Here is a 121,896-nt window from a genome sequence, read left to right as displayed (position 1 = left end):
TGCCAGGATTTTCAACTCACAGGAAAGTACGGGGAGTATTGCTCAGACTGTAATTCTGTACTGCTCTAAAGCTGTTCAGTGCTCTGTAACTTCTTTAAGGTGAACCAAATTCTTTGCTAAACAAGCTCAGTTAATGTTCCTGGTCATGTTGCTATCCCACCCACCTTTGAATACTCTGATTCACATTGACTGGGGGCTCATAACCCAAGCTGGTTGGAGGCTGATCAAAAGTTCAGCAACCTGAAACAAATAAGATTTTCCTGCAGCCAGATTTCTCACTGGGATACAGATCTTGTGTAAGTGCTGGAAGAGCTCCTTCCTACTGACTAGACAACTGAATCCTGAGTGCAACCAGCCAAAGTGCTGCTGTCTGACTTCAAGAGGCAGCAGAGGGAAATAAGAGAAATGGCCAATGGTTCTTACCTTGAAGGAAGAATACATCCTACGTGCATTTCCATGACTGACTCCTCTCCTGTACAACGCCACAGGCTAATTTCTCTTCAGTCCTACTTAACATATACATGTACTCACTACTGCCACATCTTCCACTTTTCTCCTGTGGAAGTCAGGACTTAAATTCTTTGAAAATGTGGGTTAGGTAGTAGCAACTGGACAGAAAAAAGGGAGATTAATATGTAAATGAAACAAAGTTCTCTCTCTTTGTTTTTTTTTGCCATCAAAAAAAAAAAAAAAACATGGAAAAGAAAATTACTTTTTTATCAGTCAAAAAATCTGAACTCAAAATGTTTCCTGCTTAGGAAAAACAGGGCTTTGAGCCATTTCCTCACGTATAGAAAAAGTGCTAAGGATTTAACATCATAAGCAAATCTCTTTAGAAGATGCACACCTTTTGTCATTTTCTTAAACATGACAATTCCTGCCTTCAGGTCATTAGAACTGTTCAGATTCTCTAATCGTAATACAAAGCCAAATTTATTATAATATTAACTGCTTTTTAAATAGCAAAAAAATAATATTCCAGCACAATGTTAAGGATGTTCAATGACAGAGAGTACATGTTCAGATTTCAAGTCAATGTGTTCCTTATCATCTCCTTTAAGCAAGCATCAGAAATTCAGGGTGAGACAGAGGAAATCACAAGCATATTCTAATATGGAGGATGCCCGAAGAACATTAACTTTATCCTACAGTGACACCATGAGGAAAATGAAATAGGCTACACTGATTTTAAAGATACATTAGATGCAGTGCAATCTTCATTCTTTTCCTGTGTTTATTGGATAATGATAATCGTTAGGCTGCGGAATTCATACTACATATTGGGCTACAGCTTGATACATCCTCACTAGATAAAGAGGAGGGGAAGGGGCCTGAGCACATCCTAAGCAGAAATATCCTATATGTATGTAATTGAGGCTCGTTGAAGCTAGCACTACTTATTCATTGATTTTATGTTGCATTATATGAGCAGTTGTGCATTAGAATTAAATAAATCTACTGAAATCTCCAGGTATCTGAAAATTATATGTATTATATATATGATTGGAGACTAATTTAAGGAGATGCTACATCAGTCACCATGGCATCTACCACAGCCCTTGCATCTCGCTCAACTATACTTACCTAAAGCTTGAAGCATTAGCTCGGCCAAATGCCTTAATCTCAGAAAATTAAATTGATTGCATTTCAACAAGAAGAAAGGGAAGAGACACCTAAAATGCCATAATTATCCTCAGTCTCTGATATGGCAGGAGAGCTCTTCAGTGAGAAGTACCTAAGCAATTCCAGCTGGCAATGCACATGTTCTGTCCCCAGTGCTACAGAAAAAGATGGGAAAAAACATCCTGCCAACCTGCCTTAGGGGAAACTGCTTCCCAGACAGAAGTCTTATACAAGGCAGTCTGCAAGGAAGCTACACTAGCAGAAGAATTAAAGATGGACAGCTGTTGAATCTGAAGGCACAGCTGAACTGTATTCAATACTGCACTTCCTAAAGCAACCGATCTCAAAGAAAAGTGGAAGGTTAAGAAATCCAATTATAAACTACAAGAACAAGTTTTTCCTGATCCAAAAATAATCAAGAGAAGCTCTGAGTCTTAGTATTTTGTCACAACCACTGTTCTAGCATAGACCATGCAGCCCTGATTTAAGGAGCATTATCACGTTGTCTCAGGTTCCTTTGTGCACCTATTTTTGGGTGAGACATGCAAGACAACAAAGATCTTAGCTTTATCATCATCCATAACATGGAAATCATACAGAAGAGATGGGAGCACGTAAGTAGAAACTGAACGTTTTACCCAGACTTTTGTTTAGATTCAGTTTCACATAGAGAAGAAAAAAACTAACATCATAATTCCCTTGCTTTACGTGACGTTAAAAGTTGTTTTTTCCCTTGCCATCATTATGATTTTTTTTCTTTTGTCAGCAAGCCAGAGATGCCCTCATGCTTCACAAACAGGTCACTTCTCAGCTTTCTCTCCAATTCAACAAAATATGTTTAACACTTAAGTTTTACATTGCAAGACTTTTCCCCAACAGATGGAAGAGAAGTGCAAAAAGGAATGCATTTCATCCCTGAAATATAAATGCCAGAGCTTTATACATGCTGAATTGTTAATGAATCACATGGATTTCTTCCCTACATGGATGGCCTCGAACAGTTTTATTTCCACACCATCATTTTCCAGATGACCTCAGTGGTGCTTTTGATACCATTACGTATGACACAGCTATACCTCGTTCATAACGTAACAAAGAAAAACATTCTGCTGAACACCAAAAGACAGACACATTATTTTGTGATAGCTACTTATTCTTGCTGTTAGCTTTTTACCAGTTTATATCACCTGCAGCTTTATCATAAAAGGCATTCTAGATCATAAGCAGAAACATTAAATAGCATTGTAAGAATAACACGGCCCATATTTTAAACCACTCAATACATTTGCAGCTAGTGCTACAGAATAGTACCTCTTTTAAATCAAAGCACTGTGTGATGGGGAATCATATTTCCTGAAGAAATCCAAAGTTCATGCATTGACATTGATGGGGTTAAGGAAAAATAAAAAGAAAAACCACAAACAAAGCAATTAGATGTTTGCCAATGATGCTTGACAAAAGTAATCTCTCATAAAACCACAACCATCAGCAATACCTTGAAAATTTCTGTGACGTTCAGAGTAAATTCCACTTTTTCATATAACCCTAAATCTGCCATTCCACTCTTCCTCTCTTTTACTGAGGACTGAATTCAGATATTTCCCTTGGCCTCCTCTATCAAACACTAGAAATGTCACAACTCACAAACCTTTAGAAATTTCTCATTTTCTTCAAGACATGATGTATTTTACCAAGAGTGGTACAAAGGACCCTTCATCTTACCCATCTCAGGCATTCAGCTATTTATTCTCAGGATTTGCTGACTCCAAATGCTTTAGTTTGAACAAATGTCTCCGTGCCACCTGTTAAGATTATAACTTTCCTGTTCCTGAGATTAAAATTACATATGTTAGATACACCTTGGTATTTTATTCTAAATATTTCCTCACTGAAAAGTATTATTTCACATGTCTTAAAAGGACTAAGCTGCTATTTTCCAAGTGCATAGCTTTAATTCTAAATGAACTTTTCTTTACTTTGTTTGTATTTCACTGAATGGTGTACAAACCCTGATCAGTAGGGGTTTACTTCATAGTTTTCACTTTGAAATAATAAATATCTCCTAATAAATATTTGTCTGCTTTGCTGCAGCTGCTGCACCTCTTTTAAAGGGCTGTTGTGAAAGATTGCATCTCATTCAATGGGTTCATTGGATTTTTTTTCCACAGCTGTGGAACCATGGCTCCTTGGACCTCTTTCAACGATTCCCAGCTCTGACACATCCTACGTTACATCTACGTTCACAGCAATACCAAAATTTGCTTTGTTGGAAAAATCATGCATCTGTAATTCCCTGCTTGAGGAGATGTGCTGTTACACAAGGAGTATGCAAGAGGAGCACCATCAGTGACACCTGGGAAACTGCTGATTCCTACACCTTGAATTTGATTTCATAATTGCGTTATATAATATAGATTTCATAAAGGTTTGCTTTTCAAGAACTTTGAGGCTGATCCAGAGCCAAGTGTGTGGGTGTGTTTCATCTCACTGTAGTTGATTTAACTTGTAAAATGGAGACTTAACTTCTTCTCTCTATTTTCCCTCAATTACATAAACATTCCTGTGAACAAGTCAGTAAGAATTTATGACAGATTTAGAGCTGCCTAGTGATAATTTATGAGCACTTTATGCTGGCCTGATTACCAAAATGTTTGTTATATGGCTTCACTTGTTTAATGTAGCAAATACCTCTCCTAAATAAACAACTCTGAAAGGGAAGAATAACTCAACGTCCACAGCTTCCCAGCTCTTGTGACTTGTTAAGAAAAGCAGCAGAATTACTTCAATATCCTTTTTGAAATAATCTCTAAAACTGGATTAGATGTGGAAAAAGCAAATTCCAAGAATACACAAGAGCAAAACTTGTCTTTCAGATGGAAAACAAGAAGCTATTTACTATTATAGCAAACAGACAGACCATACTGTTTATGTCAGTCTCTGTAGAAGTATCATAGCCACAGTTACACCTTAACCATACCCCAGTTACTCACTCACTTCAGTCACTTACATTTTGTCTTTTTTTCCTCTAGGGAAGAACTTCTGCAGTGCTCGCATTCGGACCAATTCCTTGGGTCACAATACCAAATTCAGCTGTTCTTCCCTGTCGGTATTGACTGTGCTGGCACTTCTGATTTTTCCCCTCCGGGAATCTTACCAGCCATGAACAGTCATCTTAGAAATAGTAACGAAGTATCTCAGTGCAGAGATTTCAACAGGAAAAACCATTCTGTTAGAACTTAAACTTTTCAAAACACGTAAGTTTCTAAGCAGAAGACACTCAGACTCCAAGCCCCGTGCTGCTTGGCATAGCTGTCTGCTCCAAATGAGACAACCAAACCTTGGTTTTGTGAGAAACAAGAACGTATAAAAAAAGACCTTGGTCAAATACATAGTTTTCTCCCAGAAATAATTGCTATCCATCACAGACCTCAAGCAGCAAAGTGAGTAAGGCAAAATGAAAGCACAAGTGACCTGGAGGCATTGTGGTTTAATTTTTGTCAAGCAGGAAGTTTAGTTTATGTGTAAACTAAAAATACAAACTGTGGAAAGGATTATCGTATTTAGAGTAGGTGATCTTCGTTGCCTGGATTCACCTTTTAGTGACAAAAGCATCCTGATGCATAATGAACAGTCTGCTAGATCATTCTTTTTGGCAGTAATCTTATTCCACATCTTCTGATAAAAGAGAGGGTAATGAAGAACCACTTTGCTCCAGCAAATCTTCCCATAATATTACCAATACCATAACCTTGAATATTGGAAAGCCCTGTTTGAAAGCAGGCTGACAATAGCGGCTGGAGACTAAAGAAGATGTGGAGAAGTTTGACAGGAAAAGTGACCACAACTTCAAGGGAATTACATTTCCACCATGGCTACCACAAAGAAAACTTTCAATAGATATCTTTTGAAAAGGGAGATAAAGCAATCTGATTGGAGAACATTTAGCATCATATTTACTTTTACAGCTGAATGGAGTAAATTTGTCTTTACATCATTTTGAGCCATTTTAAGCATCGTTTTCAAAATTCATCTGGGTTTATGCAGTATTACAGAAAGCTAAAAAAAAATATTACAGAGACACAAAGAAACTGAATGAAGTAAATACAAGAAAAAAACGAAAAATACCACATCCATTCACAGAGTGTAATTGTGATGTCTTAACCTAAATTAAACTTAAGACTTGTGAAGTCTTAAGTGAACCCAGATCAGATGATCCCTCTTGAGCCCAGAACAAGAATCCTCTCCAGCCTGAAGGATGGGGATATTCAACTGTTCCCAGAGATCTTGTCACTCCTACAACATGGGGTTTGTTACATGGAAACGAGCACAGGAAGCTAATTTGTTCTGCAAACAGCCAGGCCCCAAGAGGCCTACTGAAACACTTTCAAGAGACTTCAGCTTTGTTATTGTAAGTGAACACAGACACATCATCTAAACAGTCCAACTACTACATGGCTGAGCAGTACCCCACAAGTCTAACAGTGGGGATGATACTGCAAGTGCTGAAATTGTAATATAGGCTGAGTGAAAATCTTACTCCTCTATTCTCACTGGATCCTTTAAATCTAAAACCCTGACACTCAGCTTAGGCTTCAATCACATTTAGCCTTTAGAAGACAGGTATGCAGTGAGATATTTTGGGGAAAAAAAAAAAAAAAACAACCAACAGATAGAAACAGAACAAAGATAGCACACAGCATCGTAGCTTTGTAAATGCTGAAAGAATTTTGTCAACCTTCTTCAGAGCTCAGGCTGCAAACAAGCCTAGCCTAGCATACTGCACATCAGCAGAGCCAGTGATTTATGTCCTATTCTTAGCTTGAAATAAAAAGTGAAATTGGGCACAAAGATCATTCAAAGCATTCTGAGCAGCTGGCACAATCCCCATTCCCCAAACAGTGGAGTTCTGCTCCTCTCGAAATTGCAACAGAAATAAGGTGTCTCAAGCCCTCAAAGGCCTTGCACTTCATCATCACCACCTATGAGCATGTACACACAACGTGTCTTTAGAGGAGACAGGAGAAGGCAGAAGGAAAGATGTGAAGAAACAGAACTGAATGTGTCAGATGGTAATAACTAGAAAGCATCTCTCTTTCCAAATTATGAAGACAAATACCAGATTAGTTTCCCAACCAGTGTTACAGCATCAGTGAAAATGATAACCTTAATCCAACCCCTGGAAATGGTAAACAGTTCTGTAGAGATCACGCGTAGCAAGCAATACGGTTCCATGAAAAAACCAAATGATCTCTGAAGATAGAAAAAACAACATTGTGACCAGCAACTACTGAATTATTGTAACACTTACAGCAACTCTGTTTTAACCTGCTCTGGTCAGATCTGTCATTATTTTAATGCTGTGAGTTCCACTTTGGCTGCCAAAATGACTGTTGTGGTGAAACGCAGTCAACTGCCCACAGCTTTACAGCCTTCCATGTGGTGTCAGTAGTACAGAATAACCCACTCCTCATTCAGGCACTGTTCTGGCCACCCCCTGCCCCACACCATCATGGCAGCAGCTCTGCCCCACTGCGTGGCCCAGCCCAGCCCTCACTGTGCTCCCATCACTCCGCAACAACCAAACTTTGATGTGCTCCTAACACCACTTCGACTGAAACCAGGCCAGGTGCTATGACTAATTCAACGTATCGGACTGCTTACACAGCTTGGCTTTCTGGTAAAGCCTACAAAAGCATCAGCTCCTGTCAAACACCTCAGGAGAACAGAGATGAGGACACACACCGCTGTAGAATGGGACTCCCTGTAGAAACTTTGTAATTCTCCCAGTGTTTTGTAGTAGGGAGTCCACTGCATCATTTTCTAGGAGAGGCAGAATTATTTAGGGGCAGAGAATGTTCCACTACTGACTGACTGCAGGATTCTATTTTCTGCTAAAATATTTTAAATTAAATATTTTAAATTAAAGACACTGTTGTCTTCATTGACCCCTGTCTTAGAAGTTATTTATTTATTTTTAATCTTCTTCCAGCAAATCATATCTATTCTTTGGTTCTTCACACTTTCTCATCACTACGTCTCTCTTTCCACTGCAGCCATGAAGTCTTACTAGCCAACTCTATCCATTTGCACATGAATACAGATATCCTGACTCTCTTAACACCGCCTTCTATGAACCACCGGTTCCTGAGTTGCAGTAACAAGCACAATGCTGTTGTGCTGTCATCTTTCCAGAATAATTCAAGAATGCATTATTTAGTCCATATGCTTCTAAGATTCTGTACAATGTTGGCTATTTGCTTCCAAACTGAAAGTCTCTATGAACTCCACTTTCCACATTTTCTTTGTTAAGCCATGATCAGGTTCTCCTGTCATCAGAGATTCATTAACACTGTCAGAAAAGACACCTTTCTGCCCTGGTTTATCACGTGTAACAGTGATCCTGTATTTTTCAGGTCTTTTAAATTCTGGCTAACGTGGTCCTATGCAGTACGGACAGCACAGCCTACGCAATGAAGGGACACTGCTGCTGACAGGAGCATCCCACTACTTGAATCTTCAGCTGTTTAGGGTGGGTTCTGGTGAGGTCTGTACAAGCTAGACAGAGTAGATGCATCCCTATCCTGAACTTTACATGACACATTCCAAGACATCAGTTTGCCTTTGTTCATTTTTTCCTACATGTCATATTTAACACCACTGCTTACCTGCGGAAGTATTTTGGATGTGATATGAAAAGCAGCTTTATATTCATATTGTCAGTAAAAACACAGAAAAAGATTATAAAAAGACAATAAGTTAGACAGCACTTCCCCTCCTTCGTACTCTGTAAAAAACAAAACAAAACAAAAACCACTCCAGAATTAAAATTCTTTCATATTGCCTGGATCATCTTTATTGAATGCTGTACATACTTACAATACAAAACATTATTATTTTTTTCTATCAAATTTCTTCTCTTTGTATTTCTGCCAGCAGGATTCTAGTTACACTGACCCGTATTCAATAGCACCTTAGAAACAGTGGAATTTCAAGTTAAAAAAGAGGGAAAAAAAAACATTGATTGTCAAAAACAGGAAAACATTAAGAATGTGTATTAAATCTGCTGAAATGCACACAAAAAAGCTACTAAAAGTGAAAATTTCATTATTCTGTATCAGGTGATACACCCTTGTTAATGTACCTTTTACAATCAAGTATCTAGATGATGTGTTCTACTGCCAACTACAAAAAACCTAAAATCATGGCACTAGTGTTTGTGCAGTCACTGTTCATAGTTAAAAGGCAGTTTACTAGAACAAGGCTTACTGGCATCTAAGAAAAATTGTGAACCAGTTGTTCACAAAAGATATGCCAAGTACAACTAGTACAAAACATCAAAGATTCCACCCTATACAGAATCTATAAATAGATTATAAAAAACAAGGAGTAATAAGAATCACATATTACCAGGAAAAAGATCCCTGTAACAAGAACCCAACGTTAAAAAAGCTAACAATAAAATGTCTTCATAGTATAAACTGAATGCTAATTTTGAAACTAAAAAACACAAATTCACACCCTCTAATATTTTTCAATATAAACCTTTTAAAGTATTTCCAGTGTCAGTTTAGCTGGTTAGCTGTATCCATCGTTTGAATGGACGCGTGGCACAACCTCTTCCACTTCAATTCCAATATCTCTTCAAATTTTGCCTTGAGAAAACAAGACTCAAGATGTTCCCCTTATTAAGAATAGCTCACTCGCCTCATTTCTTTCCTTATCACTTTTATCTCCAAAAGGCTATAAGTGTGAAGATTCTTGGGGCAAGAGGGAAGCAGTGCTGCTGTAAACTGTACAGTCACTTGATTTGCTTTGAACTTCAAGCACCAGTATAGCTAGCTTCTTCTTTCAAATGGAGGATGTCCCTGATTCTTTCCATTCTGTACTAAATGAAAAGCCTTTCATTATAGTAAAAAAAAAAACAAACTGTATCTCACAGTTGTGTTCATAACAAGAGAGCGTTTAGCCATCACCCCTTGCACAGAATACATTACTGATCTGTTATGTTCCTATTATTTTTTCACTGCTGTTAATTACTAATTTCTCCTAATTTGAATAAATCTTAATAAAATTTCATTGTGAAATCGGAAGCAATATTCTCAAAATGCAAATCAGGAGTCACATATTATAATAATGCTTACCAAAAACAAGACTAAATGCAAGTTAATTTACAAAAACATGCAGGAAGATACATAAATATGCATGAAAACATTGTGAATACAACACTGAAATATAATTCACAGCTTAACAAGAGATAAAAATTTAGCACAGTCTTGTTTCCTGCTCAAAAAATGAGCTCCATCATCTCTACAGTGTTCAGCCCATTGATCACAACTTCTGTAATACATAAAGAATACCAAGATTATCAACAGTCACGTACACTTCAAAATTAGGGGACACGTGTATTGATTTGAGGTTTGTTCCATTCGTGTAGAAGGTTTGCAAGGATTCTCCTGTAGTTACATCCCACCACTGTAAAATATAACCATACAGTCTAAGTGAGCAAGTGTGTCTTTTCAAGGCAGAATGTTCGCTTTCAATTTTTTCATAAATAGAAATGCAGAACTTTGTTATCTTAAATAAGCAAATAAATGCAGTAGGACATAGAGCACGTTCATGTTCATTATGAATGCAGCTGCAGCTGAAATTGAGTGGATATTAAAGCAAACAGAAATGACTGGGATGTTTAAAGATGTTAAAGAGCTTTGTTAATAAAGATCTGAAGTTCCCAACTCTATCTTGAACTCTTTGAGCAACAGCATATATGGAGTTCAAAAACAAACTCCATCTTAGAAATATATATTCAAAGAGCTTTCAATCTGGAGAAGAAATGTGAAAAGTGCCAGATAAACACAACGATGGAGCAGTCTTAAGTAAAAAATATCAGACTTGTTTATTTTAAGTGGTTTGGGTTTTCCTAAAATTATCAGCATTTTGTTTTCATTAGGTATGTTAGATTTTTTTAATTATTTCAAGGCTTACCTTAAGATAGCCTCCAGATGACACAAGCATTTTACTGTCAGGAGAAAATGAGAGGTCTGTTACCCAACCACCATGTGTTGGTTCTCCTTCATCCACAGTAACTGAGGAGCAGAAGTGAAGTAATTCACCTGTTAAAATGTCCCAAATCTGACAGAAACAAAACATTATGTGTGTAAGTCAACGTAAGGAGAGCTGAAATATATTTTTCCATATTAGAGGAAAAAAAGCCTTTTAAAATAATCATTCAATTGGAAGTGACAGAATAACCCAAAAGAAGCACTCCCCTCCTACGACTGTATTATATAGAAAGGATTTAATCACTCATGGAATTTACAGTAGAATGATCAGCAAATTCTGTGAATCACAGTTCTGCAGCATTCATAAACCTATGGAACCCAGGAAAATAAATCTATCAATATGGTTACAAATTACTGTCACCCTGTGAATGTGGCAAGGTATCTTGGCAATCTTCAACTGATGTTCACTACAATGCTAATTAAATAGACATGCAGAACACAAGCTATGAGAACTCCTCCGTATGAGAACTATCAACTGAATTATAAAATAACAAGGTTAAAGCAGTACCCTTATATCTCCTTTGTCATCTCCAGTGGCCAATAATTTATTACTAGGAGAGAAAGCAGAGCACCGCACACAGGCTTCATGGCCTTTCAACTCATGAAGAACAGATGAACTTTCAAAGCTCCATATCTACATGAAAAACACAGGAGAGTGAAAACAAGCTCAAAAACAATTATAACTTCACCCCTTCTTTCTAAAAAAAAAAAAAAAAAAAAAAATTAGCATTCAAAAGTAATAATCACTTCTTACATACATGCTTAAAGGCTTCTTTCCTTATGTATGGACTACACTGTATGTACTCTGCTTTCACTTTCTGAATCACACTCTAGAATGCATTTGTTACAACTTACAGAATCAGGTGCATTTTTTCCTTGGAATATGCTCTTTAAAGCAACTCATTAATTTATAAAGAACTTCACAAAATTGTCCCTAGGATTCATGAGTCAATTTAGCACTATATTTTAAAAAAGCCAATGGTGCAGGCCCAGAACAGTTTAGCCTTTTAGAGCCTTTTAGAGCTTTGCTTCTAAACAAAAATATTACCAACAACATGGACAATATTTTCATGTAAAGTTTCAGAAGTTTTTCTTAACTTCCGTTTCCCAATTAGAACATTAGGCTATAATAAATCAATAGAGAGAACTAAACAAAACATTCTTCACAGACTTGTGCATTAAATGTGTGGTTTTTTCATACAGAGGTCATCAGGACAGCCTGAAGTTGTACCCAGATCAATTCTGAATGTATGTAAAAGCATTAGAAACGTGTTCACAGATATGGGAATTTTAACACTAGAAGCAAAAAAGGATTAGTTAAATAATCACTAGCTATCTCATAATGAAAAAAACAGCAAAAATATCAGGCCAAACAAGTTATCAAATTATTTTTGTACATAAAGTAACCAACCTTTGCAGTTTTGTCAGCAGAAGTAGATGAAAACCTACTACCATCAGGTGAGATAGCACAAGAAAGAACAGCACCTCTATGGCAAGCAAAATCTTTTTCTGTTATTCCAGTGGTGATATTCCAAACCTATGGAACAGAATTAGCTTGTTTTTCCAGTAAAATACTGTTTAAAAAAAAAAGTCAATAAAGGAAATAAAACTCATCTGTGTGGTACTAATATGGCAAACATTTTGCCAAAACACAACATAAATAATAATAAATAAACATTGCTAGAAATATAAAATGTTAATTTTTGTCTTAAGACACCACATACTTCCAGATCAGTTCAACCAGGCAAGTGTCCGTACAACATACAGAGCTCAGCAAATAGCTTTTCTTATTAAAGAAAGTAAGATGTATTTTATATTATACACAGCCTTTTATTTACCTTAACTGTTCCATCAAACGACCAGGAAAGAAGTTTTGAATTTTCCAGAAATGCAAAGTCTTTGATTGCTTCCTTATGCCCTCTTAGAAACACACACTCGTTCAACTGCCAATTCCAGACCTAATTATAAAGATGGAATATATATATATACACACACACACATATACATGTATATATATGAGAAACACAACTTAAAAAGAATGAATTAACTACTTAATTTTAAACCTGTAGGAATGATAAAAAGTTTTGATGAAGGTGGCAACTTATTAGAAGTATTATAGTTCAACCTCAGAGATAGTTTACTTTAAAGCATTAACCACTGCAAAATGTGAAAGCAAACTGTTTCCCTGTAATATACACAGAATCTGATTTTTTCTAAGTGAATTTGGTGCTAAAACACTTGGCAGCCAAAAAAGTCAGTAATATCCTGGTGCATTAGCACTAGTAGCCAGTCAAGGGAATCAATTATTAAACACTGCTTTGCACTGGTGCAGCTTCACCTTAAGCACTGTGTGAAGGTTAGCATATAAAACTAACAGAAAGCATCCAAAAGAGGGCAACACAGATGGTGAAGGGTCTACAGGGTAAGATACATGAGGAACAACTGAAGTCGTTTGGATTGTTCAACCTAGAGAAAAGGAGCCTACAGTTCCTCACAAGGGGAGCAAAGGGAAAGCACTTCTCTGCTTTCTGGTGACAGTGACAGGGCCCAAGGGAACAGCATGGAGTTGTGTCGGGGAGGGTCAGGCTGGGGATTAGGAAAAAGTTCTTCACCAGAGGGTGGTTGGGCACTGGCAGAGGCTTCCCAGGGCAGTGGGCACAGTCCTAAACTGTTTGAGGAGCAATAGACAATGCTCTCAGACAGGAGGTTTGAATTTTGGCTGGTCTTGTGTGGAGCCCAGAGCTGGACTCAATGATTCTCATGATTCCACCCAACTCAGAATATTCTATAATTATATTAAATTTGGATAAATCACATTTTAAATTTCTATGTTTATATGTAAGTAGATATATATTATATTTATATTTTAATTTATATTTTAAAGCATTTTTTTAATGAAGTGTCATTGCAGTTGGTGTTTTCATAACAAAATGGCACTATTTTAATTGAACTCTTCACTGACAATTGAATAAATGTCATTTTATCTTACAGAATCTATTAAGCTTCAATATAATTTAAATGACAGTGATTTAACTGGTTTTCAAATAGGTTTTCTGCGTCAAAGAAAGAACAGTAATGAGGCATTCAGATGACAACTGTGACGGCCCACTAGGGGGAGCAGAGGATCTGGGAAAAAAAACGATGAGGAAGTGGCGAGCTGACTACTACTCCACTGATCACAGTGAAGATACTCAGGATAGCTTCAGATCTAGAAGTTTTGCACAGAGTTAGAGCAAAACAAACACCATAACAGACTGCAGCACAGGCTACGTGTACACTAGCAAGGAGGTAGAAGACTGAAACTGGAATAGATTTGCTGAGCAAAATAGGGCTGAGGACCAGCATCCACGTGAGTTTTAGAGGTCTGACTTCAAATCAGCTGAAGTTTGGTCATATTGAATGACTTTAAAGTATGAATTCTAGTTTAGGAATCCTGTCTGCATGCCTGCAACTGCTGTGCACTGAAACCTGAAGTACTATACTAAAAAAAGACCAGGACACTCACTTCAAAGTGCATTCCCTGATGAGCTAAAACGCTACATACACCATAATGCTTCTCTATAGCCAATCAATCTTGCCAAAAAGGAGAGCTTATGAGACCATGTTAATGCAACCATTCAACTTCTTGCAAGTATCTGTGTTCAGCACTTTATTGGAGTAGGTAGACACAGCAGCCCACTCAGAAACAAGTCTTTCAATTCTATTCCCTTATACAATGCAGACAAGTCCACACCTGGCCAGTGCTGAATTCCATCTCAAACTTACATGATCAGGAGGACTGTTACCTTCTAAGAAAAGTAGTATTTCTTTTCATCCATCTGAAAGCAGTTGGTTCTATCATGCACAGCATTAGAACTGCCTAATATTCACCAGCCTGTGGGATACAAATAAAGGCTACAGTCTCTACAGCCCCTATCTGCCTCTATCTGGTGCTCTAACTCGCTGCATTCTATTTGAGGTCATCCAGAGAAAAAAACAGTAACTTTTTATTTACAGTTTCTTTGCAACAAATTACTTGACATTGCAACACTTGCAAATTAGATAAGTAGGAAAACATAAATCAAAGCAGCAATAGAATTAAGGATGCCAACTTATCCTATAGCAATACAAAATCAATTCAAAATGCATGGAACAAAGATGGTTCCACACACAGGATATACAGTGGTCACTGAGTTTATGTTAGGTATAATAGGAAAGATGTTTTTAACTTATTTTTTCCAAAAAGGTACGATTTAATCTTTTAAAATATCTTCCAAACCTGTATGACTGCATCATGAGCACTTGAAATCAGAGTCCGACAATCAGTGGTAAATCGACAGTGCTGCACAGATGTCCTGTAGGCTTCCCGGGACATCAGAACTTTCCCATCCAACAACTGCAGTATCTTTACAATGAAAAATGCAAGAACAGTATTTATTTTACATATTTTAGGGAAAGGAAGTTCAAATTCTCAACACAAATTCTCTTTAAATATGAAGAGACTGTAAATACAGCATTCTCAGCCAATGGACTGAGTATTGTGTGCAGTTTTGGGCTCCCTGTGAGGAAAGGTTGGGTCACCTGGGTCTGTTCAGCCTTGAGAAAAGAAAACTCAGAGGGGATCTGACCAATGTCTATAAGTATCTAAGGTGTGGGAGGCAAGGGGACGAGACCAGACAATTCTCAGCATCGCAGGGCAATAGGACAAGGGGAAATGGCCACAAACTGAAGCATAAGAAGTTCTGCACCAATGTGCCTACTCTTCACAGTAATGGTGGCAGCACTGGAACAGGCTGCCCAGGGAGGTTGTGGAGTCTCCTTCTTTGGAGACATTCAACACCTGCCTGGACACCAACCTGTGCAACCTGCTCTAGGGTGCCTGCATTGCAGGAGGGTTGGACTCAATGATCTCTAGAGGTCCCTTCCAGACCCTACAATTCTGTGATTCTGTGATGGTGACAACAACAACAACAACAACAACAACAACAACAACAACAACAACAACAAATCAGTCCTTGGTAAGTGAAGCGCAATGCTGCATTGTTAGTATTACCTTTAAATTACCATCATTTCAGTGTCACTAAAACAAAAATTTTTAAGTACTGTACTAAAGAATATTATTGAAGAGAGTCATTAAAATGAAACTTCTTTAAAAAGAAAGTTGTTTTCCTATTTTCAAGATCAAGTTCAGGTCTTTTAATACCTTTATCGCTCCATTCTCCTGCCCAAATGCTGCAAATTTAAGATCTTCACTTAAGCAACAGCAGCAAATAAGGGATTCCTGAGGTTCTGTCTGTATGATAATGCTGTCTGTATTTCCATTAATGAGCTGCAAGATAGGCAATAAATTAATAAAATATTTTAAAATTTAAACTGAAATAAAATACAATAAAGAGCTAAGAACGGCAAGAGAAGAGTTTGTCAGTTTCTAAACTTTTGTTTATCAAGACCAGATACTTTCACAAATCAGTTGCTTTGAAGTCCTGCGTAACTATCACTGTAGAACATGTTCTGAACGGGACAAGTTTGCAGACAGAAACACATCTCAGTCTCAGAAGGCTTCTAAAAGTTTGCATGATCACAGAAAACAGGTCAACATGTTATTCCTGAATTTCAAAGGCCATATAGTGAGTTCTGAGCTCAAATCTACTTGCCAGTCAGATATTCGTGCCAAATGGAGTGTAAGCATGACTTAAAGCTTAACAGCATGTACAGTGCACTAATCTCAACCCAGCGTTGTCCTTACACCAATTTTGATGAGAACTTTAGAATGCAATGATTTACAAAAAATCTGTAAGTTAAAAATATCTACCAGTGTGATGCATTTAAAATGATTGTATGGCACATCAAAAGGTGACTAGGAATGCATTGCTGGGAAACCACAGATCAGCAAGGGTAAAACATCACAGTCACAAGAGAAACTACCTTTAGAGATGTGATAGCAGATATACTGCTGAATTACAAGACACTTGCTTAACTACAATTTGACTTTTCAGTCAATTTCCCTTCATGAGCAAAGGTGAAAAATCTATTCTGTTATAGGCAAAGTTCCTGGACATAAAATTTTACAATATATTAATCATCTTCTATGGATTCAACTCTTGAAAGTCATGAACAGGCAGTTATTTCAGTGCTTTGTTTCCTACTGGGATTTCCAGATAATTTCAAATATACTAATACATTGAGAAACACAGCTTACTTGAATATGCTTCTGATTGTAAATTGCTAAAATCATGACTTCACCATTGTGAAATACAACATCCAGTTCACTTTTTAGCACAGCATCAGAAGACTTGCACACCTTGTTTGTTTCCCAAATCTGGCAAAGAACAGAGTGTTCCATTAGTTTTCAAGATAAAAAACTTGCTGACTACCTTTAAACCAAAGTCTTACAAAATGTGCAAGTAACACTGACTTTAAAACAGTGAAAATTATCCTTCTGCTATTTTTATTTACTAGGCAAAGAAAGTTGTGCAATTGCTATCGCAATTCCAACTGATGAAACAAATAATTCTTTTTCTAGGCTGCCAAGCAGACATCTAAGTGTTTGGCATCAGAACCATGAAGTCCACTTCTCTGTTTCAAAGAAGAGTGTTAAAATTCTATTACAGTAAAAGCCAAGTATAGATTTCTATATTTCAATTCCTTTCAAAATTTCAAGAATGTCAGTGTTAGCTTGGAGAGAAGCAAATGTTACTTCTGTACATTGTAGGTCTATTTTCATGGTTTTTAATGAGGCATTACAACTATAAGAATCTAAATATCCTAGATATTTAACAGTGAAAGGCATATCAACACTGCTAGCTTACAAAAGGACCATCAGAACAGTTCCCAGTTTTTAATTACCTGAAATCTAAAAATTACCATTACTCTTGAACTGCCACTGGACCTAAAAATTCTTTATCTATACAGTAAATAAAGAAAATAGGCAGCTCATTCTACTGCATATAGAAATAACTTTGTATGTTTATATAATACAAAGCTAAATACTTACTATAACCATAATGCTAACTACTTTATATTGTATATGAATATATAATTTTATAAGAATAATTTTAACAAAGAATTTATATGTTTTATATGCACACAGTATCAGCTTAAAAAAAAAAAAAAAAGAGTAATCTTACCCTTATTGTCTGGTCCTCAGAAGATGTCAGAAATAAAGATCCATCTGAGGAAAACGTCACACAGTGAACCCAGCTCATGTGTCCCCTGCAATCTGCTACTTTTGATAAGGATTTAATATTCCACAACTGCAGCAGAAATATGAAAGAACTCAAATGAATTTAGATTGTATTTCAAGCAAAACTGAAAAGAAGTATACTTAATTACTATCTTTACTAGCATTTTCTCAATTCTCACTCTAAAACTGTCGTGTAAAAAGAACTGTGCCTGTTGATGACAATTTGATGGTCAGTAACACGGAAACAGAAGCCTCTTTGACAACAATAAGTTTAAAAGATGTGAGAGGAATTACAAAAAAAAACAAAACCTCACTCATTATGAAAATACAAACTGAGCTGAGCAAGTAGGTTACAAAACAAAAAAACAAAGAAAAGAACAGAAAACCCAAATACTTGTACATGCTTAGTTAGCCATGATAGTCCCAAAGTTATTTCAGCTGTTGCATTCCTCTTTCACAAACTGCCACATCCTGCAGCAGCATACAGGAGAAGGTATTTTGTTTGCCTGTTTTGAGCTAAGTAAAGGGAAGATGTATAATCCAAAGACTGACAATAATCACATCATCACATAACTCCAAATAAATACAGTGGCCTAGTGGTTTTATATAAAACTGAGTTCTGCTTTCTAAGAAGGATGTCTAACCTCAAAACACTATTTCCCAATTCCTATTTTACATCTTAGAGGTAAACAAAAATTATAAAGAACAAAGCACATTGAAAGGCTGTTAAAATTGCCACTTTTTTTTTTACCTCTCCCTACACAAAACCATGACAAATGTAACTCTTTCAATTACTCTTTCCTGGTATATTGTAGCAATGAAGAAATCACTTACCTCAACAGAACAATGAGACAAAGCAACTGCTACTAACTCATCCCCAGCACAGAAGTCACAATACTGGATTGTACTGTGATGACTTACAACTACTTGTGCTAACAGATTACATGTCGTGACATCAAAAAGCTGTGAAGGCAATTACAATATTTAGCATACAGCTAGAATGGCTTCACCACAGACACAGTTTATATAATCAACAATGTACACTTTTTAATTTAGAAGGTATTTATCTCATTCATCATGTTTATCATCTGCATATTTTTTGCTAAACACACACTTAAAAACAGGCACTTTATGTCTGAAACATATCTTATATTTTATAAGTATTCACAAATTCTACCCAGATAGCAACATACTACACATCTAGAGAATTATTAACATGAGATACTTACCAAAAGTTTATTTTTGGCTACCACCAAAATTGTATCACTACTTCTGGACCAAGAGCAACATTTTACTAAAACTTCCACATCATCTTGCTGCTCATCTGCATTCCTGAAGAATTCTTTTATCTCAATAGTTTTCAGTTCATTTGCTGAATGCACATCCCAAAGCTTCAAGAAAAAAATGAAAGAAATACATGAAACCTCTCTTTACAGCATACAACAGGAGAAAACCACTTCCCAATCTCTTTTAGGGAAAAAAGTGAGGAAAACAACAAACAAGCAAGCCTAGATGGCTGTCTTAACTTCTACTTAACAATAGAATAAAGACAAAAATAACATCTGCTCTGCAACTCTGTTAAATAAAGCCCACTCACAACAAGAAATCTGGTACATTGGATACAGGTAGTTTGTATGCCTATTTCATTGAGGCACCTACCAGAGAGCTACTGAATATTTCTGTTTCCTCTACCACAATTTTTCTTCTGAATGACAACAGATACTACAACCTCACTTTCCTGATATAGCAGCTCCATAGAAAGGTATTAGTGTTTTAAGAACTGCAGTACTGAAGCAGCATAGTTCTGTTACAGCCAAAGGCAATAAAAAACGATGCTTGTGTTCTAAGCAAAAACACAACTACCTCAGAACTCACACCACTTTTATTGCTTATGGCTATTGCTGATTCCATTTCAGATGACAGACCTTTTAACTATTCTTGAAGGCCTTCTTGCCGTTGTTTTCATTATTATTTCTGTTTAAACCAATTTCAAAACACCCCTCCATGTCAGTTCTCTTAACTATATACTTTTTTTTTTTTTAATGGTGAAAAGGACTCAAAATGAGACTCAGTAGAATTTATTTAAAACTGCAGCCACTCAATTTTCCTTCTGGAACCGGACTGAACTTTTCCAAGTCTTGCACTGAAAGTGGGAACAATACTCAACTGTTTCAGGGTTTAATTCATAAAAGCTGACCACACAAATACAAAATTATCTCACTCGTATTTTGTATTTCATACTCCCCAAAAATAATTAAAACAGGCAGTTGATTTAAAAAATAAGATGTGTACCTTCACTGTGCCATCTGTTGAGCAGCTAGCAATATAGTCATCATTTGGTGAAAATCTACAGTGACTGACAGCGTTTACATGACCAAACATTGTATTCCTACAGTACTTATCCTTCAAATTCCAAAGCTGCATGAGAAACAAATATATAAATACCATTAAATTCATGAATTATTCACAGATTGTTCACATTCTTCACAAAACCACGGCAGCAACCAAATTCTCACAAATGTTTCTTAGTTTTACCCACATGCTCACAGACTTGAAGCCATGCCTGAGGTTCCCCCACAATTTACTTCCATATGCCAGCTTGCATGAAAATGATTCTCATAACTATTATACAACACTTTCTGTACAATGAATACAAGAACCACAAATAGCACAAAGTTACCAAAGGTTTCTTCAGATTGAGTATTAAACTTCATCTAGCCTCTTTCCTTCCTTTCAACCTCTACTTTCTAAGCTTACAGGGCATACTGCCTTTCTGTTACCAGATTTTTGACTTGACTGCTCAGGGAGAACTCAAAGCAGGAACAGTTATCTGTACATTGTTCTCTAAAATAAAATCTGATTTTTATTTTACTGTTCTATTCTATTACTGGATATACTGTGAATTTGCTGTGAAGTTACACCCTTACCCACAGCCAGATCTTCCTTTATTCTTCTATTTCCCCCCCTTTCCTCAGATATTTCAGTTACATGGCTTCTGCTCTCAGTACACATACTGCCTCATAATCTGAATACAACCAGATAGCTAATCTGACAAATCTTTTGTTTTGATTACTGTTATTTCGTTGGCTTCCACTTTCATTTCTTTATTATGCCCAATAAATTTAATAAGAAAATACATCTGCTCCACTTCCATTACATTAATTATTCATTCATTTTATCATTTGGCATCCAGTTTTGTATTGTTTGTGGCTGCTGTTTGTTTTGTGTGTTTGCTTATTTTCCTGCTTTACAGGGTTTGAATCATATTTCTACAACAACAATTACTCTGTTTTGATTACTCCCATACTGCTTATCACAATCTTTTCAACTTACTTTGATGAAAGTGTCATCTGAGCAGGTGGCTAAAAGATACTGACCCCTCCTGTTATTGAACTGGCAGCAATTGACCTGCTCTGTGTGTTCTTCATATATGTACAAACACTTGCCTGTTATTGAATTCCAGATCTAGATGGAATTGAAGGATAAAAAACAGTTTTAAATAAATTCAATTTACTTAATTAAAAAAAAATGAAATCTGTAAACCATTTAGGAATACAAATAAAACCCTAAAAATGCTCTTAATAACACACCAAAAATACTTGGAAGAGAAAGGGAAAACACGTATATTTGTATCTATTAACACACAACTTTAATTTCAGATTGTTTCTACTAGAGTAGAGCAGAGATGCAGATACATATATTTTTCAAAACAAGAACTGGAACATGGTATTTACAGTCAAAGGTTCTTATAACAAGCTGTCTGCAACCAAATAAAACCAACTTACTCTCATCAAAATAAAGGCTACTATTAAGTATACAAAATTTCACAGCTAGTTTTGAACAATTTAAATATCAAGTGAATGAGGGGGAAAGATTAGAACATTGTCAGATTTTGTTGCAGTTCTGAAGAATTAAAAATAAATTTCTCTCAGAAAACACTATATAAGAAAAACATTTGTGCATATATTAATTTTATGTTACAAACAGGAATGGACTCATCCACTGTGTTCTACATAAAAAGAATCATCTGATAATACAAATAAAATAAGTTGTAATTGTGTATGCATGATGGTAACATAAGATGCTAAACAAGTATGAGATATTTTGCTTTTAAAGTAGTGAATTATCCACATAAGGCTTAAGACAGTTAATAAAAACCCTTAGTCTTAAGAATCTGCTCTCCCTGAGTTAGTTAAAACTGAAATCTGAATTATGATGTAGCAAAACAAACACACAAAAAGTCTACTCTCCGTTTCCATACCTTCACTTTTTTATCAGCTGAACAAGTAGCTACATATTTATCATCTGCAGAAAAAGTGCAGCAAAGTATTTCATCATCATGAGCACTTATCTCCAGCAATCTCTCTCCACTTTCTGCTTTAAACACCTGAAGAAATACAATGAGGAATGAAATCTTCTAGCTGGCAGACAATTTCGAAACATCCTACACAAATAAAGGATTGCTTTCTCTCAAAGAACTCCCTTAGCTAAGCTCTTCATAAAACTGCTTGCACTTTGAAAGCATTTATAATTTCAAGGAAAGTAATATGAGAACATTTAATTTGAACTTCAAATCTATAAAGGTGATAGAAATTATTATGGAAAGAAATACTGAACACTCATATAAAAAATCTGTACGCATTGCATGCTTTATTAATGACTCTATATATAACCTTTAACCAAAGCTAGGCTTTCTACCACATACGACTTCTGTGCTCCTTAAGGCTAAATACATGTACTTTCTTATTCTACTTTGTGAATAACTTCACCACACAATAACTTCACTGTTATTACAAGTACAAGTTCCAGGTTGATAGATACGATATTCTTCCGTTGAAAGGAAGAATTTTAGCAGCAATTGATCATTAAATTAAGGTGCTAGGAGTCTCTTCTGAGCTGGTTACAGGAAAGGAAAGGATGGTAGGGAAGAAGCACTGCATATTAATCAGTTTCCTAAAATTCTGGGATTTATCTTAATAATGGTAAACGTACCCTTTCCATTGCAAGAGTAAACGACCTTCAGCTGTTCTAACAAATCACAATTTTCTCTTTGCAGCAACATTTAAGATGCTACAGTTGTGAAATCCCTACTTTTCCTATCTTTTTTCATCAAATGGGAATAACAGCAACAATGAAATAGTTGGTATTTGTTCAAATAAAAGCATCAAAGCAAAAGGAAATCTACATCTACAGTCAGTTCTGCAGAATATCTGCTCTGAATCTAGCAATCATTTTTTCTGATTCCACAAAAACAGGAGAGTTAGTCTTAAAATCTGGAAACAGTTTTATTTTGATGTCACTGTTAGGAAAAACATGACAAGTTCAAAGTTAAACAATGAAAAATGATTGTTAATTTTCCTATTATTTCTAGTTTAGGTTATGGGGAAAAAAAAAATCCCTTTTTTTTAATAGAAAGACAAGAGAAAAATAAGAAATCAGCAGTCCCAGTAATGAAGCCATGAAGTACAGAAGCCCAGCACAATAACTTCAACACAGCATAAACTAGAATATCCAAGCATCTCCTTAAGTGGGTGGATGCCATGACCATAACAGTGTAGAAGCCAGCAAAAAAAAGAAAGTAACAAAGACCACCACATTAAATAGCCAAATGAACAGCAACTGAGGACCATTAATACTTCTACTTTAGTACTGAACTTAGCAGGCATCCAAAACAATACCAAAGGCTTGCAGAAAAGTTGTTCTTTACCCTTACCTTTGGCTGTCTGGAATATGGATACTTTACCAGGTTAGTGGCTGGCTGATTGCTAGTTTTCTTGAGAGCTGTCTGGCTTCCCTCCAGGCAGACTGCTGGCAAATTTTTATTAGTCACTTTTCCTCTCTGTCTCCCCATACTCACTTTGTACCTTTTTCCAGTCTACCACTTCCAGGGCTCATTTTTCTGCCCAGATTTCTTTACTTTGCATGAGAAAATTTAGCAACTTAGCACCAAACATCCATTAAAACGCCATGGAAAATGTAAACCACTAACTAACATGTCTCACTGTTTATCAGTACTGTAGATGGGAACTACAATTTCTGCAAAAGAATGTGAAACATGCTGGGATGCACTACTTAAGCCTTAAGCTTTTTGTATCATTAAAAGGTATCTCATATTCATTTACATGGTATCATAGTATAGTTATTGAACTACAAAACAGTACTTACTAACCTAAATGTGTTTATGTAACACCCTTTCAATCTCTTGTCTCCGTTATATTCTAGATCTCTAATATCTTCATAGCAAAAGGAAAGCAATAGCACCACTAACAAACATTATCAAAACAGTACACAGCATTACACTTCACTCATGCACAGGTAGGTGTTTTTACCTGAAGTGTTTTATCAGCTCCACATGATGCTATTCTTTGTCTATCCCTAGAAAAGCAGGCATGGTAAACTGCATCTCTATGCGGACGAACAACCAGACGGGAAAGGTTTTTCAAGGATTTTTTATTTCTGTAGGAGAAGATAGTTCAGTTTGAGAGGAGTCTGATTTCTATGATTTCCTAGCATTTTTTATCATTCAAAATTCTCTTTGAAAAATAATAGTTGTTCACATACCTTGTGCAGCAGGCTTTCAGCCTTCACACAAAATAAGGGAAACCAATTCCTATGTTCACTTAGAATTTATGTTGCCCTCCAACAGCTAAGAGCTTAGAGACCAAGAATGCTACTATGTGCATAAGAAACCAACATGCTACCTCATGTGCACAGCCATGGTACAGCAAAACAGTCTTCCTGATAATGTCTTAATGAGCTGCTTTCTGCCACATCCCAATAGACTTCTTTCTGAAGCTGTGATCTCCTATGTGCTCTCTTTCAAGTTTGCATCACACACGTAATATTTGCCCTACAATTCTCACCTTTCTAAAAAAGTATATAGAGAAGTTTCAAATTACCTTATTTTCACATTTGGGTAGGTACTTAAAATGAATGTTCATTAAGTAGAGAAGTAATTTCTTCATTTCTATGAAATTAATACTAATTTGTAGCTTTACATGTCCAGTTTTTCTTTCATTAGCTCCTGAAAATTATTTCACTTTCTTTTCCCATAAAAAACAGCACTTCTTATATTACCCTTTACTGTGTTCAATTGTATATGCGACAGTGTTATTGAATCAAGGGATAAACACATCAGCAGATGGATTACTGCCACTTACATCCACTCCAAGTAAAACGTTCCCGTTTCTCTTTGAGCCCGCAGCTTGGCTTGCTGATACACCTCTGATGTCTCAGGTTGGCAAAGACCCAGCTGGGTAATGTCAGGAAAAGGCTGTCGTCCAAGAAGGTGCCCATTTAAAGACAGAAATTCCTGAAAATTCTCACGTATGATGCTATCCTATGTACAGAGCAGACAACGTTTGGTAATTACTGAAGTGGATATGTCTTCTAAGTGCCCTTTGTTTTTTAATTTTCTATAAGGCAGTATTCTTACAGAAGCATTTAGTTCTTCCTAGTTCTATTAGCAAGTACAAATCATAGACTGAAATAATCTGCTATTTTATTCAGAAAAAGTGTATTATCCTTACTTTTCAAATACGGATATTGGAAGCAATGATTTACTCAATGAGCAGCCAATGTTAAATATCAGTAAGACTATTCCAAGAGGCCAACAAGATTCTAAACTTCCTGAAAAAGGGAGTATCATCTGCACTCACCATTAATTATCACAGAACCACAGATTCTCACCACTGAGTTCCATAATTAATTACTGTCACCTATACTGAAGTTAACTAAAACCACAGTTTTTTAATTCTTCATTTTCCCCTTCACTCCAAGGTGAAGTTAAACTTAGGACTGCCCCAACATTTCATTTTTACACTTCCTATGTATCCCAAATACATACATAAATAAAACGCACTAAAAGATGGAAAAACATATTTGGAACAGACTGATCATTTACCTTTTACATACCTTTTGATCCAGGACTGAACTATACTCTACATATTCATGAATTAGATGAGCAGGCCCTACCAGTTCTGTTTTAGCTTTAATCCAATCTAGAGAAAACATAAGATCACGGAGTTCCTACAGGAAATACAAATAATAGTTCAGAGCATGAATTCCACAACTGAATCTACTTAAGGGAAAAATAAAAAAGCACAAATATATCTTAATATGATTCACTCCAATTCATTCATCAATCTACTGGAGTACTCTAAGCAAATCAATTTAATTTTATCATACAACATAGTAAGCCTGGATTTCCAAAAAAGCTTAAGACTTTTTACCACATCTTGCTCAAAGGAAAAAGAAAAACAAAAGGCGTTATATGAAATCTTCTTACAAACTGATTGAAAAGACAAGAGACACAGAAGTTGTTTTCATAACAGTGATTATCAGCGGAGTCCCGAAAGGACTTTATGCTCAGTATTTGCCCATCTGCCCAGAGGCCTGGGAAAAGACAACTCTAAAAGGAAAAAATGGCCTGGAGGGGAAGGGCAGTGGGTGAAGAAGAGGAACAGATGAACCCAGTCAGAACTCACCTTCTGCATGTTGGCACCAGCCATGTGATATGCTAGAAAATTATACCAGTACATGCAGTCCTCTTGAGATAGCACAGGCACATGAAGCTTGTAGTATCTCTTGTACTGATTTACTATGTTTTTATGTAGTTCCTGCAATGAGAACTCAAACACACCTTCAGTTAATACTATAAAAAGGTGCGGACTGATTTTAATATTAAACATTTATTATTATTATTCCTCCATGTAAGATGTCAACAAATTAAATAAGAAAAACTTATCTTAAGAAACTGTAATTTACATTATGTTGAAGACATTCTACAGAAACTCCGTGGATACTAAAGACAGAAAAGCAAGTTGCTAATCTTCCTTCTTAGACTGAGAAAAGGTCACTCTTCACATTAAACATGCATATCCAGTAACAAAAATGACCCTTTACATACACAGATACAAAGCAAACAATTGGCCTCTTCTTCCTATCTACCTTTTTTTGCCCTCTCCTTCAAAAACAGATCTAGATGACCCTTAAAGGTCCCTTCCAACCCAAGACATTCCATGATTCTATTAGTTTCTTAGCTCCATATGGAATTATCATTAAATCACTTCTAATTTTCAAGTCTAAAATGTTCTTAGCCAGCGTTAAGTTTAACTGCATTGTGGGCCTATTACATGATTACTCTGGATACTTTTTAAAAAAGGAATGTTTTCTGAAGAAAGTCCGGCTTTGTAGAATAAGTTAGAAGTAAGCAAATAAGCCAGAACTCTACCTGAAGCTGGTTGCGATTCTTCTCTGTAAGAAAGTCAAGTTGAAGATCATGCAAATAATAATGAAATGAATTCCCATTACGATCACAGAACAATAATGATTTGTTAACAAATTCCTGCAGTATATCTTCAACTTCTTCAGTTTCCATATCCCAAAGAACACAGAGCACCTAAAAAAGCAGAAAAGAACTAAGGAACAAACAAAACTGTAGGAATGCCATAAAAGACTAACAATTAACTGAAAAAAAAAAAAAAAAAAAAACCATGGTAGAAACATTACCATTTGCAAAAGAAATCTATGCTCTGTGAGTAACTCAGGAAGTTCAATATTCAACTATGCAAATATATAGACAGACAGATAATAGATATGTATGAGATAGATAATACAAGCCACCCCTTCGTTTGTCTATTTGTACTGACTCATGGTGATCATATATTTTTCAGAAAAGAAATTCCCTAACAGTTTTTAAGCCTTCAGATAGTTCAGTTACAACCTAATGCAAGAGCTATGCATGGAGCATACATTAAACTAAAATTATGAGCATATTTCAGTTGCAATTTTTTAGCTCTGTTACAGGTGATAAGTAGTAGTAGAAGTATGATATAATAAGAGACCCAAACCACCAATTATTATTAAGTTGCATATAACATTAGTTGTATACCATAATTTCAAATTTTACTACTTCTTTAACGTTATTGTTTATATATCGCTAAAAATCATAGAATATCCAGTTGGAGGAAACCTGCAAGAACCACCCAGTCTAATTCATAAAAAAAATAGTAATAATAATAAATAAAATAAGCTATGAGGTTTCTGAGTTGCTGTTATTACCTTAGTAGGTACTTTAACATCTTTTGGGAGGATGGAGAGGTCTTTATAGTAATCTTTTAAATCATTACTCAGTTGCTCTACACTTATGGACATTGCTTCATCGAGGGCTTCATAGTCATAAGATGAAGATTTTCTTATTCTTTTAAATTGCTTATTCTGTAACTGTTTCAGATAGTATTCCCAGCGACTAGGGAAATCTCGTAGTAATGCACCTATCAAGGATATCACAAGAGGAGAACCTGAAGGAAGAAAGTAAATTAACCTTAGAGAGTCTGAAGGAACACAGTTCAATAGTTTAGTCTAGTAGCTGAATGAATAAATCAGGAAATTTTCTTAATCAAATTCTTGAGGTGTCCCCATTGTCCTATCACTATCAGACTGTGTAAAAAGTCAGTCTCCTCCCAGTCTATAAGCTCCCTTCAAGTACCAGAAGGCCACAGTGAGATCACCCCAGAGCCTTCTCTTCTCCAGGCTGAGCAAGCCCAGCTCTCTTAACCTCCCTTCCTGGAGAGGTTCTCCAACCCTCTGATCATCAAATGTTTCCTCCTCTTTCTGTAAGACAAAATCCAGAAGAAAAAAATATACTGAGTGGTTTTAAAAGTGTCGAGTGTCATACCTTTGCATTCCCTTACAATGCAGTTAGCTTGTTCTGGCAGTTCTGATATTTTCATATTCACAAACAGGGCTAAAACTTCCAGTCCTTTCTCATGTGTTAGTCCACTTTCCACATGAATCTCATATTTATTGCCTATATATGGGGGGAAAAATAAAAAGAATTTTCAAAATGCTATGGAAGTTGAGAGAATTTTCGGAGAAAAATCTGGAACAGAGGATCCGGCTCAGAGACTACTTCATACGTAGAGATAATCAGTTGAAACACAGCAGCATCAGATAGGCTAATTTTACTGAAGAGTGCAGTGATTCTCAATACAGACATATACACAGGACAACATATAACATGTATTTTATGGAAAAGCATAGTTTTACAGAGCAGAATGCTAAAACTTTGTCATTTGTGCACAGCTTGACAGACACGGATTCTATCAATTTTTTTTAAAAGTACACAAAAACACTTTGCACACACGTACATCCATGATTTGTAATGCAGAAGAGAAGATCATTCCTTACCAGACACAGCATCTGTCACACTCCTGTCCCTGCTGGTGATAAGAACCTGACATTGATTATCAAATGCTTTTAACACCCAGGAATCCCAAATATCATCCAGGACCAAAAGAGACCTAGTACAAGAAAAGATATTTCATATTTCAGATATCATATTAGTAATAAGATATACTATTTCACCTTCATAACGAAAGAACATTTTCAGAATTAACTAAGTAGTACAATTTCAATTTTCTTCCACTAATCCAAGAAACATTTTAAGAGGACATTAAACCCTGTGTCAGAAAGCTGAATGCAAGTTTCTCCAAGAACAAATCAGTGAAGTTTGGTTCATACTTGAACTGTTATTAACCTAATGCAACACATTCAATTTGTTCTTACAGCATTCTGACATCTCCAACTGGGCGGGATGCAGCACAGGCCATAGCTTCTTCCAAGCTTCTGTAAGTAATCTGGTGAGTTAGTGAGAGAAAAGAGTACGCTCCCCTTCAATCATTCTGCATATCTCTTTTCTCCACTGGAGGCACCTACTTGAATTTCTCACCTTTATCAGTCAATTTCTCATAGGCCTGGCAATATTTTTTTAAATCTTTTCTATGAAAGGAAGACTTCTTTCTCTTACAAAAATGCCAGTACTCCATCAGCTGTAAAGATCATATCACTGGAGTATTATTCCTGAGATATCTCACTCGTGTTTAGTTTAGCATAGATTTTCCCAGGGAGTAATGAAATCCCCTAAAATAACAAAAGCTACTGTTCAAACATGAAAAAAAGCTGTGCAGTGGCCAAGACTTCGCTTGATCAAACAATTCAACTTTCCTGAAGTTTGAAAGCAACTTGCCATTTTGGCCACAATTGATCATATCTTGAAAACTTGCTTTCACTTTGGTAACTCCAAAGCAACCACTTTAAAAACACACTAACTGCTCTCTAGTGACGCACAGCCTTCCACTGCTGTATGATCCTCATACACTCATTAAACATTTTAAGTACACAGTAAGAATACTAGAAGTTAGAGTAGTGCTTATTTCCAGCTATTCGTTCTCAACTTCCAGTTTTCAGTGACTAATAACTTTTCATGTGAAGGTGACTCCTGCACAGCTGGTTATCATATATATACATATATATATATGTGTGTGTGTGTGTGTGTGTGTGTGTGTGTGTGTGTAATATATATATATTTATAACAAAAGCATTAATAATCTGACAAATATATCCAGAACAAGCCTAAATGCATCCCTTATGCTACTCCATTAAAAACATCTACTTAAAGAAAAAGTTTTACTGCATATATTACATACCTGATTTAACCATCCATTTACCATTCAGCTTTTTTACATTTCTCTGAATCTATTTTCTCTTTTCCCATAAGCAAGCAATTTAGAAAATATTAACAGTAGTCCCTATGCAAGCATCAAAATTCTTGAAGTACTGCTAGCTTTAACTTGACTATCACTTCTACATTATCTACATTAAAAGAGAAAAAGGGAAAGCAAAAAGTGAAAGTTAGGATGTTCACTTCTGACCTTTTCTTTAATTAAGAAACAGAAATATGTAACAACAGACATTTTAGATTATTAGACTGCAGAGCAAAAGAATAGCATAGCATTTTACCAACATCACCTCGGGTATTTGCGCAGCATCAGCAAACGAAGGCGGTCTTTGGCCTCCTCGATGTTAAGTGGTGGTCTCTGTGAAAGAGTAGAGTCATGCTCTAATCTACTACAAAGATTCTGTAGTTTTATGAGGAGCCCAGCTTTGTCCTGTTTTCCCACAGAGATCCAGTGAACTCCTCCTGGAAAATAACCTGACAGGAACAACAACGTTAATCACGCTTTACGTTTAAAATTAGAAGTATTTATAGCATTTATTAGAATAGCAATTAATAATACAATTTAAATTCAAATATAAACTGTAAAGTCTATTGCAAACCAACCTTAAAACTCTGTACCGCAGGAGGATGATTCTACAAGATTACTGCCTTATATTTTAAAAGGAACAGCCTCTGTAAGGCAAGTTCCCAAAGCTCACATTGTCACTGATGCTGTCCCTCCTTTCTACTTGTTTTCCTTGACAAGCCCTTTCCTTCTTCTCTGTCTCAGCATTCACTTTCTCATTTTGCAGGAGTTCAGGGCTTGGGATACAAAATTACCACAAAACATTTAGCAAGAAGGCTTCTAGAAGAGCCAGCTGCAGCAGAGGATGCCACATTCTCTAAATCTCAGACATATTTTCTAATATCTCACCTCACTTTCTGCTCCAAACGTCCTATACAGAAAAACAACAGTAAATGATTTCATTTATGATCTATTATCTACTACTACTGATAGTAGTATAACCACACCACAAATGTCTGACATTACTAAAACCTACACTATACTCTGAGCAAGATTTTTTAAACCCATATAGCACAGGTAAAAGTCTCAAGAACTGACAAGCAACACCCAAAAAAGAATAAAGACTAAAAATGATAGTTTTATATTTTGTACTGCTAGAAATAACAAATTCAAGTTACCTAAGGATGCTTCTACTCTCATAAATCAAAGCAGGTTTCAAGGTAAAAAGCTGTTAAGAATCTTTTTCCATAAATTAATAAAATATGCAGTGGTCCCAGAGCACTAAACGGTTCTGAAAACTGTAACTTGCAAGCAATAAAAACACCTAAGGAATTTATCATGCTAAATACAAAATCAATTTCAAGATGACATAAGATCCATATACACTCAATGCATAGATATTTCCAGTAATTTTTAGAATACTGATGTTTAGAAAAGTACCTTCCAAGAGCTGGTGATCCCTTAAAGCTTCTGCTGTTAAAACGGTCTTTCCACAACCGGCCATTCCATAAACTGTCACCCAACCTGGATCACTTCCTAAGCTGCGCAGTTTCTGTTTAATAGCATCTACCAGCTTTGGCCGAGTGACAAACACAACTGGTCTCTGTGGTACACCTCCTTCGCAGAGAGTTGTCTTAACTGAAGTTAAAAACAAGAAACATGAAAAGAAAAAGTGATTTCTAAACATTATGCCTCTTCCAAACAAAACAAACAATTCACCCCCAAGAATCCTTCCCCCAGCTCATTTCCCATACAGATGCTCTAAGAACTCCTGGACTAACCATGCCATAATTAACAGGTAACAGCTTCCCATCTACAGCAGCACCCCAGTTGGTAACTACATTTTCTGCAAGCTGGACCTAGTTACGTCAATTCCAAGAACTATTACTATTCCCAACCATTGAGCCACTCTCCCAGCCAGAGGTTACTGCTTCAAGAATACAGCAGAAGAGGAAGCATGCAAAGTAAAGCTTCAACTCTGTGGTTAACAGCACAGCATTGCTGTCCAAGCCAGGCTTCTCTTTATTTAAGCTAAGACAGGTGCACTTGCAATAGGGTACCTGAAGCATAGCAAGAACGTAAATGTGCACCTGCTCTCTCCATTGCAGGTCACACAGTAGACAGCTGGCCATTGTGCTATTTTTTTTGAAATCTCACTCAGGTATTCTAAATACCATGTCTCTATGAGGTTGCACCTTGAGTATTGCATTCAGTTTTGGGCTCCTCAGTACATGAAAGACATGGAGGGCTTGCAGAGTGTCCACAGAAGGGCAGTAACGCTGTGAAAGGTCTGGAGCACAAGTGTTATGGGGAATGGCTGAGGGAACTGGGATTGTTTGGTCTGGAGAGGAGGAGGCTCAGGGGAGATCTTATTGTTCTCTACAGTGACCTGAAAGGACACTGTAGTGTGGTGATGGTCAGCCTCTTCTCTTTTGGGTAACAGTGACAGGACAAGAGAAAATGGCCTCGAGCCACACCACAGGAGGTTCATGTTGGATATTAGGAAAAAATTTCTCTTCTGAAAGAGTGGTGCTGCAGTGACTCAGGCTGCCCAAGGAGGTGGTAGAGCTGCCATCCCTGGAGGTGTTCAAGAACCATGTGGAAGTGACACTGAGGGACATGATCATGGGGCAGGCAGGGGAACAGGTGACAGCTGGACCAGATGATCTTTTCCAACCTTAAAGACTCTATGATTCTTATATTAGACAGTGCCAAAAAAATATACCATAAGATTCAGCTGTCATTTAGTCAAATGCAGTAGGACACTTCATCCCACTAAAAACTACTAATTTATTTCATATAAATCAAAGAAGACAACTTCTGCAAAGTTTAAGATCTTACTGAAGGTAAGCAAAAGATCTGGTGGTGAAATAAGCACTCAAATTAGCTAGATTAACATTTGGCATGCAGTGCTGAGAGTTATAGACTACTCTAAATGAGAAATGTCTGAATTTTGAAGGCTGAAACCTTTTACGTAAAATTCACTTTCTTTATTATATACTAGGGCTACTCCAAAAGTAACACCTCCTATTTTATTATGTTGGCTTACAACAGAGGCAGATGGTGGTATGGCAATAGAGGTTGAACCTTCCCAACACTATTCCATTACATTTTGTTGCTGTGCACCAGATGGCAGCAGAGGGGCAGTCTGACAAAATGCCATCTGACTTAGAAGTGTGTATCAAACAATGGTGTGGAACTGAACACCTCCACACTGGAAAAATTGCACCCACTGACATTCACTGACACTTGTTGAACATTGACTGTGACCAAACAGTGGATGTGAGTGCAGTGAAGCAGTGTGTTTCAGTAGTGGTGACAGTGTGTCACCTCCTCTGGTGCAGTTTCTTATGAGTACAGCATTCCAGGCTCTCATCCATCACTGCTGAAAATGCATAGCCAATAGTGGTGACAGTGTTCTGTAGATGAGTGTGTGATCAATCAGATAGTATTACAGAGCTCTGCGAATCTGTTGTATTTTCCACAGAAATAAAGAGAAGGCATTATTTTTGGAGCAACCTACATAAACTTCACAGAATCACAGAATTGTAGGGGTTGGAAGGGATCTCCAGAGATCATCGAGTCCAACCCCCCTGCCAAAGCAGGTTCCCTACACCAGGTGTAGGGACTTAAAAACAATGACTTGTAAATGAAAGAAAGACTCTTAAAATGTTACAATTTAGAGAAAAACAGGAGTTTCAGATTTCCAGTCCTTTAAAATACACATTACCAAGCAATGAACGTTTTCAAGATGACCTATGAAAGCCATAACCATCCTCTCCTATCATATGAAATACAGAACTACCGACTATTGTGCTACCAAAACAAGTAAACAAGCTCGTTGTTTACTTCCTTTTTGTTTTACTTCCTTTTAGGTACTACAGATAGTCACTTAGCAGTGAATAAAAAGACAGCTTCTCATTCCCTTCAGAAACTGAGATTGCTGCAGTTGCACTAACCATATGAAGTCATCTCATCCACAGCATGCTTTCCATTCCCAGAGGAGAAGACAGGGATGCCATCCTGAAGAAGTGCAGCAAGATCTCTGTACCCTTCATGAAGCAGTGCATTATAAAAAGATCTATATGCATTATTGTCTTTCTTAAGAAGAGTATCTATTAGCATAGCTGCTCGCTCCTTCTGTGTATTCTAAAACAAACATTAAAATAGGTGTTACACAAAGCTAACAGAAACTACCTAATCTATTGCTCTGCAAGTTATTTAACACTTTTATTGCTACAGATATAGATTTCAGTTTCAGCAAGACCTCAGCTCAACCTTATGAGCTGCAATAATAACCACATCCTAAGCGCCTGGTTAATCATTTGTAATGTAGTAATGATTGACAGCAATAATTTTTAGAAAGGACCATAAAACACACGAGCAGCCTGGAAAAATAAAAAAAAAAAAAAAACCATAGATGACTCTACCTGTTGTTTCACTTTCTCCTCCTCCTGCAGTGTCAGGACTTGGTCAGAAACCATACAATCCATAATGTACGAGGTTTTGATGTCTCTCTCCAGTGCCCGACGATGCCTAATTAAACACGCTCTACTCTTCGCATCCATATTTCTTTAAGGTGAGGGGAAAAAAAAGTCAGGCTGGAACCAGAACATAACTTATATGTACAAAGAAAGCTGCTTTAAAGAATCTTATGCTTTCTAATTTAGAGTCAGCTGAGCAGCTGTAAATAGAGCGAATCTTCAGGCAAGTTGATGCCATAAATCGTAGGTATCTAAAAGAATTCATTGTGTTTCACTTCTGTCCTGCTGAAACGACGTTCTCCCTCCATCTCATAAAAGCAAACAACAGCAACAAAACGGTCTGAAGTTGGTGAAAGCCACTCTTTCCCCAAGGCTTTCCAGTTATAACAACGCGCCCCTCTCGCCGCGGGGGAAAAGAAACAGAAAGCGCAGCGCCCGCAGCCGCAGCCGCAGCCGCCGCCCCGCGCCCACAGTTCGGCCCACAGTTCGGCCCGCAGCCCTTCCCGCCCCGCGCGCCCCCTCAGCGCCGTTACCAGCCGAGGAGGAGCCGTGCCTCCGGCTCTCAGCTCTCGCCCAGCTCCGAGCAGAAGCGACAACCACACACTGCACAGCCGGCACTCCTCCCGCCGGCACTTCCTCCTTCCGGGCCCGGGGGTGGGGAAAATCAACCCGACCCTGAGCCGCCCACGCCTGCGCAGTGCCTGGGCTGCTGGCACGCGCCTGACGTGGCGGGCTGAGGCGGGCGGGGACAGACTGGGGCAGCAGCCGGGGGCAACGTGGTGGAAGATAGGCGCGGGGTGGACCTGCTTCTAAAAGCGAGGCAACAGCTGCCTTTATCTATACGTGTATGCCTTTAGCGTGGCTGATAGTGCGGTAGTTAGGCGGGGCGGCGCGGGCAGAAGTCTGAGGAGTGCGTGGAGTTTATTGAGCAAACGTCAGAGCCGCGCTCTGTAGAGCGCTGAGGGAAAATAAAACCAAAGAAACAAAAGGGAAACCCGAGCTTTCACCGAGTTTTCTGTAAGTGAACTTCCATACGTGTCGTGGTGCTCATTTAGGTAATGTGTTAAGCACGCGTTTCTTTCTGGGTATTTGTGTAACTAACTGCTGTTTTGTTTTGTAGTTTTTTTTTTGCTCCCGCTCTTTAAAAAAAAAAAAAAAACGACACAAAATGTCTGAAGTTAAGGAGAGGAAAAAAGGTCTTCCTTCATCCAAGAGCGACGAAGTTTCCCAGAAGCTCAAAAAGCACAGCAGCCGTGGGAAGGTGGTGAGCCACAGCCAGAACTCTGCTGGGATGGACTCACGGATGGCCTTGGGTGTGATTTCTGTCTCTGCCTGCTTGGTGCTGGCCTGGTAGGTAGCCCTGCGCAGAAATCTAGCAGAACTTGTTCTTATCTTACGCTCAGTCAGGTTTCTTTATCTAAATCTCTAATAAGTGTGTGACTTACATTATACAATGCACATAAAGCAGTAGGCAGAGGCGTCACTGATCCATTTTATTCTGCTGTCATTCTGTATCTCTCACTTTTAGCTTTCATTGCTTACCTTAATCCATGCAGACTGTTGTTGTTCTCTTTGCAACTTCTAATTGCTGTGTGGTATTCTAACAAATATCATAGAATCATAGAGAACAGCAATTCACAAAAGTACAAGTATTTAAATAAGCTCTGTTCTTCTAGATGAAATGGCTCTAGTAGTGAGAGGACCCCCTTGTCCACCATAAGCCTTACTGAGGGATGAATCCAGCAAAATAACAGCATTTTACTCATAGCCTCATTTCCATTCTGCTCTCAGGTTCACTAGTATGCACATAAATTACAGGACTGAGATCCCTACTATCTGTTCAGAAATATAGCATCATACAGGCTTTACCATATGTTCTTCTCTGGTTACACGTTCATAGAAACATAAAGGTTGTAAAAAACCACTAAGATTATCTAGTCCAATTCTCAATCCATCACCACCATGCCCACTAAACCATGTCCATAAACGATGTTAATGTTAAATAGTCAATGTTCTTTTAGCAGCATTAGCTTAACCAGCCTTAATTAGCTTTAAGCAGCATTAGCTTAACCAGACTTTCTAATTGTGAAGGTTTCCATGCATGATTTTAAGGTGCTCCACAAGAAAATCCAAATTAATGTTCTGTGTTTTAGTTCTACCAGTTAAAGTATACTTTACCAGTGAAATATATTGCCTTACCTGAGGGGGAAAACAGTACCTGCTGGTCAAAATGGAGAGCAAGAATGAAATGCACAGGCAGTGGAAGCAGGGACCAGTAATCTGGAAGGAGTATAAGGATGCTTCTAGGCTGTGTAGGGATGGCTTCAGGAAGGTTCAAGGCCCAACTGGAACTGGACCTGGCAAGGGGTGCAAACAGGGATAAAAAGGGGTTCTGTAGGTACATCAACTGGAAAAGGAAAGACCAGGGGGGTGTACTTTCCACAGTGAACAACATAGGCAGGATAGTAACAGCAGACAAGGAGAAGGCTGAGGTGTTCAACAGTTTTTTGCCTCAGTCTTTGCTAGTGACTTCTCTACAAATATGCCTTGAATGGCTGGTTTGGAAGGTGGGAACTGGGGGAGCATGGCCCCTCCCCCTGTAAGCGAAGATAATGTTCATGGCTGCTGAAGAACCCAAACATCCATAAATCTACGCAGCCCAATGAGATGGATCCTGAGGGAATTGGTGGATATAGTCACCAAGTCACCCTTGGTGATATTTGAAAAGTCATGGCAGTCAAGCAGACTCCCTGGTGACTGGAAAAAAGGCAACATCACATCCGTTTTTAAGAAGGGTAAAAAGGATGAGCTAGGGAGCTACCAACCTGTCAGCCTCACCTCAGTGGTAGGGAAGGTCATAGAGCAGAACCTCCTGGAAGCTATGCTAAGGCACATGGAAGACAAGGAGGTGACCTGGGAGGACCAGCACAGCTTCACCAAGAGCAAGTGCTCCCTGATCAACCTTGTTGCTTTTAATGATGGTGTAACTGCGTCAATGGACAAGGGAAGAGCCATTGATGTAATCTATCTAGACTTCAGTAAGGCCTTTGACACAGTCCCCCGTAGCATCCTTCTCTCCAAATTGGAAAAATGTGGATTTGATGGGTAGCCTTGTTTGATGGATGAGGAACTGGTTGTGAGAACGTAGCCAAAGAGTGGTGGTTAGTGGCTCAATGTCAGTACTGCGACCAATGCTCTTTAACATCATCAGTGGGATTGACAGTGGGGTTAAGTGCACCCTCAACTTGCAGATGACACCATGCTGTGTGGTGCAATTGACACTCCTGAGGGATGGGATGCCTTTCAGGGAGACCTAAACAGGCTTGAGAGGTGGGACCAAGTGGACCTTATGAGGTTTGACAGATCAAAGTGCAGAGTCTGGTATCTGGGTCAAGGCAAACTCTGCTATCAGTACAGGCTGGGCAGTGTAAGAATGGAGCACAACCCTGTCAAAAGGGACTTGGGTGTACAGGTGGGTTACAGCTGGACATGAGCCAGCAGTATGCTCTCACAGCCCAGAAAGCTAGCTGGACCCTGGGCTGCATCCAACGATGTGGGGCCAACAGGGTGAGGGAGGTGATCCTACTCCTCTGCTCTGCACTGGTGAGACCTCATCTGGAGTGCTGCATCCAGATTTGAAGTCCTCAGTACAGGAGAGATGTGGACCTGTTGGAGTGCGCCCAGAGGAGAGTCACCAAAATTATGCTGGAGATGGAGCACCTCTCTTAGAGGACAGGCTGAGAGAACTGGGGCTCTTTCAGCCTGGAGAAGAAAAGGCTCTGTGGGGAGACCTGAAAGCAGCCTTTCCGTATCTGAAGGGGGGTTGTAAGAAAGGAAACAGAATCTTTACCAGTGTCTGTTGCAACAGGACAAGGGGAAATTATTTCAAACTAAAAGGGGAGATTTAGATTGGAGATAAGGAGGTTTTTTTTTTGTTTTTTTATCGTAAAGATGGTAAGGCACTGGAACAGACTGCCCAGAAAGGTGGTGTGTACCTGGTCATGGTGACATTCAAGGTCAGGCTGGAGGGACTCTGAGCACCCTGATCAGCTGTAGATGTCCCTGTTTGTTGCAGGGGAGTTGGCATAGATGGCCTTTCAAAGTCCCTTCATACTCACAAGATTCTATTATTCTATGAAATGACTTCTCTGTATTAATAGATGTTTTTCTTTGTTAGATGGTATGCTGTGTAAAAGAGAAGTGCATCTATAAATGTTCCCTTATTTTTACACGTCTATTGGAAGGCATCAACTCCAGTATGAAGACACATCAAATTCACTAGCAAATTGTGTGTGTGTATGAGCACAATTCCCTTCATTAGCAGATTTCTGTGAATCAGATCCTGGAACACTTAATGTATGCTAATTATATTGTTTTAATTTACTGTTTATTTATTTGCAATTTGCAGGTTACTGTTTCAGCAGTCGAGTCGATTTGCTGATATGGAAAAAAGGTACAATTTCTTGCAGCAAGAAGCTGAAAGATTCCTGGACATGGAAAATAAAGTTAGCTTAATTTCTGAAAAGGTAATTGTTAACATCTTAATTGGATTGTTTCTGGTGAACATTTACCACTATTTTATTTTATTGACTTGTAGTCAAAGTTGAGCGACTCTTCTTTTAGATACATTTTTTCTAATGTGTTCTACTTTCCTTTGCCTTCAGTGAATATTTTATAGCAACATTTGTGATGACAGCACAAGAAGTCAGTTGTTAATTTCCACTGAAGCTTGTTTAAGTCACTCTTAGTCCGTTCTTTGTCTTTAAAATGAAGGTAAATAGAAATATCTACCTTACAAAAGTGCTTTGAAGGTAAGGAATGTTATGAAGCCGTATGTATTAGACTTTCAATGGACCAATCAATGAAGAAAGTTTAAGGACTGTGTTGCTTTGAATTAGTTACTTGAACACTTGTTTACTGAGTGTGTGTACATACTGGAGTATAAGCATTATTGAAAAGCCTTAAGAAGGAAAATAGCATTAATCATATCCATGACAAAAGCAGTGACAAAACTTGTGTTGACTCCATCTGAAACAATGAAATTTAAGTTGAACTTTGACTTAAATTTGACTTTATTGATTAAAAAAAGAAGACATCGTAGGAATCAGATTTTTTGTCTTAATAATTGCAGCTACATGTGTCAGTCTGTACTATTGCCCAAGGATGTGCATGTAGCAGTTGTATCTCAGTGTGTTTTTTTGACACAAAACTTTTAAAATAACTTAGATTTATGCACATCCCCATCCTGTTCTGTATATAATTGACACATACATATATTTAAGTAAAAATTGCAGGTATTTTTATGTGTTAGACCAGTAGTAATATGAAAGTCATGCTGAAATGATGGTGTTTTATTTTCCTATGTGTGGCAAAATGAAGTAGGCTGGCTGCAGAATTATTGCACGGATAGTGATGGGAGAGCAGCATGGCTTGTGCAAGTGATATTGATTTAGCACTGATCTCATAATGCTGTCATCTATATATGATGTAATTTCTTATTTATTTGCAGCACTTCAGATTATCTAAATTCCATGCAGCATTTTGCACTGTGAGATATTTAACATCCCCCTCCCCCATCCCACAAAAAAAACCACATTCTATGGAAAATCATCAACAAACAAACCTTTTTATGTGGCTTTTTAATGCCAGATTAATATTTTAACAAACAATTGTGAAAGCAAATCTTAATATAGAAACTTTGTAACAAATAAAGTTGTTTCTAAGGGACTTCATTCTCTGTTAAACAAGTGCAAGTGATTTTCTAGTCTTGCTGTCGTTTAGTAGACCTGGACACTGTTTTGTGTTATAAATGCAGCTTGAGTCTTCTGACAGTATCCTACAAGAATCTGCCTCATCCATCTCTGTGATGACTGAGTTTGAGCAGCAAGTGTCTTCTCTTCATAACACCATAAGAGAGATTGAGACCAATGAAGAGACTCTATTTATAAAGATGCAAGGCATTAATGAGAAGTTCCAAAATATTACGAATTCCTGGAGAAGAAGCATGGATGAAATGAACACGAACACTAGTGGCATAAAATCTGAAGCAAAGTTCATACATACAGAAGTTACTTCCCAGATAAATAAAGTTGACCAAAGAATTAAATCCCTTTCAGAAAGATTAAAAGACTTGGAAGACAGTACAGCCAGAAATATTAAAACAGTAAAAAGGCAAGAAGATGATGAATTTGCTAGAGTTGAACAAAAGTTGGACTCGCATGCAACGGCAATTGAAAAACTAGAAGAAGAGCTGAACAGTCTGTTCGCCAAGAACACAGACCTGAATCAGAAACTTGCAGCCTATGAACCTAAAATTGAGGAGTGCAAGACCCATTTGCCAAAAATCGAAAATGCTATTCATTCTATCCTTAGATTATCAAGTGAATTGCTAAGTATGGAGAAGAAGATAGAGAACTTGGCAACACAGCTATCTACTGTGGAAAGTAATATGTTGAAAACTGTCTCTGATACAGCGGCGATGCAGAACGTTCTTGACGGTGCACAGTACAATGACAGCATATCAAAACTGCAAAATAAAACAGCAGTTATAGAAGAAGTAGTACGTGACATGGAAGTATCTTCAGGTGCTGAAGGAATAACTTTAGAAGGCTATAAGTTAGAAAGTGACCAAGATGGGGATAAGTGAATTTGGACTTAAGGCTCACACTGATGGAAAAAGCACTTTAATTGATTAAAAGTTATGTGACTTCAACATATGAGCTGAGAGTTGGGAGGGGGACAGAGACATCAGGTTAAAATTTATATTTATTCTTCATTGCTTTGGTTCCCATATTGTTACTTTTTGTTATCATATCCTATTGACTTTGTAACACAACAATTGATTTCTCTAGAGAGAGCAGTTAATACTGCGTGTTCAAGACACTCTTTCTATTTCTCAATGCTAGGATATTTCAGGTTCATGTATTTATTATTTATTATTTATGTGTGGATTGTATCTGTTTACAGTCATATTCAGTAAAAATATGTTGCAGTCTATTGCTCTGTCCTGGTGAATAATCCAATTCAAAATAATTTGATCTTCCAAAAGTGAGAATGTATGTCCACTGCTCCATTAAAAGTACTGTTCCAGACTGAATTTTTTAATAATACTGTTGTTTCACAAGCATGTTCTACTGTGTGGTCTAGTTCATCTATGCTTGGAGAAGGGCAGTTAAACTACCAATGGTGCTCCCTAGTTGAATGTATTTAATCAACCCAAACTCTACTGAAAGCTGAATGTACTTGAGATAGAACAAGAACTCCTCATCATTAGACGTCATTAACTAGGAAACACGGTACAGCTCTTCACAATATAAGTTCTAATATTTTGTTTTTAAGCAAACAGTTTTGTGGTCATGAGGAATTCTGTCCTAAAAACTCGGATCAATTTAATTAAAGGGTAACAAATAAAGAACAGAGATAATTACTTATTTTTCTACTGTGTCTTGTGGGGGCTTGCTCAGCAACACCACCACTGTGCTGCATCAGTATCAGTTGTAGAAAACAATAAAAAGCTTGCAAGCAAACAATACCCAGTTTTTATGTTGTCTAATGCTGTTCTAAACAAAGAATAACAACATGCTGCAATTGTTTGTTTTAAAAATCAGTGCTGTGGCTAATCTTAATTCAGTAGACTTACGAAGTAAGTAGTTACGAAGTAGAAGAGTAATACAGTAGTTACGCCTGCATCATACGACTGGTTCCAGCCTTCAGGTGCATAGATGTTACTGTTTCTGAAAACCAAGCTCTTTCTGCAGTGTGTGTTGGAAGGCCCCACCTGCTCCTCCGTTCTCAAACAAACAAACAAACAAAAAAAAACCAACACGTATGATCTAGCAAATTCAGCCAAAAACCCAATAGTACAGTATTGGGTATTAAATGTGCTGAAAGGACAGTGTTAACTGCCTTGCAGCAAATGTCTTATTTCCCAAAGACGGGTTTGCTCTCAGTTTCAACATCATAATACTAAGGTATTTAATTAGAGTATAGCTTTAATCTTGATGATTGTTGTTAAGCTAGAAACTTTGTCATATATTTTTACTTGTATCTCTTTAGTGTGAAAAGACATTGAACTTAATGGAGCAGATGGAACATCTTCAGGTACCTTCTCACATTAAACGTCTACAGGAAGATATTTATACAATGACAACATGGTCGAGCAGCGTAGTTAAAAAGAACGAAGAACTGCAGAAGAATCTGACAACCCTTCTTCACGCAGTTGCAAGTGTTGAAGAGAATGCAGCTTCTGTAGCCAAAAATGTAACTTTGAAGATTGTGACAGTAAAAACTGACATAAGACGTATTTCAGGCCTGGTCTCGGAGATGGCCGCACTGACGGAGTCTTTGCAAGCATTGGAAGATAAGGTAGAAAAAGGTGAAAAGAAGACGATAGAAAGCATAAGTGATCTGATTACCAGTAGCATCGACCGAAGTACTGAACTACAAAACTTGGCGTCCAGTAATGCAAGAAAAATTGAGCAAATTAAGACAGCTTTGTCTGAGTTAAGGAGTGACTTTAACAAACATTCAGATAGACTTTTGAATCTCGAAGGAGACAGAGCAAAAGTTCTGAAGACCGTTACTTTTGCAAATGATTTAAAACCCAAGATGTACAATCTTAAAAAGGATTTTGCCACCTTGGAGCCATTAATAAGCGACCTAACACTGAGAATAGGAAGATTAGTTGAGGATGTGTTACGACGGGAGAAAGAAATTGCTTTACTGAATGAGAAGCTGACCAATCTAACAAGAGTTCAGACTGAGATCAAAGGTATGAAAGAGGAAATAGCCAAGATCTCAGACATTAATTGATCACTAGAAAAGACACTGCCTACGAAATAGCAATGTTTGAGGAGTGTTACTCCGTCATGAATAGTGCTAAGAAGAAAGACAACATTTAAAGGCTTTGTTTAGAAGCACACTGGAACTTTGAAACTTCTTTCTTTTAAAAGAGAAGAAAAAAAATACTGATTTTGAGGGAAAACAAGCTATAATTTGAACAAAAAACTTGTTTCTGTGCATATTTATGTCTTTCCAAAGAGTGACAGGTGCTATATTTAATTAAATGCTTGTTTTGTACAATAAAACAGTATTGAAGCATAAAATATTGATCTTCAGCTTTCCCTTTCCTGCTTCAAAAGAAGGAATAAAATTGTGGTCTCCACATAAATGAAAGGTAATCAAACTGCATTAGCAATTTAGTGCTTGTCTCAATACATTAACTTTTTTTTTTTTTTTTTTTTTTTTTTTTTAAACCACAGCAGTTTCCTATTTTAATTTTTTAAATAATCCATATTTAAAGAGGTAAATGCAGGGAACCAAGCAATGCAGGAAAAAACCAGGAAATGCAGTTGATGCCCAGCAAAAAGTTTTTCCTATAAATCAGTATTTTCTCTGAGGCCTTATGATTGCAATCACATAATTATACAGCATTATTAGGTCTTTAAAACACAGTACTATACGGAGGGGGTGCTTTGAAAGATCTACTATCTTATTGATGGCCTTCTCCCAGTGTCACCTGTATGTATCCATACAGGAATCCTAACAGCATTATTCATCATTGCTTAGCCTGTAAAATACTACAGCAATTGGCAAGATTAACAAAAAGAACCTACTGAGATGTCAAAGAATAAGACTGATACTAGCCCCTGACTGTATTTCTGTGGTGAAGAACAAGAGCTTACGGTACCTGAGACATTTTAAAGTGTAGTAAGAGAGAGATTGAAGTAACGTGATACTGGGAGACCGTTTAGCAGAGAAAAGAGAAGAAAATGCACTAAGTAGGAATTGAAATTGCTATTAAAAAAATTAAGCAAGATGTAGCAATTGAGAAAAAATCCCTAAAAGTGAAGTTATGTCAAGAGATATAACCTAATAGGGTGGTATTTATAACTCGTCAGTTGTTCAGATGGTCATATCTGAAAACAGTGCAGCTGGTTGGCCCTTGAGTTGATGGAAGATATAATATCATTCTTTTCCCTCACTCTTCCCATCATTATTCAGCATTCCATGATTTTTTGCACATTTTTATGTTTCAAGTTTCTTTTACTCCTTTCCAGTCCATCTGACAAACCACAGGAATAAAACTGTTAAAAGACAAGTCTTCCTAAAAAGCATCCATATGTGCCAACCAAGGAACCTTTGTTCTTTCACACAGCTCTTGAGCAAACTCCTGAAAATAACAAGGTGTTTGAAGGAGAAAAATAAAAGGACATCCAGAATGATCAACCATGTTAAAGTGCAGGTTCTGCATTGCACCTGAAAAATACAGAAGCACAGAATAACAGAATATCCTGAGCTGGAGGGATCCACAAGGATCATCAGGTCCAAATCCTGGCCCCAGACAGGACTACCCAAAACTAAAACTATTGTCTGAGAGCACTGTTCAACACCAGAGAAGAGTTCAGCACCCATCCCTCCATACCTCTCGTGAGGAACTGTGAGCCACCATGAGGCCCTCCCTCAGTCTCTTCTCTGGGCTCAGTGACCTCAGCTGCTCCTCATACATCTTCCCCTCTAGACCCTTCACCACATTCATAGTCCTCCTCAGTTTGGTCTAAGGACAGAGGCAAAACTCATTCTGTATTGGAAAAGATGAGGCACAGTGAGGCAATTTTCATAACTTTAGATCAATCTACTAGCCTTGCTTTTTGCTTTTGTGCTCTCAGCAGGGGGGAGTGTATGAGATCAGGAAAAACACAGTTCTTATTTAGTTCATTTCTATGGATGGTCAACAATACCCTCTACAATTTCATTATGTGATGGAGAGATTCAGGTAGCAATGAAAATTACAGCTTTGCTACTTGCAAAGACTCGTTCCATACAGTGTAAGCCATAATGATATTCAGGACATCTTTGCTTTTACCTTATCACTCAAGTATGTTGCTCAAGAATAGTATTCTAGCCAGCAACTTACAACGAATAAAAGCATCAACAGTGTTCAGTGACAAATCCTGAAACATTACAGGAGCACAGCCAACGTATTGAAGTCTGCTCTTAGACACCAGAACACCAAGCGAGCCAGAAGTCTGCTAGTGATTCTTTCCCCACATCACTCAAGTTACAGAAACTGTATCCTGTAACAAGGCTATATAGCTATTGAGCTCATCTGTCCAAGAGGTACTCACGTTCACTGTAAAAAACAGGATTTATTGTTTTCACTGTGAACTACATTTCCATGTAGAAATGTAAATGAATTACATCTATTTGTATTATTATAGCCCAGTTTAAAATGATATGTTACAAGCATTTCAGCACGTATTAGCAACATCAGCGAATTTGATCTGTAGTACAATCTAATACAAGCACAGGGTGTGAAAGTTCTTATTCCAAATTTCTATAGGCAGTACGTTTTAAACCAGAAAGCAGATTTCAGCTCCATAAATATTGAGTATGTTTTCTCCTTCATAAAAAAATATACAGAAGCAGCATATATATGATCCATGTTTTATGAAGCACTCTTGGGTTTAATGATTGTTCTGAAGTTATCTCAGTTATACGTGGTTCCAGAGGAGTGCTCCTTTCCGATACAGGACTTTCTCTGTAAAAACAACCAAGCCCATCTGAAGTACCGTGGCTCTCCCACCCATCTTCTCTACTTTGAGAAAACATACTGCACATAATGCTATAAAGCACATTTATTAATGACACAGTTTGACTTTCAAATACATTTTAATACCACCACTTTCCCACTGAAGCAGTTAAAATTTCAGTGGATAATTTTTTGTGCAATAGCATTTTCTATGTTGAAGCATCTCAAGCATCCAAACAAGCCTATGGCTAAAAATCAACACTTAGCAGCTGCAGCTGCCAGTCAGCAGCTCCCTCTCAAGTTTTCCACTGGAACAGAATAGTGGAAGTAGAACTAGGTCTATTTTGCCTTTCTCAGTTACAAAAGAAAAGGAGATATAACTGTTCTTAGTAGTTTTATCTTAGATTGACCTTGATAAAGGTCATCTTCCAAAGGACAGCTTCAGGTTCACCTTAGAGCAAAAATAACGTTGTTTCATTACTGCACGTGTTTACAGCTGCACAAAGGTAGCCCAGGTGTTTCTAGAGAAAAACCACGATTTTGCTCCACCCATGAAACAAGAGAGAAGTCTTGCAAAATGTAGCTTAACATTGGTTTACTTGATAGTCAGATTACCCTGCTATGTAAGGCAAATTCTGTCTTACTCTTCTGCTGGCCTTGAAAGTTCATAGAAGTGGTTCACTTTCCCTGGATTAGAAAGTTGCTATGTTTTTTAGTAAAGTCCAGTGGGTTGATGCATGCCTTTAAACAGGCTATGCTATTCAGTGCGCAAGAGATGCTATTTTTTTTTTACCAGTGAAGTTGAACCACATACAAAAGGCAATTTCTAAAATTACTTCGCATCGGTGGTCTTGATGTAAGATCAAGGTTGTAGTTAATGCTATCCTCCAAAAAACTCTTAGAAGCAGGTTTTGTTAAATAGCTTCAAAGCTTCCTACCAGCAACAGGGGCAACAAGATATATGTACTTTTATCCCTGAAATTCAACCCAAAGTACTTCACACAAGTGTTTTATTTAGACTTAGGGAATTGAGCTTTGCAGTACAATGCTGTTAGCTACCAACCACTGTAAGAATGTATGTTTAGTGTCATTGGAAAAGGGAAACCGTTTTAGATTTTACTCCTCATTTAGAAAGGAAATAAAGGCTAGCTTACTTGTTTAGCATAACCATCCCAAAATCTTGGAAAGTCAGAGGGCTTTTTTCGAAGTAGCAGGGATCTCAATGCTATGTAAAATAGTAGCAGAAATATTAGACCTCAATAGGATGATGTGGTCAATCTATGCTACTCCAACAGAGCAGACTGTTCATCACCAGCTTGAATGCTGAAAGGCAACATATGGAAGTTCTGCAAAAAGGACACATGCTCCAGCTTTACTAAGTGAACAAAGTAATGCTGGAGGTGATGAACCCTTAATACACTATTAGGCATTTTCTGAATTTTACTTAGTGTGATTCGACTGCTGCCTCTTGTACAGCTGAAACTCAAAAGGCAGCATGCTCATCTTTTACATTAAATACTGGAAACAAACAAAATTCATTGCCTTAATAAAATATTTTCAGGATTCTCTCCTTGCATGCCTACAAGCTTAAGATTTCCTCATTAAGGTTCAAATCATAAGGTTCAATCATTAAGGTTCAAAATCAGGCATTCAGAAATGTATGGTTCAACCAAAACTCAGTATTAACATAATTAAGTGAAAAAAAAGGCAGGGGGGCACAGGAGTGTAAATCAAACTACAGAAATACCAAAGGTTAAGAAAAAGTTGGCATGTTCAATCCCTCCAAGAAGAAACAAGCCATTTTTAATTATCTTTTAGTGGTTGAATATTTCTGAGAAACTTTATTATGTCAGCTTTGCGCTTGTTAAAGTAGCTGCTGCAATTTAATTCCACAGTACAGCCAAAACAACATCTTTGGTGCAGTTCAAAGCCAAGAGAAGCAGAAATTAGTCAAGTAAGCATAATTTGCATTGCAGTGACTACTCCAATGCAGAGAGTTCTGAGTAGTGTAAGATTCTCCCTCAAATCTATGGAGAACGCAGATGCTATAACTGGGATGTCCTATCAGACTGCATTTTTATCTCAATCACTGCAATTAATCTGTTTTACAGAAATAGCTGGTGAAACAGGACTGGAAAAAAGCATACAGCTGCAGTTAGTTTCTGCAATACTGCATGGGGTTCCTTGGCCCTACTCTGGGAACAATGAAAGCCTATTTTGCTGCTGCCGCTTCACAATTGTAATTCTTGAAGTGCAGAAAGGCCTATTTTTTATTTTTCATTTTGGGAAGTATCTGAGGCATTTGCTGCTGTGAAATGAAGCTCATATATGCAGTAGTAAACAGACACTAAGCACTCTGTTTCTCATTTATTTCAGGCAATGACAGTGGTAGAATTTAAACCCTCATGTGGGATGAGGGTACAGCCAATAGTAACACCATATAGAGTTTGTTTTCCACATAGTCAAATATATAAAAGTTTCATGAAACTCATCACTGGACAGCCAGCGAAGTCAGTCCATGAGGTGTCTACTGAGTTAAACCAAGCTTCTTCTTCAGAGATTCTGGCATTTCAGGTGGAGGTGGACGAGGAAGTCTGAAATAAACCTTCACAGAATCATAGATGAACCACTGTAGCGCAGTCAGGGTACCAATCATGATGATACGAGCAAACAGACCTTTCCAGACACCTGCAGAACAAAAATACAGGCCATGAGCAGAAGAAACCAGGAAGAAGAAATCCCCTCCAGAACACAAATGACCACAGACACTAAACCCAAAATGCATGAAGGTATGTATTTACCTCTGAATCCAAGCCTCTTAAGAACCTGTGAGGCAGAACTGCCTTTTTCCTTGTTCAACACAGATACCACGGAGTCAGCAGGATGAGAAACGATTGCACAGAACACACCAGCTGAAAGAATAATTTGACATCACTTCTGTGGTGTTTTATCTGCATTACTACTGCGCATAGTAAACATAGCCAACTGAATTAACACCTTCCCTAGATCACTAACAAACTGCACAGGAGATACTTCAAGTCTCCTGATATTGAAGAAGTCTGTTCTTATTAGGGTTATATGACTATTAGGAAACACCTCAACCAGCTAGATTACCCCTACCCCTTCTGTCAAAAGAAAACTCATCTTAAATCTTTGCAAATGCACAATCACCCTTCCACTCAGATTTCTCTACCATTCTTCCAACATTCCTGTTTCTTTTGTAGCCTCGCAAAGATGCAAGTTTTCTTGTTTGAACCAGCTGTTGTTTCTAAACTAAGGCACTGACATAGCAGACACAGGAATAACTGAGAGTACTATCCTACTACAGGCTCACTCGTTCCAATCAGAGATTGAATCCAGGCTTTTCACCTGCACTTGCTGAAGTTACACGCAAATTCCCTCACTCTCACATCTATTTGAGATAGAGAAAAATGTGTGGCTTTCAAGAGCAGGATTTAAAGTTTTCTTACCAATATAGCCTGCAATAAATGTGACTACCAGCTGTTCTCCTTTTGAACATTCACTTCGTGGCTTGGGAACAACATACTTGTAGAGAGCTTCAACAGTACGTTCAAAGCAGGCAAATTTCATCATTGTGTATGGAATCTGTCTCATCCATAGTGGAGCAACACCTTTATAGAAGCTTAACAAGAAGAGAAACTGTTTGATTATCTGTAGTACTGAAGAAGTACTTCAAATCTGAAAAAAAATCATTATCTTACTGCTGCTATCAGCAAAACAATTCCTAACAGATTGACACTGTAAGGTCAAATTGCCACAATACCTATGGAGCAGGAACATATTTCTATTATTCATTTCTGTGCACTACCTGCAAACAGCAAAACAGGAATTTAACTGATCCCTACTCTGCACAGCTATTTTTGTTGTCACATTTCAGATCACAATGCACTGCAGTAATGAAGCACGGCTACTACAAGTGCAGCAAGGTTCAATGTCTGCATACCAGCCACGTCCTGATAGCGGTAAATGACTCATGTATTTACAGTCACTTTTATCAGAACAGAAAGCTAACATGCAGTTATATTTCTCTCACATGCCAATGACTCAAGCATCTTCGACTGTACAACCAAAAAAGTTGCTGAGCAACTTTGACTGGAACTGCTAGAAACTGATGTTATCCAGCAGAACTCAGCACAAAGATACTCACAAAGATGGATCTAAGGAGCATGTGGAACTAACAGCCAGCTCAGCACAGCTTCCCTTATGTTAACTGCGTTAAGTTGTTATCCTGAACTAGAAAGACCAACAAGTGTTGTAAGCTAAAGCCACTACTGATTTTAGCAACGGTTCTTTGTCAGGAAAAATATTTTAAAAAATGAGAATTCAAGTCAAAATAAAAAAATAAGGAAACACTAAAAACTTACGCCCAAATGCCTTCTTCTCCAAACATTTTAGGTACCGCTTGCCGCAGAGTGTTAGCGTATCCAGGCTGTGTCTGAATGCGAACTTTAGCAGCTTCCATTGGAGCCAGAGCAATGTCAGCAAAAAACTCTGCACTGGCAGATGCAGCTAAATATAACGAAGTACGCCACAAATAGGCATTTTCCTGAAGTGAATTAAACGTATTTTCATTAATGAATTGTACTTTTCCTGATTCCTCTCTGCTAGTAGTACTGTTACGTTGCTGATGCACAGTTTCACATAAAGTACTTAATGCTTACCTCTCCCAGCATGTTGCCATACAGGATTTTGAAAACTTCGTAGAAACCAAATTTACAAAGCCCCTGCAGGGAGTATCCAATAAAAGTTGGAGCCCATCCCTTAGCCAAGCCACGAAATCCATCTTCATTGATTGTCACTGAAAATCCATTGAAGATGCTCTTGTATTTTTGTGGATCAACCTAAACAGAACAGACAGTTAACTGCTTGACATCTGACATTGTTTTCTCTTCTCACACCTCCAATTGGAATAGAAAATTCTTGAATTCCTCACACAGCTGGATTCCCCTGGACAACATCATCACCACAAGGTTACACTAATGTAACTGCAAGGGTTACTTGCTAGTCTCAATCCCTAACTTTAAATAGTCAGTATGTTCTTCAATACTCAGGAAACAAGCAGCCTCAATTTTGCTTTGTATTTATTTTCCACATGACAAGTAGGACTTTGTACATAGGAGACTCACTAACACTGATAGCACTATTTTTGCATAATTTTGTTTAGATCAGATTCTTTAAAATCTTGACAGCTTTTATCAGCAATCTTATCAACCCTACATGTAACACCTACACCAAATACAAAGCCTGAAGATTCCCCTGATTCTTAAACAGAAAAGGTTATTTGTCCACTATTAGTTTGATCCCTCAAAACAATTAGACTAAGATAGGTAGATCAAAGAGTAAAGAACTTCTGCACTTGTACTTTGATTTTGCAGTAAGGGCTACATTCAAAATATTTTCTGAACACAAAAAAACCTTCGTTGACGCTGGAAAAGATCTCTGGAGGTCATCTGGTACTCTGAGCATCAGATCTAAGAATAAAGGCCAACCAGACTATTTGTTTCACATGAAAGCAAACAATTCATTTAACAGAAACTCTGAAGCATGTCATTCTGACAGATTTTAAGTCATGTCCACTTGCCTTTCATACTTGTTTTCATCCAGCATTTCCCCAGGAAGATGAAAAGGAAGATATCCTTTTAGAAGACAGTCAAAGGACATGCGTGTGAAACGGCAGCGACTAACTCTTTAACTTGCAGCCTATCCACTGACTGAGAACTAATTTACCTAAACACGTCAATTTCAGAACATTCAATATTTAACTGGGTACAGTAAAACTAGACTATATTCATTTCAGAGTCATGTCTAATTATCATCTACACAGGAGACTACCTCTTCTTAAAAGTACATGTGAGGACAGGAAACAGTTTTCTTCCTGGAGAATCTAGGGAGGATTAATAACATGCTCTCTTATAGGACCTGTAAAAAGATAAATGCTGACAGGTTTTACAAGGTTACACTGGAAGCCAAATGGAATCTTCTCTAGAGAAGGGGAAGCATAACCAACTTCATCTCAAAGGATGCCCAGGACTAGAAGCCCAAGTAAAACACACCTACAAAACCAACGAAGCTTATGAATTATGAGGTCTTGCTCCCAGTGGTATATGCAGCGCTGCGTGACTCTCAGGCCTTCTGCCCAATAACCCAACTTGCAATCCGATTGAGAACTGTTTGAGATGCTACACCCTCTCTACTCGTGATCAATCTCCTCCTTCCCACAAAGCTCATCTTTGCCTAAGTCAAACTACATATCTTGGCTTTTCATGACATGCACTGACTGTAACAGAAGAGTTCACTTAAGCTACACTTTCAGAAATAACACATGTATGCAACTACAGCTTTTCCTCTGTGGCAGAAATAGAGATTGAGGCTGAGCCTCAAGGGAAATTTATAAAAGGCATCACATTGCCTGCATCTGATGCACCATGGGTCTGCCCAGTGCATTACAAAATCAATACTTCGAGACCAGAATTTAAGATTCTCTTGAGCACACAACCCCCCTCCCCCCCCCCCCTTAAGCCCTCTAGAGGGCTGAAGGACCGCCTGTGCTGTTCTTTAAAACTGTTCTTCTCTAGAGGGCTAAAGGCCCTCTAGAAGAACAGTTTTAAAGAACAGCACAGGCGGTCCTCCTAGTGTGATTAACAGTTCTGATTAATTAGTAGTTTGGTCCTCATTCAGGGAGTTCTACCATTACAAAATTGCCACTTTCAGAATTGGTGTCAGTCTATACAATACTGAAGTGTTAATAGCTTCAGTACATTTCCAGGGATTTACAAGTGTGCTTTAATTTGCTATGTTCTTGAGGCACAGATTTGCCTGAATAAACCCATTACTGTTTTTACTCACAGCTGTTTACCAGATTGTTTTAATGTTGGAGTTGGTATTCATAAATTAAGTGCAGTGAGGTTTCACTTCTTCCAGTTCAGTGAGAAACCATTCCTATCACTACTAGGAAACCAGACACAAGCACTGACACCCTTACAATTTAAAGTTCTACCTTTTATACTGAAAATGTCATCATGAGAAACTATCCAAGCTGTAACTCATGCAGCAATATCCAAAATGTTAATGGCTCAAATTAAACATGCACAACACTTCAGGCTAAAAACATAATTAAGTCTTCAAAACGCTAATGATACAAACTCCTTCTTTTGAAATACGTGAATTTTGCAGAGCAGCCCACCAGTCAGCACAGAATAACTTTGTGGTGGGTGTAGTTTTGGAAACATAGTATGCTAAACTTATCTTGAACATAGTTAACTTACCCAGGTTAGCCTAAATGACTCTGCTTCCCTTGAATGTGGTATTTTGTTAACCTCACAGCATTAAGCTCGACAATCAGCACTCAATTTATTTGCTGTGTGGCATCCAGAAAAGGTACTGTGAACTCTCCATATGCTGGCTACGTACAGAAAAAGTTTAAGAAATGTCTGAGTTAATACAAACCTGCATACGACATTTCACTAAATCCAGAGGTACGACAGCAGTGTGTGTCAGGCCACAACTTAGGACCCCACCAACGCCACAAAGAGCATAAAACTTGAGCGAGCCATATTCACAACTGTATTCTGCAGCAAAACATAAAGACACACCATGCTTTTACATAAACTTCATGCATCGTTGGGCAATGATGTCCAAGAGATAGTTTAAGCTTCCATTTCATTAGTAGATTAATTATCTCACACTGAACACACTTTATCAACTTCACCGCATGCAGAACAAACCTGCATTCTGCATTTAACCAGGTCTAGAGGAACCAGTGCTGTATGCGTTGTTCCACAGCTAATAATCCCACCGAAACCACAGAGCACAAAGAATCTGCCTGAGCCATATGCACAGCTGTATTCTAATTAGGAAAAAAAAATTACATTTCAACCAGACATGGTAATGAACATCAGAAAAGAAACAAAATTGATCCAGTGCTATCTTCTCAAAATTATTAAATTCAAATAATTTTTCACACTATACTACTTAAATACAGAGTTATATCAGAAATAATCTCCTACGCTTAACTTAACACCTTCTGGACTGTCAAGATTGGATTCTAGGCCATTCAACATGAGTTCCTTCTTTGAAAAAAATAAAAAGTAATGAAAAAGGTTATAGCTCACAGCATATTTGTGTTGAAATAATTCCATATCTACTAGTACAAATTATGACTCAAAGCCGCAACATCAAGCATCTTCTTGTATCAAGGAAATAAGCAAAACAAGCATTTATTCTAGAGACAAAACTTCTTTTTAAGCCCCTACTACCTAAAGGAATGAAATACTATGGCTGAAAAATCTCTCACACTGATTGCAGAGACCACACAGATCTGTCAAAGACTGGATATTTTTTTTCCTTTATACAGTATTTTTTCAGGTATTTTTCAGATCCTTCATGTAGATGACTTTTTCTTTCAAATGCAGAAATTGAGATTTAAACAGCTTCTGTTAAATGAAATTTCAGAACTGTATTAGATTTAATAATCACATTTAACGTTATAGAAAAGGTTAATCAAAGAAACTTTTTGACCACACGTCATCAATGGATATTTAACTAGAACTGCTCCATAAAGTGCTCCGTGTGAAATCATCCTGTTTTAAATAAATTTCTTTATGAACATGAACAGAAGTTTCCAATTATGTACAACACCATCAGCTAATCACCCATTAACACTAACAGGTTTATCCAACTTGCAACTTCTCTATTGTAAAAGAGCTTCCCCAAAACATTCCAGAACTTTCATCTCATTTATCTCTCACTTACTCTTCAAAATTAGGACAATAAAAATTCATTTCCTCTTTATTCTGAAATAACAACACATTTCAAATCAGAGACGCAACATTAAGCTTAAATTTAAAGACAGGAATTAATTAACAGTCAGAATAATGTATAACCTAAGAGGTTTTTTTTTTTAAAACTGAGATAATACCCAAAGCTGAAAATATGTTAGTCCAGGACTTGCACATACCTCTAAATAGCATGGTTAAGCTGTCTGCTTTCCAGACTGCAGAAATACTCTGTTTAAAACTCATCAGAATGACTGGTTAAATACACACAAATGAGTTTGTCTATACAGGTGTAATCAGAGAAGCCTCCAGGTCTGAATTACTGGGCGGTTCTGTCTAACCACGTCTTCAGCCTTCAGCATGACAGTACTGTACTTCCCACACTGCCAAGACACCTGAACTGCCCTTTCACACCCCCCCTTTTCTATATTAATTTACTGTTAAAAAGTTGCACTCCTCAGTAAGGCAGAGCACTGTAGAGAACACAGGTAAGTAGAGCTTTAATTATCTCATTTATTCCAGTGATACTCAGACTGATTGGTCAACAGGATATTCAAAAGCACAGAAAACCAAGCCACTATCAGGTTGGCTTACACTCTTTACATGTACCTATGTTTGCAGCAGCAGAGCAGTATTAGGAAAATAAAAGACAATCACATTAGATACCTTATTTTCTATTTCAGAAGTGTAACCACGTTTCCTTAAAAACTGTTACCTGAGAATAGAACGGCAGTAGAGGAAATTACAGGAAAGACATCCTAACATAAGTAGATGCTGACTTATGACAAACGCACTAAAGCTACTTAAATATAAATACACATCACAAAAACATGTCTACTCTGTTAAGTGAAAAAATCCTAGCTGTAACATAGCTGTTGTCGTTACTTTAGATCTGAACCACTAACAAGGACAAATTCCAAGAGCTGCGTTATGGCTGATGCCCTGAGCTGAACTTGAAAGGTCTTGTGGGTTCTACTGATGACTTTGTGTGACCTTGCATAAGCTCAGATATCTTCTGTTACTCTCCCAACACAAAGATCAAGAGTACCAATTAACAAAATAGCAGGACAGACAAAGAAACATATATCTTCATCTGCTTACAAAATGGATGAAGATTTAACATAATAATTTTAAGAAATAAGTGCACATACAAGATATATTTAGCATGCTGAATGGTGATTTAGGTCTTTATTTAGCTAGGAGCAATGCTACTACTACTGAAAGCCAAGGTTTGTTTCTTTAAATTCAATGAAAGCGAACACTCAGTTCTGTCTTTTTCAAATGCTACACGGACATTCATACAACAGCACTAACAGACGTCAGTAATTACAGGGCTTTAGAAAAGAAATCTTGTCAAGATTTTATAGTATGGAATTTTTAATAAAAGCAGTCAGGCATTTTCCTATAGACAGCTTATAGAAATGTGAGTTTTCACATCTACTTCCACTACAGGAAGGTCTGACCTTTGGAAGTCACAGCAGAGATTAAGTAACCCGCAGGAAGGGCTTGGACTTAAATCTAAGGAGCATCACTGTGTCTTTTCACAGCTATTTCGTGCATGCCCTCTATCTACTAAACTACTAAGGAGAAAAAAACAAAAATATCAACACAGAATAGCTGCTCCTACAACGCGTGTGGATGTCGAGACGCGACTAAAATACACACACGCAAAAAGGATCTTCAGACCCATCCACGTCCGCAGACTTGTACGCTGCTCTTCCCCGCAGGCAAAAGCGAGGGTCTACGGGCCTAGCGGGGCCAGAAGCAGCGATCCGGCAGCCCCAGGGCAGCCATCAGCAGGGCCTACACCGCCGCTCCGATCCGGGACCTTCTCGCGTCCTTCGCCGGCGGCGCTGAAGGCGCGGTGCCGTTCGGCGCGCCCCGCCGGGGAGCGGAAGAGGCCGCCAGCGCCTCCCCCCCCCTTGCCCTTCCTCGTCCTCCAAGCGGCCGCCGGCCGCTCCCCGCCCCAACGGGCACGGGCCCGCTACGGCAGAGGGGAGCGGGCCCGGCCACGACCTTCCCCTCCAGCTCTTACCTTCGGTAGCGGACGCGGCCGCCAGGCTCCGCCGCGTGGTGGGCGCCTCGGCCGGTTCCGCGCGCCTCCTCAGCCCATCCTGGCACAGCTGGAAGTGCGGCGCGTAGAAGGGGTTGAGCCGCGCGAGGGGCGCGATGGACGAGAACATGGCGACCTGAAGCGGGCGAAAAGAACGCAATGGGGCGGCGAGGCCTCGCGACGGGCACGGCCCAGCGGCCGAGCACCCGGCGCCCGCTCAGCTCCCCAGGCGTGCAGCGGGCCCCACGGGCCGGGCGACCCAACTCACCTCCTAAGATGGCGGCGGGCGCGCAGCACTGCTCCGGCCGCAGCTGGGTGCAGAGGCTGACCGCAGGCCCGGCGCGGTGACTTTGTCCTTCGCCGACGCGAGAGGCGGAGCCACAGGGCAAGAAGCCGCGAGGCGATTGGCGGAGACGCCCCGCGAGCCGGTGCCGCCGCGCATGCGCGGTCCGCGCCAACGCCCTTCCTCCCCGAGGTGGGGGAGGGGGCGGCTGTCGCTGAGGGGAGGGCGGGGTTCCCCGCGTTCTACGTAACGCCGCGAGGATGCGTACATCTCACTTGGAGGAAAAAACGCGGGCGAGAAAAGGACCGTGGCGACGGTGCGTGTGCCCGCGGCCCTGGAGTTCCTCCCTGCGGTTCCCACTCGCCGGCTGCGGGCTCCACCGCATGCCTGCACGCAGCCCCAAGCGATGGCAACCGCAAGGCACGCCCAGCTCCGCTCGTGACAGGCGGCGGCAGCGTTACCTGTGCGACCGCAGCCTGCAACTGGTCGGAGCTGGGCGCTGCTTGTTCCAAGCCAGCTACCATTCCAACTCTTAATCGTGTGCTGTTTTCAGGCGCGGTTTGAAGAAGTTAGTACTGTTCTGAGTTCTGTCTCTCGTTAACTAGCATCACTACTATTTAAACTACTACTATTGAAATTGGCCTGTATAATGACCTGTTACGAGGTTTTAGCTGACAATTAACTTCTAACCTCTGCACTATTAACAAATACTATTACAAGTCAAAGAATCATAGAACAGCCTGAGTTGAAAAGGACCACAAAGATCATCTGGTTTCAACCCCCCTGCTCTGTGCAGAGTTGCCTACCAGCAGACCAGGCTGCCCAGAGCCACATCCAGCCTGGCCTTGAACGTGGATGAGGCGTCCACAGCCTCCTTGGGCAACCTGTGCCAGTGTCACCACCCTCTGTGTGAAAAACTTCCTCCTCATATCTAACCTAAACCTCTGTCTGTTTAAAACTGTTCCCCCTTTGTCCTATCACTATCCATCCTCATAAGCAGCCATTCCCCTTCCTGCTAATATTCTCCCTTCAAGTACTGGAAGGCCACAGTGAGTTCTCCCCCCAGCCTTCTCTTCTCCAAGCAAAACAACTCCACTTCTCTCAGCCTTTCCTCACAGCAGAGGTGCTCCAGCCCTCTGATCATCTTAGTGCCCTCCGCTGGACCTGCTCCAGGAGCTCCACGTCCTTCCTGTACTGGGGGCCCCAGGCCTGGACACAGTACTGCAGATGGGGCCTCAAAAGAGCAGAGTAGAGCTTAACATCCTAGTGAAAGTACAGGAATAACACGTGTTTCTGCTGAATGCCTTCCATTTTATGCAGAAAACCCCTTCAATTTTTCTAGACCTGAAAGAATAAAATAGCAGAAGCCTGCAGTTTGATCAAGGGAATCTGATTTCTGGCACACAGTAAAGGCAGCAATAGAAAATAGTCTTTCAAGACTATGCTTTAGTGTCTGCCTCTTTCAAATTCACAGTAAAAACAGTCACTGTAAATTAAATTCTTCTCTTTAAATCTGTCTGTATCTTCTCAAATTTTGGGTAGATAGGAGTATACCAGTTTGGCCACTGCAAAGCTTTCCTAGCCATATTTCTCTGTTATTAACACTCACTTTTTTTTCCTCCCCCTTTAGCTCCTGTCTTACAAGAGCTTTCCACAGACCTAACATTTTAGTGAAGCCCATAGGGTCAGATCTCTTATGATAACTAAGACTATGCTGAAAAACAAGCTCATAAACAAGGTTTTAAAATTAAACATCACAACCTACCCTTTATCTATTACAGTCAGATGAAGCAAGCAAAAAACACCAGACAATGTACCCCACACAATTTTCCAAGCTTCATTTGCAGCATCTGCATTTTTTCCTGTTGAAATGCCTCCCTATGGAGCTCCATTATAAAAGACATTATTTTTGGACTCCTCTGTTCTAAATCTGAACAAATCAATTTTATTTTTCCAAAGACATTCCATCCACAGAATCATCTGAGAAGCTGTTTGCACAAACTGAGGACTGTTGTTATCATGGGGACTTTTGTAGGTTGTGCCACTACAAAACACACAGCATTCTGTTGTACAGTACACATATACTGCTAGCAAGTAAACTCTGGAGGAAAAAAAAAATACATTCCTTCACATCATTTCTTACTTAAGCACAATCTAAATTTCAAACCACACACAGAATTCTAACTTAGACAAGAAACTCTCAAGGAGGATCTTTAATGTATTAAGTAAACTCCCCAAGCCTTACAATAGGTCAGGTACCATAAAATTAAGTTCCAATGCTGGCAATTTCACCTAGCGCTTCACGGCTTGAGAGCAGACTCCTGAGACTTGATGCACATGATCAGCACATAGTTTAATGGGAAAAAGCTTAAGAAAAAGTTAAGCAAGTACCAGTCCACAAATCTGCTCCATTTTGTTACTGCTGATGAAAGTTTAACCCAATTTTGCCTAAAAAAACCAAGGAATTTTGTTATTTTTTTTTTCTTTTTAAAGGAAAAGTACAAGTGCAGCACTTCACCACTTTCATATAAAGAACAGAGCATACTTCAGTATAATTTAGACAGTGGTATTTCGGATACTTTAAGCACATTCAATCATTCAGCTACTTGTGCTATTACTACGTGTGTTACCCATGCAATTATTTGACTGGCTCTAGCAGTGTTGGTAAAGCTCTCACAATATTAAATGCCCCAAGAAGACAGATATTTTTTTCCTGTAAGATACATTGTCTCCCAACAACAAACTGCATGCAGATTAAGGACTTATGTGAAGAAATCTTTACTTTCCATGAAGTAACACTGAAGTTGAGAGGTATCTTTTGAAGAATCCCTCAAGTAGCATATAAATGAAAAAAAAAAAAAAAAAAAAAAAAAAAAGATGGCATTTAATTGCATTGCAGGTTGTTGGGTTTTATTGATGTTTAAAAACAACAAGTATCCCTGAAAGTGGTTGAAGGTATTTCATATAGCTAGAAAAGATAATTTCACACTAACATATATTGCATAGTAGGATGAAAAACGAAAAGGAGATTCCTTGAGTACGGAAAAATAAGTAACTTCCTCTGTTCAAATTAAAATGATAACATATGCTAAAGATTAATGGTGCCAAATATTTAAGTGGTAATATTTACGGTGCAAGTATTATGACTATTCTCCCTTACCACCTGTTGATAGCTCTAGTTTTACTACCAGAACAATCCACTTTCATAAAGATGAAATAACACAGCAGCACAGAACACAACGACTGATGCACGGGTTGACTTTCTTTTGCTTTCTTCTTTCCAGCAATGCATTTATTTTGGTAAGGAAAATCCACACACATTAAAATCATTTTTATTTTTCTGCAGTTTGACACCAAAAAAGTGAATGTCATGAGTTACAATTTTCTATAGGATGGACACAAGTTCAGCTAATTGGGTTACTCAGAAAGCAGATAAAGGAAAAAAACATTAAATCTTAACAGAAGAAACCTATAGCATTGCTACAAATTACCATCTTTGTCCCAAAGGTCACAGAAAGTAATATTCTCCCATATCTAGTCTACACAATAATTGTACCTATAGTAAAAATAGACCATTAACTAAAGTTCTCAGCTTTTCATAAGTAGCACTTCAAGAATAAGTATGATTTTATTGCATTTTTGTACGAAGCAATGAGACTGAACATCTGTATGCTGCGGATTTAAGCACATCAAAATGAATACATTCAATTTAAAAGTTGTTGCTTATCACTCCTCATTGGTAGTAGTGAAGTCAGCTGCCTGCTCAACTAAGTTATACAATATTGAGTGTTTTAGCATGCTTCCACTGAGAAAAATACTCAACTGCATGAATGTAGTAAATCTCACCTCAGAAGATGAAATTGTAGAAGAAAATGCAGCAATGCCCTCTTCATATAAGAATAAAACTTCATATGGAATTTTCACACTTTGAGAATACCTCTCTACATGAATATTCAAAGATAATCACAAAGCTGTGATGGAAGGACCTTACATTAAGAAAAAAGACCACTGCTAAAAGTTGGAATTTAGACTACCTTAGGTAACAACTTTTACCCCAAAAAAGTATTTAGTAGCAAATTGTATTTGATGCAATTTTTATTTTTCACGCATATTACTAATAAATAAGTTCCTCTAAGACACCTGTTGCCAATTTATATTGAACTCCTACAACACTGTAAGCACTGAAATGAAGTGATACATTTAAATGTTACACTTAAACAGTTACTAATATGATACCAAGACTTTTACAGAAATGCAAACAAGTTTACAGTTACATTTACTAAAAAGTTACAGTAACCTACAGAAAAGCCTGTTGTACTCTCCCTACTTCCTAAGAGATCAAATTCAGTTAATTTGTTACTGAAAAATGCATACAAAAATGCATCTCCCTCATTCCCTTGTTACAAATCTTCCTCCCTTCATAATCAAGATCTACCAAGACAAAAGTACAACTTCTTTCCTGCACAATGAAAAAGCTTTAAAAACACAGCTTCACATTTTAGTACATTTTTGCCCTTCTCAGCTTCCAAGTTCCCGCAAAAACAAATATACAGTTTCTCAAAAATGAATTTAAAGGATGTCCACATTAAAAAAATAAAGCCTACAAAAGTTCAAAGACCTGAAAAAAAAAAATGTTACTCCTATGGCAAAGTGATCTCCTACTAGTCCAAAGTCCAGAAAATTACCAGTGTCCATTTAGTATTAGTTTGCTTCGTTTATCCAAATTTATCAGGTTCCAATCACATCATTTATAAGTAGTCCTTGAGCCGATGAGAGGGCAGGAGAGTTCTCTACAATTAAAAACAGGAGATCAAAATCGGGTGTGCCTTTCAGAAAGATACTCATTTGGCACCGTCCTGAGAGAACATCTGAATATATTTAGAGAAAGGATTTCCTTGATTAGTTTCCATCGACTGATAAACTGAAAACAAGAAGACTGAAACAAGAACAAAGAGAAGAATTTTTATCCACAGGGGAACGGAGCGTTCTTTTTTTGTTGAAGGTTTCTCAGACTTGATGTCACTTGAGGTACTATATTTTGGAGCATACTTAAAGAAACTTTCATCCATTTTGAAGTCAGTGTGCTCGATAGGCCGGCTAGCAGCTCCTTTGATTGGTCTACGGCAGCTAGCACTGTTAATTAGAAAACAAAAAACACCTGTGTTTGAAAGAGCAATCTAAAGTATACAAGAGAATCTTAGCATAGCTGAAGAACTATAAATTATTTTCAGTGAACAGAGTACCTGAAATACCTGTCTACAAATGCCTTAGAGAATAGCATACGATTGAGGTTAACCATTCAGAGTTCAAATAAATATCCCTTTAAATAAACACTCAAATGCCACTTTATGTCGGCCTATGTGGATACTCTAATTATGACAAGAAATAAAATGCCATGAAGCATCTTCACCTGTATTTTAACTGATCACTTCTGCAGTCTTTCCAGGACTTCTAAACCTAAAATTGTCTCAGGCCATTAAAACATCACTGATGTTCAAGTCAGTGCACTGTGCAAAATGATAAGGCAGTAAGGATTAAGGGAACACTGCAAGAATCTGTTGTAATTAATCTATTTGAATTAAGTCTTGCCTGCACTGTTTTTGTTAGAAATTATGCTGTGTTTTCTTTATTTTAGTTTTTTCTATCCATTACTATCATCTTTTGCTTCCTAACAAATTTAGGAAGATTTCCAATGAAAACAGCTATGACTCCACAGCCCCCACCCAATTTCAGACATCAGTATGCAGTAGCAGCCAATATTCTTAAGGGGGGCAGTGAGCTGTACCAACTGCTTAGTTATCTAGAGGGCTATTCCAGTTTTCTGTTAAAGCACTACGTTTCCAGTATTAGTCCTTCTGTTCACAAAGCCAGCTTTATTCACACTACAGTAATGCTTGACTACAATAGGATCAATTACATAACAGAAAAAGACTTTGAAAATTACTTTTTGCTTTAAAAAAAAATCTCAAATCTATGCTGGGAGACCTTCTCTTAACTAACAGCAGGGACTAAAACAGTTGTAATCTAGACATACTAGGAGCCACGGAGAGGTCTTTCCCATTTAACCTCCAGCAAGTTACTACTGTAATTATGTTATAATGCTACTCCCTAGTCCCCTGCTCCCCAACTTCAAATAAAGAAAAGGCTTTTTTGGCTAATAAAACCACGTATGCAGAAGAGCTCAACAGTTGTCTCAACTGGCACTAAGTCAGAATTGCAAAACCATTCCTCTGAAATCTAGCAATATAATCAACAGACCCTCCTCAGCTCAAACAGTTCTCAACAAGTGAGAAACAAGCCCCCACAGACTTCAGCAATACCTAATTCCTGTCGGTGTTGATACTTCATAAGGGAACATTTCCTTCAGAATATCCCTTTCTACTCTTCGTTCTTCTGTATGAGTTCTCTCCGGCACCTAGGAAAACAAAAACCATTATCAGCCTAACACAGTTCAAAACAATAGGCTCCTGCTTAACTGTCTCAGTGTCCATAACCACGTGCAGTTTGTAAGGAAGCATCTGAGCCACCCAGTGACATTTAAGAACTCTAATTCCTGAGTTTTAAAAGTTAGTTAACCTTAATTATTGGCAGCTGTCTGGTCACTTTTGGTGTCTCAATGTATTCACTGCTCTCCTCAGTTTCCTTTAAGATAAAGAATATGTCATAAATGCAATACATCTGCAAGCCAATGATCTAGATGATCAAAAAACTTAACCAATCACCTCTATCATGGCTGTGTTGAGCACATCATAGGAGTGTTTGCGGCCAACATGATTAACCAAGCACTGATGTGGGCAATCTGTCTCTTTCTGCTGTAACAGACAATGCCATAGTACAGTGAAATACTATGCAGTTTGAAATAAAATACCAACTTTTTCCACAACCATCTTATTTGACAATTAAGCCTAAACTGCAGTAGTTCTCATAAACAAATAAAGTAGCCTGTGGAATAAGTCTCAGATCCATTGGTAGAACAGGCTTCACAAGCGTTAATGCAAGTTTTATATAAATATCTACGTGGAGCAATGAACTCCATTTAAATTCAGCCAGCTATTATTTTGTACTGTAAAATTCAACAGTAATTCAGTACTACATTAATAACTACTATTACACATACTCTCAAGTGCTTTAGACATTTATCCAAATAATCTCAACAGCTTGAATAGGCTAACAGAGTATAAGAATGATTTTCTTTATTGGTAGCTAACAAATCTACAGTTGCTTTCTAAATTCAGATGTTTGATTTCAAGTAACCCCACCACTTTAGTCCTTCAGGTAAGGCACTTTTTTTTCCACGATATGCTGATTTATAAGATCAGAGCTAGATAACAATTTCACTCTTTGAACTGCTTATATAGTTCAAAAGAAAAAAAGTATATTCTGCACAACGTAAGGTAAAATAATAATCTAAAGGAGGATTCGTTCCACCTTACAAAAACAAGGAAGGATAAGAAAAATATATACACTCTTTCTGATGTCATATGACAATGCTAGCTTGGTTACACTACCACGCCCACCTGGGCAATGAGACCCTCCACCCCTTCTGTACTACAGAATAAATCCATACACACAAGAACCTTCTTCAAAGAGAGTAAGCAATAACAGTCTAAGTTTTAATTTACTTCAGCTGTCATCAGTGGTTTCTTTGGTGTTCTTCTGGGCATGTCTGAGGGTTCACTGATTGACAATGTAGGAGCTGCATGCTTGAAATTTCCAGGCACCCTATTGCCAACCTGCCGAGATTCAAAATTGTTCAAACTCAGAATTAACCAAAACACAAAGTAAAATGGGGAAGGGAGACAGAACTAAACAACAAAACCCTTATCTGCAGCAAATATATACGTGTTAGGAATTCACTGAAGGTTATGTAACAGATACTCTGAAATAAGCAAAGGAAATGCAATGCTTATATTCTAAATAGTTTATTTTAAGCCACTTAGAAACATAGAAGCTAATTAGTTCACAAGAAAAGCCAAGCTTTAAAGCAGATATAGCAGATATCCTATACATAAATTAAGAAGAGATGTAAGATTTTGAAGCAGATCTTCTCAACCCTCCCCCGCCCAAAAAAAAGACATGAAACTATGTGTCTACCTAGTCCCACCTCAAAGTGAGTACCACTAGGCACTAATATAGCTATTGAACATATGGTTCCACAGCTACTGAATATAAGAAGTCTTAGTTTCTTTAAAAACAGCCTGTTTAAAACAATTCTGTCAGTCAAGGCATGTTATACAGGTATTACAGAAAAATACTACTTGCATTATTCATTAAATATATTTACTAAGCATATTTACTAGGGTTTCGTTGCTTGCAGTCAATATAGTTTCAGCTATGGGAGTACTCTCTGATATAACAGCATCATCTACAGGCAACTGTACTGTAGCTTCCACCTGTTTGTTTAAAACAAACAAAAGAAAACAGTTGAATAAAATAGCCACTGGGACCCTAATAGTGAAAAAAAATAAGCTTTTCTATTATAAAAAGCCTCTCATCACCCTTTTCCTTGGTGTTCTTCTTGACACTCTTGTAGACTCCCTAGAAAATGCCTGAAGAGGTCCACTTTTTGAAGATCCACTTGTCCAGACAGTCTCAGTAACTTCATCTTGAGAATAAGTCTATTCAAGTATCAAACACATGATCAAATACATGAAAGCCAGCTCTCAACATTGGATACACACAACCAAAAGCCAAAATAGCATACATATTCCAGAACAAACATCTAGAACTAAAAGCAAAACACCCCACACTGAAAACAAACTGAAGAAACCCAGTAACCTTGGATCCAATAACATCTAGCTAGCTAAATGGGCAGTGATGACTACAATACTTAGAGTCAACTGTTTTTCAAATACTGAGCTGAATGGATGATACCTAACAGTAAAAACCGTTGATCTTCTCACTGCAATAGCATGAAATCACTGATGCTTCAAGTACTGAAAATCAGAGAGTGGATATGCTGACTTCTAGGCTTGTTACATTACCTCCCTACAAAAAAAAAAAAAAAAAACCACCAACAACTTATGATTATAAGCAGAATGCAATAATTTGTTCAACCCACAAATGTATTCTCTCCTGCAGACAATTCAGACACAGACACCTCCATATTAACAAGATCTCATCTCCAGATAGAGGAAAAGGGAGATGTTCTTACAATCTTAGAAGTTTCCACAATGATAAAAGTCACTCAACTGTGGGTTTAAACGGCCAAGCTTAAAACAGTTCATAATAAAGCCAAATAATAGCAAAGTGCCAGACTTTCATAGCCAGAAAGAAGCATAGATCAATTCCCACAGCCTTACTGCAAGTTTTATGCTTAAAATCTTCCTCAAATCTAATTCCAAGCATAAATCTAGAAGGAAAGGGAGACAAGAGACTGCCTGCTTCTTCTACAATAGACCTAGGATTTTGTTTGTTTAAAAACAATTAGAGAAAAATCCTTTGTCAATAATGAAATCTATGCATCTCTTGCACTGGTGCATTACCAAGTTTTTGAAAGTTACATTTGGTGTTGATGGAAGTTACACAGACTGGTACATCAAAATAACTTCACTGGAAGAATTAGCCCACAAAACAGTGCATTCAGAGTATAGGCTGAAAGATACTTCATTATCCCTTAATAAATAAGTACACCACCACCCTTCTCACTTTCCCACGTGTATTTTTGAAGGTACTCTAGTGAAACTAGAAGCTGAGCAGCTTTATAACTTTGAACAGAAGTATTACAGCTACTACGTAACCAGCAGAGGGAGCACAAGTGTTTTGCTATACTTCAAAGTCACGGAAATAGTCTGATAACTGAATGATACATATTTATGAACAGATCTCAAGTCCAAATAGATTCAGATATTTCATACAGAACTATATATTTCAGCCTATGTCTCTGATACTTTCAAATTTAAACAGATTTCTGATTAAAGGTCTCCTAATCCCTGCTTACACATTCACTAGATACTAGCTTCTCACATCCCCCTGTTAAGAAAAGCTTAATTAGCAACATTCTATCATGTCACCTCTTTCTATTTGAGGTGTTCTTCCTCAGAAGCTTTAGAAAAAAAAAAAACCACTAATTTCAGAGAAGGTTGACTCTAATTCTGCTCAAGAATGCAAGACAATTTTCTTGTCCTACAAATGGAGAGCTCCAGGGGGAGCTCTTCGTTAGTAGTTCTAGGAACTTTTTTCTAAAGACATCTTCAGTAAGTAAGAACCTACGTACTGAGTTCCTCAGATGGTTGAAAGTCATGCATTTTAAGTACCAGGGAAATCTTGCATGAAAAATCCAGGACAAGACTAAGTGTACTGCATGAGACCCATCCCAACTTCAGCAGAGTCTATTCAATAGACCAGAAAAAAGTATTTATGTCTTCAGTCACAGCTATCTCCATCATTAATTGAACAGGTGTTCTAAGCTTATCCTACAACAAATACCTGAAGTAAATAAACCCTACTGAAGTGTAATATTTAGATACACCAGTACCCTGGTATATAGTCAGAAAGATGCAATAATGATGTTTAGAAGCATAATAATGATGTTTACAAGCATCATTCAGAACACGTGTTCAACTGACACAGGTAATGATGTTACCTGATCTATCACTTACCAACTAACAGTTCTGTACTTTTCGTATGGCATACACACAATAGATGTGTATGTCAGCAACTACAACATGCATGTTTGATATCCATGAAGTCGTTACACAGGTAATAAAAAACAGAGTAAAGAAGAGTAGGGGAACACAGCACAACCAGAATGCCACTGTAGAAATGTCACAGGAGCAAATAATTCTAAGCTCTAAGGACTCCTTAACATCTACATGGCTTAATCCACCTGTTTCTCACCTACTATGTGGCCTTAAGCCCACACTCCCCAAATCTAACTCTATATTCACCTGCCTGGCAGAATACATTCAAAGTTAGTGTTTTCTTCCAACTTACTTAGTTCACTATGAGGAGGCAATGAGGCACAAAGGGCAGGACTCAAATTCATCTGGCCCATTGCTGCTAACCAGCTGATAAGACATGTCAATGCCTCCCACTCACCTCCTCCTCTGGTTTTTACACTGACCTCTATAGACTTCTTATTTGCACTCATAAGAACGAACACTAACATCCACCAGTGCCAAGCCTTCAGCACCAGATGACAGCGTACATCTACACTAAGAATAGTGCAGCATAGGATCCATAAGTGACTAATAAGCTGTTCACATCACACTGCCAACCAGTTTAGCCCCACCACTCTTCAGAGCTTCAATCTTTGACTCATTGCCAGACAGCAAACAGAAGTTGCAAATGATGTGTCAAGTGACCATACTCATTCTGCAGAATTAGATGCAATCTAGAGATCCCATTTCACAAGAAATAAAGGTTACCATCTTCCAAATCTTCCAGTTTTATTTGCTAGCCAAAAACATTTTGAGTTTTGCTTTCTCTTTGACTCAAGAAATAAGGTTTTTTTTTTTTCCTAAAGCAGCAGTCACAAGTTTAAAGGCAAAAGCTTTAACAAACTTCAGGGTTCTTCAAGAATTTGTCATTTTGACTAATCCGCAAAGATGGCATTTCAAGAGATACTCCTTTGATTAATTACTGGTATTTAAAATATGGAAACTGCAAAAATATTACATCTATACCACAGACAAAAGATTGCAAGAGCAAATAGAGTAATAACTTAGTTTTATTACAGCAAAATTATATTTAAGAATTGAATAGTTCCTCTCCACCAAAAAATACCACAAAAACACAAAAAAAGGAAGCAGGTACCTGAAGATTACAAAGATTTGTTGACAGCTAAATAAAACACCTCCACCACACTGAAGCTAGCAGGGATTTTTGGATGGACAGTGACTTAGAAAAGAATAATTCCTAAAACAGAAGAACCTTATGATTCTGATGCCCATTATAAAGACCATCATGAGGTCAAATTGATTATGTTAAAGAACACTGATTTTGTTTGTTGAACTGTGCGTTTGTTTTGATCTGTAGAAGAAAGATACGTTTAGTCTGCACCCCTAAGAATACAGTTAAATATAAGCAGAAGTAGCTGAGGAACCCAGTAACTGTAACACACAGAGCTGTGCATTACCTGCTTTAGGTTATATTCCACCTAAATAGGAGCAATATGGAATTTACCATCCTATACAATCTTGAGAAAAGACTACTCTCTTAACGTTCTGATCTGCTAATATCAGGCTATTAACAGGTCAGATCGCTCCCCTCTTGAATGCTTTTTGGACAAGTTCTTAATGTAGCATAACTCCACTACTTATTGGTCAGATGAGTAACACTGTAAATATCCTAAGTAATCTAAGCTGTGCAGCAGGATATTTAGTGACACTGTCACATCATAAGAACAGATCAGCCACCAATCACTGAATCCAGTATTTAGTCAGCAGTTTGAAAGCCTGAGGCACCTCTGTAAAATCCTCCTTTGGCCAAGAGAACTAATGGCAATATTAAAGGACAAGAGGTACATACTTTGAAGTTGAAAATAGTTATTTTTCTAAGAAGTTTTCTAATAAATTCATGTGTATTCTAGTAAGGCTGCTAAGTGTGGCCGAGGAGAAAGCATTCTATAGATAACCAGAGATGTTGCATGTGTATATACACACACACATCTCTATAAAAAATGCATTATTTTATAGATTGTTACATTTAAACCACAATAACAGACCAGTGTACACACACTTCTGTTTATCTATAGATAGGCACTAAAAATACATAGAAATACAATGTACAGGAGTATTTAAAAGTATTTCTCACACAAAATATTTTCAGATTTTATTTATTTTTAGGAAATTGCTCCTTTTAAGTCATTTATAAATATGCAACAGAACATCAGTACCTCCAGCCTATTATTGGTCAGATTTTGAAAAGGTAAAGGTTACCTAGAGCTTTCCCTCAAAGGTGAGCTACACACACTGGCAAGTGTGACCATGCAGACCATTGAACATTAACACATAGGCAAAAAGCAGCAGATGTAGTTAATTCACAAGATTTTCATGCTGTATTAGAACAGGCTTTCTTAAAACAAAGATCACCACCAAATTTTTAAGAACAGCATATCACACACGATTATGTTTAGTGAGTACACTGCCTGCAGTTAGTGGCTGTTCTAGATGCCACTAAATGAAACATACCTGGTTATGCTCAACAACTCTTCTTTGTTTGAGTGTTACTGGAGTCTTCATCCTGCCTTTCAGAGGTTCTCTCTTCTCAAGCCTCAGCTCAGTCTTTAGATCTGTAATGAGTTTTAAAAACTGGTTTCTATAACATCACTGATCGATAAACTGCAATTGGTTTAAATGAATTTTATTGCACTAATCTGAAGAGGTATCAAACTTCATGGACTACTGTTTCCTTAAACAACCTGGCATAGGTTAAGTTTCCCTAGTGAAGAACACAATCTTCTGAAGAATGACCTTAACTGACCCAATGCATGAGTTCTGTCCTTAAAAAAAAAAAGTCCTATAATTCAGGCAAACAATCTTTGACTATTTCAGCTGTTCCACTTAGAAACCAGTATCAGATTGCCGTTACTTTAACTAAAGCGATGTTCCTTGAAAGCATACACCGTTACTTCTTGTAAGATACATGGTGTGCTTCAGATTCTACCTCTCCAGCCCCTATCATTTCTTAATATTAAAAGAGTAGGAACAACACACCAACCCACCCAGATAAATCAGTCGACCCGCTCCAGGTCCCTAAGGAACAGAGCATAAGAGGAATTACCGTCTGCAAGAAATTAAACTGTGTTTAGAAGCATGAACTTAAACACTGACACACTAACCCAAAATAGAGGTAACTACTGTGTGTGTGTCGTAAGATGAAACTCAAAGTTGAAGTGCAAAGAACACTGAACACTTAATATCCAGTTCTCCACCTAGCACTTTTACAGGCTCAGATCTGTAGGGAAACTGGACGAATAAGAAAGGAGCAGTTTACTAATAAAATTTCATTTCCCAGAACACCTCCTGGGTCACTGTGTTAGCACTCCATGAAGTATACAAACAACATGGTCTACTGCAGTATCTTTGAGCCTCAAACAGCAGATCATGCTCTCTTCAGATATTTCTTCTACTCCAGGTGTTATTCATAAGTAACTTGAATAGTTTGCATGCAAGTTCTGCTTCAGGCTTACCTTCTTCATTGTCACTATATTGGTCAGAATCATTATTTCCATTCTGTCTGGTGTTCTCAGTAGTTGAAGAAATCACTGGGAGAGGCACAGGTGTCTTCGGTTCTGGACCTTGCTCCATCAGTTTCAACAGCTTTTTCTCATAAAGTTTCCTTGTAGTAGCTGTAGCAAAAGATACATGCTAGAGATGCAGCTTTGGTCTTTCATGGCCTGACTGCTAGAACTTTGTTATTATGTATTCCTCAGGAATTTCCATACACTTATTCTGTATTTTTCATGTCTGTACACCCACAGCATGTATATCTAGGTATATAATTGTACCTCTAAGGCTTGAGTGTTTGGTTCAAGAGAACTGACAAGCAGAGATGTGTTGGTACACCTACTGCTGTGAGCATTCATCTACAGGAGGGTAACTCAATCTGCTATAATGTTGTTTCACACATCGCGACATGAGTTGTCACACCCTCACAAAAACTTAATGAGATTGATACTGCAAAGGCAAGCATCCATGCAGATTCCAATACTGTCATCTTAGCCCCATTATCCTGAAATTAACATCTCTCTCCTTAGTTTAACATTTGCCCTGCTTTCAAATCCAGACCAATAAGCATGACAGGTGGTGTAAGTAAGCAACAAGAACGAAGCTTTCTGTTTCCTGTATCCAGCTGTGAAGTTAAAACAAAAAGCTGTCACATACATTCACATCAGGACTGTGCTAACAAAAAAACAGAAAGTAGAAATAACCAGTGCCTGCACTGCTAGCAACAGCAAAGTCCTGCTTATCTGAAGTCTTCTGAGAAGTCTTCTTTACACATATATAAAAAACAGCTGTCACAACAGAATCCACACCCTGTAGGAACTGAAGATTTTACTTAAAATCAAGTCTGAACATATTTCTAGGGGACTGCATAGTTACTTGAATTTTCCAGGAGCTTTGAGCTCTACCCAAGAGAAAGAGGTTGAATGAGCAAACATACAGAAACAGGTAACAGAAAATACTATGCACCAAATTATTTGAACACACACAAGACTCCAGACTTTATTACTGGCAATTCCATTCTATTTCAAACACATTCCACAGAAAGCTCAGTGTGCTAGATGAAACTATCTCCTACTGAAGAGTTGTAAAATCAAATTATCTTGCCATCAGGCCAGTGCCCAATCTGAAAGGCAAGGACCTTTGATCTTGTATTACAGGAGAGTGCCTAAGGCAGGGGACTAAGCTGGGAGTTTTTGCCATCCACCCTGCTGAAGTAGGTCAGCGTACAGGATGGAATGCAAGGTTAAGGGGCCAGAAAAAAAAAAAAAAAAAAAAGAAAAACATTAATGCTGAATGCAGGGAGCAGGAAATGCCCTAAGGAACAAGTTCCATGCTCATTCTGCCCTCAGATCTTAAATTATTATGTAAGGTATACTTGCTATTTAGGCAGGCTCCAGATCTCAACCTCTGTATCAGACCTAATTTCCACAGTGCTGATCTTTAATAGTTGCATAGCTTCAGAAAAGGAGTTGAAACAAGTATAGCTAGCCTAGAACATAAGGGGAATAAACTGCGAATTTGCCTTCACAAGAATGTGGAAAATGCTTCAAGCATTTTCAATGTATTTAGTTCAATGAAAACATCTTCAGTGGAAAATAAAATTGCAATAGCATTGGTACTAACAAGTAACCTTATCAAAGAACCTTAGACTACTCGGCATTGAAGTTTAGTTTAGTTGACATACCTACAATTGGGCCAGGATTTACTCCATACTTCGTAAGTTGCTCTTGAAGATCTTCATTACTGAGCTCTGTTACATCCAAGTCATCCTTTTCCTCTGCCCTGAGTTTGTCAGTTTTCTTTGTGGCTTTCTGTGAAAACAAAAGGCAGAATGTTTCCAGTTAACGCAGAACACGTGTTTATTCTGAGGGCACAGGCAGCTAAGAGAGCCATTAGAAAAGTAGTCATATTCTTCTCCTACCTGTTCCCAACTAAAAGTAAAGCATACACCACCTATGAAATAACACACAAACATGTTTCCTATCATAAAAGGAAATGCCCATTATATGATGCCTCTATAATAATAAATATCTTACTCATTATTCTGACCATGTTTTAACTTGAGGTATGCAAATGGAGAGGATTGCTGTCCAATGATTGGAGAGGTAAACTTGTAGATGTTCATCCAACACTACTCTAAACTACAAATATTCACATTCCATTGGCTTTTTTCTACTATCCTTCTACCTAGCAGGTCAATACCTCTTCCTCTATGATTATGGAAGTAGTTCCTCAGTAACCACACACTCCCAATGAAGTCCCCCAGATCCCTATTTCCCCTCTTCTACTAACATTCTCTGGGAGATTACATGATGTTATGAAATGAGAGAGGGAGTGGCAAAGCCAAGAACACCCCCAAATTTTCAATACCCTGCCTATCTCCTCAGGTCGTTCTTACTGCATCCTGATCGAATCCTACAAACAAGTCTGGCAACACTTCTTGAACAGTTGGCAACACACCACCATATGCAGATGGTTATCAAAATAACCTGCCAAGATGCTACTCCCAAATTAGCTGTTTCCACAACATCCAGAATGATCACAAAGGCTTCCCAAGTAGAACAAATGTTGCTACCACAGACATTCCCAGGCTCCAAGATCTTCAAGAGGGTGATGAGCTACAATGGCAGAATAAATGCTTAGGAATTGCTTGCTCAACAGAAAAGAAACTAATACAACTTACTTCAAAGCAGTATCTCAAAGTTGTAGTATCTAAACAGATACACAAATAATACACTTAATAGGATTCAACTTGATTGCTCAGAAGAGCTATCAGGGTCTCTTGCTACTTACTGAAAACCCTAAAATCCCAAATGCAAATAAGCTGTATCATGATAATCATGAACATTCATTCATGATTAAAAGCTCTTTTCTTGATACATTTACTAAGACAGCACTAGAAGATTGTAAGAAGATCATCGAAATGAGTCAATAGGAACTAGACAGGCATTTTTGCCAGTTCTACCACTGGTTTGCATGCAAGCTTATTCTTGATATTTTAAAGCTGAACAGCAACCATATAAGATTTTCCAGTGTAAATGCCTCCCTAATTAACTTAGACTTTCTTTAACTCCTGGATTGTTATAACATTAGCATGATGAAATTAACAGTTGAAAAGCAACAGAATCCCCATGAACTTGTACTGTTTCTCAAAATTAAGAAAAGGTCTCCAAGCAGTCTGAAGAAGGGATAAAAATGTCAGTGACAAGTTTGTCTAGTGACTGATGAAATGAGGTATGAATCTGCCCTTCCATTCCTTTATCATGAAAAAATATCTTATTTGCTTTTAAAATAACAGGACCCTTTTGTCCTGTAACAAAAATCAAGTAACTAGCAGCTACAAGCAGAAAAATGTATTTACTTTTAACCTATTAGTTACACTTACCACAAAGTGGTGTTATTGTATTAATAAGATTTTTCATCTCTGGACTTCCTGGACTACTGAAATGTTGCAACAGTGAAGAGCTTCAAAACATACGCTGGGTTTTGTTGTTAGGATCTGACTATTGACATCTCCAGTGTTCACACACATCACTGGTCAGATTAACTAGAATAATACTTTTGTATTTCATATGAAAACTAGCACGGTGCAGGAAGTGACATTCCAATGCCTCTTTAAAGAACTGGAAACCACATTTAAGATATGATTGATTTCTATCACCTACACGTCACAGAAGAAGCTGTATTGATGGAAAATACACAGCAGAAGAATTACTTGGAGTTCTACCAGATGCTTTACAGAGATCTCCATCAGACAGTACTGCAACTTATCAGTAATATGATCCAGCAATGCAAGTAAACTCACATATAACAGTAGTATTTTCTTCCAAATACCATTTCTCGTTATATTATTCTGTATCACTTCATGTTACCACAAATTGAAACCATCAGAACAGTCAGCCTCACCAGAAAAGGAGGGCAGCAGAAAAATGAAGAGTCAAAAGTAATGAGCCTTTCAATACTACAGCCAGACACACTGATTATCGTGTGTTCGGTGATGTCTTCAATTTTTACTTTTGAACACTTATTCCCCTTTAAGCAGAAGCAAATGATTTCACTTGTACAAGTAAAAAGCTGCAGCTTAATCACTAAGGATCAGTCCCAGAAGCAAAAGGTACAAGAAAAATTTTTTCCTGTCTTGTCTGTGATATGACAGCATGAATCTCAGCAACAACACTGTTGTTATCACGTTACAAAGCACCACTGCACTTTCTGTACACGACAACTTATTCATGAGAGTATCCTGAGAGACAGGCCAAAAGGACTGACTGTAAAATTTATCATTTTTTCCCTCATTCGAAATGATAACAACACAAACAAAAGAACACCCATATATTCCTGATCTTGCATGCACTTGAAAAATTAAAAGTTTAAGCGTTTAAAACAAAATTGTGGTGAATACCAGGATTTGCTGAAGTAAGGTGGTACTTTGCCCATAATCCTGTAAATATGCTTGCAGCACTCTACCCAGACTCACAAATCCTTATCAGAAGATCTCATAATCCCAACCAGAGCGAGCAGCATTAAGGAAAAAGACATCCAGTCGTGGCCATTTGCTAGGGAAAAAAATAGAAGAGGATCAGCATACTTCACTAGAGAGATCCATTCCTACTAAATAGATAGCAATTTGGTAGTGTACCTGTCACGCTCAGTTTTAGATCAGCTGATACTCAACCCTTCAAACGAACGTTTAAGTGAATTATAAGAATGGGATTCCCACACAGCTCTCAGTTCTACAACAACAGGAAAACACAAAATAAGAAAAGGTCACCTTCTCAGTATTATCCAGCTGCACTGAAACCTTCTACCTTCCTTCAGTAACAGGGAAGGAGCAGAAAGTTTAAGCTATGCTAATTCATACCTCATCTTTACTATTCCTGGTGATGAGAAATCCAACAACCACAGATCAGTTTGTCAGACAGACCTGATTGCTACCTGCACTAGCTTCCAAAACTGATCCACCAGACAAGCAGGAGTAACACCATCAAGAAGTCATTATGCAAACAGCTATGGTACATCAAAAGTATTTTCAAATCCTGAGTTAAATGGCACCCACATTAAGATATCCAAAGGCTTTAATCTTGAACAGGTGCAGCTTCATCACCAGCAGCAGAAAGGCTCAGGGCTTCTTTACTATTCCTCTGAATGAGGTTAAGACAGGCTAAAGAAGCCCAAATCATGTCAACAGGATGCTCTTTAACTCTCCAGTTTGCACAGTGTCACCCCTGGTGACACTTACTTCTCTTGGGAAAGATAAGCAACTGCAGTTGCCAGGCTTGCACGTTGAAACACTGAGGTCTGTTCCCCATGCACTTGTTATTCAGTTATATACAAACATTTTCTGCCATAGTATAATTTTAAGACTGAACATTAATACTATATTTACTAAGCTTTATGACAAAATAAACAATGGAAAGGAAATTATACAGCAGCTAATCCAGAGATGTTGATAAAGTTAGCTTTGAGAATTCTGTCTTTTACCCCTAGCAAGGACATGCCAGACCTCAGTGTCTATGTAAGGCAGCAGTCCTAAATGATAAGATTATGGACTTATGCCTCCTCCTCCTCCTCCCCCAGACACTAAATTCCATTTTACTCAGTGCAGGGAATTCATCTGCCCTGAAAGCAGGTGAATATTGCATGGTGAAGAACTGTTTCCAGAGAATCTGATGAAAGAGTAGAAGTTCAGAGAACAAGCAAGTCAAGAAATCAAACTAACAGATGGTCTCACCACTCAGACAGTGGATCACTGACTGGGAGACAAAGCTTGAGAAACTGACACGAACTTAAAAGCAATTAAAAGCTCTCAAAGGGAAGTTGCTGATGTGTCTTCTGGGTCACATCTGTACAGTACATCATAATCAGGAGATACAGCCACACAGGAAACACCGAGCGGATCACTGAGCAGCACATGAACTTCACATTCTCTCACCTATCCAAGCATGCAATCCCATCTTTCATGGTCTTCATCTTCATAACCAACCAGTTTCACCATTCTTCCCATTTCCAATAGGGAAGTAGTTGAGACAGTACAATTATATCAGCTGCAGATATTACTCCTGCCATACCATTAACAGCTGAAATTAGATTGTGGGTTTGTTTGTTTGTTTTTTTAAACCTGCCTATTTCACTAAAACAAATGAAGAACATCTTTACCTGATAGATGTCTCCTACAAAGCTACAAATAGACATCTCATATCCAAATGTCCTCATTACACCTTTAGAAGCATAAGTGAGAAGACATCTGAGTGATCTTTCCCAAATCACCATTTTAGAAGCCCAGAATTTCACTCAGTGTTTCATAAAGTTCTTTCATGAAGATATGAACAGCACCAGTAAGCGAGGTCATGAAAAACTACACCTTCTGAGCTCTGAACAGCTCCTGTTTGACAGCAACATCAAGATGATATTTTTGATATTGACTTTAAAGCATCTACCTCTTATAGAGGCAAAAATACTATTTTGCAGTTATTTCTCCTTTGAGCTAGAAATAGCTGTCCTGACATCCAGCTTAAGTTCAACCAACACCATAAGCACCCACACAGAGTAGTTTCCCCTGCAGGAAAAAGGTTTCTGCAGTATCAGCCACTGTCCTCAAACAACACTGTGGGAAATGGGAAAAACAGCCTCCCCCAAAACAAAACCAACAGAACAAACAGAACTATCCACACCAGTACGCCTAAAGTAGCTGGATATTCTAGATGAGTTCAGAAAGTGAGGTCCAGAGAAGTATCATTTGAAGACATTATATGCTTACCTCTCATGGTAAGCATAAGTGACTAAAGCAAATACACATCCAACCTCGCCCCAAAACTACAGATAACCATTATATCTAGAGAAGTGCTCACATTTTAAAAGATACTCTGAAAGAGCTTTCCTGTGAAATCTTTGAAACAATAATTAAGTTTACTTTGATTTAGTCAATTTTATGTATTTGACAACACCCTGTGCGTAGCAGACTGCAGTACATGCAATTTGCTGCACCACATTACAGTTCATAAAAGATTGAGTTTCACGAGTTCTTACTACGCTAAAATACTTCCGTTGTGAACACCAGGTTCCAAAAAGAAAAGAAAGAAACGCACTGTCTGCCTGAAGAGTTGCCATTCCAAAGCATCTCCAGGGCCTGAAAACACTCTGCAGAACAAAACTCTCTTAAAGTTGGGTCTGCTCAGACATTCATCTTAATCACCTGTATGCTCACTGCTGTATCAGGATTAAAAAAAAAAAAAAAAAAAACGGAAATATAAACAAGCACGAGCAAGAACAACATCACTGTGGATGCAAGACACTTGTCCTACACCAGCTCAGCTTCACATCACCAGCATACTGAGGTTTTTGTTTTAAGACAGGTAGCTCGGACGCAGTTCCACCTTCCTAGCTTCCTAGCAGCAGCAGCACAGACGCTCAGAGCGCCGCGCCGAACTCGTTTCCCAAAAACACTCGGAGGAAAAGAAACCCCGGCGGAGCGGGGAAGGAGGGCTTCTACGGCCGGCCCCGCCCTCCAGCCCCCGCCCCGCGCTGGCGAAGGCGGAGGGGCCGCGCCGGGCTCAGCTCCGCGCACGAAGAGGCGCGCGATGCACTTGGCACAGCGCCGGCAGACCGGGCCCGATCGGAGCAGCGAAGCGACGGACAGCTGAACCTCGGCAGACGGGACTTAGCAGGCAGGGCGCGTGGGAGCACAAAGCCGCACGTGTTGGTATTCCGAGTGAGTAAGCGCCAGCTCGAGACGCAGCGACAGGTCTCACTTCGCTCCTCTCTACTCAAAACACCTCTTTGCTCCAAGCGCACTGCTGGCCTTTTCTCTCTCTCTCCTTTTCTCTCTCCCCCTCCACGCATCAGGCACTCGTTTACCCAGCAGCGAGAACAAGTTTTCTGCATCAAGTTCCTTTAATTTTATAAAGTCTTTAAAAAACAAAAACCCACATCTAAAGAAATTTAAAAAAATAACAGATCACTGCAGGCCAGAACCCTCCCCATCCCTGGAGGCATTCAAGGCCAGGCTGGATGTGGCTCTGGGCAGCCTGGTCTGCTGGTTGGCGACCCTGCACATAGCAGGGGGGTTGAAAACAGATGATCATAGTGGTCCTTTTCAACCCAGGCCGTTCTGTGATTCTGTGAAGATGCAAATCTATTCAACGGTTTTTAGCAAGTTCACACTAGCCGCGACTGCATCATCTGCACTGAAGAGTTCTCTGCAACTTCTAAATTAAGCAGCTCTTAATTTTTCTTTTAGAATGCCACAAGATACGGAAGATGCCATGCAGTTGACCTATAAAGGTTTACAACACCTGGTTTACATTTTCCTCTTAAATCAACACAACAGTATGTAAGACCTCCAACACAAATAAAAGTGGAACAAGTAGAGCACTGCAATTTTGTTCCTTCTATCCACGTTACTGTATCACCACAAATTAGACTGCTCTTACTTTCTAAGGCACCCAGTACCAACTTCTCTCATCCTCTTAAGTATACGCGTAAAAGAAATACACGAGATAAAACAATCAAATTGCACAGAGGAAAGAAAAACAGAACACCAAGCCCACCTTTGTTTCCAGGCCTTACAAAACAACTTAGATAAAATACAGCATTCCTATATTAATTCCACAGAGCTTTGCAGTCAGGGTACCTCCCCTTTGCCCCACGTTTTCAGTTCCCTCTTTCAGAGGTCTGAAATGCTTTTCTTTCTGTTCCCTCTTAATCTTATCAAGATATTTCACTCAGTTTCCATAACAGAGTCCCACAGATAGGACGCAGGACGCTTAAATCCAAACAGCCGCCACCAGCACCATCCATCACATTTTGGAATTTACTGCTCTGAAATGAACACAAGAGCAGCAGAAAGCCTTACAGACATTGTTAACAAAAGTAAAAGTGCAAGAGTAACACCCACTGTGTAAACAACAGAAAAGCCACCTCTAATTGTTTAAGCTCAAGCCCTGGGAAAAAGGAAAGGAGGGGAAAAACAAACAAAACCTCCAGGGACTCCTTCCCAACACAAGCTGCTTACACCCTGGATTCAAGCTCATCCTATTACACTTGGAAGCACCTTAAAAAATGCTACAGGCAAACCACTATATTAAAGGAGTGCTGAGTTCAGTGTTAAGTCTTGCATACAATTTCTCCCACGTAAACTCCAGTGTTTTAATTCGGCAGATGTTGAAAGAGACAAATCATTTGGTTAGAAATCTTTTAGGTGCAATTTTCAGTTTATCAGTTCAAGCACTGTTGGCATGTTTGACTGTTGTTTTTGTTTTGTTTTTAAGTTTGAAGTATGGAATATCTTTTAAAGAGTGATCCGTGCCCTTGTTTTACAGGTGAACTTTTAAAGGGAGTATTGCAGATATAATCAAATAGCATAGCGTCTAAAAATCTGAACGGCAGCTGACAAACTCTTACAAGGCCAGACAGCACGCTTACTTTTCATTTATGAATTGAACTATCGCTTAAATGATATGCGAGCGTTTACATAGCTCTCGTGAGAAACTGAAAGGGAAAAATCATGCATATCTAAAGGGAGAAGAACTCAGTGGCACCAGCTGCCCTGTCCCCTACACGCACGGTATTAAGAACTACGTCCAGAAGGCACCTAACAGCACAGCAGAGGCGCTTGGCTCTATAACACGTGCTCAGCCGTAGGAGCAGACAGCTACATTAAGCAGACCGTACTGAAACGGCGCACTTCATTAACCAAAACAAACAAGCTGTTCTTTCGCAGCCTTCCACGTGGGGCTGTTTGCCGGGGGCCGCGCTTCAGGCGCTCTCGGCGGAGCTGCCCCGGGGCCGGGCGGGCGGAGGCGCTGCGCCCCAGGCGGGCCCCGAGCCGCGGCCGGGCTGGAAGGCGGGCTGAGGGCCCCGGGAGCGCGGCGCTGCGGCACTCACCCGTCCGACGGAGGCCCCGCGGCCCCGGACGCCGATGGGGGTGGGCTCCCGCTCCTCGTCGCTGGAGAAGTCGGGCTGCGCGGCGACGGGCGGGTTACGGGCGGTGAGGTGCTGCAGGTAGAGCTGCACGTAGACGTCCTTGCGCTGCTCGCCGCCCGGCAGGCTCACATTGTTGGCGATCAGCTCGCTTTTCAGCTTCTCCTTCGTCAGGACCGAGGGGTCCGCCAGGAACTCGGGCATCGCCGCCGCCCGCCGAGGCACCAACAAAGCGCGGGAGGAGGGGACGCGCTGCCCCGCGCCAGGCACCCAGCTCCACAGCGAGCGGGCGCGCACGGCGAGCGCTCCTCGCAGCCGCCAATAAGCCGCGCCCCGATTGGCGGGGAGGGGGACGAAGCGGTTCTTCTATTGGCTGTAGGGCGGGAGAAGGGAGAGGCGCGCGGGCTCGGCCAGCGTTAGTGCTTTGCGCGGGGACCAGCAACGCAGTTTAAATTCGGCTCGGGCGGGAGAGGCGCGGGGTGGTGCCGTCCTGAGGGGCTGGGCGCCGCCCTTCCGCCCTCCACCTCCCTCGTGGTGCGGTCGCCCTGCCGCCCTTCTCGGCTGTGGGGAATCGGGAAGAGCACCCGTGAGAGTGCTGAGTTCAGGCGTTTCGCAAGCTGCCCCGCTGGGAAAGCAGGGCTGAGTTTGAGATTTAACCCGAATTAAGTCCTTGCGTTTACGTGCTGCTCGCTGGGAATGCTTACCGTTGTAAATTTGCCTATGTTTTACGACGGGAGCTGTTCAAAATTTACATCTGATTATGTTCCCTGTGTGTTTGAAATATCGGAGATGGAAATAATTGAGTGGCTATGTAAATTCATCCATCCATCCCAGGTGTGAAACAGGATCGTCGGTGTTTGCGCCCACTCTTTCTTAGAGTTCCAGAATCGCCCCGAGCTGAAAGGATCATTGAGTCCAACTCCTGAAGGAGTTTCACACCGTAGTGGAGGAGATTGCCCTCCGGTTTGGTTTGCTCCGTCCCTGTCGCTCCGGTTTGCCTGGCCATCGCTGCAGTGTCAGCTGTGGTTGTGCTGAGGGCTGTTTCTGTAGGAGAGAATTTCAAGTGGTCTGCCCACACCAAGACTGGTGCTTCCCGTTGATGAATTGGTGCAGTGTAACAAAGCAGTTAATGCAAGGCAGTAGCTGAGCTTGCAGAATTTAGTTTACTTTGCAGCAAAACTAATGATATGTGGTGGTTTCCAATGCTGAAATGCACAGCTCTCCACCTCACTGTGCTCACGTCCACTGTTCTCTCCATGAACTCTCAGCACGCATCAATGAATGTCAGTGGGCCCCAATTTTTTTTCACACTGAGGAATTCAGTTCCATACCTTTGCTTCATATGCACTTCCATGTCAGATGCCATTTCGTCAGACAGTCCCTTTGCTACCATCAGTCACATGGCAACAAAATGTAATGGAATATTGGTAGGATGGGTCAAGCTCCCTTGCTCTGACAGTGACATCCACCTCTGATGTCATAGGCCAAGAGAACTAAATAGGAGGCATTACTTTAGGAGCAGCCCTTGTAGGTGTCTTGGAAAGCAGATGCTTCTTTCACTTTCAGAATTTGCATCTTATTCATATAAATAAGATCTGAAACCTGTTGCAGATTGAAACAACATCCATCAGAAATGTAGAAGTGACAAGGTTCTTTAGATATTGCACTAACATGAAAAGTAAAAACACCATTCATACAAAGTCACAGTGTTTTAAAACAGCATCAAGGGAAACTGGTCTGGGAAACGTTAATCAAAGTCAATAGTGAAACCTGCAGCAATTGCAGCACAGAGAGGCAGTAGGTGGTGCATTTCAGCAGTGACAACAGTAATACTGGGTCACTTCTGCTGGTGAAGATTTTAACTGTAATATTCAGGCTCTTGTTCATTGCTGGCAAAAAGTATAGCTAGTGGGGATGAGTATGCTGAAAAAAATAGTGTTTTGTAGCTGAGAATTTGCTCTATCAAGTTGTGTTGTACATTTCGTACCTTATAGTTTCCATGGAAATAAAATAGCATGCATTACTTTTGGATCAATAGAAAACCAGTGCAGATATCATTTAACATCCCCACAGACAAGAAATGATATTATCCTCTAGGCCAGAAGCTTGTTTTCTCTGGCTGCTTCTTAGTGGCATAGTGCAGCCATTTGCAACTCCATACACAGTTCAGTAAATCCAATACAGCTGGTGTTGGATTTTCTTGTGAGTGACCCTTAGCAGTGGAAGATGGAAAATGTTGAGTTTGAAGTCAGTTTGCACCTTTTAATCAAATTACATTGATGTTGTCTGGTTTTAATGTACAAAGTGTAGCATTTAAAAAATGCAACAGCACTATGGTACGATGTAGAGAATCAGTGCAAAGCTACATTCTGGATTTGGGATTGTTCATTATAAATGTGTGGGCTCACTGTTATGTTGGATCTGTGATTTTTCTTTCTACTGTCAGGCAAAGCTAATACAGAAACATAAAGAGAGCAGAAACTCAGGATCATGTGCTTTGGTTAACTTCAAAATCCAGAAGAGTGATTGTGGAACCACAGTCTGAAAGGGACCTTACAGATGGTATTTACATTTCATTTATATTTTGCAAGCTATTTCCTCACCACATAAATATGTATCATCTTTCATTAATGATTTTTTCGGTTACATTTTTACATCGCACAGACCCTGGGCTTTTATTGCCTTACCTTCAGCTGTTCCCACAGTGGACAAAGTTAAAAAAGCATCATACGACACTTTGTATCACCCTTTTTCAGAGTGGTAGACTGCTCTGTGAAGGCAAAACCTTGTCACAAACCTGTCATTTATTCCTTGGCCCTACACTTTTCATTGTTTCTCCCTGGGAGCAACAGGCGTTCTCCTGATGAGGTAAAAGTAGGAGAAGAAATAAGGAAGAGATCCAAAATGTGAACACACATAACGATTAGTACTGGAACCTGCAAACCTGCAGCTATCACTGTAGTCAGACCGTGATACAGCTAAGGATCTGCACCTCTACCATTTGTTTTGTTTGAGGGAAACAAAGCAAGCCCAAAAGAGCTTTCTAGTGTCATTTCAGAAAAAAGAGAAACAACCAAAGTGGTACATATACCTATTAGATTATTTGCATTTTGAGTATCGAATACAAACTTGTTGTTTAGCCATGCCTTCTGAGAAGTGTTCTAGTATTTAAGTGTTTACTGCTAACGGCAAGTTCTGGCTTTCAAAGACCAGAATATCCACACCTACCTGAAAAACAGGCAGTCACATTTTATCTCTTGTCAGTATAAACAGTGACAAAAAGCAAGTTTAGGAAAAAAAGTGAAAATGGAATGAGACTATAGTGATCTTCAGTGGTTGAAAAGCAGCCGTAAGCTTGCCTAAAAATGTGAAATATGCTAAAAGTAGAAGCCAAAAATCCTTTCTTCATAGAACCCTCCCAAATGTCTGGAATTTGTTAGCTTTTCTGAGCGTCAGAAGAGATTTTCAGTCATAAAGTCATCTTTGATATGTGAAGACCTAATGCCTTCTAAATTATCTCGGATTTCTAGCTTAGAGTTCCCCCAAGTTTATGATTCTCAACCTCTAATGCCACCAATAAAAACAAGATATGTCGTTCATCTTGTAGGACGCTAAAAAAAAAAGGTATTATCTCTGTCTGTGTGATCAAAAAATTATCCTAAACTCAGCAGAGTTTCTGGATGACATTTAATCCATAATGAAATACACGTGTAGAATTTGCATTCGTGTAGAACATTTGCCTCAAAATACATAATAAAATTGTGAGAACTGTAAATCCATTCATGGCAGAGACATTTAAGGAAGTGCTACAGACATGCCCCTGTTCAGACTGAGTCGATAAGGAAATTTTATTATCTAAATAATGTAAAAAACCTATATGAGATGTTAATTCAGTCTTGGTTTATGGCGAGTTTGACAATAAAAATAGCACTTCCTCTTAGGCAATAGAAACTGGAAAGCATTCGTACAAATAAAATAAGCAGTTCCTCGATCATTATGGCATAGTATAACTGTACTTCCTAGAATCACTCATTGCTACTCCACACTCACGGAGCTGGGGAATGCTACAGGTTGCCTGATGGGGCAAACAGGCCAGTGGCTGCCTTCAGTCTGAGCACAGGGATGGCCAGCTCTGTGGGAAGTCTGTGTGACTGTACCCAGGCAGGGAAAGAAATGTGTACAATGGTACAGCTGATTAATAATTTTATATCACTGTCATCATGATAGATGGGGGCCTATATCAATGCAGACTGGAAACAGAACTGTCAGCTCCTACTGAAGTATGCAGACAGAGCTGAAGGAAGAAGGACAGTTTACATGAGAATGTCCTGCACTTTCCAAACAGGAATAATATGGGTGTGTGTTTTTATTGTAAAAGGACAGAAATAAAGTAAAAGCTCTGCTTACCACACATTAGCTATTACTTCCGCTCCAAGGCTTTTTAACCTTGTAAGAATTTAAGTTACTGTCTATATTTAACAAGGAATAATTCCATAAGAAAAAAAGATCTGCATTAAGAGATCAGTCAGGTTACAAACTGCAGTATTCAAAAGTTAGAAGACAGAAGCATAGAAGCACACATACTACAGAAATGCTGCTGAGAAGCAAATACCAATATCCTCAGGTGCCTCAGAATTAATGGAGCAAGCTGCACAGTACTTCTCAGCAACTGAAGAGAACTGTTATCCCCATTTTACCAATAGGACACTGAGAAAGAGAAACAGTTAAAAAAAAAGCTCGGAGATTGCAAAGTTTGAATGCAACATTTAATTTTCTCATTTACTTTTGAATGAAATTATTTTGTTGCATGGTAATTGTGGCTTGCTGAAAGGGACGATTCTGCTCTCTGTTCTGTCCTGGGCCTCACACTGCTGACACTTTCCTCGTGTTGGCTCCAGTACTGTGCTGCCAGGCCTCATGCTGAGCCAGCAGCTGTTGCTGTACAATTGCAAGATGTGATGCAAGTGGAATGGTGGAAACAGGCAGGCAGGGATGGTCAGAGGGATGCAAGTCTGACAACTATGTGACAGCCTGCACTCATGTTAGCTACAGTATGAAACCACACCCTGACAACATCTGCTCCTATTAATAGATCTTCGGTGTTGGCATTAGATGAACTCACTGCGAGCCGAAGGTATCATCTGGCAACAATCTGGAACGCTTGGAGTAGCTCACCTGCTTTGGCAGCAGCACAGGAATGCAAGCAGATTGTCACTGCTTCTTACATCCATTGGCTCTGACAGGAACTTAGGTGAAGACATAAGAAATTTTGTAGGAGCATGGGAATATATAGCAGGCTATGCATCCAGCCTGGTTTTCCTCACCTTCATTTTCAGCACGGCTTCTCCATAACTTAGAAAGTTTAAGAATCTACATAGTTCTTTTCAGGGTAGTGGACTATACTTCTGTAACTCAGTTTCTCAACTACCACTTAACTGATTCAGTTTGACAGCAATTTATGCTTTAACACTGCTAACGAAAGAAAGAACTCGTGATACGATAGGAAAAGAACAAGTCACAAAATAATCAAGTAAGGAAGATATTTTCAGGTTGGTGAACACATCACACGGTGCTCAAGAACTAAGCATCTGCAAAATCTCTAGTGGACGTCTTCAGAAAATTTTACTTCTGTATGAGGGTGCATTCTAGAAAAAAGGCAAATAAAGTGCTCATCTAAAATGAACTCATCTTTCATCCTCAGGGAAAAATGTTAGCAAATAATTTCATGCATTCAGAAGACAAAAAGAAGACTAAAAATGTATACCAAGAATAAATCATCTCAAGACAGTTTTCTTCTGTGATGTTCTCCTGAGAGATGGAGTAGAAAGAATAGTTATGTCATAGAACCACAGAGTTCAAGAATGGCTGAGGTTGGTGGGCATATTTGGTCCACCTGGTCCAACCCTCACTCAAGCCTGGACACCCAGAGCAGGCTGCCCAGGCTCATCTATAAGGTTTCTTTTGAAAATCTCCAAGCAGGAGACTCCATAGCCTCTCTGGGCAGCCTTTGGCAGTACTCCATTACTTGCACAGCTCTGATGTTCCTCCTGATGTTCAGGAAGCATTCCTGAACTGTTCCAGTTCATTGCTCACTGCCTTTTTTCTTGTCACTGGGCATCACTGAAACAAGTCTGGATCCATCTTCTCTGCACCCTCCCTCAGGTACAGCTCCAGCCCTCTCAGCCTCTTCTTACAGGAGAGATACTCTAGTCCCTTCATCATCTTGGTGGTCAAGATCAAGAACTGGACAGCAGTTGTTGGCCTCACCAACGCTGAGCAGAGCAAAAGGATCCAGAAGGATCACTCCTCTTGACTTGCTGGCACTGCTTTGCCTAATGCTGACACAAATACTGTTATCCTTCTTAGTGGCTAACAGTGGCTTAGTGGCTCACATTCAACTTGGTGTTCATCAGGAGCCCCAGGTCCTTTTCTGCAGAGTTGCTTTCCAACTGGGTGGCCCCCAGCACGTACTGGTGCATGGGTTGTCCCTCCCCCATTGCAGGAGTTTGCATTTGTGGAACTTAATGAGACTTGCTAGCTCACCCTCCCTGCCTGCCTAGGTCCCTCTGGATGGGGACACAGCTTTACAGTGAATCATCTATTCCTCGTAGTTACTTACAGTTTATTAATTTACTGAGGGTGCATTATACTCCATCATCCTGATTGTTAATGAAGGTGCTATACAAAACCAGACCCAGTACTGACCGCTTGGGTACTCTGCTTGTTACTGTCCTACAACCAGACACTGCACCACTGACTACTGCCCTCTAGGCCTGGCTGTCCAGGCAGTTTTTAATCCACCTCACTTTCTGTTCACTAAATATATACATTATTTGCATCCTGACTATATAGATATTCTGACCAGTATCTTTCATGCAATATGATCAAAAGCAAGCCAGGAGAACTTACAGTAGTTAAGAGTGGTAGGTCCTCAGTGTCTTCAAAAATGGTTAATATTTAACTAATTTCTGCAAGGAAAAAAATCTATCTATCTATTGCAAGAAAACCATCAATATTCTTATGCAAAAACTGTCAATAATTCACTCATTCTCTTCTACAAAATCTTTCCATTAGAAATCAGGATGATAGGCTACAACATGTAGATTTGCAGATGAGAGGAACCTAGCAGAGACTGCAAATATATTGGTACTTAAGACTCAGTTTAATCCTAAGAAACTGGGAACGATCTGGAAAAGTAGAAAGAAGTTAGACAGTGATAAGTGCAAAATATCACAGAATCACAGAATGGCCGGGGTTGGAAAGGACCTCAAGGATCATGAAGGGCCACATGCAGGCCCACCAACCTCCCATTTCATACTAGACCAGGCTGCCCAGGGCCCCATCCAGTCTGGCCTTGAACACCTCCAGGGACGGGGCATCCCTGCAAAGGAAGTGCTGTTTGCTGTGGTGAAACACAGGCTGACCCTTGTCAACAGTGTCATGTTAAGGAAGAAAAAAAAGTGCTGACCTCATAGCAATAGAATCATAGAATCACGATGGTTGGAAAAGACCTTTAAGATCATACAGTCCAATCACCCACCTACCACCAATATTGCCCACTAAACCATGACTCTAAGTACTACATGTCCCCTTTCCTTAAACACCTCCAGGGATGGTGACTCCTCGGGCAGCCTGTTCCAACTCAGAAAGGGAAGCGCAGTCAGCATTGCACGTGTGGCTGCCCTGCTTGTCTTGTCAGTACCGTACAGCCTGAGCCAGCTGAGTACTGTGTCTGATTCTGGCAAGACCCAGCAAACACAGTCTACTGCTTGAGAATAGGCATCTATAGTGAGACCTAACACATTTCTAATGTGTAAGAAGTTGCTAAGAAAAGGAAGGGAACAAATTGTTCCCCAGTGCCACCTAGCAATGGCATGAGTTCTGAACTTAAGTTACAACAAAGGGTACATCGGGGCTAAACAACAGCTGTGAGCGTCAGAGCAGCAGTGATGGCAAAGCGCCAGAGCAAAGACTGCAGGCTCTGTGTTTCCAAGGTTTTCAGGGCATATGAAACAAAGACCAGGCTGCAAAAACAGGATTATTTGTCTAAAATAATAATAATAATAATAATAATAATAATAATAATAATAATAATAATAATAATAATAATAATAATAATAATAAAAAATTGACTCCATTGAGTGTGCTTTCTAAGCCTTCTCTATTCTCTTCATTTTCCTGCCATGGTTTATAACACCATGAGTTCTTACAAACTTGGATCTTTTCTCTGCCATTTTTTTTTTTTTTCTCTGTTTCTTAAGTTCAGGACTTACTTTAACAAACTGTTCTGTTTCCTTCCTAAATAAATTTCACTAAGTGTCTGACTTCCCAATCCACCCAAATAACACAGCGATTGGTTCTCTGCCTCCTTATCTCAAAACTAGAACAAAACGAAGTGTTTTCTCGACCTTTCTGTCTCTGGAAATGGCCACTCTGGGAACATTCCACTATTTCACGGCCGAAAAAGAACAATACCTTTGTGAGTATTTCCCTCGAAATTAGGGTTTTCTTAGCCCTTTTCAGTTCCTAAAAGCTAAACCACATCTGCCCCGCGTCTCTCGGCCCGTCCTGTAACACCTGCTTCCCTGTCCTCCTTTCACTCCTTTTGTTGTTATTCCAATGCATCTTTCCGACTTTTTTTCTTCATTTCCCTACTTTTCGTGAACGCCTCGCACACTGCTTCATTCCCTTCCCCTCGTTCTACTCGAGTCGCTTCCCGAGGAAATCCGAAGTCCCGCCTCCAAACCAAAAACAAACAACAGCGCCCGTCCCGCCCTTTCCCCTGCAACGAGGGCGGCAAATAATACGGGAGCAGAAACAAAAGCTCAGTGACCCCGACGTGATTCGAACACGCAGCCTTCTGATCTGGAGTCAGACGCGCTACCGTTGCGCCACGAGGTCCTACGGCAAACGGTCGGCCAGAGCTTTACAACTCACCTACAACAGCTGTCCACCACCGCGTCGCTTTACCGCCTCAAATCTCCTTTCCTCCCCCACGGGCTCGCTTCCTGCGTCCCGCGCAGATCACTTGACGCCCCTCGCCCACACACCGGCTGCCAGCACCAAGGGCCTCTCGCTCCCTTGGTGGTGTAAAGCTCGTTCTCCGCGGAACTGCCGCCATACGACGGCTCCTGGCTGCTCGCTCCCACTCCACGGCCCTCAGATCATTTCCACGTCCTTTTGCCTGTTCCCTCCGCAATACACTGCTTTCGAGGCAATTAAACAACACAGATAAAGGATAGGCATGAAAGGGTTTGCTTAAGGCGTTCCTCGTTAGTATAGTGGTGAGTATCCCCGCCTGTCACGCGGGAGACCGGGGTTCGATTCCCCGACGGGGAGGCTGCGAGCGTTTTCTTACTTCTCACCGCCCGGCTGCGTTACCTATACTAAAGATCAATTAAGCGGCGCTTTGACTGGTGTTCGTGTTTTTCCCGCCTTTTTTGTGCTGCGCCCACCGGCCATTACTGGCATTGATCGCGCTGAGAGAGCCGCTAAGGCAAAAGTCTTGTTTCTCCCCGTCGGGGAATCGAACCCCGGTCTCCCGCGTGACAGGCGGGGATACTCACCACTATACTAACGAGGACTTGCGAGACACGCGTAGCCTCTGGTGCCGCCGCCCCTGCGGCACCCGGCGTCTCTCGCCTCGCTTTAGCGAGGCCGCGCTGGGCAGCAGTCTGCAGAAAGCAGGGCCGCGAGGGGCTGTGTGCTGGAGCTCGTTGTGCAGGCAGTGGCCGTTGTTTATGTGGGTACTGCTGTAGCCAGTTTGTGTGGATAGCCTCCCACCCGTAGCTTGTTTCCTCCTACGCCCCGTAACTGAAGGACCTGTGTGAGCAAACTAGTGAAAACAGCATAACAAAACCGCCAGGCTCGAGACACTGAAGAAGCAAAGCAGCCCAGATAAACTTTACATTTGTGTTTTTGCATCTGGTTCATGCAGACAGTTTCTTTTTACAGGAACCTGAGAAGCGTCAGAGTCAGCAGTCCTTGGGTGAGAGGACTCCAGCACCTGCTCCTCACCTCCCTAAAATGGGAGAGGGGAAAATGGAAACCAATTACTCGGAGACTGGAGAGTAAAAGGCCGAAGGACGCACACTGACCATACGTCTTGCACTCGTTTGGTCAGTGGTATCATGGCTGCAGGCTGTATCACAGGGACAGGAAATTATTTGTAATTTACTCATTGTATGAAGCTTTAACTCCATGCATAAGAAGTCAGCTGGAACAAACAAGGCTCCCTTTCAGCAATCTTTGATACCAGGAATATTTCTTTGGACAAAAGGACCCCAGAGTGGCGTTTTCAGACAATCATGGATGAGGAACAAATAACAACCAGTATGTAGAATATCTAAATATAAATGACCTGTGACTGAAGTATTTCAACAAACTGGCCAGCTCCTGAAAGCGTTTGAAAATAAATGTGTTCCTGATGGATGCAATGGATGCAACAAGAACATACGTTTTATCCTGACAAGTGACAAACATAAGTTAAAGTCTCATAATAATTGAATTACTTCAGAGTAGTGTCATGAGATGCACTGGTAGGGCTGCTATCTAGTGATGGATAGGCTTTAAACCTCAGGGAACAGGATCAGAAGCAGCATTGCTAGGCTGGTCTAAACTTGCCAGTCAGGATCAAGCTTTATTCAAAAGACGCTGATGATTAGATTTAACTTGTGAGACTTCCTGCTGGATCAGATATTGGTTGTCTGCATTTTGTGGGACTGATTGCGCTTGGCTAGTTCGAACTTTTCCACCTGTCACTTCCCAATCTCTTCCTTGATCCCTGTGATCAGGGAACTGAGCTGAGAACAGCCTTGTCTAAGAGGTGGTGCTTGCTGCTGTCCTGAGCTGCTGGTCTTTGCTCATATCTGGTTTTGCCTCAAACTTTTACAAAGACCTCCTCTTTGTTGTTGTGTTTTACCCTATTTTCAGTACATACATAGCTCAGTACACTGTATGTGGGTGTGTCTTCTCAGGATGGCAACTAGTTTCATGATGACAGCCCTTGGTCATGCCTCAATCCATTGTCCTGATCCCATTTCTGGACAGGTATTGTTAGCTTCATCATCCATCTTACATATTTTGTATGTCTTCTTCCAACAGGCACAATACTGAAAAAAAAGTGCCAGTCAATATGCAAGCTCATGCTCTTGCATAGCCTCTTCCCACTCCCTGTTTGGTAGTGAGAGCAAGAATATCTACCAAAAACACTTGCTCTGATCGAAGCTGGTGATGGTAAATAGGGTTAGGTTAACCAACTATCCTACTGTGGTGAAAATGAATATCTTGACCACTTTTGCTTCTTCAGTGAAGCCTATATGTACTTCTGAAGCTGTCCTTTCAAACATATCCTGTGCCTAGATGATGACTTATCTGTAGCTATATAAGAATGAGGTCAGTAGGGGATGTTGAAGTATGAGTCAGAGAAACAAAAGTGCTGTTTTGGGGTGGATGGTCTAATACAATGCTGCTGTGACTCACAGTTATATCACAGCAAATATCTTCCCTGTTGATTTGTCACAGAGACCTGTAAGCAAAAAGTGGAACAAGTACTAGAAACTAGTATCAGCGCTCCAAGGTCTAGGAAGCTTTTGTCTTCTCCTTGGTATCTGCATATGGCTATTCTGTGTGCCTAATTCAAACCTGCCGTGCTTTCCTCATTATGGTACCAGCTCTGTGATCAGCTCTCATTAGGCTGCTGATCCCTGAAGCAACAGTTGTCTGCAGGAGGCCCTTCATAACCATGAGGAGGTCTAGGATCTCACTCAGCATTGCAGTTGGAAGCTAGTTACCTCCCTTTCAGCTTGCTTAGCTGAAATAAAGCTTGAAACATGGTCATCTGATTGTGTTTTGTAAATAATCACAGATGGGAGATTTTCCGTAAGCTCTTTGTTGCAAGAGATTGTCTTCTCTAACTGTAAATATTTTCTTTCTTTGTATCTGCTTGTAATTTGCCAACTTGCTGCTTGATTGGTTTTCTCTTGTCATTTTGCCATGATTCTCCAGGAAGAGACTGGCTTCATTGTCTCTGTGCCATCCTACTGGGTATCTAAAGACAACAATTAGATAAAACTGTAGTCTTTTCCAACCTGAATAAATCCAGCTGTCTTAGTGTCCCATGCTCCAGCTCCCTGGAGTGACCCTCTAATGAATTCATTGCTCTTCATCAATATCTTTCTTGTATTACCCCAAGTTGTGCACAGAGGTCAACAAGCAGTATCAGATGCATCCAAAGGCCGTGGGGAACATTAATCACTTCCTTCAACTTACTGGTTTTGATGTTACTAATGCTGCCCAGTATATGATTACCTTTCACTGCTGCAAGAGCAATTACTCACTCATATCCATCCTTCTTGTTCTCCAGGACATTTGGGAATTTCTCCATGAAGTTTATGCAGTCAGCTCTTGGTTGGTGCATGGGGCTCTTTTATTCTAGGTGCAGGGCTTTGCGTTTAACTTTGCTGAATCTGAAGACATTCATGTTGATCTATCTCTACAGCCTGGCAAGGCCCCACTGAATGGCACTCATGCCTTTGATAGTATCAGTTGCTTTCCTAATTGGAAACACTGCCTGGCTACCCAGGCTAAAGGCTGAGCTGCACGCAGGATCCTCATGGCTCAGCTACAGTGGCACGAGTCCATAAGGAGTGGATTTAATGTAGTGCAGTGAGAGATATCTATCATGCACGCAAGCCGTATAAATTGCTTTGCTTTGTTTAACCTCACTATGAAAGTGGTCTTCTATTAAGTACATTAAGCTTTCTTTTTTATAAAAACAAAGGACCAATGACCATACTTTTTTTTTTTTTTTTTTTTAAATAGGAAGTTATTTGATACTGCAGTTTCTTTCTATTTTCTTGAGATCATTCTCAGTCTTAGAATATGTCCTCTAATATGTTAATACTTAAAAATATACCTGCTTTGGAGTAGTCAAGGCAAGTACTGGCTGCCATCTGCACCATGTTGCTTCTGAAGTGCTACAGCCTCTGGAGAGCTGCCCTGATGATTATTTACAGGGTTTTTCAAACCAGAGCTCATGAAGGAAGCTAGACAAAGCAAATCAACTGCCATTGATTTAGATTTGCTGTGCAGTGGTCTATAACCCCATTAGAAATAGGAGAGGGGTCCAAACAGAGAAAGACAAGAAACGCTACCTTCTAAATCAATGTTAAAACAAACAAACAAACAAACCATTAGGTGAGAAGTGAAGTCCTTCAGTGATGTGGTCCTTAGGATGCCTGAGTCCAGAAGAGCTGCTACGAAACTGGATTTCTTATCTACTTTTTATGCTCTCCACGCATACTCAACCCTTCCTCTTTTTGTGTTCTGTTCCACTTCTAATTTTTGTCTGTGCCCTCACCATGTAGGCTCAGAGCGCAGCATTTAATGAGCTTTTTACTAAGAATTTATGAGTTAGAAAATAGCATATTGCGTTATGTGAATTATTTCTGTACAGCTTTTGGCCTTGTATAAATTCTGTGCAGGCTTGTTGTACACTCTGCATGACATAGTGGCCTTTTTTCTGTGTTAATGTATTTTGATCAAGTCAGAACAAAATTTTAGAAGTTATTTGAAAAAATAATTGACATCACTTAAGGAAGTGAATGATCAGACATCCCACATAAAACCGACGACTGAAATGCTGAAGAAATTAAAGGTAAAGGGGAGCATGGCAATGTATGTCAGTGCCAGCTGGATTAGTGGGAGGAGGGACTTAGGGGGTTTTCCCTGATTAGCATGCCTGGTATGGTTTGTACAGTACTAAATGCAGCCACACAGCTGGGCAGCTTCCTCTCCATGTCGCATCATGTGAGCTGTCTAATAAAGGATGTCTTTTAAAAACTAGTTGGAGGAATCTCAGGCCTTGAAAATTTATGTCCTAACAGTTGTATGATAAAACAGACAAGAAATGCCCATGCAGAGCCTAAATTTTCTATTTAGGTAAAAAGCATTCTGAAAGAAAAGTTGAATAATTGAATCTAACCATTTATATTCCTGTGGCATGGTTTAAATCTACCAGGGATCCCAGTAAGAATAAACTCCTTATCAGAGGGAATCTGCATTCTCATCACTTTTCCCCTCAAAAGGGATTTCTAAATAAATGTACTGAAAAGATACCATTAAAAAATGGAAAATTCCTTTAGATCAGGAAAAGGGGAGGCTGGGTGGTTTGAATAAATAGTTTCAGCATTAGAACAGCAAATAACAGTCTTGCTTAGAAATCAGAGGACAGGACTCAGTAATTAAAGGGCAGGTGGTCAGTCAAGTTTGTATGCAGAATTCAGGTATAGGAAATGTATAGTTTCAGAGTAGTCTCAAAAGAGTATTTATGTAGCAAAGCCCTTAGAGACATACTAGGACATTGGAAAAAATTGATAGATTGTGTACTGATGTCCTTGCATAATACAATTCTGAATCCTAGAATATCTCTATCATATGATAGTCATAACTTTATAGCTGTGATGAAAGACTGCAGTGGATCCAAACAATTACACCACTCGTCTGTCTTAGTCTAAAATATGGCATTTCTTAGGATCTTGACATTGTCAGTGATTTGCTTAAATTAGAACAATGGTGCCTAAGAAGAATTCTAGAGATAAACGTGGAGAAAATCAAAATCAGTTGTAACATAACTATCAGGTCCAACTCTCACATCATATTGGTTCCAGGAATGAACATCTATCAGTAAAAATGAAAAAAGGAAAAAGAAAAAAAAAAAAAGAATTTAGTAAAGCAAAACCTACAGAAAGTAATACAGGAAAAAACATCAGAGGCTGAAGTTAGGTGACTAAAGCAAAGATGTCATGAGGCAGAAGCATCACACACAGAAATGAAACATTCTGTAAAGGAGATGGGGGTGCGTTTAAAGGTGTCTGTTTTCCCAAACTGTGAGTGATGCAATGAATTTAACTTTCTCTGAGAAAGCTGATCATCAGAAACTTCTTTTATGTGTACTGATGCTCGCTAAGTATAAACATCAGAGGCAAGTGCAGGTTGAGTAATTATGATGAGGGAAACTGAGCAGATTGAACATCTAAAGCACCTAAAGATGAGCTTAGGGAAGAGGTGCCATTAATACCAAATAGTCAATGCTTTCTCAAGCTATTAAGTTAGGAAATACACAAAAGAATCTGAAGGATTCATCATTGGAAAAAAAAAATCATATGCTCCCATATGAGAACTTACTAATGCCACAAACCTTGACTAGAGCTGCTCTCTGATGGGTGGTACTGCTGTAAAACTGGAAAATCAATAGGTTAAAAAATGTCAGTGTGCAGAGCCAAGAATTATTAGAAGTCAGTTTAGTTTTTACCTAGTAGCTCACAGAAGGAAAATTGACCTCACCTTGAAAATACTGTAAGAACTTGTACTGAAAGCATAAAGGGAAATGCATGTATGTTTCACTGCTTTTGTGAAGTTTCAGAATGATAGACAGATGTGCATCACTGAAAAATGTATTGATGACTCACGATGTCCAGAGCTAAGAGTGGAGATGAGAGAGAAGGCAGCATTGTGAGCAGATGTGAAGACATCATACGGCATCAGTAAGGTACATTTTGTTTAAGAAAGCATTCAGTGATAAATAGAAAGCATAGTGAATGACAGTTTGGAATCTTCTAAATGGCATCCGAGTTAATGGACCTTAGATGAACAATGTGATGTTTGCTGGCAATCTTTCTCTAACAGTTCGACTAGAGGAGGCCATCTGAGCTTGATAAATGTTTTGAAAAAAATTATAATAATTTATAAAAAAGGACAAACTGGTAAGAGCCATCTCAGCAAAAGACAAAGCTGGAAACTCATTTATTTTAATAAGTAAAGCACTTGATCAAAGCTACCAGCACTCTAGTGATTTATTCTATTGCTGGCATCACTGTGCATTCCTGATGCTCAGGTTGCCACCATTTACTACTTCATTGTGTCGTGCATGGGGAACAAAAGAATACCCCTCCATTCTAGTCAAACCCAGGGCTGATGGGGGTAACAGTTTCCTCCATTCACATTTCCTTAGGATGTGGGGGCTACATGGCATGGAAACTACATTATTTTTTGCCTTACTCAAGGAAGTGCAGTAAAGTCAGGTAATCTGTGCACCCAGGGAAACATGGAGAAATCTCAAGTGTTCCCTGTGGCTTACAAAAGCTCTTATTTCAGGAGTTGGTTTTTATCCTTGCCATACACTGTGCAAGTGGCTTTTCCATTTCGTGCCTTTCCTCATCTTTCCCCCCCCTCTTTTCAGAATTCATCTACCTGCACCACCTTTTTGTTTGTTTGTTTCTCTTACTATTAAGGAAAAAATACAATGTCCCAGCTCTTGTCCAAGTCAGAGGCGTGCAAAAGAGCCACCAAAAGGCTAGAGGAAACTGCCCTTGGCTGTGCCAGAAGATGATTGGCCTCTTTGTCTTCTAACACTATTTTCAGTGGGTGGATAAGGAATAAAAGAACAGTAGACAGGTTTTTCATTTTATCAACTGGAAGAAGGAAGATAGTATAAAATAAAACATTAAAAAGCCCCTACAGAAGTTAACTGCCATTTCCAATACCCATGACAGGGAAAAGCAAATGTGTGCATTCTCCAGAGATTGTCCAAGATGTGATGGATAGTTAGCCATCTTGTTCAAGTGTAGAAGCCTGGCACTTTAAAAAGATGCAGAAATGAATCACATGCACTTAGAATTTGAGACAAGAGATGAATATTTAACAATTGAACAGCCAAAGCCATAAATGAGGAAATGTTGAGAATGAGGTGCTTAGAACAGCTGCTAAAAGCTGAGTTCTACAGTACAGTGTCTCTGCAGTACGTTGCCTGACAATCAGAAAATTAATTCTAATTAAATGAAAGAAAAAACAGTCAGATAAAAAGTATCAGATGCATTACTAGGTACAATCAGGTGAAGTTCAGAGAAGGCAGGACATTTTGCATATTCTCACAGCTGTTGAAGATGGGAGATGTTATCTGCACTTGCTGGCTTGGAAATGCCACCTCAGAGAGATGAGAAAAAGGCTGAGTAATTGGTGTGGGGCAATATGTGAAGGGAGTCATTGTTGAGATAACAATAATTTAAATTATGGGTTATTAAAGTTCAGCAGAATGTGAAATAATACTTCTATTCCTGGGGAGAAAGTTTAAGCAGTGTTTCATCAATTACATCGATGTTTCTCATCACATGTGATTTGAATGTGAAGGAATTTTTGCTTTAAAGTGTGCTCTTTCTTTCACTACTGCTTATCAGGAAAGTAATCTTCCCTTGCGTTTCTTTGCAAAGGCACTAGAATATCAAGATTGCAATTGCACTGGCTCCCTCTGGTGGCATCCAGACGAAAGCCATTGATTCACAATTTGATGTCAGAAATGGAGGTTGTTACTTTATTTTAAATGCTGTATTAAACGTAGCAGAAATGAGTAGTCGTATCTTTGAAGCCCAATTCAGCTTACACAACATCAGTTCATAGAGTGAAATATTATCAGCTATCCTCCAAATGTTTGGAGAAAGCATCACTCATTTCCCTTCCCTCGCTTTCTCTTACCTGGATTAATGGATAGCATTTTGCTATTATGTGTTTAGAAAGGAGTTTCAACAGTGCCCTACCTATTGCAGTAGCCTGTTTCACTTGGCAGCAAAGATCAGCCTTTCAGAGAAAGTTTTCATAGGAAAATTTCCGTTTTGAAGTTAAAGCAGTTGGCAGTTGTTGGAACTTGCATCCTGAGAGTTCTTGCCAGAGCTAAAACAGATGTGCAATTAATGCCTGTCTTTGTCCACTTGTTATTAAAAACAAATGTGGATAAGGGAGTTAAAAAAGAATAGAGAGGAGCAGGAAATGGGGAAGCAGTTAGATCATTTCCTTTACTTATGCATGCAGGAGGACCCACAATTTGGAGATGTTGCCAAGGATGAAACTAACCCTTTCATCCAGACTTGGGTAACTGCATTTGCCCATCCTCAGTGAAGGGAGACCAACTGAGAGAAAGAAAATGATTTAAGTTGCATCATCAGCGTAGCCCAGTCTCCCACCTCTGCAGTTTAAGCTCTCATTACCAAACACCGCAGGTTTCCCAAGTGGATGGATGCTCCTGCCCCTTCTTCTACTTAAAAATAACAGAGAGTTCAAGGAGTATTGCCTGGAAACAGAGAGGGAGAAATAATATGCCATGCTTTTTGGAAGTGTATCAATGCTAAATACCAATAATATTTTGTACATCATCTAATCCTGCCCAAATTCTAATCCTACAAACCCTCACGTTTAAGCAGAAAACAAACAAAAACAGACAAGCAAACAACAGAAACGTAATACATACTTTGTAATGGACTTCTTGGATTAGAAAGTCTGAAATTTCAACTTTTCAGAATGATTTCAGACAGACTACTTCAGGATTAAAAAAAGCAACAACAAAACATCAACAACCAAACAGTGCAGTACAATGAGAAAGAGCTGTACATATGTGAAATGTGTGTGTATACGTATATCACACATACAGCTGTATGTGTGCATGTTTGCCCCAGAATGAAGAATTCTCTACTTCATTTACCAGTATAGTTTAGATTAGTAGCTTGGCATTTTTAATGCTTCTGCATGTAACTCTGCACACCTGCAAGTTCTTGGAACATTTCTATAACCTTTGAGAAACACACCACCAGGTGAGCAACATATTGCATATGTCAACATGTCAACATTCTAAAATATTTAATATGAACTGCAGTATTTCTACATCTTGTTTCTTCCCATTAGGAAGTCCTGTCTTGTTCAGCAAATTATTTACCTGACATTTCCACTCTATCTGTTGATTTTACATCTATAGATCCCACTAACTTTGGACAATGCCTTTTTGTTTTCAAAGTCAATTCCACCAGTAATATGTCACCAAATTTTAAATAAATCTATCTTCTGAGCTATGAACGAATATCAGAAATTTCAGCCTTGTTTAAAAGGCAAAAATGATTGAAACTCTGCATTAGGAATGGAAAGTCATTCATAACTCTACATCATATGATTAAAAGCTGAGCTACACTATTTATAGCTAAGCACTGTCAAGAGCAATATGTGCTGATGAGAGAACCTGTCTGCTAGTACATTCCTAGATTAGGTGCATGCTAATATGGCCCGGAGAAAGAAACAAAAGGAATGAAGAGTGAAGATAATACTTAGAAGCTGGGGAAAATGTTGAGATTGATTAGATAAACAAAATTGAAAATCAAAGGGAAAAGGAGCTAAAGTAGATAAAATCTAAACTTTCCAGCTATTTGTAAAGCAATTCTGCTTTCTAAATGCAGATCACAATGCTTTTAAAATTTACTCCTAATAATCGATGTCAACAATAATCCTAGCAGTAATAACGATTATAATGGTTAATACTTTATAAGGGTGATTAATTAATTATAATAAATTAAAAACCATTAAATAATGATGAGTACATTAGAATGTATATTTCCTGAAGGCGTTTTGTTAAACAAAGGAAAGAAAACTGCTAGAATTCTGCTGATCAGATGCAGAACTTCAGCTGAGATATCTGTGAGAAGGATGTTTTGGATAGGTATGTATTGATTTGATTGACTCAAATTCAAATAGCTTTGTGTTTCAGGATGCATTCAGAACTTGGGTGTTGCCTTGTGCTAGCTCTACATCGAAACTTCCTTTTGGGAGCAACAGGTCTGCATTTGAGATGTTGGTGAGCAAAATAAAGAGAATGCACAACTTTTGAAAAGATAATGTAGTGAAAGCTATGTTTATAGAGATGAGATTATGCACAGAATTCATGGGAAGAGGATATGAAATTTGGAAGGCTGTGCCTGCAGTTTCTGCAGCCCATAAACCACAACATTTTCTTTATGTGTTCAGATGATACAGCCAAGAGGTGGTCACAGTGCAGTGCGCTCTCATTCTGTGCCAGGTCACTTCCTGAATGAGAAAACAGCAAGAAGTTGTGCACTGACAATGGCAGTTTTATGGCTAATCCTAAATACTTGGATATGGTACAAAGAAAGGATAGGGATGGGTGATGATGTTAGGGCATTCAAAAAACAGGCAGACGTGCCATGCATGTTGTTCTAAATTTATTGGGCAGGGACAGCAGCCATGCAGCAGGCTCTTTGCCTGTGTTCGTCTTCTCTCTCCATATGCACATCATTGTGATGCCTAAATCATGATTGCATATTTCTCATCTCCTAACTGCAATACTTAATGAGCAGTACTGTGAACGGAAACAGACACAGAATTGCAGTGCTAGCATACCACAGTGTTATTTCAGATTGCTCACAAAAGTAAGCTTGGTTAACAAAAAACTGTTATTCTAGCTTATTTTATATCTCCCTTCTTGTCTCATGAAGTTTGTTTCTGGTTGTTTTTTTTGTTTTTTTTTTTTTTTAATATATAATTTTGGCAACACAGACATATTTTCTACCCTGACCCTTTTTTTCTTTCATTAAGTTTGTCTGCAGGAAGATGGTCACAGACAAAAGACGTGTTGAACGTTAAACACTTGGACGTGTTTAAAAGCTTTAATTTATATTCTTGATTCTAATGATGATGCTATAGGTTACTAAAGAGATTTTTATACTGGGAATGAAGATTACTTTATATTAAAATGTGTTTCATTAGGTAAATTAACTGATAGGCTTTGTATCTCACAAGATAACTCCCAAGAAAAGGGAATATTTTTAACTTAATGCACAATGCATAAACACTTTCCAAGCCTGTATGATCATCATTATGTCTGAAACAGTGGTCTTTTGGCAGAATCTTAATGACTATTATTCCATTGGGCAAGATAAGGCTCTGGTATTCAGTTACTGAGTTATCATCTTAATTCTTTGAGTCTAGATGATCACAGACAATGTTATTAATAATAGATTGGAAATGAAGAATGAGAGTCTATTCATCACAGACCATATCAAAAGGATACACCAACTCTGACTTGTTGGACTGATTGCTCTATGAAAGTGACAGTGTAGTTTGTACAGCAAATGCCTAACTGTAGCAGCTGAAGAGTCACTGAATCACATTGTTCTCAATAAGATGTATGCATCTTGTCATCTTTGCAAATTGTCACAATAAAAATATATAGAAGGCAACTGGAAGTTTGATATGACTAAGTTTCATTATGTGACTAACTATTCCTTGATTGCTAAGTGCAGATAAAACATTATAGAGATCAAGTTGGTTGTAGAAGATAACACGAAAAGGAGGATTTTAAAAGATCTTGGAAATATTTATATTGTGAAGAGATTATCTGTCGTGCATCTAGAGAACATAGTTATGGTTCTTAGATTTTGAAGAAAGGGACAGATTTTTTTCTCTTTTGAAATGCATTAAAATAGTTTACCGTTTATATGCCAATTATTTGCTTTCCTATAGCCTGCAGTGCGAAAGAATATTTTGCTCTTTTGCAAACAGCATCATTTTCTGTATAGTCAGCAGGACCAGTAAGATGATTGTCCTCCTGCACTCACCCTGGTGAGGCCGCACCTTGAATACTGTGTTCAATTTTGGGGCCTTCACTACAGGAAAGATATTGAGGCCCTGGAGTGTGTCCAGAGAAGGCCAGTGAAGCTGGCAAGGGGTCTGGAGCAGAAGACTTATGAGGAGCAGCTGAGGAAACTGGGATTGTTCAGTCTGGACAAGAGGAAGCTCAGGGGAGACTTCGTAACTCTCTACAACAACCTGAAAGGAGGTTGTGGTGAGGTGGGAATTGGCCTCTTCTCCTGCATAACTAGCAACAGGATGAGAGGGAATGGCCTCAAGTTGCTCTAGCAGCTGGATGTTAGGAATAATTTACTCTCTGAAAAAGTGGTGAGGTGTTAGAATGGGCTGCCCAGAGAAGAGGTGGAGTCACCATCCCCAGAGGTGTTCAATAAATGTTTTGATGTTGTACTAAGGGACGTGGTTTAGTGGGAAAATATTGGTGGTAGTTGGATGGTTGGACTAGATGATCCTAGAGGCTTTTTTCCAAACTTGGTGATTCTATGATTCTTTGATTCCATAATTTATGAAGACTTCATAATACTCATAGGAGTACATCTTACAGGAGGAAGCATTTGGAATAGGTACAGGAAAGACTGAAAGTTCCTGGGCTGCAAGAGTACTCCATCTACACCATCTCTTTAAGCAGTCCTATAAACCATTTCTCATTCTTCTAGAAATACAAATGTGTTAAACTCCAAGCTGGAGTAGGATGTGAAACAGAAGATGGTGTAATGGAGAGCTCAGGCATGCAAGCATGTGGGGCATGTTCTGGGTAAACTGGTGGAAGATCTGAGGTGCTGCAGTTGCCACTGCTTGTCCAGGCCTAATTTCAATACAAAGTCAAGGGAGATAAAGGCTACAATGCAATACTGCTGCATCTTCACAAATCCTACAGAGATCACCAAGAAACTACATCTACATACATTACTGCAGAAAGTGAGAGAAACAAAATCAACTTTTGTTTCTGGTCATTCAATATTCAGTGAATATTGGATTTTAGTATTCACTTTTGTGGCTGTGGAAAACAATACTTACACATATAGTTTTACTAGGGAGGAATATATTCCTTCCACTGTGATACTAGTAACAAAATGTGGTGAGGAAGAGCTATTCCTCAGCTCTTTTTCAAATCCTTTCAAGAAAATATGGCCATCCAAAGCTCTAAGTAGACCATGAGCACTTAGGTACATTCAGAAGCTCTAAGGACTCTAATTATAACCTCTATTATAAAGTTCTTCACCACTGATGTAGATGATGAGGAGAAGAAAATGAGATCTCAGTGTGTACCTTCTGGTTTTTATTCACCTGCAGTGAATGTCAGAGAGATAACTGTCTTCTGTTGATTGCACATGGCACCGCTGTCTCTTGATAGTAGGCAGAAGCACTGTGAATGGCTGATACGTGTAACCGATTTGTTCTAAAGTTGGTACTTATTTCTAGATTAAAGCCTCAGCACACAAATCTACTTGTACAAACTCTCTGGAGTTATTACATTTATGTCAAGAATTAAGCCTGGTGCTCAGAAAAAATTACACAGTAGCTAGAGAGAAATAAAAAGCCAACAGGATAGAAGTGCATAATACAAGGAAAAATGAAGACTCAAAAAAGCAATTGGTTGTTTGTGAGGTTTCGGGAGTGGGGCTTATTGCTTAACCCAGCTGGCCTGGGGGAAGAGAAAAATAGGATAAATAAAAATACACAGGAAAGAAGCAATGCCAATTAAGTTTTAATGTGATTTAGGCAAGAAAGTAGAAATGTTTAATAGAGATCTAATTAAACTTGAGTGTATGAACTGGCAGGGGCAAAAATACAAAAAGAAGGAGTTCTTAAAGAATTAGAAGGTCTCAACAATGTGTTTTCTCCAAGGAGAATTTCAAAACATGACAATAATTCCAGCAGTCTTCCCATTTTCTGTACCAGGTTTTCTTTCCATTCTTGAATCTCTACATGCTTTAATAGCTTCAGGAGTGTTGCAGAGGGATAGTTTAATTGTTTGGTACACTTGCTGACAGTAGTTAGGAGAGATATGCAAGCTTTTAGGAAGACAGAAAAACAGAAAGACAGAAGAAGCTGAGAAGAAAGACAGAAAAATAAATACTCTGAATAAATACAGAAAAAATAGTAACAGAAATCAAAGTATGCTCCAGGGGAAGCTGTTCTCTATGTCTGCAGCAGGTGCAGCAAGTGATGTAGCTTTGCTGTGGGATGAGAATAAGATATGCCACTGTGCATAGTCTCACTGGGACTCAACACATGATGTATAACATCATGTTTTGACATATGATGTGCCTAACCTGCACAGCTTTGCTTGCCATAGCTTACAAGGGCTGGAAGAAGATGACTTTCTGATAAACCTGAGGTTGATAGGGGCCAGAGTTGCTTATCAAATTTCCTTGAGATTTTCCTGAAGATATGATGTCACCAAAGTCATTACTCTGATCTTTAGACTGGTGCAGTTTTTTGGGCTGAACTACGAGGTGCTTTGAGACAGAGAATTTCTCCTTTTGTCCTTTTCTTAGTTTGCCTAGTGCTCAGCTGAGAAATTGTTCCCACTAATACTGGCTTAAACTCCCAAACTTCTCATAATTCATATTCTCCACTCATGTCTGAATGTGATTTTTGAGATGCTGGCAGCTCATGAAGTTGCTCTGCTGCTGCTGGGCCATATAACAAGCTATGGGATGGCAAGGGGTCTAAAGAATGACCTGAACCCTCAGTCACCAGAGCAGTGTGCTGGGGCAGACAGTCCTGGGCCACAGAAGGACTCAGCTGTCCATCTAGTGTCAAATCAGATAACACCTTTTGGATTCTCTGCTACCCCCTGCCTGTGAACAAATGCTGGATGTTCCACCTATTTAGCTGTCATGGAAGCTGCTCTCTGCAATATGGAGATCTTGATCTGTTACATCTTGGTATATATCTTGATACTTGTAGGCTCTGAAACATCCATTGCAGTGAATAACCCATGGTGCCTTTGATTATAAAAATCTCATATGATATTACCAAATTACACTTTAACTGCATTTTATAAATTAAAAACAATTGAAAATATTGGACAGTCAAGACGCACTTGGTAGAACAGACATTTGCTTTACAGAGGTCCAAGAGGAAAATGCCAGCATTTCAGCATGCAGCCAGTCAATTTTGCTATATCACTCACTATTGGGGTATGAGAGCAGTTCACAGAAACATTTCAGAGTTTATATATATCTTTATTCCAACCACTGTCTTAGCATAATGTTCTTTCTCTTCACAGTCATCGGATCAGATAGCCCTGACCTACAGTTCTGAAGACAAAATGATGCCAGCTCTGTTTCTCAGACTCTCAGCATTAGTGTCTGTTGGAGCCATTGATCTGCAGTGGCTTTGACTGTACCCCCTTTGCATAAAACCTGGGGGAACTGGATCATATGTTCAGTTGTTCTTGATGCATATTTCCCCACCTTCAATTCACATAATCCACATGGTGGCCAGTTGCCATCAACTTCTATGTGCTATTTGGTCTGTTTCTGTGAGAAATAGCTTGTCACTGATTCCTGTGTGACTCTCTATGACATGAAAAATGATCAAAGAAAACATATATAAAGAATTTCTTTTACTAGAAACAGAAGAAGAAGATGGTTATGGACATTAGAGTTCATTTCTAAGGAGAAAAATAGTATGCTGAAGTATTTAATATGTAATTTGTGAAGTGAACCCAAACGGAGGGACATTCTTTGAGAAACAACACAAAACACTGATCTGGCTTATTACTCTGGATGCACTGCTAAACATTTCCAGTGTGACTGTAACAGATCCTTTGTTATTAGCGTACACATGAGCAGAGTATGAAAACCTCAACCTCGGATATAATGAATAAGAGCAGAAAATAACATATCCAAAAGCTGGTCCCTCTCTGCTGTATTGTGTCGTTCCTTCTGGGAGGCACAGGATGCAATAATATCAACAAGTATTAAGATAGGACTTAATCTGAACCCTTGGGCTCTGCCAGCCTCTGCATTGCTCTATAAATCATCCTTTCTTCTTAGCAGAGCTTGGTTGGGCATTAAGGATATGTTTATATCTAAGCTTCAAAGTAAGCACTCGCTGATACAATTAACTAATCTACATTTCTCAAAGCTAAAGCTGGTTGCTTACTTTTAGGTAGAACAATTTTTCATCTGAAAGTGCTGATTTATCAGAAGTGAAGAGTTTTGTGGGAAGATGTTTTAGAAATAAACTTGAAAAGAGATGTCTGCTGAGGAGGCACATGTGAGAATCTGCCAGTTCTACTAAGCAAGGGGATGATAGTTGAGAGCATGCAGTTCTGGAGTCAAGCATGTGGCTCCTTGTAAGCTCAGCTCCTATGTTCCTTGTTTTTGAAGTATCTCACCTCAGGGCTGCTGGGAGCCAACACTGAGAAAGGTAAAAGCACAAAAAAGGTCTGGATACTTGAAAACCACAATCTAAGAATTTCTTTGCTGAATTTTCAACTGTTAGAAAAAAGGCTTTTCTACCTTGTTAGCAGAAAAAATCCAGTTTCTAGACATTCATAACTGCAAATGCAGGTTATACAGCATTGGTAACATTTTCTCAGGGCTTCTTAAATCCTACCTTCATCCAACATGAAAATAAAGGTTCTGAGACATGTAGAAACAGTCATCAAAGGACAACGATAACATAGCAGCACAATATGAGCTAGCCAAATGCAAACCCCATATTGTAGTTGCACTAATTCATGAAATAAGTCTAAAAATGTATGCATTAGTAGATGCCATTCTCAGTAATACTGGGGTAAATACAAACCCCTGTCCCACCCCCTCCAGATTCACGCTGTGGCATTTAGGACTTGCACTTTCATTTCAAATTTGCTTTTAGACAAAACAAAAACAGAGCATATGTTTTGGTTCCCTAAATGGTGACTCTGAAAATCAGGGTCAGAAGCTGTGAAAAAGCTACTCTCAATTTCCTGCACAAGCGTGCTATTGAACTGACTCCTTTGTTCTTACTCAGAGAGAGTACTCATCTCTCTGATTTGCTTGGCAGCTAAACCACAACCTCCTACTATTCAACATACTTTGAAACTATAAAGAATTTATTTGAATAGTGTTCTGCAGTGAGGAGTGATATAAAAGAAGAGAGACACAGACAAAGGCAAACCTTTGCAAACCAAGTATTTACTTGTCTACATGATTGGTATAATTACACTGCTAAGATAATAATTGTGTAACGCACCCAAGATGAGTGTTTGGCTTTTTTTCCTGTCACTATATATCTCTTCTATAGCAGTATGATGATTTAAGTCTTGGCTCAACTACAGTATTGTGTTTGCTGGGACTTGCAACTTTGAGTATTTAGAAACTCTTATTATTAAAGATTAAAACTTTGGTTGATATACATCAGTGCTTCCTGTCAGACCTCAGTATATGAGCACTTTCCATAACATTCAACCAAATCTGCTGTCTTGGTGGTGCCCCTGTTCAAGCATAAAGTACCATAAGGCAGCTGCTAACCAAGGCCCCTGGCCACTGGTTTACTCTAATCTTGTGTTGCTTTTCCAGTCTCTAAACACATATTTGAAAAACCAGCCATGGCTATTAGCCAATCCTTGAAGTATGCTGGGAAATAATGTCTGAATTCTCATTCTTCATAGGCCAAAATATGTTGTACAGAATCAAATTGGGAAGGAATGTGAGAAAAGCATGTGCAAAGAATTGTAGTGCCCAGTACACATTCCTGGCTTCTGATACTCTGCAGTATATGGATTTCCAAAGCCACAGTTTGCATCATATCAGTGTTTAAAATGATTCTTTTAATGAGGTCTTGAGGACCACTTGGAGAAGCAGAAAAATGTTTGGAACTAGATTTTTTTTTTCTTTAATCAAAATTTCCACAGGCCATGTCAAGTCATAAGGCTCTTTTCTACCAGTATTTTGGTAAGCATTAATGCAGGAATCTCATTATCCTTTATGGTTGATCATATATGGAATTTAATTCTGACATAGCAGGGGTTAGACTGAACCCCTTTGTTTTGAAGGTGAATTTTAGATTTTATAACTTCCTTTTCTTTCTTCCTGTTAACTAAGTGATGCCTTTTTATTACACCATGATACTCTTACATCTTTGTACGTGTGGCTATTATTGGACTTTTACAGCTGTAGCATCATCAAGTTATATTCAAATTTGGGATTAATTTGGGATAGTGAAACCACGTTTCTGCATTTTCCTGGGTAGTGAGAGATATTTGACTCCCAAATTATAAAACAGCTGGACATATTTTACTATGTTAGTATCAACTATTTTCCCTTTTCTATCCTTGAATGCAAATAACTATTTTAAAGAAAGCCAATGCTGTGAATGTCATGTAACAACAAATTAACTTTGCACTAGAGCTAAATATAATGTGATTGCATTTTCGTAGCTGTGGGAAATCATCTAAAAACGTAAGACTGAACTGCTGTTTATTTTGGTTTGAATACATAAAACAGCTCAGAACACAGTTAGAGGACATCATACATTTTGACCTTAGTTCTGCTGGACCACATCTAGAACTGACTATCATGGTTTCCACACCTTCTTGTACCAGTCTACTGAGACAGACAAGTCCAATTGAGAGACGAGGAATGTTAATTTTAACCTCCTCACTATGAAAAACTGGAAGTGAAAGCAGATGATGGCCTACTTTGATGCTGACTTTAAGCACACTGTCTTTTTTTACTTGATGGCTGTGATATAACTCTACATAGAAAGCAGTTGTGTTTCTTTGTTTTGAGTTCTTACCTTTGCCTGTCACCTGCTGCCTTTGGGTGTACATGGAAATTTTCATCTCCCAGGCTATGGGAGTCAGCCTACATGCCTAACCAGTGAATTCTGGATAGGAATGGAAATTGGTTTTCATCTTTACAGCTGATCCCTACAGCAACACGATTAGCATTTCACCCAGATGTTAGTACAGTGAGCGCACAGTTTTCTTCCTGCCTTTTTACTCTTTGCCCAACTAGAGGCTGAAAGCCGTGCCACACTGTGAAGGACAGCACCGTAACCATTCTGAGGAGCACACTGCAGCCTGGATAGCTGCACCTGCAGCCTGCTGGCTCGCAGCACACTGTTTTCATCACACAAAAACCCACAGTGGATAAATTCTGAGTGAATCCTAACATGGAAAAGAAAAACAGAAAAACAGAAAAATCTGTGACAAATATTAAACTGAAAACTTACTCCAACTGTAGGCCAGTTTGGAGGACTTCACGCCTTTGCACAAAAGCCATTTTCAAGCCAGCATTTTGGCACAGCCTCAGCAGGACTTGTGTTGGTGTAGGGAGGACATCTTGTGGTCAGTCTGGAAACTCCTCTCACAACGTGTGTTTAGCTTTCAGCTTTCTCGAGGAAGCTGCATACTTGCTGTGCCCCCACCACTAAATTTTGAACCCACAGCATATTTTCAGCCATGTTTGCATTGCCAGTTAATTTATTCTGTCAACTTTGGGAGCCTCATCCATCAGCCTGATCAAAAGGTCCTCGTGTAGAGGGCATTCAGTCTTCTTCAAGAGGTGAAGGTAGCATGCCTCGCGAAAAGGGATTAAAAACCCGCCTTGCAAATATAAGGCAGGGGAGTGGGATGAAGCTTCTGAGGCTGGATGCTGTTAGCATTTGTTAATCAAAGTCTGATTAGTGCCTGTATGGCTGTGAGCTGAGAGCAAGGCCTGCTGTGCAGCTCAGCAGTGAATGCAGGCCTTGTTCCAGGCTGTCCTCACACGGTGCTGAGGCAGGGCAGCCCAAGCCAGGCCAAACTAGGCCATGCTGAGCAGGCCTGTTCACACACCAGAATAGTAAGCAGGGGCAGAAGGCAGCAGGGATTCCCTAAAAACAATGCAGTGTGTGATGTGACCAGGGAGTATTGTGCTGCAGTGCACCCACGGGGTGCTGAGCAGAGAAGCCCTGGGTCTGTCTGGCTGCAAAGCAGAATTGGAGTCCATGGTGTCACCAGTGGTCTGTGTTACTCCTCCTGTTCTCACACCGACCTGCATCAGGCACTGAGCAGCATCAGGCACGGGAAGAAAAAAAGCAGCGGTTTATCAGGGTCTGTTGCGTGTCTGCCTCTGCAGAAAGAAATTTGCAGGTATTGTCAATGTTCATGACAGACATGCTGAATATGAACATATTGATATGAACTATACGAACATTGCACAGTACATACACATGGGAAATCACCAAGATTTCTGCTAACAGCTTTCATTTGGATCGTGTTCAACAGTGTGCCAGCAATTTTGTCTGCCAAGACACACAGAAATCCAAAACAAATATAGCAAATCCTCAAAATCCACTGGGTAAACATTTCCAAAGGGAAGAGGGGAATGTGGGGGAACAAAGATGTCAGTTTTAATCAGGGCTACAAAAGGACGGAGGACAAGAGCAAAATGAAGGGACAGCAGTGAAAAGCACACTGAGCTTATCAGGGAGTAGGTAGTTGAAAGCCCTGCTTTGTGGTTTAAAAGGTATTAGCTAAATCCGCACTTATGTGTCTGTATGCTTTCTCCCTGATCATCTTATGCACTTTTGGGTCAAGGAATATCTGCACTGTGTTTGTGCAAAGTTTACTAGAAGGACGCTGATTTTTATCTATTTTATATCTACTTCTACAAATTGATTGAGAATGATCAGGTTCCAGATTTAGCACTTTAGCACAGAGTGCAGAAAGGTGAGATCAGACATCTAAAGGACATGCTGACTGAACTTGCTAAGTTCTGCTTTTTAGGGACCTAACAGAAACAAACACAGAAAAAAAAGCCTTGCATTTTATCTCAGGTTAATTCTGTATGTGAGACAAGCAGATGCGTGCTTGACTGTTTTAATCACTGCACTCAAACTTTTTTTTTCCCCGTACAGCAGCACACTGTAATAGAAATGATTTTGTTGGGATGATGACACATGAAGGCTCTTGTCCAAACATATTTTCTTTAACAACCCCGCCATAAGCTCTTTGATACAAATCCCAATACTGGGAGGGCATCCACTGTATTTTGCCCATCTTTTATTTCACTGTGTATTACCACTTCAATATTTTCTAGCACTTTCCTGCTTCTTTCTGGGTATTAATATCTTATGATGTAAACACCTGACCATCTAATTTCCATATGCCTAACAATACCTAACACAAAGAGGTCCTGAGGCTGCAGGTACTGCTACTGTCTGGTAGGACAGAAGTGTTGGCACATTGTACTGTAAGCAGCATGGCAAGCTCCTGCTGGATTGTGCAGCAAAGGATTCTGGGCAGAAATCAGAAGCCACAGGCTTGTGATGGAGATTGCTTCTGTCTGTGGTACCAACTTGAAATCTTCATCCTTCTAGCTTAAAATAACTTGAACTGGATGATGGGATTGAGTGCACCCCCAGCAAGTTTGCAGATGAAACCAAGTTAGGAGGAAGTGTCAATCTGCCTGGAAGTAGGAAGATCCTTCAGAGGTCTCTTCAGAGGGCAGTGTGCCCAGGTGGCCAGGAAGGTCAATAGCATCCTGACTTGTGTTAGAAATAGTGCAGTCAACAGGAGTAGCAAAGTGATCATCTCCCTGTATTCAGTTCTGATGAGGCTGCACCTCGAGTACTGTGTTCAGTTCTGGGCCTTTCTCTACAAGAAAGACATTGAAGCCCTGGAGCATGTCTGGAGAAGGTCAACAAAACTGATGAGGAGTCTGGAGCACAAGTCTTATGGGGAGTAGCTGAGAGAACTGAGGTTGTTCAGTCTGGAAAAGAGAAGGCTCAGTGAAGAGCCTCTCTACAACTACCTGACAAGAGGTTGTGGCAAGGTGGGAATTGCCCTCTTCTCTAATGTAACTAGCGATAAGACCAGAGGGAATGGCCTCAAGTTGCTCCAGAAGAGATTCAGTGTGGTTAGGCACTGGAATGAGCTGACCAGGGAGGTGATGGAGTCACTGCCTCTGGAGGTATTCCAGAAATGTTTTGATGTTGTACTAAGTTTAAGTGACATAGTTTAGTGGGGAAGTATTAGTGGTAGGTGGACAGTTGGACTGGATGATCTTGGAGGTCTTTTCCAGTCTTGGTAATTTTATGATTCTATGAACATTTCGTTAGAAATCTGCATAGATGTAGCCCAGCTGCTAGAGAAAGAGGAGATATTACTAATCTGTCTGAAAAAATATGTTCAATAATACCAATGAAAATTTCAGCTTGGTCTACTTCCATTGAGGATTCACTTTCAGTAAATAGAACCAGCTTAAGGGAGACACACAAGATGTGCTTCTGATTTTCCCCTGGTATGCCTAGGGGAACATGAGCAACTTTGCTTTATTTGTGCATTTTCTTCAATTTCCTGTTTTAGTTCTTTATTTTATGGCCATTTTCTACTGTTAGAACTCCCCATGATATGAACATGTTTTTTGTTTTGTTTTTGTATTTGAAGAGTAAGTTTTGGCTTGCAATTTTAGAATTAGATTTTTGTTTTTGCTTATTTTTCATCTGGAAAGATTATTCCACTGACAATCCATCTGGCCTTATTTCAGTCCTAATCCACTACATTTATTATTCATACACTCCTCCGAAACATGTGTACTTTCTTCCATGATCAGAAACAACTTAATTTCCAGGACTGTTTTTCTTTTTTTCTTTTCTGCCTCCCCTTTTCCACACTTCCCAGTACTTTCACCCAGACTCTCCATTTCAGTTCAGTCTGCACAGTTTGCTTCTAGAGCACACACTGTGTGCATTTTTTCTCCTCAGGTGAGATAAAGTATATTTCATTATGAGGGGGGTTGGACTCGGGGGTTGGACTCGATGATCTCTGGAGGTCCCTTCCAACCCCTACAATTCTGTGATGAGACAAAATAAGAATAATCCGCAGGTGATCTTTTGCCAGGGCAAAATCACAGATAGAAAGGCAAATCATAGATAGAAAAGAGAATGTGAAAACAAAACAAACTTTATTCTACTTGCAGAGAGCAATAGTGTCTTCAATAGACTATTACTGCTTGAAATTAACACACAGTACATACCTTTCAATATCCTCATATTTAATGTATATGCCATCACATATGCAGCAACAAATAAACTTATTTTGCACAGCCATGGTCTCAAATATTTATTTAGGTACGTCTGATATCCCACTATGTTCAGACATGGCTTTACATCTTGCACTTATGTAGTTCATAGAAAAAAAGGCGTTTCATAACATACAGCTAATGCCCTACAGAGAGCATTTTGTGATTTAGCTCACTTCTTAACTTGTTCATGTTTTTTCCATCCTGTATCTTTTGCCTCCCCTCACCAGCACTGTACCTCACCAACATATTAGTGCAATAAGTACAATAGAGAAATATTAGTGCTGTAGAAGACAGAGCTGCTGTAGCTCTTTCAGAAGTGTTGCCTGTGTCCACCTCTCTTGCAAATCTGCCTTGGCAGCTCCTGCAGTGTAGTTCAGTTATGTTATAGCTTACATGGACTGAGTACACCTTTTTGCATGGTTTTAAATAAACAAAAGGAGTAGTTTAAGCTGCTGTACCAGAGTCAGCAATGGCTGAGAGCCAGCGCAGAGCTAGGTGGTGCCTCACTTTTGGGCACAAGTCTCCCACAAAGTGATGGGAGAGAGATCTTGGAGACTGAGATTCCCCGCACATAGGGGAGCTCTTTGGTGTCTTTGAACTCACATAATGGTTTTTTTTTTTTGGAAAGCATCTGCCTGTGTTGGAGATTCCAGAGTATTGCCCATTTGGGCACTGCCAGCCAGAGCTGACCACTGACCAGACTGTTCCCACCCATTGGTGGTGTTAATGATTTGTCATCAAAACTGTCTAAGAAAGTTTTGCAACAAGCCACTGCATTTTAATCCATTTGTTTTGTTTCTCCAAAAAAATAAAATAATAATAATAAAAAAAATCAAAGCTTGCAGACTATTCCCCCATAATGTGAATGGTATTCCTTTTTAGATGAATCCAGCCGTTGTGATAATGACATTTTTGAAAGTGGCTGCTGCCTAATGCTGTGTAATTATTTTTAATAACAATTGATCCATAAAACAAAATTCATACAATTCTCATTACACATTCTAACTAGAAGCAGAAGCAGTATGTGTGCAGAGCATGCATATCAAGTCTGAGCATGCATATCGAGTCTGAGCCCCCATTTCATGGAGTGTATCAAACTTCTGGCTGGTCTAAAAGTAGGTATTCTCCTTTACCTTCAGTAGCATTTCAGTTGCTATCAGCTGTAGATAGTTCAGTCTATGACCCAAACAAGAATCAAACTCCATAATATGCTATATAAAATGAATAGTAAAACAAATACTGTCTATTCTGGATGGTGAGTAAAAGGAAGTAGAGGGACAGAGACAGTGTTAGGAATCCCTCTGCTTAAACCAAGGATGTTCTCAGTAAAATGCTGTTCTGGATGGATTTTCAGTTGTAGAACCTCAGGTCAGTGTAGAACACACAGTCAAAAGACTAAATTGTGGCACGTTTTACAAAATGAAAGGAAATGCATGCATAATTTTTATTCAGAAATTATCTTCACGAAATGCTTTACCCGCTTGGTCAAACACATGACGGAAGGTATTCATTATTACAGATCATATATAGAAGATAAGATGAGGCAGAAAAGGAAAAAGACTTCTCTTTGGTCTTGAATGAGCGCAGTTCAAATGTAATAAAGACCAAAGTGTGGTTTCCTGCGGAGTGGAGAAAGAGAGCATTCTCTTAGACCCTGTGGATATTCATGGCATCTGCCATGGCGTGATGTATATGCAAGCATCTTATAAAGCAGCACTGCTTGGCCATTGTGATGGTAATCTAGGCCATTTCCAATCTATTATTTTAATATTAATTATTACTTCTCTCTTCACCGAGTCTAAGAATATCTTTTCTCTGCTGTTGCTCTTTGATGGAAGTTTTATTCTCCTAGACTCCAAAGATCAGCAGAATGTAGGCATAGGTATTATTTTTAATGTATGCATCTGCTGTTTTAAACCCTTTTAAAAGGCATTGTACATTAACTGCAATTTGGTAACTACACTTCTTAACAACAGTTGTATTTTAAAAGCAGCCCATTCTACCACATGAGTTCAACAAACTGTTTTCAAGAGCTGACAGGTGCAGTAGGTTACAAAGGCATTCCTGGATTATGACATTGCCATGCATTAGTGTGTGAACTGCTTTCAGAAGGCTGCCAGTTGAAAGGGATTGGTTCAGCTGTGACCTACTCAGTGTACATGGGACCCAGCCCTTTGTTAGCAGGCAGATGCTAATACCTGAAAGATCAAAGCACTTGAGCAATCAGAAGATATATATATTTTTTCTCTGTTAGACATATAACAAAAGGAAACTAATATACTGGATAAAATGTTTTGCATCTCTGATATTACTGCTATGTTTCTGTGGGGACTTAAGCCTCCAGGAATCCAAGAACATTAATTGTGGAGAGCTCCTCTCCAGTACTGGTCCAGATGTGCTGGGACACTTGCTTACCAGCACAGTCTCTACTAAGTAGAGACTAACAGTAGCTGCAACTGCAATTAGTGGCTTTGTACCAGCTGAAGAACTAGTCTGGCTGAAGAAACTGAGGATCTAAGGTGAACAAAATAAAGATTAGGAGAAAGAAATGTATAGGATGATAATAATATGAAATCAAGCACAAAATGGTCAGTGCCTGGCAAGATAGCAGAATTGCAGAATGGGGAGTGGGGATCACAAACTGAAAAAAAAAATTAGCAAGTAACATACTGCTGCACTGCAAGTCAATCTCCCTCTGGGATGCATTAACGAGAGTCTCATGGAACTTGGAAGAATTTACTTTGTGGTGCTGGTGTGACAGCATTTGGAGAGGTCAGGATGCCACACTTTGTAAGGAAGACATTCCAAAAAAGAGCAGTGAAAATAGTGAAAGGTGTTAAAAAACATTATCTGTAAGAAATGAAAGAGGAAAGGATTTGTCATCTCCAGAAAAGAGATAACTATGACTGGGGAGAAGTAATGCTGATAGCCTTTCAACCCTGTAAAATTTAGAAGATTATTATAAGAGGACAGTGACCCATCATTCTCTCTGCTCAACAGCACAGATCCAGGAATAGCAGCTGAAGTCTTAGCAAACATTACTTTGGCTAAATATTTAAGAAAAAAAAGGAACTATAAATATTTTGATGTTCTGGAATAGGCTGTTGAGGGATGTTGTATCTTGTTCCAACATTTTTCAGGGTAGGCTATGAAAATGCATTTCTTTTCATAACAGGAGGCTGCACTGAATGCCATCGGGTCCTTTCCAAACCTACAGCAGGAATGCCAGGAAGAACTGCAGGGTTACCTCTGCAATAAAATCCTTTTCAAGCTGCACCGATGCATGGTGTTATCAGGTCCTCATGCTGACACGGGCTACCGCACTGTGTGCAGGAATACCTTCATGTTTTAATATCCTTGGTGATGGTAAATGGTTTTTGAACCCTCTTACACAAAGCTGCTTACATGACACCCCGCTCCTCTCCAAGGCACAGCAGTACTCTGTGTCTGCTTTCACAGGACAGGGACATGGGCTTACAAGATCTGGAACAGACTTGTGAAAATTGAGACCATTGTGAGTGTAACCATTGTATCCTCAGTATGTCTATGGCCTGACCCCTTTTTGAAAGCCTGCATCAATTTTCCTACCTCCTGGGCTGTGTCTGAAGTAAATAGAGATGAGCTGAAGGACTTAATGCTGGCGGCTTGGAAGGCAAATAATTCTGTGCCTGGGACTGTAACCAGGCAGCTAGCCAATATAAACTTCAGTAAATCAGCAACACTCGCTGCTCTCAGCAAAAAATTGCTTCTTTCTGTAAAAGAGCACATTCTTGGAAATCTGCACTCAAAAACTCACTTAGGAACTTTCCAGACAATTAATTTACATCTCTTTGCCTTTTAACTCTGTTTCCCATTTGGCTACAAAATGTGGGCTGCTCAGAAGACTGCTGTAGCAATATCAGCAGGAAAACTCAAAACCACTTTTTTTTTTTTATTTTTTTAGCTGGGGACAAAAAAAATATGCAGTTACGTTTGATGGGGGCATAATGTATATGGGAATGATTTGTATGTAATGACAAACGGGATGTCAGATCTGTTATTACTCCCATTTCTCTGGCAGGCATGAGAGCATGCTATGTGTTGTATGAGCAAGGAAGAGGTTTAGGTGCCTGTTTTGTAGGGTGTGCTGGAAATAGTGCTTCACCAGCTTACTGTGCAGGTGAAAACTGACTGTCTGAATGCACTTGTCCACACTTCTGCTGTCACCTAGGGATCCCAGCACAACCAAGCTCTATAAAATTGACTGACTCTTTAAAAGATATCTCTAGAAACTGAAACACACTATTTCATGCAAGAAAGGTTTCCTACATTTTGGATTTAGAGAGTCTGATTACTGAAATGGTACTTTAACACACCTTCATCTTCTAAAAATTGGTTTTCCCCAAAATGATCCCAAACTTTCTGAAATAACTGACAAATCCTAATTCCCAGAGAACTTTTTTTTTCTTATTTTTTCGCGTTATCATTGGTAAACAGACCTCTAGGCTGGTATTAACTGGCAAACTTTTAACGTACTTCTAATAACTTCAACACCTGCCTTTTTTTAAGAGCAGAGTAAATCCTGCTGAAAAATATTTATAGTGATAATCAACAGTATGTCTAGGGGACTTAAGGAGAAGTGTTGATCGTTTCTATTGGCCTCCATAACTGCGGAGAGTTTGACTGCAGTAAGTCGGAGCTCCCAAAGGGACTTTGATTATATAGATTCAAATGCAGAGAGAGCAAAGATAAGCCCAGGAGCTAAAAAACACTGAATCCTGCCTTAAAATTAACAATCACAAAGGCTATATCTGTTTAGTGGTTTGATTTGAGTTAGTCTCTCAAAGCACAGATCAATCATAGACACGGTAACGAAGCCAATCACCATAATGTCTAACTGAGGATGGTTATCCCAGTCTTATTGTTCCCTGCATTAGTCTAGAGATATGGTAGGATCAACTTCTCTTGTTAGACTCTGAGCCATTCTTCCCTTTGTATCTACAAATGACAGACAAGGGACAGAAACAGATACGTCTTGTAGCCCACAACAGCATATCAATACCCCAATCAGCACAGCACACAACAGGGGTCACCTTGCAGATGGATTAGTGTGCCAGCTCCCTGTTGCAGCAAGGTAATACAATGAGTTGCAGAAAAGTTAATTAGCAAAGCAAAGAAAGCAGAGAGCCTAAAAAGGCTTTGATGATTTGTTTAAGTACTATAATCCTTTGATGTTCTGGAGATTTACAGTGAGACTCCTGGATTCCTCTTCTTTTGGGTAGGATTTAGGGGATGGGTTACTGTGGTGAATTTGACTCTTCAGATACGTAGGTGAATAATCTATAAGGCATACTTATCAGACAGGGTAATAATTTGTGAATCAGTTCCAGAGAAATGGGTTATGTACTATTCTTTTGATTGATTCCACAAAGATAACATTTAATAGGACTATCAGATTGCTTCTGAGTTTAGTTAGCTAGGGCAGATCTCCAGAAGGAGAAACTTAAAAGAGTTTAAGAGTACAAAACAGTTACAAAACTTTTAACATCTTTATTTTATTTTCCTGGCTGCAGCAATCTAACCGTTACTTTTATTTTTCATAAAATAAAATTCATTTTTGTGCTAACCCTTTACTATTTAGTAGTAAGTGTGACTTTTACCGTAGCTGTCATTTATAATCCAACCAGATACCACAGAAAGAGCAAATATTTATCCTCACGGGTCTTCCATTCTTTAGGGTGTGTACCAACCAGCCCAAATGCTGGAACTCCTCTCCAGACCTGCAGAACAAACTTCAGTCTTACACTACGTGGACTTCTTTGCAGCTTGGTGAGATAATGATTGCAGCTGTGGGCAACAGTTTCTCTTAAGGGGAATAAAGACTTTGTTGTCATGGGATTCCAGATGTAGCAGCTCGGTACTGTCTAAGATGAGAGAACACAACCTGGTGAACTTGGTGAGAAAAAAGTAGAACTAGGCAGCTTAAGGAACTGGGAGAGAAGCAGGGCTTCTTAATTTCCACTCAGCGTGGGCCATGACTCAAAGGACCTAAATCACAGTAATAACTAATACAGCTGTTCTCAATCTTATTTCCTATGGATTAACACCTCCGTTGCAAGGATGACTACTGCTGCTGATGCTTTTATTAAAAACTGTTAGGGTTCTCCAAGGAAATTAAGCCCTCAGTTGAATCTTTGCTGCTGTGGCTCTAACTCCCCCTGGCCATCTGAAAATCCCACTGTAAGTCTGCAGAGGGACAGAGGATTTATTGGAAATGAAAATCAAATGCGGTCCCTCCAGCTCAGTGAGTGACAAGGTGGCAGAAGGAACTCACTATACCTACCTGTGCTCTAAATGTCCTGTGGTAATGCAAAATAATTAGTTACTAGAAGTGTTTGGAACTTTTAGAGTTCTCAGTCACCAATCAGAGGGAAAAAAAGCCAACAGTCATGGAGCTCTGGGGAAGGAGGCAGCTTCAGGGGACCCCAGGCACCGGGCTAGCAGGAAGGGATAAAGGGGAACAAGCTTCATGCCTTTGGCTTGTCACTTGACTCCTTTGCCCTTTCACCCCTCAGCTGCAAACTCCTCTCCTGAGGCATACTCCACAGTTTCACAAGAGAAAATTCTTTTTTTTTTCTGAGACCTAAATGCCAATACTGTAATGCCAACGATATTAGAAAGTAACGTTGATTTAAAAAGCATAAACCTTGAAAGAACTGAAGACCCTTGGTATTTGAGCTTTGTGGCTGGAATTGTGGATTTAATGCAGACACCACTGTGGTTTCATAAAACAGAAAAGGAGCAATGCCATAATCCTGAACATTTTTCTCTTCCACAAAGACTGGAATTTTTACAAGAAGCCACTGGATGGCAATGTTTCACACACAATTTCAGTCTCAGCAGTTTAATAAGAGTTGGAGTGCAGGTGCTCATCTGATTAAAACTTTCATCCAAATCCTAGTCTAACACTTATTTCAATTCCATGTTTATATCTCTGACAAAAATTGAACTGACAGTTGTATTATGGAGAGGCTACTGGCTCTGCATAGCTAAGGTCGAAACTTGTTTTCCATTATAAACTCAATCTTGGCTTTACCTCTGAAATTCTCGGTAAAGACCATTCCTCTTTCACATAGTGGAGCCACAGTGAATAGCAAGGATAGCTGTTTTGTTCACATTTCAAATAACTCAAGCAAGGTATCCATTTGGTTTGGGTCTGTGGACACCTGGGTGTTAAAATACATTTTAACTATTTTTGCCACACTTTGCAGCGTCTCCCCTTCCTATGAAATTCAAGACCCCAAGGACATCAAGTGCTGGGGCTGAAATGTTCACTGGGGATGTGAGCATTTGGGGAAATGTTCCCATTCACAATGGGAAGCGAATTGTCTCTAAATTCACACTTGTTTCTTTATGTTTGCCTGCAGTGGAAATTCACTGTCCACGTTTTCCTGAGCTTTTTCACAAAACGAATACCCAGTGACAAGTAACGCAGTGGCAGGTGCAAGTGTTCTCAGGAAGGAATTTTTTTACACTTATCTGTCAGTATTCATGCTAGAAGAACTCACATCTGGATTCAGCTGGAAAACAAGCACAATGCAAGTTGGGTGACTTGGTGGTAAATTACAGCTGACCAACATGGCTCACAAAGAAAATGCTGAATGCTCACAAAACTAAGGTGGCATCCATCCACTGTTTCATTGATGTTTTTTTTTTTTTTTCCTCTTTTAAAAAGAATAGTGTGATGCTCTGCGATACAACAGGAGATAAGACAGCTGGTGATTCCAGGTCTTTTGAAGAAAAAAAAGCTGACGATATTATGT

At 39.3% G+C, this 121,896-nt stretch overlaps 5 protein-coding genes and 4 non-coding genes across 19 annotated transcripts; 3 read left to right on the top strand and 6 right to left on the bottom strand.

Moving 5' to 3' along the window:
• Positions 1-8,450: 8,450 nt before the first annotated feature.
• APAF1 (apoptotic peptidase activating factor 1) lies at positions 8,451-35,514 on the bottom strand. Of its 4 annotated transcripts, XM_048933570.1 has the most exons (27): positions 35,386-35,512; positions 34,799-34,940; positions 34,328-34,517; positions 31,809-32,006; positions 30,655-30,838; positions 29,035-29,147; positions 28,523-28,654; positions 27,907-28,145; positions 27,077-27,244; positions 26,331-26,462; positions 25,759-25,872; positions 25,005-25,183; positions 24,174-24,300; positions 22,106-22,231; positions 21,178-21,309; positions 20,137-20,262; positions 19,074-19,235; positions 18,679-18,807; positions 17,789-17,914; positions 16,861-16,980; positions 15,865-15,990; positions 14,941-15,066; positions 12,521-12,640; positions 12,094-12,219; positions 11,191-11,316; positions 10,606-10,752; positions 8,451-10,095 (listed from the first exon to the last, which is right to left on the bottom strand). In XM_048933570.1, the coding sequence occupies exons 2-27, from the start codon at positions 34,934-34,936 to the stop codon at positions 9,952-9,954; spliced, it is 3,750 nt and encodes a 1,249-aa protein (XP_048789527.1). In that variant the 5' UTR covers positions 34,937-34,940; positions 35,386-35,512; the 3' UTR covers positions 8,451-9,951. The 4 variants fall into 4 exon arrangements, with proteins under 4 accessions (XP_048789527.1, XP_048789528.1, XP_048789529.1 ...); XM_048933571.1 differs by lacking the exons at positions 34,328-34,517; positions 35,386-35,512 and having other exon boundaries at positions 34,799-34,896; XM_048933572.1 differs by lacking the exons at positions 8,451-10,095; positions 10,606-10,752; positions 11,191-11,316; ... (9 more) ...; positions 21,178-21,309; positions 22,106-22,231 and adding an exon at positions 23,569-23,649 and having other exon boundaries at positions 35,386-35,514.
• A 74-nt stretch (positions 35,515-35,588) lies between these two features.
• On the top strand, positions 35,589-41,512 carry LOC125688058 (inhibitor of nuclear factor kappa-B kinase-interacting protein-like). The gene is made up of 4 exons (XM_048933576.1): positions 35,589-35,869; positions 35,973-36,202; positions 39,261-39,378; positions 40,668-41,512. The coding sequence occupies exons 2-4, from the start codon at positions 36,021-36,023 to the stop codon at positions 41,496-41,498; spliced, it is 1,131 nt and encodes a 376-aa protein (XP_048789533.1). The 5' UTR covers positions 35,589-35,869; positions 35,973-36,020; the 3' UTR covers positions 41,499-41,512.
• A 1,416-nt stretch (positions 41,513-42,928) lies between these two features.
• LOC125688060 (inhibitor of nuclear factor kappa-B kinase-interacting protein-like) lies at positions 42,929-46,982 on the top strand. Its single transcript, XM_048933579.1, has one exon. The coding sequence runs from the start codon at positions 42,929-42,931 to the stop codon at positions 43,661-43,663; it is 735 nt and encodes a 244-aa protein (XP_048789536.1). The 3' UTR covers positions 43,664-46,982.
• Positions 46,983-48,736: 1,754 nt separating this feature from the next.
• SLC25A3 (solute carrier family 25 member 3) lies at positions 48,737-57,632 on the bottom strand. Of its 2 annotated transcripts, none has more exons than XM_048933578.1 (8): positions 57,499-57,632; positions 57,213-57,366; positions 54,128-54,249; positions 51,065-51,244; positions 50,768-50,949; positions 49,853-50,025; positions 49,184-49,294; positions 48,737-49,070 (listed from the first exon to the last, which is right to left on the bottom strand). In XM_048933578.1, exons 2-8 carry the CDS (start codon positions 57,358-57,360, stop codon positions 48,910-48,912), a joined length of 1,077 nt encoding a protein of 358 aa, XP_048789535.1. In that variant the 5' UTR covers positions 57,361-57,366; positions 57,499-57,632; the 3' UTR covers positions 48,737-48,909. The 2 variants fall into 2 exon arrangements, with proteins under 2 accessions (XP_048789535.1, XP_048789534.1); XM_048933577.1 differs by lacking the exon at positions 54,128-54,249 and adding an exon at positions 53,850-53,971.
• On the bottom strand, positions 50,334-50,574 carry LOC125688528 (small nucleolar RNA SNORA53). The gene has a single exon (XR_007374786.1). It is a non-coding gene; the product is annotated as a small nucleolar RNA SNORA53 (small nucleolar RNA).
• A 3,136-nt stretch (positions 57,633-60,768) lies between the features above and the next one.
• On the bottom strand, positions 60,769-82,011 carry TMPO (thymopoietin). 7 transcript variants are annotated; one of them, XM_048958840.1, is made up of 11 exons: positions 81,567-82,011; positions 73,369-73,495; positions 71,648-71,806; positions 70,647-70,747; positions 66,012-66,131; positions 65,811-65,906; positions 65,136-65,246; positions 64,236-64,325; positions 64,090-64,155; positions 63,834-63,928; positions 60,769-62,646 (listed from the first exon to the last, which is right to left on the bottom strand). In XM_048958840.1, the coding sequence occupies exons 1-11, from the start codon at positions 81,804-81,806 to the stop codon at positions 62,355-62,357; spliced, it is 1,497 nt and encodes a 498-aa protein (XP_048814797.1). In that variant the 5' UTR covers positions 81,807-82,011; the 3' UTR covers positions 60,769-62,354. The 7 variants fall into 7 exon arrangements, with proteins under 7 accessions (XP_048814797.1, XP_048814805.1, XP_048814809.1 ...); XM_048958848.1 differs by lacking the exon at positions 64,090-64,155; XM_048958852.1 differs by lacking the exon at positions 66,012-66,131.
• An 8,420-nt stretch (positions 82,012-90,431) lies between these two features.
• On the bottom strand, positions 90,432-90,503 carry TRNAW-CCA (transfer RNA tryptophan (anticodon CCA)). The gene has a single exon. It is a non-coding gene; the product is annotated as a tRNA-Trp (tRNA).
• A 366-nt stretch (positions 90,504-90,869) lies between these two features.
• Positions 90,870-90,941, top strand: TRNAD-GUC (transfer RNA aspartic acid (anticodon GUC)). The gene has a single exon. It is a non-coding gene; the product is annotated as a tRNA-Asp (tRNA).
• A 172-nt stretch (positions 90,942-91,113) lies between these two features.
• Positions 91,114-91,185, bottom strand: TRNAD-GUC (transfer RNA aspartic acid (anticodon GUC)). Its single transcript has one exon. It is a non-coding gene; the product is annotated as a tRNA-Asp (tRNA).
• Between the last annotated feature and the right edge of the window lie 30,711 nt (positions 91,186-121,896).

The sequence above is a fragment of the Lagopus muta genome, chromosome 1 (genome assembly GCF_023343835.1).
Source record: "Lagopus muta isolate bLagMut1 chromosome 1, bLagMut1 primary, whole genome shotgun sequence".
Lineage (NCBI taxonomy): Eukaryota > Metazoa > Chordata > Aves > Galliformes > Phasianidae > Lagopus > Lagopus muta.
The sequence above is the reverse complement of the archived record's forward strand: the minus strand, read 5'-3'. Positions and strand labels throughout refer to the sequence as shown.

Bases quoted from the DNA above. Each gene is read 5' to 3' on its own strand.
- APAF1 (XM_048933570.1), bottom strand. From the start codon at position 34,936: ATGGATGCGAAGAGTAGAGCGTGTTTAATTAGGCATCGTCGGGCACTG. The intron at 20,263-21,177 runs GTAAGTTGAAAA...TTTCTCATGCAG, and splicing joins CAGATGACACTTTCATCAAA to CTTTGGAATTTGAAGGATAA. The intron at 10,753-11,190 runs GTACTGCTTTAA...TGTTTCTGTCAG, and splicing joins ATGACAAAGGAGATATAAGG to ATTTGGGACATTTTAACAGG.
- LOC125688058 (XM_048933576.1), top strand. From the start codon at position 36,021: ATGTCTGAAGTTAAGGAGAGGAAAAAAGGTCTTCCTTCATCCAAGAGC. The intron at 36,203-39,260 runs GTAGGTAGCCCT...TGCAATTTGCAG, and splicing joins GCCTGCTTGGTGCTGGCCTG to GTTACTGTTTCAGCAGTCGA. The intron at 39,379-40,667 runs GTAATTGTTAAC...TTATAAATGCAG, and splicing joins TTAGCTTAATTTCTGAAAAG to CTTGAGTCTTCTGACAGTAT.
- LOC125688060 (XM_048933579.1), top strand. From the start codon at position 42,929: ATGGAGCAGATGGAACATCTTCAGGTACCTTCTCACATTAAACGTCTA.
- SLC25A3 (XM_048933578.1), bottom strand. From the start codon at position 57,360: ATGTTCTCGTCCATCGCGCCCCTCGCGCGGCTCAACCCCTTCTACGCG. The intron at 51,245-54,127 runs GTTTGTTCTGCA...TGTTCTGTTTAG, and splicing joins TGGTTAAATGCAGAATGCAG to GTTGATCCACAAAAATACAA. The intron at 50,026-50,767 runs GTAAGTTTTTAG...CTTCTTGTTAAG, and splicing joins GGAGAAGAAGGCATTTGGGC to CTTCTATAAAGGTGTTGCTC.
- TMPO (XM_048958840.1), bottom strand. From the start codon at position 81,806: ATGCCCGAGTTCCTGGCGGACCCCTCGGTCCTGACGAAGGAGAAGCTG. The intron at 71,807-73,368 runs GTATGTCAACTA...CTTTTGCTACAG, and splicing joins AAATCCTGGCCCAATTGTAG to CTACTACAAGGAAACTTTAT. The intron at 62,647-63,833 runs GTATTGCTGAAG...TCTAATTAACAG, and splicing joins TCAACACCGACAGGAATTAG to TGCTAGCTGCCGTAGACCAA.